The sequence below is a fragment of the Notechis scutatus genome, chromosome 5 (assembly GCF_049901735.1).
Source record: "Notechis scutatus isolate UNSWTSFEM ecotype Mainland chromosome 5, rNotScu1.2, whole genome shotgun sequence".
NCBI classification, from domain to species: Eukaryota; Metazoa; Chordata; class Lepidosauria; order Squamata; family Elapidae; genus Notechis; species Notechis scutatus.
The window spans coordinates 82,937,944-83,082,122 of record NC_142013.1 but is presented as its reverse complement, the minus strand read 5'-3'; the positions used below and the strand labels follow the sequence as shown (position 1 = coordinate 83,082,122).

Sequence of the window (144,179 nt, the reverse complement as noted above, 5' to 3'; positions counted from 1 at the left end):
TGGCTAGAAGAGAACTCACACAGAGGTCACAGCTTTGTAGATGAACAAAGTTTTGGCTGTTCCAGAACTAGATTAAAGATTCTGCCTTTTTACTTTGCTGCAGTGCATTCTAAATTAAAAATAAATTATAGTATTTGTGTCTACTTTCTTCTGATAAGATGGAAGTGAGACATTTTAAAAGCGAATCTAAATTATAAATGTCATAGTCTCTGAAAATTTCAGATTGCAGCCAAAGTAATATTTTGCAGCTCTGAATGACTATGTCTGTGTGAATATGTGTTAGGTGAAATAAAGAGGAGGCTGGCTTCTGAATCTCAGGCACTGTCAGAAAAATGCCATGTTTTGTTGGTCTACCAGAGAGCTCTATGTAGTTGTTAAGTGAAATATATCAATTAAAACCCTGGGAGACGTAGAAAAGCAGTACTGTGAGAGGCAAAACTAACAGGATTTTAATCTAATTGTGCACTTATCTATTTTGTAAATAGTCAGTTACAAACTGCCAAGTGTGCTGAAGACTATGCTAGTCAAAGTTGTATCACAGCACTGAATTAATAATGGGTTGCCAAAAGAAATGGAAACCTCGTTCAAGATCTGAAAATGCATTTTCACCGACCTGATCACATGACCTATTTCAGTGGCTACTTAAACATGCAGGAATAGGGAAGGAGAGGGAAGGAGGGGAAGGGAGGACAGTTACCATATATAAAAATTTCCATGACATTTTTTTTTAGTTTTCTTTCCATTAGTTCAAAAGAAAAGTCTCTGGTTTCAGTTGTTAAAATTTTCTGGATTGATGTATGTATTTGTATCCAAATTCTTTTAGCTTTTTTGAATGTCCACCAAACATGTAAATGGTAAAATAAAAGGTAAAATGTCCTTTTATGTTGTTCACATTTAGAGCAAAGATTCAAAGTACATTTGTATATTCTAGAGAAGGGGTGTCAAACTCAAGGCCCACAGGCCAGATCTGGCTGTTGTGGTCCGTCAGAAGCCCGCGGAGCTGGCAGTAGAGTCAGACAGTGGAGAGGAACAGGGGCCAGTCCTGGAGTCTGGGGAGGACTTGGATGAGGGATCTGCATCCAACACAGAGATGGGGCAAGGGCCTATCTGAGAGTTATGTGCTGACTCTGGAACCTCCAGAATCTGATATCAGCAAGGCAGAGGAACAGGGGGAGCCTGTTCCCAGTGTGCACTTGTGCAGAGCTGCCAGAAAGCAAGAACAGTTAAGACAAAAGGGGTGACTTGGGAGTAAGGCTTGGAGATGATTGGCCCCTCCCATAAGACATAAAGGAGGAGCAAAGGGACATGAGCCTTTGCAGGAAGCAACTTTGTTCGTTCTGGTTGGTTTAAACTCTGAAGCTCCATGTTGACTTTGTGCTCCATTTGCCCTTGTACAACTAATTGGCAATTTATTCGTTGGCAGCATTTCAAGGGAGATAAATGTGGGTGCTTATCAGCCTTATCCTGAAAGACTGTGGCAGACTTCTGTTGGACTATTCATAAACTGTTTGGGACTCATTACGGGCTGTGAATGCATATAATTCACAGCCATTGAAATTAAAAACAAGGTTTTTGGGAACAGCGTGTGATTGTTACTGTCTCAGGAAGCATTGATCAGAATACCAGCCCATGATGTGGTCAGATCCAGCCCGCAGGGCCATCCTGAAAACTGCAAGAGGCCAGCCCACATTGCCTTCACCCTGCCCATCCCATCCTAGCAGGCACACACACAGGAGGTGGCAAGTGCACAGAGATTGGCTATGCTCATTGGCCTTGCACCGTATCTCTCCTCTGTGCTCAGCCTCACCTCTTCACCTTGCCTCACTCCACAGCAGCACCCACAACAGCTTTGAGGAGGAGCTAAGTGTGCCAGGACACCCCTAGGGGAAGTGGGGTTGGGAAGAATGCCTGGGGAGGTAAAAAAAAAAAAAAGCTGCTTGTGCATGGCTGTTTCTGATGCTGGAGGGGCTGGCAGGGCATCAGTGCTTGCACGTAGCTGGGGAGGGTTTCCAGGGGGTCCAAAAGTACTGGGGCACAGTGGAAAGGGCAGCCAAACTGCATGAAGTGCAATGGGGAGGAGGAGTGAAAATAGAAGCTGCCGAGGGCAATGGGTAGGCAGAAGTGCGTGAGGGCTTCCCATTTGGATCTCTCCACAATGCCGTTGCCTCTCTACCTGGATTCCAGCCTAAAACCAAACATAACTGTCCCCCCACCCCACTCCTGTACCCTTAGACCAACAAACACCCTCTCCAGCCTCATGCAAGCACCAATGCCTCATCAGGGGCCCCAGCATCAGAAACTGTGTGAGGCAGGACAGCAGCATGGGGAGTAATGATACACTCATGGACAAGTGTGTCCGTGCCCCGCAGAGGCCCTCGAGCTCTCGTTGTCAAGCAGGCAGGATGAGGTGCAGGATGGCATGGGGCAGTAGGCTTTGGCGGTCGCTCTGATCTCTCCTTCCTCCATTAGAGACCTCCGGATCATCCCTCCCAGCCTTGTCTGACCCCTTGACATGAGCAGTGTCAAGCTGGCCTGGTCAAGTTGGCTATGCCCACCCAGTCACATGATCACCCAGACATGCCTACCCAGACATACCTATCTGGCCATTTGAGGGCAATTGTAATGCTGATCCAGCTCTCAAGGAAATTAAATTTGACACTCCTGTTCTAGACAGTTTCTGTGGTGATAAATACCAATGATACAGTATTTCATTAACATTGTACTTAAGTGTGTTACCCCATTTTATCATGTATTCCTTCATTTCTTCTTCTGTTTCATCTTTCAACAAGTTTATACATTTTAGTAATAACATGATCATTAATAGTACATAAATCTATTTCAAACTCAGTCTTGTTTTAAAGTCCACTTTAAATCTTCCTGGTAATAAGAAATCTTCCTGTGCACACAAAAATCCATTGACGTTAATATCCTCTTATTAGAACTTTTCTCCATTTCATTTTACAATCACCTTGAGAAAATTCTAGTACATCATGGTAAGTTAACCATTTATGTCTATTTATCATTTATCGCAGTGGCGGGATTCAAATTATTTAACAACCAGCCCGCCAAGGCTCAGGTTGGCTGTTGTGGGAAGTGTGGCCCATCCCCGTCCTTCAGCTCCACCAGACATGTGGGATGAGCCTGCTACAATGGCCAACCTGACCCTGGGCAAACCGGTTGTTAAATTACCCCCCTCCCGCTATCAAAGAGGATCCTGGGTGCTGCACTGCAATGGAGAAACGGGAAATGGAGCGGTTGGCACAAAGGAAGGGGGAGGAGCAGGGAGGAGAAAGAGAGGAAGTGACCTTCTTCTTCCCTCATGCCGGCTGCTCTGTTGCCCGGTTTCTGCTTCCCAAATAGAATTTGGGCATACACCATAAGATGTTTTTATGATGTTCTATTAAAAGATACTTTAGCCTGAACAAAATTCACCCCTCTGACTAGGGAATTCCCTGAAATCAGACAGGAGAAGCCCTGTGATAAGGATATGTTAAGAAGTGTATCTCACACACAAGTTCAATTTCAGCTTGACTGTAACAGCAAATTTGGGGGGAGTGAGAGATTTTGTCTGTCTTTGTGGTCCTCTTGTCTGTCCTCTTATCAGTTTAAGAGGAACAAAGTACATTAAATGGGGCAATGTGAAGGGCCACTGGTAATAAGATGCTGTTATACTATTATTTTTTGTTGTCTATATAACAGAATTTAAACACTTGTAATCTATGAAACATTTCATTTTCATTAACTGTCAAGTGAAGTGTACATTGGAAATCCCAAATATGGTCTCAGGCCTCCATTTATTTACTTGTTCCATACAGCAGCGTAAGACACACAGTGAATTTCCAATAAAATTGGATTATTATTTTTTTTGCTGTGTGTGGAAAATCAAGTTTTACAATTCTGCTTTTATTAAGCATAAGCAAGTACTAAAATTAGTTCCTTGTCAGTGTCTTTGCTAACAAATATCACTGTAAAAGTATTACAATAATGTTTCATTTGTATACTTAATTAGGCGAAGTTGCTTGGAACCAGATCAGACTATTCATCTTGCCAGGCAAGCAGTCAGTATATTTCACTTAATATATTTTCTTTATGAATCAACCAGAAGTCTTTCAGATTGTAGTTTGCTTTACTCTTTTTAAGTGAAATTTTGAAAGTGGGACCTTCTGAGTGAGAACAGTCTGCAATCTCAGTGCTCAATCCTATATTTTATACACTTTTATTTGGATGGGAAACCCAATAGTAATTCTATGACATGCTGACGTTTAGGATTCAACCATACTTTCTTTCTATGTTCTTATTTTTGTCATCTTGTATGTAACCCATCAAGAAATTTCTTAATTACTTTTTTACACCATTCTATTCTTCAGGCCACAATACATTTCACTGAAGTTATTTTTCTGTAGGCCTAGGTCGATTGTATTTTTACAAAATTTAGGATATTCTCAGATCCCTTCTCCCCAATCATTTTGGCAACTTAAGAATCCATGGTCAATTAATGTGTTCAAAGAAATAATAAGGTTATTAGTACATTAGAATAATTGCATAATGATTGAAAATAAAATTGTAATTAGGGTTCACATGACATTTAATATTCTGTTTCACTCCCTTCAGTCTCATAATATCTCATTCCTATGACAAAAATTGAATAGGATTTACTGTGCAGTGACTGGCAACTTTACAGCAATTTCCAAAGTATGTTTACTAAAAAGATGTTTCATTCTAATCAGCTTAAAATTTGCTTACAATTTCAATGAGATAAAAGTTCTTTTAATGTCTTTTTTCCCCACCAACAGTAAAGTAAACTGTAATTAATTTCTTGAAATGATTTTACCCCAATGTTTAATTGTTTTTTCCCTTACCTCATTTTTTTGGTTAACATTGTATTTTTTTTAAAAAAAAACCTTTATATTAATGAAAGCAAGAATATTGTGAATATAGTGAAGAAAAAAATCTGCTTATGAATGGAAATGTTTAACCAGGAACATCTCTACCAATGTCAAAATATACCACATCTTCTCAAAAATATTTTAAAATATTGCTTGGCAGATGTTAATCAACCAAATTGTTGATCTATTATTTTAATATTTCAATAAGAACAGAGCTGGCGGGACCTTTGATGTCTTCTAGTCCAATCCCCTGCTCAAGCAGGAGTGGTGGCTAATCTTTTGGGGCTCCTGTGCCAAAAATTGTGCATGCACTTGTGCATGTGTGCTCATGTGCCAACACCCAGAAGGCAATGTGCATGCCCCCCGTGCCCCCTGTGCATGTGTATGCAATCCTCCCACCACCACCCCTTACCTGCACTCTGCCTGCCAGCTGATTTCCAGCCCGTTTGAGGCCTTTTTTGGCCTCCCAGAGGCTTGAGGAAAGCTTCTGTAGCCTTTGCAGGCTGAAAAATGGGTCCGTTTTGTCACTTCCGGTATTTCCAGAAATATAGGAAGTGATAGAACAGGCCTATTTTTCAGCCTGCAAAAGCTTTCCTCAAGCCCCTGGGAGACCGAATATCAGCTGAGGAGCCCACATGCAGAGTGAGGTAAATTTGCCTGTGGCTCGCATGCCAGCACAAATGGCTCTGCATGCCACCTGTGGCACGCATGCCATAGGTTCGCCATCACGGCCCTATACCATTTCAGATAAGTGACTATCCAGTCTCTTCTTAAAAATGTCCAGTGATGAAGCATCCACAACTTCTACAATTTATACAGAGATTCAGATCGAAGTAGAATCAACAAGATATTCCATTTAACATGCTTAATATTCTGCTTTAATGAGTATCAAGCTAGAAGATTTCACCACAATTACAAAAATAATACTGTGTTTCTCACAAAATAAGGCCGGGCCTTATTTTTTTTTTTGAGCCCCCAAAAAACAGCTAGGACGTCTTTTGGGGGGTGAATTAATTTCTCCCACACACACACACACCAGCGCTGTCTCCAACAAGTGTCTGAGTCACTCCTGCTTTTCCCCCGTCCCCATAACAATAGGAAAAAAAAACACTTTGAGGTACCTGGGAGCGCCATGTGCTGCATTTTGGTTTAATCCCGAGCAGCTGGATGGGCGTGAGAAGACCGTCTCTGCTGCTGCTACGCTTGGTGCTCCAGCCTCGGGCTCTGCAAGTTTGCAAAAGTCCCAGTGCACAGCCCGTTCCTGCATTCCAAGCGCCCAGGCTGAGCTGCAGCTGTCCCTCTCTCACCAGCGCCATCTCCAATAACAGCGGCAGCAGCGGCGGGAACCGTGGAAGTTACGGAGGTGGCTCCCCCACCCAAGAAGCGACTGAAACACTTCCACGGTTTCCGCCACTGCTGACCTGGGTAAGGGAGCCCTCTGTGCTCCACCATGGTGTTAGGAGCAGCTGATGGTGAGGCATAGCTGCCCGCTGGGCACTCCTAATGGCAAGTTTCCCCCCTCCTTCCCCCCCCCCCAATTTCACATGTTTTAAACTAGGCCTAAATTTGGGGGGAGGGGCTTAATTTCATTTTATGCCTAGAAAACATGCTGGGTCTTCCAATTGGGTGGGGCATATTGTTGGAGAAACACAGTAATAAAAGTTATAAACGAGATAAAGATGATGTCATACTGATGCTCCATTAAAAGACAATGACAATTCCTAAAATGAATATTCTTCCAAAATTCCTCTATATATTTCAGACGATTCCAATTAAAGTACACAAAAAGTTTTTTGAAGAACTTAACAAAATAACTGCAAAATTCATCTGGCAAGGGAAAAAACCTAGAATAAACTTAAAGGCAATGCAGGATATGAAGAGCAGGGGAGGGCTGGCACTTCCAAATTGGGAGTTGTATTATAGTGTGGCCTCTTTGGTATGGTTGAAGGAATGGGTGAATTTAACCAATAAGAGAATATTACTCTTAGAAGGCCATGACTTATAGAGAGGGTGGCATACTTTTTTATGGGATATTGGGAAAACTAGCCAGAAATATTTTCACAGACACCTAATCAGAGATACATTATTGACTAATTGGAAGAAAATACGGAAAAAGCACTACTTAAAGCTACCAATCTGGATCTCAACAATGGAGGCAATGACCCACCCAAATAATCTGGATATTACTAAAATAATTAAATATAAGGACCTATTGGATACGCAAGGAAATCTGAAATTGTGGCAAGACCTTCAAGATCAGGGATTAAAAACTGATCAGTGGGCATATCTTCAAATTCAAAGTAGATACAAACAGGACAAGAAAGAATTTGGAATTAATAATAAACTCCAGCAATTAGATAAAATTTTATTAGGATCAGGCAAAAAAAAATAACAAAATTTTATAATTATTTATTAGAGGTAGAATTAGAGGAAGAAATTGTTAAAGGGAACATGATAGTCTGGAGTAGGAACATAGGACGTAGTATCACCTTAATAGAATGGGAAAAGGTCTGGGGTAGCAATAACAAAATCACAAAATTGGATAGCGTACAAAGAAAATGCCTATAAAATATTTTATAGATGGCACCTTCCTTCTTCGAGATTAGTGAAGATGCACCCCAATATGAGTCTGAACTGCTGGAAATGCAAAAAACAAAGAGGGAACTTTCTTCCATATGTGGTGGTCTTGTACAGAAGCTCAAAAATATTGGCAGAAAATTAGAAATTGGCTGGAGGAAATGACAAGAGAACAGATCGAATTTAAACCAGAGTCCTTTCTATCAGGGATCTTTGATAAAGAACTACCAAAAAAAGTGAAATATATAATAATACATATTTTGACAGCGGCCAGATTGGCTTTTGCACCATGTTGGAAACAGCCTCATGCTCCATCACAGATGATTATTCAAAAAATTTCAAGTTGTGTAGAAATGGACAAATTAACCTTGGCATTAAAAGATAAAAACACTTCAATATATTATGACAGCTGGTACAAATGGATAGACCAAAGATAGATTTCACACTAAAAGGCAAAAGAAGATATGATAGAATCATAGTAGTGATATACAGATATATGTAAAGATTAATTGTGTATATAGCATAAAATAAGGATAAAAAGGTCTCACAAACTGTTGAAGATGAAAATGTTTTTAATTGTTTTCTATCTTTTTCTTTCTATTCTTTTTTTCCCCCTTGTTTTCTTTTTCTCTCTTGCATTTATGTATGTGTTGTTGGTCTATTTTAATTGTAAAATCAATAAAGTGTATTTTTTAAAAAAAGACAGTGACAATTCCTTAAATGAAAATTTGTTCCAGAAGTGACATCACTTGACGATACACTAATAATGTAATCAAAGGAAGAGAGAGATGGAGACAAAGAGAGACCACAAAAGGAAAGAAACTATGAAAATACCTTTGGCAATCCGATTTAGGCAAGGTAATTGGAAGAACAGCTAACGTCAAAAACTTCATATGGATACTTTGATCACAAGCAGCATGGAGACTGAAAGTTTTTTGAACAACAAGCCATATGAGTGAAAATATTCATGGCATAATTAGATAAATAACAGATCTAGTGTCTATTTTTATTTTCCTTGATGAGAAGCATTGCAGGAGAGACTGCTGGTAGTTAATTCTCCCTAACAACAATCTGTGTAATCACAAACCCCAATTAGCTGTGCCTGTTCTATGCTATACAAACTATTTCCTTAGTGCTTCACATCACTACTTTGTAATTAGCTTTCATCTACATGAGCTTTGACTAAAAAAAATATATAAAAGGGTGTAAGTGATTGTACTGCCACTCAGTATTCTGTGAAATAATCGCCTGCGATTTCAATCAGATTAATTTTATCACCCGTATTAAGGAAAATTACCTCCCTCTTTACTCTCTACAGCTGAGGGCTATTTCATTTCCTGAGATGTTCATAAAAGCATAATATAAAGCAATCTGTAATTGTAAATATCCTTTCCTAATAACTTTGAGATATTTCCTTAATACGTCTTTACATTTGGAGTTTCCGTTCCATAAAATACAGTAACAAGTGCTCTATTATGCTTAAGTATGTGCTGTTAAGCTGGGCAACTTAGTACCGGCCTTCCTGTTTTTACATAGGGTTATATTTAACTTGTAGATAATGGGAACAAGGTTTAAAAGTGATGGAGCGGAATAATGGCGTTGTGGCAATAATATATCTTACTGCTGTGAAGAACAGCCTTTTAACTCGTCTTGCAGGTCATCCAGCACAGATTCCATTTTTCACTGCCTGACAAGTTTCACCTTCACCCACTATGTGAACAAATACTAAAACCGATTTTTCAAAGAAAGGCTGCAATTTTTCTGAACTGTCCCCTACCTTAGGGTAAGCAATCTGCTTGTGTGAGGTAAGCAATCTACCCCCTCAAAAAAAGTTAGAAGTTTCATCTTTCAAACCTAGCAATTGTTAAACTTTTTTTTAAGCAAATGAATAAATGATCTATAAAATAGGGAAAGGTTTTACCCTGAGGATAGTTGTATGTCACAAGTTAGAGGCACTCACACAGAGTTGTGTATCAACCTTTATTGAGGGAAGGTACTTGGTTATTCGTTTCACATTTAAAGGATGGATGTGATGAATATCACTATGGAAACTATATGTACAGTAACATTCATTAGAAGATCCATTTTATCAGAAATTTGTCTGCATATAAATTCTAAGATATTATTCATTCCGCTCCACCACCTAAAAAAAAGTAAAGATGTCACTTTTTGTATACTTGCCAGGAGTGTGTACTATGCTCTTTTACTTTCCCAGTAATGTCAGTAAATCCATTTCCAATAAAAAATGTGCATCTTTTTAAAAATTTATAATGTATACAAAGATGAAGAACACACATACCAGTATATGACAGAAAGTCTGGTGCAAATATAAACCATTCTCATGTTGGCTCTTATTAGGAAGGAGGGCATTTTTCAAGTTTTAAATCAACTTTCATGCAGGAAAATTTCCTAAGCTAACTGGAAAAAAAAATCCAAAAACTTTGTGTAAGTGTTTTTATGCATATAGTTAATGAGACAATGCACTAAAGGCTATTGATGCAATGAACGTCATCTTCAAAAAGCAGCATGTAACAATAATGCTTCTGATGGATGTACAAGAAAACCACTTATCACGCTGAAATGAGGCCACAAAATTGTATATTAATCTATGGAGAGACAGAAGAAGGTGAGTTAGTCCTTGACTTTTTTAGAAGAGTAGATTGGAGATGCAACTTGCCACTTGTGCTTGTTTTAGAAGCAGAGCAGTTATTCTTTCTAAAACATCACATGTTGTGAGGTATAGTATGCTATATACCTTTTGGGTTTCATTAATTTAAATAAAAGCTTTTTGGCTGAATGGTGCCCCTAGTGTGAAAAGGCATTTTGGATTTCTATCTCCCAAACATAACAATCCAAATGCAACTATATAGGTCTTTAGTCCCAACATGGTGCCTGGAGCAAACAATGTTCTGACATGTTCCTTCACTCCTGCCAGGCTCCTTGCCCTTCTTAGCTTTATATTTTTTTAGGTTCTTTTAATTAAAAGAGGAAAAGAAAGCCAGCATGCTATGAAGTTAACCACTAGCCTCAAGCACAACCTACATTTCCAACAATACTTCTGGTCGTGCCATAGCTCCAGAAATATTAGTAGATAAGAAAATGAAAACTGTGGCCAATTTTTTTGTACCTTCTAGTGATTGGAACTACATGCCATCATCAACATTTGGGGAGAGTAATCACATATTCCAAATATGTTTATTTGTCCCAGAGTTTGAGACCTCTAGGAATCTATGTCTATAAATTCCAAAATTATATCTAAAAGCATCTAAAGAATAGAATGCTATCAAATTAACTTCTGGATAGAAGGATTAATCTAGTAATAGCTAAGTAGGGCAGTGCCAAAAATGCCTCCCTCTCTTTTTATAGAACTATTTTCAAGCATAAGGGGGAAAGCCCTATTTTGTCATCCTTGGCAAAACAGAAGAAAAAAAATTCCTCAGAACACTTGAAAAAACTTGAGAAATGGTATTAGGGACTTCATTTTTATTTTTTATTTTTTAAATTTATTCTGAATGGAAAGCATTTCTCAAACCAGCCCACCAGACTGGTTTTATTTATTTATTTTATTTTATTTTATTTGTCAATCGCTTACAAGATAATAGGTATAAGTATAAACATGAGTAAGAATACAGGAAATAGGTACAAATAAATGGGGACAATAGGACAGGGACGGGAGGCACGATGGTGTGCTTATGCACACCCTTTTCTCCACCTATAGACCTTTGAATGCCTCTGTAGCAAGATACAGCTATAATCTAATGTTGTATAATTTAATGTTGTTCTAGTCTTCTAATGTGTTGTTCCTGATATCAAGGATCTTTATTTCCAAAATTAGTACTCTCTAATGGTGCAATGAAGGCTTCCTCCAAACTATAAAATACAAAACCAAGGTGAATTTTCAACTAGCAATTTAGAGAAACATATTAAATTCTGGGATTAAAATAAGACTATATAAAGTAAAGTAAGGGATTTAACAACAGTAATAAATCCAGTGTACCAAAAGTAAACAAAATCAGAAATAATACAGTTCCCATGAAATCAGTACAAGAATAATTGCAAGTACATGTTGTCTTATTGATTTCATCAACTTTCCCTGGCATGGAACCTAAATTATCTTCATTAGTGCTGAGACAGATCTGAATAATTATTGTCTTACTCAAACCAAAGGCATATCTGAAAGACCAGAGTTAATAAGGGTGCATAATGTGGAGACGTATATGAAGATTTTTACAGGTAACTTTAAGGAGTGTTTCTTAATTTCAGTGATGTTCAGACCTGTAGACTTTAAGTCCCAGAATTCTTAGGTAGCATTCCCCTCGCTGGGAAATTCTGAGAGGAGAAGTTCATAGTCTTAATGTCACTAAGATTAACAAACACTAAAATCTAGATAAGGATCTAAAATTAAAAATGCTGACTAGAAATACCTTCCAATGTCAGGTGCAAACAATCAGATTACACAGGTGAAGAGTTCAATTATCTATTTTATTGTTCAAGCTTACAACTCTAGAATCTTCTCAAATTGGTAGTTTGCACCAGGGTCAGATTAAATAAGTTTCAATGGCATTTGGGGGAGTGGGATCAGATTTTGCCTTCTTATGCCCATGTAGGGATTCCAGACTAATTCTCCATTTGACTCCTGTCCCTGGCTCAGTCAGTCTCTCTCACACACATTTGGGAAAAATGCAAACTAAATCTCCTTTCTCTTGCATCAGCAGCACCTGAAGATAAAATTCATATACATTATGTCTTACTGGTTATTCATGTTATATCCATGCAGTGAGGGTGTTTTTTCTTTCAAAAAATGAGAAGTATAATTTTACTGAAATACATGAAGAATATGAATTTGTTATTTTGGTTTGTTGGAGTGAGGGTTTCTTTCTAAATTCTTTCTGTTGATAATCTGCTGCCTCTGGCACAAAATCAGAGGTGGTATTCAAGCAGGTTCTGACCAGTTCTGGAGAACCGGTAGCGGAAATTTTGAGTAGTTCAGAGAAACAGAAAACACCATCTCTGACTGGAGATTTTACAGTATCCTTCCCCTGCCATGCCCACCAAGCCCATGCCCACAGAACTGGTACTAAAAAAAATTCAATCCCACTACTGGACAAAATGATTGGTAATGGTATTTCCTAGATATGGAGGATTAAGTTCTGGGTGACCTGCATCATATCCTTTGATTTATTTCCTGACTTCTCATAATCCTCTTCTATAGGAAAAGTCATGACTATATACAACTAATAATATAAAAGAAAGAAAGAAAATGCAGTGTTTCATTTTCATAGCATGTCTAAAATTTCTTGGGTTAATCTTTAAGACACCACAATTGTTTTTTAAGGTTTGTTTTTTGTTTGTTTTGTTTTGCTGCCATGTAGAGTTGAATAAGACAGCCTATAGGATTAGTCTCTATCACTTGCAGCTACTCCCAAATTTACTATTATTTTAGCCAGCTCAAAAGTTCTTTCATTTCAACTTGACCAATTCTTGCCTTAAGCTACCAATTCTCTTCTCATCTTGTTTTCAATATTGATTTTGCTGATGTGATCCAGGGGTGATATTCAGCAGGTTCTGATCAGTTCTGGAGAACCGGTAGCGGAAATTTTGAGTAGCTCAGAGAACTGGCAAATACCACCTCTGACTGGAGATTTTACAGTATCCTTCCCCTGCCACGCCTACCAAGCCATACCCACAGAACCGGTAGTAAATAATTTGAATCCCACCACTGGTGTAATCTCACATTACCTGACACTTTGTGCATTTTCTTTTGCATCTGCTACCTGATGATTGGGATAATGGACCACCCATCGTCTTTGCTTTTTGACATCTTTAGTTGTTAAAGATTGACACCTTCAGTTTCCTAGATTCACCTGCTCCTGTCAACTCAGGCAGATTCTTTAGCATAACTTTTGAGTGCTTTGAAAAGAACTATCCCTTTGAAAATTGTGTTGAATATTTACCCTAGTGAATCTTGATCAATTCTAAAAAGAATATATATTTGATAACAATTGTCTTGATGTCCACTGCTTTTGCTAAGAATGCATTATGATAAGGAACATTCATGCATCTTTGGAAACAGCTTGTAGAGCCGTGATGGCAAACCTATGCCACGCGTGCTAGAAGTGGCACACAGAGCCATCTCTCTGGGCATGCCAGCCACCACCCATTGCTCTTATGGATCCCAGCGCACGCACGCATGCTGACCAGCTGCTCTTTGTGCGTGTGGGAGTATTGGAAATCAGAAGAGCAGCTCTCCGGAACACATGCATGTGCCAGCCAGCTGGTGTGGTGCACCTGGGCGGGTGCACTGGAAACAGGAAGAGCAGGTCCCCAGAGCACATGCATGCACCAGCCAGCTGGTGTTCGCATGCACATGCATTTTAGAAACCAGAAGACCAGGTGCACGAACAGAAGACCACATGCACGAACTGGGAAGCTAAGCTTCTGGTTTCCGGTATTCCCACGCACATGCATCAGGGAGCTTCTCTTCTGGTTTCCAGTGCACGCGCATCAGAGGTAGTATTCAGCAGGTTCTGACCAGTTCTGGAGAACCGGTAGCAGAAATTTTAAGTAGTTCAGAGAACCTGCAATACCACCTCTGACTGCCCGGCCCCCATCTATTGTCTGCCTCCTGAGTCCCAGCTGATCAGCTGGGTCTTCTTTTGTTGCCCTGCACAGGAGAATGGAGCTGGAAAACAAGTTAGTGGGATGGGGAGGGAATGGGGATTTTGCAGTAACCTTCCCCTGGAGTGGGGTGGGAATGGAGATTTTACAGTATCCTTCCCCTGCCATGTCCACCAAGTCATGCCATGCCCACAGAACCAGTAGTAAAAAAAAATATGAATCCCACCACTGACACGCATTCTCCCATTTTGGCATTTGGTGCGGAAAAGGTTAGCCACCACTATTGCAGAGCTTCCATATGTCTGACCAGATTTTCCTCAAATATTCAAAAGACATATTATCATACTTTGATATGCTCAAAATAAAGAACTAAACTGTTTGGATGTGTCCTCAGGCAGATAAGTAAAATATCACAGTTAAGCTTACTTTGTAGACCTGCCCATTTTGCTAACACTAATACAGAAATGGTTTACCATTGTCTTCTTCCATTTTTTTAAAGTATTTATCCATCTTCTACTCCAGGGGTGTCCAACCTTGGCAACTTTAAGACTTGTGGACTTCAACTCCCAGAATTCCTCAGCCAGCAAAGCTGGCTGAGGAATTCTGGGAGTTGAAGTCCACAAGTCTTAAAGTTGCCAAGGTTGGACACCCCTGTTCTACTCCATAGCTCTGGTGTTTCTTTTTTGTTTCCCTCTAAATAGTAGCCAAGGTCTATTTTGCTTATCCAACACCAACTAGTCACTACTAAATATTTTGGGGAAGTAACTCTTGCTATGCTGAATCATAAATATTTGCCTCTAGATGAGATGGGCAACAAACCATTCTAATGCATGCATGTGTACAAAGTTCTGGACAGAATGCAATATTTTTAATGAATAACTCAAAACAATCCAGTCCTAAATAGTGAGTGTATATTACATTCGGAGTAAGCAAGACTACCTTTTCTTTCCGAGAATTCTATTGGATAGATCAAATACGAATTGATGAAATATGAATTCAAGTCTAACAGTTGCCATAACTCACAGATAGGACTAAGCATTAAGCAAAATTAGATCTCTTGACTTCGGCTTTCAGTCTATGAAACTTATAAAGTATCTTTGTTTCAATAAAGATATTTATACATAATTAAAGTAGAATTTTATGATTTACTGTAGCCATTTTCTTTATCCATGTTTAACATGTTAGTAATACAAGGACAATTGTATTTATTTTTTACTGTGTGAATCTGAGGGGTGTGTGTGTGTGTGTGTGTGTGGTGCATATCACATGTGGATTGATTTCTCTTGCTTTCTCTTCTTACCATTTACAAGAAAATAATTTTCATGCAAATAGTTCAGATTAAGCTGAAATCTAATTTTGATCTCAACTTACTGGGGGGATGATCAAATGCTTAGGAAAGCTTTATGTTATATTTTGTGTTTAAATCTAAGTGTGTTGGTTTGGAGACACTGAAAAAATTATTATGATTTATGCCATTTTAGAAATGTCAATTAGTGTAATTTATTTCATATCCTGTTTACATTTATTCTACATATCAGATACATTGAAATCTAAAACTGGGATTTCTCTTCTGTATTCTTGGCTTCCTATATATTTTTTCTGTATTCTTTTTATTTTGCTCCTTGTGAAATATCGTATATGCTTATTAAGGAGCATTTGCATCTTTTTTTCAAGGTATCATCTGCAATAACCATTGTACTAAACTTAGAAGAAGCATTTACATTTATTGCCTAAGACAAGCTGAAAGCAGTACAGCTCCACTGCACAAATGTTTCTCTGAGATGCTCTTTTCTCCTTCCCTGGAACTCAATGCCAAAAATGCACATTCTCCTTCTTTTCAGCCAGGTCACCTCTAAAAGAATGTGGCATCAAATTCCTCTGTGCTCTTTGCCAGAGATGCGTCTGCAGGCACAAAGCCTGTGACAAAAGACTGAAATGACAGCACTTTGACTCCCTTCTACCTTGTGTTTGTTTAGGAAGGTCCCAGAAATTGTATTTTACCAACCACATTTGCTATCAACACACAATTATCTGGCTTAATCATGTGGAACAGTGGCAAATTCACCTGGGGCTTAAGAACTAATGACATTCTCGTCTGAGCTGCTTTAGTGAAATGGCCTAGCACCTGAAGCAGGAACAGCAAGATTGCTCAAGAAAATTTGGTTTTCTTTTTTTCATTTCACAGCATAGGGGCTCTGCTCAAATCAACAAATGCTCCTGATTAAATAGCTATGGTAGTTGACTTATTTGCACCTGGTGTATGGCTTTGAATGTGCATTGAGAAGCCCTCACCTTTACAAGAAAAGAATTGTGTGCGGCTTGCTTTTCAGGCAAAGACCCTTTTGATGAAGGCTACGGTCAAAGAAATTGTTGTGGAATCATTCTGATGCAATTAGAGTGATGAACAGAGAGGACGACCATTGCAACTCTGATGCCTGCAAGCACAGACATTTTAAAAGCTGTAATGATAGTCCTTTTTGTTTATTTCTGAGTCATTGAAACTCCTTCCTAAGGAACAAATGGCAACCCCTGGAGTTCATGCACCAAGATGATGTTAAAGATGATCCCACTTTTTACCTTTGAGAACAGCAGAGTCGGAGATGGAATTTTAATAGCAATAACCTTTGAGGCAGAAATGAACAAAGCTGCACCTGATTTCTCCCAGTTTCATTGCACACTGACACGTAGATGCAACTTTAGTGATGCATAACATATCAACTGTAGTAGAGGGGCTTCCACGTTTTAAAGCTGCAGCTGAATCATCATTTGCCTTTCACCTGATGAATTGATTAAAATTAAATATAGTTGCATCTTATCAAAATCTTTGAATGACAAAAAGGATGCTTTAGACAGCTTAGAGTGTAATAAATGTAAGTCTCCCCTTTCTGGTGGAACAAAAAAAATATTTTTTTTCATTCCATATCCTCTGATAACATTAAAAAAATAATAAGCTAGACTTCTAGCATTACTGAGTAAAACTGGTCTCCCTTTTAACTTTTGTTGATAATTTTTTCACCTTTTTCACAGCAGGATTTCCTCACAACTAGCATATATGCTGTTATTAACAAAATGAATGTAACTTACTATGGGTGATTTACTAGCTCAGCTTGTTGCCACTACTACCCAAGCCAAAAGTGAATGACTATATACTGTATATCTGCTCTGAAGTAAGTATCAATGTGTACTGTGGTGCTTTTCTCCAGGTAAATAAATATGGAGTTGTGATATGACCTTTGCAGCAACTGTAAGGACCAACCCTAACAGACTACAGCAGGCCAATTTCCATGAAATTTGTAGAGCTTGCCATGATTTCATAGCCATGAAAATAAAAATGTAAAAATTCCACTGATTTCTTTTAAAGTGAAGGATGGATGCTGCAGCAAGATTGCAAGTTGTCATGCCTCAACATATAACTTTTATATACTGTTGCTGCTCTCTAGCCCCATCTAGTGGCCAGAGAAACAAATACCAAGTATATTGTTTGAAGCTGACCTCACCTCATTACCCATCAGCCCGCACTCTCAAAACAAGTACAAGCTGGGAAGCCAGATACCATTTCCTTTAGCATTTGGAGAAGCCAAGAAGCACAAAGAAGAATCCATCTTAATCTGTGGCACATGGTCATCCAAGGACAAACCCACATCCCACACATAAAGCATGGCTGGTGAGAAATTACTTGTATTTATTAATTGTTATGTTCAGCAGTAACCCAATATTGCCTATTTTGTATTTGTTTTTCATTGTATGAATACCTATTTTCCTCAGTTTCACCATATCCTGTTCTTTCAATAAAACATTCAGATCTCTGTACACAGTCTGTTTTATTGGAGGGTGGGTGGGTTTAGCTGCATGTCAAGCTGCACACAAAGTGTAGTGAGAACAGAACACAAGTAATGTTAAATAGCATAGATCATTCCCAAAAAGTTTACCAGACATGGACTTGGATACATAATGGACCATGAAAGCAAAGGAGTGTGTTGCAGAAAGTGTTGTTTATAAAACAGGTCATTAGACAAAGTTGTCTATCGAAATGTATTTATGGAAAAAAATTGGGTTCAAGACTCATACAAAGTATGAATGTTAGGAAAGGTTGGAAACAAAAAGTCTCAGATGCAGAGGAATAAATAAAAAATATGCAATATTAACATACCAGATTTAGTCTTCTTATTAATTAATCTTCTTATTTATCACCATCTAAAATTCAACACACAGTAATTTATTTTCTGAGGATTCCAGGGGAATACTGTGTAACAATTATAAAAGTTTTCATATGGTGATGTAATGCAAAGTTAGGGCAATCCAATCACAATAAGATAAGGATGGTGAGTTGGTATTTGAGAGCAGTTGAACCCACATAGAGCACTGTTTTCATATCCTTTGCTTTGTCTTCAGGACAACCAAGTGTACAAAGAATCCAGACTCATCTAATAGGGTAGATGGCAGCATAAAAAAATAAATAAATAAAATAAATAAACAGGATAGACTGAGAATTTAATGGTTAAGAAATGCACTCTTAATCCAAATATAATATTCTAGTTCATATTATAAACCAACATTCCCTGTACTCCAAATCACAATTCTGCTCATATTGTCATCATTCAGAAGAGAAATCCTGGAATTAAATGCTAGTGTCTCCCATACATTTAACACCTGTAGCCTCCATCTCTGCAGTCACTTGCCAATATTAGCATCTTCAGAAATATTAGAAATAGGGTAATTTTATCATCACGAAGTAAAAAAAATTGGTGGAAGAGCTAAATACCTCAAAATGTTATATTTCAAAGGCTTTAACTGACATAATAAACTATTTTAAGTCATAGCTGGACAAGGCAGGGAAAAAAATCTATTTCAGCTTGCTCTTGAGGAACTGGGGACAAAAATCATCATGTTTCATCTGCATTGCCAGATTTCCAGCCTGGGGCCAGCTTAATTAAAGTCAACAGAGAAAAAAATGAATATGTAAAAGTGCAACTTGGGTCTCACAAAGCTTGAATAAATCAAAATATGAAACATTTAATCATTAATAGTTGGGAGGGGTTTCCCTATTGGTGAGCAAGGTTATCATCCTCTTTACTAGCTGCTTATAAATTTTAGTCTCTTTCTTTAAAAAAATTTATGTACCAAATATAAGATATTTTTGGAAAGCTTTTCCTCTTGTGTTGGACTCAAAAAACTCAATATTCCACCAGAACACCAGCCAGCCAGCCATATTCTGTTTTCTATGAATGTTTCACAACAGCCCCAAAGGTAGACTTAGAAAATATTAAAATGCTGGCTCACTGCAGAGCAGTCTTCATTTCAAACTAAAAACACACCAGCCAACCAACAAAACCATGGTGGTGTTGGGCTGTCTGTGTTTTCTCCATAGTTTTGCAGAGTTCTTGTTTTGCCTGCTTTTCCAAGCAATTCTTATTGCTTTCTGTGAAAAGTACACTTATTACACTTTGTAGTTTTTTTCTGCTTGGAGCTCACATCTCACACCTAAATTGGACTTAATTTCTGGACCAAGGTACTTATCTCTGCACCTCATCATTTTCTTTCTGCGAAGTAGGTTCAACTTTATTGATTGCAAAAATTTCTGTGGTAATCAGTCTTGGGGTTATTTTTTTAAATTAATGAATCTCAGACTCTTACCTTTGAGATTTGTTCTGGATTTTTTTCTCTGCATCTCTGTTCTTTGTATTATTCCCAAGTTTCTTCCCTCTAACAAGGTCCAAAGCTGGTTTTAGAGAATTATCCTACTAATAGACAAACAGATCATCATGATCATCATGATTATCATCATCATCGTCTTTTAATGACCCCATAATCCCTTGCACGGTAGAGTCGTGGCAACTGAATGGAGCTAGCAGAGTTTTATTGGCCGGATACTCTTCCTGTCACCAATGTGAAGTTTAGTTCAGCAGATATATTTTTGTTGTGCTCAGAGAGAGAAATTTCTGCCTCTACCTAGGATCAAACTCACAGCCTCCTGATTGTGATGTCAGATCTCCACCTCTAGGCCACTGTACCACTCCACTGATAGACAAACAGATAGATAGATAAAATACCATGCCTATTTACATAATTTCTTTCCAAAATTACAGTGGGCTAGAAAGGTAAAAAGCAAGAATAATTCACTCTGAAATTTCATAAGCTGTACCAATTACATTTTACAAGCCTTCTAATAAAAAGAAATCCATTATTGCATGTATGTCTATGTTAATTTGATAATGTGAAAAGCAGAAAAAGAAGCAATGATGATTCTGTCCACCATGGCAGTCAAAGGAAAAATACATATAGGGAGTCTCTATGCCAACCCTCTACCACGTTAGTTCGCATATTTGTTATCATGTTGGCATGAAAAGGAGATATATTGATGACTACCAACCTTGACATCCCATTCAGATACACAAAAGCATACAGAGAGGAACACGTAAACAACATACTGTATATACAGATGCATATACATGGTAAAATCACACTATATATCAGAACATGTGTGTGTGTGTGTACACAAACACTATTCATAATGCATGTCTGATTCAAAATCAATAGTAAAGGAGCAAGTAGTCAAGAGATATGCCACAGACTGCAACTTGGTACAGCAACCATGAAGGACTTGAAAGTGTTGACCCTTTAGAATTTTGGTGTGGGAATACCATGGACAGCCAAGAAAACAAACAGATCATTGAAGAAATCAACTCAGAGATCTCACTTGAGGCACAAGTGCCAGATTCAAAGTATCCTATTTCAGACATACAGTATTATATGAAGACCCAACTCTCTGGAAAATGCTCTAATGCTGGGGATGGGAAGAAAGAAGAAGATGAAGACCAGCAGCAGTGGGTTTAGATGAAGGAGATGAACGTGGAGTTGGAAGATCTAGGAAGGAAGGAAGGAAGGAAGGAAGGAAGGAAGGAAGGAAGGAAGGAAGGAAGGAAGGAAGGAAGGAAGGAAGGAAGGAAGGAAGGAAGGAAGGAAGGAAGGAAGGCAGGCTACGTTGGAGATAGTTCATCATGTAGAAAATCTATGTGGTTACTAGAAATAAAAAATAACTTGATGACACATAATCAATCAATTAATCTTTATATTCTATCCCTCAAACTGACAATTCCTCTTCACCTTACAAAATCCACCTAATCACTGAGAACAAATATCTCTTAATTGAATTAGACTTTTATATATGAGTTAATAATATCTTTTCAAATTCAGTGAAATATGCCATATCTACTGCCCTCTTTTTATTTATTAGATTTTTTTAAACCTAATTCAAAATGGCAAACATACCTAATACTCTTTTTATCTCAACAACTGTCTGTGAGGTGAGTTGGGCTGAGAGAGAATGACTGACCCACAGTCACTAATTTCATGGCTAAGATGGAACTAGAATTCACAGTCTCCGGGTTTGTACCCTTGGTAACTTACCCACTAGACCAAGGTGGCTAATTTAGATATTGTATTTGAAAGCTTTTCCATTAAAGCTATTTCTAATTATTTGGAGTATCAATGCTCTGAAGTTATAATGCTAGTCTCCTTCACTTTCTGGGTTATATATATTCTTGCTGTTATCCCAACTTGATTTGGAGTTAACAACCCATTGTATATCTCAGACTCTAACTTAAAAAGCCTTTTCTGGAGAATGTGTTAAAAAGCAAAATATATAGCCATTGAATAATTATTTGGATCTAGTAACAAAATGCAACTAAAAACAGACTACCTACTTAGCTTTCCAAGATGTGGAATGCTATCACATAAGGGCAATTATAGAAACTGCTGGATATTTTTTCCTTTTCTAGTGTTCTATACATTCCATGTTATATGTGCAATTCTGATAGCTCTGGTCCCATTATCTGTGAATTGTTATACATATTAATCTTGCTGGTTTTATCTTCCCAGCAAGCTAGCTAGAGTTCTTAGGGCACCTTAGTTATTTTTATTGTGTCTACTTCCACATGCTGTCTATGAATGTCACCTGGTATAGGAAAGACTTAAACATCATCTATCCTCATTTCCCATCCTCACTCCAGATAGGACTTTTAACAATCTTGCCTTCTGAAGAGTTTTCTGGAACTGAAAAACTGCAAAAAAAATATTTTAAACTTTGATTCTGCAAAGATCCCAGGCATTCCAATTAATTTCCATCACTAACCTAATTACATTTGTCTATTGTCTAGCTTCCACTGGTGATCAGATTAGATTGCTCACCTTGAAGACATCACTTGTACAGGAACAATCTTGCTTGTTGAATGGAATAAAAAACAAGAAACCCAGAACCATGTGAAAGACAATGAAATAGACAACAAGTAAAAGCCATCAAAGTTGAATCCAAAGGGGAACATAGCAGAGGTATCTGGAGAAGTGCAGGACTAAACAAGGCAGAAAACTAGATGCAAAGAATAACAAGCATATCAGCTATCATATCATATCCTCAAACATTTAAATTCATGTCAAGTTATCCAAATATTACCCAAGGTGCTATAAAAATTCCCTTCATTTGTGCCAGAATGAAAAATGGCAGTCACATATTAATTATTTTATAGCAAGTATGTCACAAGAAGGCTATATTAATGTGGGCCTTTTGACCACATTAAAAGAAGCCCCGGCAAACATGTCACCTCCTGCCACTCCCTGTGAAATATTGATATGCAATTGTTGGGGCCCTTTGGCTGATTCCAGGGCTCAAAAAAGGTCCACATTTAAAACAAAGGGAATGAGACTGGGAGGGAAAGTGAGAGAGAGAGCATCTTTTTATTTTTTGCAATCAAAATACTAATGTAGGAAAGCTAGTTAACGTATTCCACAGGACAAAATGGGACATCATTGTGAAGTAGTTGTTCAAATGGGAAAGCCTTGACAGGGACCATATTTTAAAAAATAGACAGATATCTCTCAGTACCAGGGATCTATATTCTTCTGGTTACAGAATTTTCAATATTTTCATATCCTTTTTTTTTCACTCCTATGAACTGCAGCTTATAGCAGTGGTAATCATTTCCTGTGTTTGAAAAAGAGATGAAAGCATTCATGGATGAAAGCAAGTTGGATTTAATCTCCTTCTCTCTCATCCACTGCACTGTGCTGATCATTTTCCAAAAAAACAAGACTTAAGCTCATTTTTGTCATGACAAAACTAGTTTCATAATAATCAGATGGCAATTCCTAGTGTATACAATTCTAATATAATTACCAGGAGGGAAATGTAGAGGGAGTTGCAGGTTTGAGATAAAGAAAAGCCTGTGGAATTTTGTATTAATGTCTCTGACTCTCTTATTTGTGCAAGTAATCAATCTTTCTGGGAACAGAATAGTAATTCTTTCTGGGGGGAAAAATGACAAGAGTCTGAGGAAGAGAGAAGATAATCTGACTTTCATTCTGTACACAGCAGGTCAGCTGTGATTGACAAAGCTCATCACAAAACTATAGCTCCCAGAATAATAATCCCAGTAGCCGAGTTTCATTTGCAGCCAGAGTAGTGTTAATGACATGTTTAACAGCTGCTTGTTGAAGTTTGGAATCTGCATTAACCTGCAGAGCAGTGAACAGAGAAATGAGGGAGTTGCATTGAAATCAAGCCTTCATTATGCTGACAGGCCAGGTTAAGGAGGAGAGAGGATGCTCTTCAGGAGGGAGGAGAACCCAAGGTTCATTTGCAGATAAGGGCAAGGGAGAAGATGACAGAGTCTGATCAATACGCACAAAAGGAAGCTGACATGCGCTTAACTTGAGACTTTTAATGAAGGAAGGGGTTACGCAAGGCACAACAAGACACACGGGAAGGACCAGCAAGGTAGCTGATGACAGGGCAGCCATTACAAAGGAAAGGTAGCCTGCCTGCTTGGCTGAACAACAATCATTTTGATAAGACCACCAATCATCCCTCCGTATGTCTTTAGGAAGAGCTTCCCCATTTCTGGGTAAATCCAGGTCCACTCAGCTTCTCCAGACAAGGTCTCTGCATTTCTTTACTGTGCAGTATCGATTGCATTGTTTTTACAAGCAAATATTTTAGAAGATATTTTACTTGGCTCTGCCTTTTGCCACGTGTTTGAGAATTGATATAAACATGTTAAACAATCTGGTGCTCTCTGGATTTATCAATCTATTGAGTAGTTTTGGAACAGAACTACTGGAAAGCATACCTTACATAATCTATCTGCTTTATTTATTTGTCATCATGTTTAAAATGTATTATGGTTGCAATCAGTACTGAAATAACATTGTCCCCTTTTTAAATCTCTAATAAAATATGCTGCATGTTACCTTTGTATCACCAATACAGTTTAAGTCATTCTACTACTTGAAAGTTCATTTCTGGTTATTCTTGAGCAGTGGTTGCCAACCAGTGGACCAGGGACCACTGGTGGTCCGCAAGAAAATTTTGGTGGTCCGCAATGAAATGTCACCCCCAGAGCACCCCCCCCAAAAGCAATTAATCCAGGCTGAACAGGAACACAAGGCTGTGCCACCCACATGGCCCACGGGAACACAGAGTCACTTGCATTGCGAACAACATGAGTTAGTGAGGAGAGGGGGGAAGGGGCAGAGGGGGGGAACTTGCCTCATGTGCCCCACGTGCCTGGCCTGGCCACCGGGCTGCTTCTTTCTGCTTCTTTCTTCTTCTGCTTTTGGCTGCACACAAGGAAAGCAGCAAAAGTCTTTCTTTCTCTCCCCCAAACTCTGCCAGAAATGAGTCTTTGGGACCCTGCTGGGCCTCCTGCTCCAAGAGGCTGTGCCAGAGTGACAAGTCTCACAAAGACTCATTTCTGGCAGAGTTTGGGGGAGAGAAAGAAAGACTTCTGCTGCTTCTGCTGGTTTCCTTGCATGAAGCCAAAAGTCTCTCTCTCTCTCTTTCTCCCCCTGAGAACAGAGCTGGAGATGGTATCCTGCGATCCCAAATAAAGAATAATCAGTCAGTAGGAAAACAGAGTAGGGAATTTTCCTGCAGACTTTTGGGGGGGGGGGATTTTCCCAGGGTTTCTAGTCCACGGGATTTAAAATTATGAGTTTGGTGGTCCCTGAGGTCCAAAAGGTTGGCGACCCCTGTTCTAGAGCACCAGTAGCTGGGACTGTGGTGGTTTGCTGCTTTTGGACTCTGTCTTTAATTTTGCAAAGAATTTATCTTCCCTCTGTTGGAAGTATGGAATGCTGGCCCAGATCATTATTTGTTCAAAATTAGTACAGTTGAAGAAATATGCCACAAAGAAAGAGATGTGTGATCTGATCCACATTTACATTTTTTACAATGTTAAGAAAATTGTGTCATTCCTCTTAAACTCTACAACTTCTGATCAAGTGTAAGCTTACTATTATTAGTGTTTCAGCGTGTAATCATGAGCAGCCTCTTTTTCCAAGGCAATGAGGAATTGAACAGGGTCATTGAAAAGCTTGATTAAACACAATTGCTTCATTTGACTATTTGCAGAAGATCACTTGGACCAAAGCTGTCTACATGGTGCACCTGTATTTTGCACATTTTTATGCATTCTGCAATCTATAAAACTCAAATATTACCATGCTCTTGAAATATTTCAGTTTTGTAATAGATTTCAGGAGAATGTTTATAAGATCCCAAAGTGCCACAGGTATAAGACTTGAAACAAACAAAGAAAAATAGCAAAATACAGGAACACTTTAAACTCTGCATCCCTTTGCAAAATCAAATTATGACTCTGTGCTTTCTCCCAGCCTCAAAGCTATGTTATTATCAAAAGGCGATTTGGCATTGTTCTTTTGTCCTCTAAAATGCATGCACCAGATTAAACGTATCCAGATATTTTTGACAGTCACATTTACACCTCAGATAGTTTTCTTAATTCATATTCTGAAACAAAAGTTGAAGAGAAAGATAGAGCAATAGCAGGCTGTTAGATATGAAAATAAGTAAAACATAAAACAAAGCATGCTCTGTAGGCTTTAAAGAGACTTGTGTTGTGGGAGGACATTTTGTTTCTGGATTCTGGTTAACCCAGTGAGTCAAACATTTTAGCCAACTTTTCTAATTTGTCTCTTATTGTTGAGACTGTATATAAAATGTATGTGTACCGAGAACACCTCACTGCTAAAACTGCAACTGCGATGAATGACTAAAATTCAGCTCATTGATCCCCTGATCCCCAAGTCTAATTATCAACCAGATTAAGATTCTTACTGAGTTCCCAAAATGTAATTTGATGTTTTTAATTAATTATATTTTACTAAACAATGCAACAATCAACTAAGATGCACAGAGCAATTCACAGACTTCTGCTGGCAACTTGAGAACAGCATGGCCAACCAATGGATCTTTACTACCCTAAATGTAATTAATACAAGCTAACATTCTGTTTAAGATTCTATTCAAGGTAAGATCAATTTAATTTGGATTGCATAACAGGGATAGCAGAGTCTGCCCAACAGCAGCAAGCAAATCAGATCAAAATAAAAACATGAAATAGAAACATAGACAAATTAAAACTAAAAATGAAAGCATAAATCAATTAAATATAAAAAAGCATAAATTGATTAAAAAGAAAAGCATAAAATTAAAAATAAATCACTCTCTTAACAATAGTGTAAAGATTGTTTATAAAATTACCAATCAGAAACAGACACAAAAGTAAGCAAAATTATAAAATTAAACCACAGTGATTGATATAATGACCCAAAAATGATTTCCACTAATTTAAGTGAAGAGTTCCAACATTACAAACAAGGGCAAATTTCATAGTTCCAGCATTCTCCTATTCCATGATCCATGTCACAATTTTTAACATGGCACCACTATGCGGTGGGAGGCAGATATATCTCAGATAGACTGTAAAGAATGGAGGAAACGCCCCAGTATCCGTGCTTCTTTCATACCTAAAGGAAGGCAGGGTGAGTTCATGATGGTGGGAAACAATCTGCCACACAAGGATTGATAGGGTTCTTGCATATGGAGAAGATTTTTTTTTTTAAAAAAAAAAGGCATGGAAAATAAACAAACAAACATCATAGGTAATTGAATTAAGCTCTTTTTTCTTTGTGGAAACAAAAACAAAAAACAGCTGGAATGAAACCAAATCCCTATCTGTCACCTGAAAACCCTTGTTGAGCATGGATAAAAATCTCAAATTGTTGTCATTGTTTCTGCTTGAAAGGAGAACGTTTTGCTTCTGTTGAAGTGGAGAGCAAATCATTTCATCCACTGAATTGAAAGGAGAAATAAACTGCTCCCATTCCTATCAAAAAACCCATTGTCCCCAATTCCCTGGTGGAAGTGAATTGCCAACTAGCCATTTTTCATAGGAAATCCCTCATCTTTTCCTCCCATACTTTCAGTCTCAAAGCAGTGTGAACTCAATATGCAAACACATCATTTCTGTGGTTCTCAAAAGACCGAGGACATATAAAGAATATTATCAACTAAAAAATACTTCTTTGGTCTTTTTAGTTGCCAGCAGAAAGGGAGTGAGGGAAAGCAATGCATTCCTTAAATGCCCAAAGCTGTTGGTGTGCAACAATATTACTGGAGAGCAGAATTGATTACTTTTGGCTATGAATGTGTCCCATTGGAGAATATATGTCCAAGGAGTAGGAGGAAGACCAGGGTCAAGGGGGAAATGAATGATGCATTTTAGTGTCAGCTGCACCAAGCTAACGCCAACATGGCCACTCCAAATAAATCTGTGTTTTTTTTACTCTGAGAGATGCAGCTAAAGACTTATGATTTGAATGGGGGTGGATTTGTTGGAGCCCTGACAGCCAGCTGACACTAAAATACATCATTCAAATATCAGGACTGAATTAATATTCTTACCAGCTGTCCAACAAAACTGTTTAAAAATATCATTTAATCAATGCCTTGTCCGATCATCATTTCAGGTTGCCCCCTCTCCCACCAAAAATATCTTAAGCCCACTCCACATAAAATGCAATTAAAAAATCAAGCAAGAAAAACTCTTCAACAATTTAACCCCATTCCATTTTTGTTGTTGATTGTACCATATGCATTTGCTGGTCACATAGCCAAAAAAATCTGAATGGCGTCTATGAGAGAGAGCTGTTAAGCTGCCATGCCATCATTCTTTTGTTGCACTGAAAATGTTTCTAAGGCAGATTTTCAATATGACACCATGGAGGGGATGAGAAAGGCATTTTGACCTTATTTCTTCATGGTCTTCATGGAGGTTGTCTTTAGCCTCAGAGCAGGAGGAAGACAAGCAAGAAATACCAATTGAAAAAAAAATGTTCAGCCACAAGCACTGTAGAAGTACAGAACCACAAGAAGAAGCTGAAAACCTTTGCTGCTGTTTCAAACATACTGATGCAGAAGAGAAATAAGTCAACATAGTTCTCAAACCCAACTGATAATGCAAAATTGGACAGGCTTAAAGCTATTTCCAAGCTAAATAAAAATCTTATGTCAAAATACCTTTTTTAATTTAAAAGAATAGAATGACAGTATTCATAAATAGAAAATCATAATTATCTGACTTCACCAGAGTTGAGGAAGCCACATACCATCTTCAAATGTTACACAATGCTTGATGGGAAAAAGCTGTAGAAAAGTTGATAATCTTATACTCGGGGTGTCAAACTCGTGCTGTCATGGCGTTGTCATGTGATGTATCAGGACGTTTTTCTTCTTCACTAAACTGGATGGGGTGGGGCCAGCACGTGATGCATCAGACCCATGGGCCGCGAGTTTGACACCCTTGTCATATACAATGCATACATTCAAGAAGAGCACATAGTACAAGTAACACTAAATCAGCTTCATGGGTGACTATAACCTAAGATCAAGAAATTCCATTTTCAACATTTTCATCTTTTGGTAAGTAGATAGAGATTCAAATCCTTTCACTAGGTTCCAAGTGCCATTGCACAATCTTCTGTGATGGCATACACATATGTATATATGTTGTGGGGTGCTGCAAATGTCATCCTAAAGTATGACAGGCACCCAGGAATACTTGATTCTTCATCATAGCAAGGTGATAATTTTGATGCCAAAAATTACTAATTTATGCTACAGAGAATTTAGGCTTTACCATCCAAACATTATACTGTAATTGAGGAGCAGCCAACACTAAGGCTGGAATAGAGCAAGCTATTCACAAGAAACAATCTGAGAGATAAATTATGTCTCCTCTCTCACACTTTTTGTACTATTTTGTGTTATTTTCATCTCCCCCAACCCCTGCTGATTGATTTCTGAACAGTTATATTCTGGCACTCGATTGCTAATTATGCTTGCATGTAATATAGCTTATAAAGGTTGTGTTAATTTTTTTTCCCTTAAGCAAGCAAGACTGTTTTCTATCTGAGAAACCATCTAAAATGGGGAGGCGGAGACCAGAAAAAACTACAAGAAGTGTGCAGAAGCTTTTCTTTTCTATTTTCTCAATGCCATCATTTTTATAGTTGTTGCTTCCTTATGCACATTCCTCCACCTCAAATCAGCAAGCACTAAATATATTTTTATAGAGTGACAGAGAAAGAGAGACCGATTACTAGACCTGATAATCCTCACAAATATAATTTGGAATGACTCAGGGGGTGTTTTTTCCTGCAACTGTTTGGAATGAGGAAGAAAAGGAAATGTACTGTACTAAATAAAGTGACCTTATTAACATTGATCCAAGATGTTTTTTCTGCCTGAGAAAAAGGGAACTTTTTAATGTGTTGGGTATGTGAAAAAGTTGTACCCCTCTTAGAAAAAAATTGAAGAAATAAGATATATAAAAAAACAAAGATACCCCAGAATGATTACATACATACATACATACATACATACATATATACATATACATATACATATACATATACATATACATATACATATACATATACATATACATATACATATACTTATACATATACATATACTTATACATATACATATACATATACATATACATATACATATACATATACATATACATACATACATACATACATACATATATATATATGTATAATGTTAAATAAAATTCCTATTTGGGGCAGGTAAGTTAATAATTGCTTAAAACTGGATGCTTTTAGAATAATTTAACAATAGAAAAAAATGAGTTTTAACATATGATCAGTTGTTCTTCAGGAAAAAAAGTTACTGATAAGATTTGAAGAGAGATTATTCTTATTAGATGTGGATTGAATTAATAATAGTCCAGGTGAATCTTGTAATGAACCTTGATTTATATGCCAGTTGGATATTGTTTAAATGGAATAAAATAATAATAAAATTAAGGGGGAAACACTTATCCACTCAATAATTCAATTGGATTGGCAGATGTATCTTACTTACTTTATTTGTTTATTTATTTATTTATTTATTTTCCATATTTTTTAACCATCCTTCTCCTTCAGAACAAGCTAATTTCTGAGTTCAGGGAAGGGCTTCTATATAATTTTAGATTCATGTTCCAGAAAACATAAATGAACAGAGAGATCAAGAAAAAATAATTGTTTCATTCTAGCTGATTATAGAGCTGATTTGATACTGAACTGGTTATGTTGTGTAACATGTATAATGGTTGTAGCTACTCTGGATAGGTTGCAGTGATGAAAGTCATAGTAGACAAAGAGTGGTCTAGTGGTGGTGATAAAATCAAAAGCTTTTTACATCCTTTGGCTCAATAATAGACAAAGAGAGCAGGAGGTGTTGTAGAGCATCCCAGGTGTTTCAATGTATTAAGAATAAGAGAAAAAACCAGTAACAATGTATTAATGAATATAATCCATATTCGCTAGTTGAATGAATCTAACTTGTAAGACAGACAAAATAATTCTGAGAGCACTGATGATGCCACATCAATATGGAGAACAGTGGCCAATGTGATTGGAACATTTTTATTCATAACCTGAATAGCAAGAATTATGTATTGCTTGTCAAAATTGTGGATGGCACAAAATTGGGAGGTTGGGCCAACTCTCATGATGACAGAATTAAATTTCAATAGAATCTGGAAAGATTGGAAGTTGGGTTGAGAGGAACAAGATGTCCTTCACAGGAAGAAACGTAATGCGTTACAGTTACAGAGGAAAACATAAGATGCCCATTCAATAAAGGGAATTCATGGCTTAGAGAAGAACTTGATTGAAGAACTTGGAGAATATATTCCTGAGGGTTGGAATAAATGATTTTCATGAACTCTCCCTACTCCACAGTTCTATGATTCTATTATTCTAAAGCAGACAGTTCACAAAAATAAGCAAAGATGTTATTTTTCACTATACAACACAAGCTATCACTCAAAATTTTGTAACTTTGTAAAAAGCCATTTCTGCCTGATCAGAGTAGAGAGAAATATAGAATTGCTTTAACTGACCTGGATGTTGCAAATAACAAAACATCTGACACCAGATACACATCTCAAACATATCTGGTACAATCATGGTACTAGTGTCAGATGTCAGTCTCCAAATACCAAGTGCAGAATTTGCACACATTACCATGTATATTCATTTGGATGTGATCTTGGCTTGATGTAAAGTAGTAAATTGTGTGAAAATTACAATTCTAAACTTCTGTCTGAGCAAGCGGCAATATCTGGCAAACCTTTTTTGAACTTCAGAACTAAGCAGGGTTGGTCTTGGTTAGAAATTGGATGGGAGATCTCCAGAGAGTCCTAAGGCTATACATTACACTTAGGAAGTAGCAAAAGATCACCACCAAAAAGACAATGGAAATAATTCACCTTAAGCTGGTTGAAATTTACCTTTTAACTTGTATTACCTATCTTACCTTGTATTATCTTGTATCTAAGTCCAGTTTGGGACTGTTTATTACATTGTATACTACTCTATAAAAAAATAAAATTCTGCAAAATAATATTAAATCTAGAATCTGGAGGATGGAGATCATTGCTTTGAAAGCTGTGCAAAAATTAAATATTGTCATAAAATGGTACATTAGTGAGTCATAGCCTATTATGAAGACATACAGTATATTTCTGAACAATAGGAAAAAGCAGTCAATTATAAATCCAGGAATCCAACAATTAATGGTTTTTGATAAAGTAGTTTAGTTTTACTTGGACGTGGCATAAGAAACTTCTAAAACTTTGGAATAAATGAAAGGAATGCTCATCATAGCAGTGTTATGACCATTTAATTGTTTTTCCATAAGAAAAGATTAAAATGCTTTACTTATGCTAGATTAAATGCTTACTCGATAATTGCAATGGACAGTATGCTTTCAGAATAGGAGAATTAAATTAAAAGAAAGACAACTGCAGAAAATGTACTAGTGGTAGAATTAGAGAGGGTTTCATCAGCTCCTGATGCCTCCACTGTAATGAATCTGTCAAAAGATAATAATATTTTAGTGAAAGGTGTGATTGGATAAGTCACGTTATTTATTAACTGTTACCTTAAAATATCACTTTTGTCTTATTATTAAAGAGTGGTTAGAGTGCAGCAGGGCTTCCTGACATAAAGCATTAAAAAAAGATTATAGCTCTAACAAGGCTCGGAATATATTCTCTGTGCTGTAAACTCTATAGCATAATTTACTAATACCTGACGAGCAGAACCAGCCAGAGAACACTAAACCAGCAGAGATTGAATCCTTAGTCTGCTCCCGTAACCCATCCAGCACATTTAGAAGAGTCCCCTGGAGCTATATTTGTCACAATACTTTTAACCAGACAATATCAACATCCTTAGCTTCTAACCTTGATGTTTCAAACTGCCACAGTTAAATATCTGCTTTTGGCTTACATGGCTTGAGTACAGATAGAAGAGGAAGAAAACATCGTATTGCAGAACCTGAGATTCAAGCAGGCTTCAAGTTCTCAATCCCTGATAGTCTATCCCAAATCAATAGGGGAAAACATTAGGAGTCCATTTTTAGAACTAACATAACATAGGCTAAAAATTTAGCTATTTCCAGAAGAGTACAATTTTTCCCTGTAAGAAAATAGTGTGTTGAAATAAGAAGACTCACATGGAAATAACATGGGATTTTCTCTTCTTTTCTCTTCTTTTCTCTTCCCTTCCCTTTATTCTGCTCTGCTCAAATCTTGTATCTCCCTTCGTGATTGGGTTAGGATTAGGATTAGTTTATATATTTTGACTGAGGTGCTCACATCTTTTGGCACCTATATAAATATAGGAGCTGTAAATTTTGGAAAAGTTATGTGGCATTTCAATTCTTTGACATGGTTTTTAGAATCCCACATGCAGTTTGTAACAGTCTTGGTTGTCTTGTCCATGGATTCTAAAACTAAGACTACTTCTTTACCAATTTACATCTTAGGATACAGGTAGTCTTCGCTTATCTACCAGTCATTTCAAAGTCATATCATATATAGAATTGTTTTGTGGCCTGTAAAGGATATGCTGTCATTAATGGCTATGTCTGCCACCCACCTCCCCCCACTGTCATGTGACTGCATCAGAGGTGGTATTTAGCAGGTTCTGACCAGTTCTGAAGAACCGGTAGCAGAAATTTTGAGTAGTTCTGAGAACCAGCAAATACCACTTCTGACTGGAGATTTTACAGTATCCTTCCCCTGCCACGCCCACGAAGCCACGCCCACAGAACCAGTAGTAAAAAAAATTAAATCCCACCACTGGACTGCATGTTGCGGAGATCAGTTTTGCAACCAACTGCAATAGGTCATAGTCATAAGATTACAATTCACAATATTTTTTGCCCGGTCCCAATCAAATAAATTGGTTCATCTAACAACTGCCATGAAAAAGGCTGGAAAATTATTTCTGGCCATGTAAGTGCCTTGACTTATGACTGCAATCATTTATTACCATAATTCCAGGTTCGATTGTGGTTTTAAATTGAGGACTACTTCTAATGCCCTGACTTAAAAACAACACCTCTAATCTAGGTTCACTATCTTCATCACTATCTTTTGATAATCTCAACAGGAGAGTAAATTGTTAGAGAAGTGTCTGGCCTTGAAGTATTTTATTTGGAAAGGCATGATCAAAATATCTCCCAATACCATTTTCAAAATTTAAGGAACCCCAAAGCATATTAGTGACAGATGTGCAGAAATAAACTTAAAAACAACATAACATTAACTTAATTTCTATTTTCCAGCAGCTTCAGAAGCCATTTCTTCATTCCCAAAGTAACACCCGATAGTTGAAAGAGAACAAGAAATGAATAAGGAGTTTTCCCAGTTCCAAGTAGTTTTGACTCTTAGTCTCTTAAGCTTATCAGCATGTAGGACATAATGGAAGTTTGACAAATCTTAATAAAAGGCAGGGGTTTTGATCACATGATTGTGAACAGCATATTGACTTATTTTATTCTCTTACTGTGGACACTTCTAATTATTTCCAATTCCTTATACCAGGCTTGCTTTTTGGCCTATTTCTCTCTTGCCAGGTCCTGTCGTCAATGCAGTAGATATCACTTTGTTACAGAGAAATCTAATTAAATCAATTTTTACATTTGCTTTAGGCAAACAATTAAATGTCCCAGTATTTTATGGACTCAAATCACCATCTATTTTTCCTCTCTCTCCTTAAACAATGTCATTGGAAAGTGCATATTGATTAATCAGAACATTCCATTTTTTATTTTAAAAATTGTCTTTTAAAGTCTTGAGTGTTTTTGCGATTAAATTCTCTGACAAAACATTACATTTAGTGCCATTTCCTCTCACACGGAGGCATTGTGCCTTGACTGATTCATTCCTTTTCTTTTCCTCTCACTCACTGCCCTGTTCCAAATGACACCCCTTGTTCTATCAAAAGAAAAATCTATATGAATGTATAAGTGAGAGAGCTGCCTGATTGTATACATTAGTGGAGAAAAACAATCCCACCCTGTGAGATTTCTTGTTCTCCTTTCTCGTACGTATCTCTTTAGCAGGGAGACTCTCCAGGATCTTGTAATTGTACCACTAGTGATGGAAGAGAGACAAAGTGTTTTGAACAGGCTACAACTGATTTCCAACATTAAAGAAATTGCTCTAAAAGGCAGATACTTGGGTTTTATACATGTAGATAATTAGTCAAATAAGATTTAAGCTTATCTTGTGCCTGGATGCTGTATTTGTTATAAAATTGTAAATAATTATTTCACTTTAGTCATTCTATTTTACCAGCTTCCATAAAATATGTAAATGCAACCAATATTTCATTAATCTTAAGGCAGCTTTTGATTCTGTACCCAGGACCATACTATGGGAGAAGCTGGAAATGCATTTTTCAATTGGAGACTTCTCCCTTTAATTCATTTTTCATTTTCATTCATTTATAATTTATTTCCTACACCCCAATAAAACTCTTAAGCTCAGGTGTAAAATGTAAGGGTTTTTTCTTGAAACCAATGACAACTCAAAAGGTGGGAGGGGAACCGACTATTTCCCCTCCCTCATTCCAAAGGTGCTTTTTCAGGAGGCAATTGGACTTTCTTTGTTTTTGCTTGAATATGTTTCTCTTCTCATCTAAGAAGCTTCGTCAGTTTAGTTTAGTTTAGAACTGAAGAAGCTTCTTGGATCAGAAGAGAAATGTCTTCAAGCAAAAACAAAGAAAGTCCAATTGCCTCTTGAAAAAGCACCTTTGGGACAACCATGACCTGAATGACTGAGAATCTCCATACACATTTGGCCCCATTTTTAGATTAATAGCATGGTGAGATATCAAAGATTATAATCAGAAAACCAAGATTACAGTTTTTTCCACAGCAATTTTTAGAGCATTAATGGCCATAAAATAGAACAAGTGATTACCTTTAGCTTTAAGTATTTAGGAGTAGTCATGCATGCCAGTGACTCAAAGAAAGCTCAGTGTTAACATGCTGTATAACATTGTTATTCGACAAAGATCTGCCAATGCCATTCTTAATTTTTTTCCAAACCAAGGAGGACATTATGTTCCAGCTGCACTTAAACTCTTTCAGGCTAAGCTGGTAGCTCAACTTCTTTATGGGACTCTAGTTGGCCCCACCTTTGTGTTCCAGGTCTCTGCAAAGAGTACAATCTAAATTCATCAGATCAACTCTCCAGATACTTTGCTGTGTCTCAGACGCACACCTCAGAATAGAGCCAGTTAATATAAAAAATAAATTACATCTAGCTTCTAAAATACCTTTGGTTAAGGTCAACTTCTGTCCTCAAGGCTTAGCACCATTAATCTTTTGAGGATAACTTCCAATCCAGATGGATCAAGGCTGTGTAAATATTTCAGATTTGGGCTACTCTCCTTCCACAGGTCTTAAGATGGAACAAGATCAGACAAAACAATCCCCGAAGCAAAGAGGTAAGTGGATCTAAGGGAAGCTTCCTGTCTCCAGCACATAACAGATATATTGCCACAGCTGCCAGCTACCTTACACAGCTAGAAAGACCCAGTCATCAGAAATCTTTCTCTCTTGCCTGATGCCATGCTCTCTCCTCTGTAGCATTGTATGGTAAATACAAAAAAAGTTCCATTGGATGGTAAATTCAAAAAAGTTCCATTGCCTGAAAGGCTCTGCCCCTATAATTCCAGAAAGGAAGAAACTACAGAACACGTCCTTCTATGTTGCTCCCTTTATGGAGGATATCCAAACCAGATTCAGACTTCTTCTAATCAGTAGATATTCTGATTGTTCAGATTTGGCCCATGCCAGATGCTGCTTATAGATAATGTACCACTTGTTACAGGGCATGTAGCTAAGATTTGCACAGCAGTGCGGAAGATCCATTGATGGGCCATTATCCTGCAATGCATCCCCTGTAACAATAATTTCCTTTAGATTTTAAATACTAATACTTTGCTTATATTAATAGATATTTTTACCTTGGTTCAATCTTAGATATCATACTTAATATTAATTAGTCTTTATATTACAATTTATCTTTTTTTCAATTATTAAATTTTATTTAGTTTTCAAAATTTAAAAACATAAAACTTTATACATCATTATATCAATGTCAATACATCTTTTACATTTCCTTATCAACTTTCTATATACACATTTCTTTCATTATATAATTTCAACTTAATATATAAATAAATATACATAAATATGAATATAGATATAAGTATTTACATAGTTTCTTATTCTTTACCTAATTGCCATTTTGATTTCTTTTTATTCTTAATCCATTCATACCAGGCATCCCAGACATTATAATATATCGACTCTTCTTTGTCTCTTAATTTTATTGTTAGTCTGTGCATCTCTGCACAGTCTATTTTTTTTTGTAACAACATCCTCTGATGGTACATTTTCTACAAAATTGTGTGTAGGAAATCCTAGCAGCTGTTAAGTTATGTAGCATAGTGTATTTATCTATATTATATTATAATTTAATATACGCTACATCCTGGATTTTATGTTATACTAGATATTAGTTATTTTACAAATGTATTTTAACTCTGACCTAAATTTTGTCTATTTTTTTCACTGGTCTTTAGCCACAATAAATCATACTGAATTAAAAGATAATTGTATTCCAAGTATTAGAGTTTATTTTTGAGACAGTATAACAAAATGTGATGTATTAGTAGGAATATTTTTTATGTTTTATTTATTTATTTGTCAATAACTTACAAGATAATGAACATAAGTATAAATACAAGAAATGAGTATGAATAATTGGGGACAATAGGACAGGGACGATAGGCATGATTGTGCACTTATGCACGTCCCTTACATACCTCTTAGGAAGGGGTGAGGTCAAAAGTGGTTAGTTTGAGGGAAAAGGAGTGTGGATATATGTCCACAAAACATGAGATTATAGAAATGTTCACACTCCTATCTAGTATTTGATTCATATATATCTAATGCCATTATGGCTAGTACTTCAATAGGTTTTTTTCAGTGATTCAAATGTGGAATAAAATTATACAATGGATTATGGATACCGGAAGCACTATATAGCTGGATTCACCAAGGATTTCTCTAATTTTTTCACCGGCAGTGACAAGGGAAAAGAGGTCAATCCTGAAAATCCTAACTTGTAAACACTGACTGGGACTGATCACAGAACTAGGAGAAGGAGCAACACAGTGAGGCCCAGAATGATGCCATGATCTATTATATTAAAAGTCACTGAGACATCAAGGAGAATACCAAAGATCATCAATAGACATAATCAATGGAGTCTCCCAACCTAAAACATAACTGAAAAAAATGCAAATAATTTACTTACGCCATGATCCTCTGAAGCCACAATATGACCATCTTCTCAACAAAAGTTGTTCTCTACCTTTATGATTTGTCCAATGACAGCTTCTCCAGGAACACAACTTCCTTCAGTGAAGATTCAGACATCACCACATGGCTACTTCGGCAGTTCTAACTAAAATGGAAGGGTAAAAATCTAAAGGACAGATAAACAAATTAACAATCCCAAAAGTTTCTGTGCATTTCCAGGAGGTACAGGATTCTTCTACATAACAGGACAAGATTATTTCTCAGTCAGCACACAAGAACTCACCCAGTCTAACTCTGAGAAATCTGAGTGACATCTTACAGATACCTAAAATGTGGCTTTAAAGATATTCTCATATCTACGTGGGTTTGACTATATGTTAAATTTACCACAGATAAGAAATAGCTAATTTTTTAAATAAAAAAAAAGATGTATAAGAAGAACCACTCTAAACAGCCTTTTGATGAAAAAAAAAATTTAAAGTCCAATTATTAAGGTAAATTTTGGGGATACAACTTTGCTGCTTTTCCACCATAAAGCGTTGTTACTTTAGGAATTCTTTCAGCTCAGTGGCCATTCCATAATGTGTTTAGCATAATGGTTAATTCAGAGATTTGTCAATGTTTTCCTCTACAAGTCTAAATAAAACTGTAATTCTCCTTGGATGAATTCCAAAAACTGTGTTTTCTCTACTGGAGGATTTTAAATGGAATTAAACTATTGAAATCAAACTTCCCTATCAAATCTGGATTTCCGTTATGTATTTTCCCTACTTTTGACGTAACACACTTCAAATAAAGCTTCTATTAACTAAGGCTGTAACCATGGATTAAATATTTATTCTCACATTATTAGACTGATAATATCAATTTCAAAGTTCAAATTTTAATAAGGTATTACAAAGCATGGAAAGAAACAAGCTAATCAAGCCAAGTTTCATATTTCCTTCCTTTGTATAAAATGATAATTGAATTTAAAGCTATGCTTTGTCTCTCTAATATCTGCTAAATATGGATGAATTACTGAATATATATTTATTCTCAGACTCATTTGAAGGCAAATATTTACAAGGCTTTTCTTTTGTAATCTGATTTTAATATCTCAACTGAAAATGATTCATAGCATATGACTTCAAATACCCTGTAGTTAAGAAGGCCAAAAATTAATTAACTGATTCTACCGTAGGTTTCTTGAAATTAATGGTGCCGTTTGTTTTATTATTTTAAATTATTGTTCCTTTCATTACATTTCAATGCCTTATATCCAAATTGTCCTAACTTTTAATATCATTCTTATTTTAGTAACGTAATACTGAGCTTCCTGTTTTTCTGCACACATTCTAGCCTTTTAGTTTAGAAAGAAAACTATGACATGTCTTGAGATCCATTTTAAAGACTTTACCAGAATACCACAAAATGAATGTTAAGTGTAGCAGGACAAAGCAACCCATTTTCTGGGAGTCTCTCCCCCACCAAAAAAAAAGGACTTGTACAATATATGATTACCCTACCTGGGGCACAAAAACCATTGAATCAATAGATGACAGCAAAGGATCAATTTTTTGTTATCTAGTGGAATTTTTCCCTTTTTCAGATCATGGTCATACTTGAGGTTTGCCCTTGCTGTGCTGCACCACAGTGGTGATATTCTGCAACAACTAGAGTTGCAGCTCTTGGCAGAATCAAACTCAAGTATCTAATAGTCCACTTGCAAACCAAGAAAGTTTTTGTCTTTTTCTCTTTCCCCTTGTATCTCACACCCCCTATTCCCTTCTCCCCTTCCTTCCTTTAATTTCCTATTTCTTTCTTCTCTTCTTTGTATTTTATATAATAAAACAAAACCTTACTAAAAGGGAAGCAAAGCAAGAAAGTTGTAGGGCATACAGGAATGATAGCATTCACTCCAGCAAAGTACTGACTCAACTTCATATCAAGCTTTGTCTTTGACCTGGTCATGCTTCTCTTTCTTCAGGGCATGCCAGCTGCAGAAAGATCCACCTGATGATTCAAGGCTTTATGATTGTTCTGCAAACAGATGAAGTTGTGTCTCACTGTCTAGTTTGATAGATATCCACCAAGGACAGCCTTCAGCATCTACAAGTGGCTTGCTGTCATTCCAATACCATTTTGATCCTACAGGCATTTTACATGCCCATTAACTTCTCAACATGGACTATGAAGTCTACACTAAATTATTAACTGTTTATAAGTGATTATAGATCACATTATTCATATTAATCAAGCTGGATTTATTCCAAATTATTAATAAATTTACCCCTTATTAGGAAATTCTTACATATTACACAAATCAACAAAATTATTAGATCTTCATTAGCCATATGTTCTTTGGATATATTTAAAGCCTTTGACTCTACCAAAGTACAATTTTTAAAATAAATAACTAATTAAATTTTAATTTGGCACTGATTTCTATAAGATGATTTAATACATCTACAGACCAACTAAATATCAGAGAAATCTTAAGTTATGATTCAGTTCCCATTACATTTTTAAGAAATACTAAGCAAATTTGTCCTGTATCACCATTATTATCCAACCTAACTTTAGAAGCATTAACAGTATAAAAGGGGAAATAAGATGTATCTTTTGTATCTACTTGTAGGTGATATGATCTTGAATCCCTCAAATGCTTCTCATTCAGCTAGGGTTAGAAAAATTTGCAGAGCTGACATGACTATCAGTTAATTTTCATAAATCATATTGAGATTTTTTCATAAACCGTAAAAAAACACAAAAGGAAATTTCCACAGTTTTAGAGGTTCTAATAGAATCTTTAAAATATTAAGCGATGACTGTAACTCAAAATATTAATAAAACCTTTGCAAATAATTATGTAACAATTTGGAAGAAATTAAACAAAGAGATCTTCAAAACATTTCAATATTTTAGGGAAAATCACAATGGCTAAAATGAACATCCTTGCACAGCTTAACTTTTTTATTTCAGTGCCTCCCAATGTTAATTCCAGAATAGGTTTTAAGATATTGGCAGAGAAAAATTGAAAGCTTTTGTTTCCGTGCACAAAAACTGAGAGTAAATAAAAGGGTTTTATATGGATCTCAGAAGCAGGGAGATTGGAACAGGCCCAAGTTGTTAATATATTACCAAGCAGCATAGTTAGAGCATATGATTCCATTTATTAGGGTAGACTCTTAAAACAATGTATTCATACTGAAACTATATTAGAGCCAGATAAGTTTATAAATCAATGTTTTTTTTCACCAAAAATATTTTTCTAAAATGAAACAGACTGAAATTGTTTTTACTACTAAAACAATACTTCAGATTTGGAAAAGAAGTTGCAGAGTTTTCATAAAGGATATTTCTCCTTTAACTCCCCTGATAACAAATATATGTCAAGAAGGTTATTATAGTTTGACTAAAACAAAATCTTTGGAAAATTTAATCTTTGTAGACTAAAATATTTCTATAGTAATAGGGAACCTTTCAATAAACATAAGATTGATGATGAAATATATACCATAGCTCTTCTAGTACCAACTTAAATTTATTTTGGGTAGTAGAAATATTAGAGATTTAGCAACATGACCCTATATCAATTTTCACAATTTAACACTTCATTATTTAGAACAACCAAAAGGAACCATTTCAAAAATGTACAGGTTATTATTGCAATTAGAAAATTATACAGTCAGAAATATTATTGATACAGATATTATTGATAATATTATTATAGATCTACCATTTTATTTAACAAAAGCTTGGAGTATTGGTCTTGGTAATGCCGTACAGGAGACAAATTGGCAAAAGAGATGGAAACTGAGTGGATTCCTTCAGTTTCAATGTAAGAAATGCAGTGGAAGTTATACAGTAATAGTTAAAGTTGGAAGGGACCTTGGAGGTCATCAAGTCCAACTCCCTGCTCTTGCAGGAGACCTATACTATTTCTGATAGATGAATGTCCAGTCTTTTCTTGAAAGCTTCCACTGTTGTGGCACAATTAACCAGTGGAACAAATTGCTTTCAGAAATTTCTGAAAGCAATTTGTTCCACTGGTTAATTGTTCTCACTATTAGCATTTTTTTCTCTCCTTGGTTAGTTTCCATCCACCCAGGGGTGAGATTCTACCAGTTTGGCCCGGTTCTATAGAACTGGTAATTCTGAAGAGCAGCTGACACCAAACCAGTTTGCTGGGACGACTGTCTGGTCATCTGTTTGGCTCACCTGCCCTTCTCTAGGCTGTCCTTTATCCTACGCTTTTACTTCCTCAGCTGCTTTGTGCAGCACAGCTGAATGCCGCTCATCAGCTGGAAAAGGTAAATGCTCACCTGCAATGCATGTCTGGTGCACATGCGCGCGCTCCCCGTACCGGTTGTTATGCCAGTAGGGTCTCACCCGTGAATCCATCATTTCTTGTCGTGCCTAGAGGTGCTTTGGTAAATAGTTGTCCCCCTCTTCTTTGTGGCAGCCCTTCAAATATAGGAAGATGCTATCATATCATGCATCCCGGTTCTTCTTTTCACTAGACTAGGTATGCTAAATTCCTGCAATCGTTCTTCATATGTTTTAGCTTCTTCTTAGCTTCCCCTAATTAATTTTGTTTCTCTTGCAGATAAAGAATGGGTTTTGGGATGAAAAGATTATTTGTTGTATTTTAAGATAAGGTTATAAGTTAGGAAAATTATTTATATTTGTGATGATATGGAAGGCCATTTCTTTCCTTTCCTTTACTAATTATTATTCCTATTTTCTATTTTTTTTCTTTTTTCTTTTCTATTTTTATTTTTCTTTGTACCAAATTTTTATATTTATTGTAATTTTTAATAAAATTACTATAAACAGCTGCATATACTGCTGAACTAATAATAAAATCTGGATACCAACATAGCTTCTACTTGTTTCACTAAGGCATCAAGAAGAGCCATATGCTGTTCAAAGTTAATTTGGATTAAGGAACTGAAGAAGCTTCTTGGATGAGAAGTGAAACATCTTCAAGAAAAAAACAAAGTGCAGCTGCCTTTTGGAAAAGCACCTTTGGAACAACCATGACCTGAATGACTGAGAATCTCCACAAATATTTGGATTCAGGAAACATCGAGTGAGGGCTATTTGAAAAGCGTCAGCTTTTTAAATAAGATTATTCACATGAGCTCTTAACTGACATAAAAATGTAGAAATAACAGGACATGTTTTTTAAACCATTCCTTTGTATTATTCCCCATGTTATTTTTCTTTCAAAGGAATAATAGTAATAACAGTAATATCCATAGTGACTCTGTCTACCAGCAATGCTCAGGAAATGTATTGGCACAGAGATGCCATTTCCTCAGTCTCTACTGCCATCTGGTGGCATAATACTAGAGATGCACACTGTGGATCCCTGCTGCTCAACTCAGCAAGGGGCTGCAGAGTGCAAAATGAAGAGTCTTGAGCAATCAAGCATATTGATTCCCTTTTCCCCCCTCCCAGATGGAGTCTGTTCCTTCATCACATGGAAAGTATACCTGCATGGGCATGATTAATACCTCATGTACAGCTCTACCTTCTTCAGAAGCCATAATCATATTTTAGTCACATAGCTCTATGTGAAGTTCATAGGTCAAGGAAATAAGTCGGATACAGAGAAAGAAATCCATCTTGGATGAAAAATGGCTTTATGACAGCATTTGCTGTGCTTAACAGAGTATTTAACATTATACAATTCTGGCTAAGAGCTGTCCAGTGGCTGCTGTTATCCTTGTTCCTGGTAGACAGCACTGGGTACGTGTTATATTTTTAATTGTTGAAAGCTACCTCAGGTGTTAGTAAAAACAGGTAGGGTATAAATTCAGTAACGAAGTAACAGGAAATAAAAATGAACCATGTTTATGGCAAGGTTTACCTCTAACCCTGCAGAAGTGATTGGCCTACAATTCTAGACTGATATTCCAGGAGTTACTCCAGAAACACAAGACATCTCCATAGCAAGATCACAGTTATAGAAACATGCAATGTAGCAGATCAGGAAGTCTGAGAGAGCACACCGATCTGATTGTTAGGCAGAAAACGAGACCATAAAATCATACCTGACCTGCTGTATTCAGATCACGTGCAGGACTTACCTCCTTCTCAAACTACTTCTCTGGATTTCTACCCCTGTAGATCCACCTTCACATGCTTCCAGGTTGGAACTTCTCATACATTATCTTCCATAACACTACTTGATTCTCAAGGTCACGTTTCTATTAACTTCTATCATTTCAATTTGGTTAACTTCAGTACTTTAGTAACTTTAGTATTCCTGTCATGTTAACTGCTTTGCTGCTAGAGTGTTTTAAGTTCTTCTTAGCATCTTGGAGAGGCTGGTAGGTTGGCTATTTTTGCTCTTCTGTGCAGTTAATCCTAGATTAGAAAAGAATGTTTGGTGTCCTTTTGATAGCACATTCACTGGTGCGTAGGAAAGGACATTGCTCAAATGCTTTACCACTCCTGATATAAAACCAAGTGGGAGGTGGGAGTAGCCTCTACTTTCTACATCTTCTTTATGGAGAGTGATGATTTTGGAAGTCAAATGAAAACTTATTTTAAAATAAACTACAATGATCGGCACATATTTTACAGGCAGCATGATAAATGTGTTGTCCTGTTTTTGTTGTGAGGAATTACAGGATGGAATGGGAGGAAACATTATCTGAGCATGGTTTTAATGGAGGTCTTGAATGTTACAGAGCTTGGTGAAACTCTGATCAGAGAGAGAGATTATCAAGGAATAATTCTACAACTTATAGTCCTTTATGAAATTGTGATTCTGTCCAGTAGTAATAATAGTTTTCCCTCAGAAGGCCAGTTGGATTTCTCTTGGACCTACGGCATCTCCAGACAGAAAAGATACTAAGGCCTGCCTTTGCCTGGTTTCCAATACTTCTTATATTTCTTTGTACATGTTTTTCAAGTAATTTTAACATTTAAACTTATACCATTTGCTATTTTAAAATTTGTTTTTCAGCATCCATGTGGTGCATTTATCTTTATTGCGTTCTTAGTGTTGTTTGAGGTCATTGTTCTCCAAACAAACTTTTTCCATGCATTGGTGACATTACATAGCCTGTTAATGACACATATGCTGGAACAACCAAGCTCAGATAAAGCAAGAACCCAAAAATTCAATTCTGAGCTATATATATTCAGTACTATTAAATACATTAAAATAAATAAAACCAGACGTTTACAGAAGAAATGCAAACTGTCAGGTTGACAAAGGCTGATGACACTAGTAAGGTCTGTTACAGCACAGATGGGTGGTCCTGTGAAATCTGATGACTGGACAAACAAAGAGGAGGATTGTTGTTGTTTTTAATGCACCTATGCCCAGGATCACGTCTTGCTATCAAACACTGAATTTAGAAGGGAAAAGAAAGAACCAAAACCGACATGGACAGAATTCACAAAAGCCAACAAGGAAAGCCAACTGATTTATGTACATAAAGTCTTCTGTGTGGGGTAGTGGCCTAGAGGTGAAGATGTTCACCTCCCACTCAGAAGATTGAGAGTTCAATCCTAAGCAGTGACAAATGTTTCTCTATCAGGGTGCAAAAAGAAAATATCTGCTGCGAACTCCGTGTAGGCGTCAGGAAGGGCAGTCAGCCAATAACGCTTAGCTCCAGTTGCCCCGACTCCATTCCAAAGCAAGGAATTACAGGGTCATAAAAAGAAGAAAAAATGTACATAAAGCTTTCCCTCCTCCAAATTCTATGTGTGACTTTGAGAAATTGGTATCAAAAATTAACATCACTATAATACACCCTCTTTATTCCTTATTACAATTTCCTTTGACTTATACTTATGGCTCCTTTGCTTAGAATGTTTTACATTCAGGGTTCAAGAGAGTTTCCATGCAATTAATATGGAAATATTATGGAAATAACAATATTGGGAAGAATGAGTCATTTCTTTATTATGTTTTTTTTAAAGGAGGGGGGTTAGACGAATTGTGATTGCTATTAAGGTATAGTATTTTATATACTGATGCAGGAAAGCAAGTCTGTTAGGTAAAAAAATATACATCAATATATTCCTAGTTAGAATGGATAATAACATCACAGTATCTAATATAATGTTCCAATTCAAAAGGTTTGTTAAGTGGTTGCAACCACTGATGCAATGGAAATGTGTCTGTCAACCTTTGTTTAATCCTTAGCATCTGGCAGTCAGTGATATCCAATACCCAAGATTTAATTCAAATGTCATAGAGCATAGCCACTAAGAGCCTATCGCCCATGAATTTGTATAATATGGCTTTTCCTGATGTTGAAGCCCCTGTCAGCCTTTCCAAAATGTGACATTTTCCAAATGTGACATACCACAACCTTCTAATTCCAAGGAAGGTAGACTGAGAGTTATAGTATTTCTATACATTTGGAGAATAATGAATCTGTATAATATATAGAGGCTGTGTGTATATATCAGAGGTGGTATTCAGCAGGTTCTGACCAGTTCTGGAGAACCAGTTGCGGAAATTTTGAGTAGTTTGGACAACTGGCAAATACCACCTCTGACTGGAAATTTTACAATATCCTTCCCCTGCCACGCCCACCAAGCCACGCCCACAGAACTGATAGTAAAAAAAAATTGAATCCCACCACTGATAGATATATAGATAAAGATATAACATAGCATTATGAAGCCAGTTTCATATTTTGAAAGGGTAATGTTCATTCTCACCTCCCCATCATTAATTTACTGAAGATCTCCCAAAATATTGATTTTGTAAACCAGACTATGTCAGAACAGAGTGTTTGGAAACTGGAAAAAAATTCTGTAAGTCGGTTTCAAATATCCTTGACAGGACATTTCATTCACTTTAGCATTTAAAAAACAGTCTTTGTAGCTTATAAGCTCTTAAGCAAATGTAAGTGAGAGGGAAAGCTAACATGTCTGATAATTCACTCTATCTGACTGACAACTGTGCTGAATTTCCCCTGTGGTGCTAGCAAAACATTGTTACAAAAGTAATAACATACCAAGAAAGAAAGGATCATAAAGGATCATGCTGTCAGCTTTAATTCTGGAGAACAAAAACCAGTAAGATGGTTTCTGTTTAAATCAGTCCAATACAACTCAGGAACATGGGTGCCAAATGCTGAATGGAGTAATGTGATCTGAGCTTAAAATAGCTGCCAAGTATACCATGGAGAAATATGTTGCAGCGTGAATGATCTGTTCAGAAGTAAAGTCACTGAACTGCAAGAGGTGATGAATGGGAAAGATTTTCCCTACCTTCATCCATACCTGATGTCTTCTCATGTTACTCTCCCATGCCTTTTCAATGTTCATAAATATTGAAATTTCCATTTCTACATGGATTTCTTATGTCATGCTTATGGCAGGATCCTCCTCAGCTCAGTAAATTCCAGGTTTGGTCTTTAGCATTTTCAATTCAAAGGATTAGGTGATATGACTCACTGTTTGCATGAGGCTCTGGGAACATGCTGTCAATCAGAATAAATATTACTGAACTAAATAGACAAATATATTACAGGAACAGAAGGAAAAAGCTAATAGTTTAAGAAAATATATGTTGAGAGTAGGGGTGTGTGGGTGGGCATCTACAAGTCAGTAATTAACTGCCTAAGTAAGGTGTCGTTTATACCAATATGCGTACTGTATATCCAAATAATTCTTATTATTATACTCTATAATGATCTGCCTTGTCAAAAAATCAGCATCCAAAAAGCATGACATTTCCCCTGAAAATGAGCAAACGGTAAACATTAATAGTAGTGATGATGCCTTGAGCAAAACGGAAAAACGGTTGGGATTTTCTTCATTGCAATGTAACTTATCTTGCTCACATTCGTTCTGACTAGTTATCTGTCACTTATTATTATTATTGCTTACTCTTAATGAAAAACTACAATTATAACACCACTTCACAGCTTCACTGTGAGGCACTACACAGCTTCTTTTTACTGTTATTATGCAATAAAATTTCAATCCACTTTACATTTAAAGCTTCACAAAGACACATTTTGATTAGAAAATGGACGTGGACTGTCTTCTTATATTATAAGCTTTTAATTATGTATTAGAATATATTTGTCATATGATGTTTCAGATTTCTTGGCTAACTACTCACATAGCATGGCTTATATTTGCTTTTTTGTATTGCCCATATTCTTTTAAGTTTGTAAATATATTATCTATTTCTTGCATTCTTTTAAAAATATGCATTTAAAAGAAAATTCTTTTTGTAAAAAAAAAGCTTTATTATTATTTATATTTTACATTACCATAATCTCAACCTCCAAAATTATTATACACTTCTAGAACTACCTTTCAGATGCCTCATACAGAGAATTACCACTTTTTTTATTGGGTCTTTCAATTTAGTTTATGGATTTCAGTGATTAAGTTCATTGTATTCAGCTGTTAACCAGCTGGATGGGGGAAGTGTTCCCACAGACCACATGTAGAAAATGATGGTCCCTTTATGATTTGTGGACTTCAACTCGAAATCTACAAGTCATAAAAGGGCCATCATTCCCCACCTCTGCCATAAAAATTTTCCTAAGCCCACAAAACCCATTCAAAAAAAAAATTGTTCAAGAAAAAAAATGCCCATATATAAAACATTACATGAGAATGGTCATGTGTTTTACATGAACTCTATAAAAATGTTAGTGAAAAAAATACCAGCAGCCAGAGAATATTACTGAAATATCCTAAAGGGAGCAAACAAATCACAAGGAATGGTAAGTGTCAACTCTACCAAGCTGATCTGGTTGGAGCCATCTTGGAGCTTCAGTCCAGCCACACTGCAGTGAGGGTTAGGGAAGGAGGATTAGAGATAGCTGGGGTTGTGTAGTCAAAATAAAATACTTTCTCTTGGGAAAGTATCTGGCCGGAGGAAGGAGGAGATGTCACCAGACCAGCGGATGCTGCCTTGATTGAGCCATGTTACTGATTGTTTGGGGTTGGGGGAAATCTTTTACTTTTAATTAGGTGAAAACCAAGGGGCCTCTCAGAGTTGTTTTGCACCAGATACGTGCCAATATGATATTTTCAATAAAGCTATACTTTCAAGAATCCACCTGCCTCTAAGTTTTTGCTTGTAATGGATCTATTACTTGGAACCCTGACAGTAGGAAGATGTCTAGATAAGGCCACTTCCATCAAATTTATTGAATGAGTCAGAATAGTTTCCCAGTAAAAGCACCATCATCCCAAGGCAAATGGATCTGAAAACCATTGGAGATAAGGAAGTTTGGCTGTTTCCATAGCTGTATGGGAAATAGTCTGGAACATTTAACTAGTTTTGAGATCTATAGGTAGAATAAAGGCATTACAACCGGATTACTAAAATGCATACTCAAGCAAACAGCAAGCTTTATGTTTTGCTAATATAATGAAATTTAGCACCATCGTTTGGAGAGAAACAGAGAGCAAGAAGAAAAGAAAACCCTTCCTTTATACAAATATTTTCCTCATTAACTTTTATTTTTTAAAAAGGGAACATATACAGCAAGGTTTTTTTCATAGAAAACATATGTCAAATACATATATATGTATTTTTCTAAAGAAATCCAATTATCATATGTTGCCGCAAATGATGAGATAAGAATTTTATCTTCAAAATCTGCTCCTATTTGCAAGAAGCAGATTTGGCATACTTCCAATTGCTAAGCACTTTCTCCTGGCGAACAGACAATGCCACAACTAGCCAGTCTCTATGTAGTCATATTCCGAGGCATACAGGTATACCTCCTATACAAGTAGTATAGAGTATTCAGACAACAGAGAAGGCTTTGGAAAGGTAAAGACAGAAGTTTCATAAAAATGGATGCTTTTAATATTTATCGGAACATAATCATGCGGGCTTTAATTCTACCCTGAACCACTGCGGTAAGAGGAAAAGAGGGGAAATCAAAAGAAGGGATTATATTATAGCGAAACAGATGTAAACAGACTGCTAAGAAACATACTTTCTTGCTATTACCAAAAATAGAGAATGGAGCAAGTTTTCCAATGAAAACATGGTATTAATTTTAAAGAGTGAATGTTTGCAAAGTGATAACAAATAGAAGGAGCAAAAGTAGACCTGGCTCCAGGCTTGAAAAATGTAAGTAACATTTCTAATGCCTCCTTTCTGCCCTTCCTCATCTAACTGAATCTTGACGTGCATTTTCTGGCAATGTAGCAATACATGAAACAGGCCTTTACGTTACCCATAATATTTCAGTCTTGCAGTGGATTAAGGGATAATGGGGAAAGCCTATCATCCTGAACCAGAAGAAAAAGGATGCCATATGTAAAGCTGGTGCCTTCTGCTCGGGTTGCAGGTAGCCAGTACCTTTTATTAATCTAGGAGAGAAACCAAGTTGGTCGGAGTCAACTGTAGTCTAGCTAAGAATGGAGCTCAATATAGTCTTGCTTCTTCAACATGGGAAGTGTGTGGTAAAGTGATCATACATGAGTTTTTAAAAATATTATTCTCCATTCCATATGATCACCCCTTCTACATATCCATCATAGACCTTCCTTCCTTCCTTCCTCCTTCCTTTCTTCCTTCATTCTTTCCTGTGCATGTTGTAAGAGAACAGGTGGACTATGAAAAGGTGATTAACAGACAATAGTTCAAACAACATGATCAAATGGATCAAATTATAAACTTCACTGGACACCAAAACATGATGTAAAAATGAAATAATAATTATAATTGTATCATGCATTGTTTTAATGGCCAGGTAAGCAACAACAGCTGCTGCATCTTTTGTAGTTCCTTTGGATGAGCTATTCATAATTTGGACTACATGGACTTATTGCATCTAAAAACCGCTCTTCTGCTGATCTCATCCTTTCTCTGACACATTGTCTAAAGCATTACATGGATAATTATTTTTAAGAAGTGAACTGCTTGCTCATAGTAAAACTGAGAACTGAAACAAAAACAAATAGAGTAAGGATTGCATGGAACTCTTGTTTGTTCAGTAAGGTTGCAGGACTAATTCAAACAATATTATAATTAAGGGCTACACACAGTCCAAATTGCTTCTCAGATGACTTTTCTTTACCATAAATCCCATATCATCTAAAATTGTTTATCCTCTTGTTCTCTAATTTCAAATATCAATTTACTCATTTCGGCACAGTCCATTATTTTCTTAATAATTTCCTCCTGCATGGGTATTTTTTCATTTTTCCAGTTCTTAGCAAATACAATTCTAGCCGCTGTTAAAACATTTACAATCAAATATTTCAATTCTTTACAATATATTTCCGGTATGATTCCCAATAAAAATAATCTCAGGTTTAAAGTCCATGTGTTGTTTTGTCATTTTTTCCAACCATGTGTGGATTATAGTCCAATATCTTTTTGCATCCGAGCATGTCCACCACATGTGGTAATATGAACCAGGTATCTGATGACATTTCCAACATTTTATAAATTTATCATTTTATAAATGATAAATTTCCAACATTTATCCGAATTATCCTTGAACATCCTGGCAATTCTCGTCGGGGGTAAGTGCCACCTGTAAAACATCTTATACAAATGTTCTTTATATGCAGTTGACATTGTCATTTTATAATTTTGAGATGACTTCTCAGATGACTTTTAAGGAGACCAAAGCTGGCCCTTCTTTCAGGAGCAATATGAGTATTTGCATCTAGACTTCCTCATATAATTTTGCATTTGTGTTGCCTAGGAAAAGGATACAATTTGACTACAAGGCAATTTAATGATTAGACCTTAATTTATTGGCTGTCCGTAAGCACACAGATCCTTACACTGGAAAAAGATATTGATGATAGGGAAATTTTAGATCTATACTAAATAAAAAATAGGCCTGTTTCTGGAAATTTGCATTGTTATATTGTTATATAACATGAAAGTGTTATTTCGAAAGACATCACATTTGGAATCTTTCCAAAAACAGAATACAAAAATCCATTGTAGATGAATTGAGAAGGGTGATCTCCCAACCCTTTCCTTACTTCCAGCAGCAAATATTTGGATAGGAGAGAAAAAAAGACCTAGTTTCATTGTAAATGTTCTTTCATTAAGTAGTTAATGTCAATAATGAATTGTTGAATTGGCCTGCAGCCAGCACCTAATTCTTATGGTAATTATTTTATATATTTTCTTGGGTGTTAATATATGTAGGAAGATTTGAAGAAATATGAAACAATCCTACTTCTGAAAGCATTTTCATGTCCTTCATGGCAAGGACATGTAAACAGTGGCTACAATCTTGTGCACATTTCTGGGAAGCAATCTTCACTGAACCTAAGCATCACACTTCCAGTATTACTGAGCAGCCAATATGAAGTTACATTATTTAAGTCAATCTTCAATGATACCATGAGTATTCTATGGCAGTAGTGATAACAATGTATAAAAAAAACCATATTTAGCATAACTTCACCACACACTAATAATTCAAGCACCTGCTACCCAACTAATCAGAATGCAGATAAATCGTACGTCCTACCAGGAGGAACAACATGCCAGAAAACATAGCAAAAAATATTCCAACTGGAGCCAGTATAAAAGACCAGCCGTAACGTACATAGATGGAATAACTTGAACAGTCAATTTTCTTCTGAGCTTCATAATTTTTGAGATCAGCCACTGCTTGGACCCAGATAACATACAGTACAACCACCAGGGAGAATAGAATGCCTGGCAGATGGAGAAAAAAGAATATTTTATTAAATATTTATGGCAACATTGTCATACAGGAACTCAGAAATATCCAGAAAATTTAGAAAAACAGATTCTCTAATCCTATAAATCTATGGAAGTCACGATTTCCAGAATGGATTATTAGATTTATATCCTTCATTTTGTTCAGAATCTCAAGGCAGCATTCACGACACTCTCTCCCCCCATTTTTCCCTACAACTACTTTGGAAGGAAGGATGGGCTGAAAGAAAGTAACCGGCACAACATCATCCAACAAGCTTGTTAATGAACTAGAATCCAAGTCTGCTTCTACTCTTGTCTTTCTCTCTACTGGGAAGCTTTCATGAATGGATATAATAACAACTAGAAAAATATTTATTGGTAAACTTATTTATTAGTTACATAGGGAGAAATGTTTTAAGTTTGTTTTTATACTATATATTACTTGCATATAGCATCATTTTAGAAGGTCAGCATATAGATTTGTGACATCTATCTATTCATCCAATAGAGAAAATATTTGGCCCATTAATTTTTGGGCTTTGGTTGAGGTTGAGGAAAGCAAGTTACCAAAAACCAATGGAGGACCAGAGGCTCCAATTCTTGTCTTAAACATTTATAATTTAAATGACATCTTCCTTCAAAACTTGCATTATGTTTGAACAGATTGAATGCTTAATTGTACCATTGGTTTATTACCAAGATCAATGGGCCAAATGACACTCATTGATTTGGGAGAAAAATGTTCCTTTATTATGATCATTATCACAAATGGCCATTGCCATTCAAGCCCAGTGACTGTGACTAAGTTTTTTAAAAAAAGCAAGGATTTTTAGAAACTTTTGAGACTGCTACATAGATCCTCTGTTTCAACTTGTTAAGACCCTTTGCTTGAAGACCAATTCCCCATTCATTAGTAAAAGTAAGCGTCTTAAAGATGTAATGAATCACAAAAAGATGGAACCCATTACTTCAAAAAATTAACAATGGGTTCAGCAGATATTTGGATAAATAAGGATTCGTCTCTCTATTTCTCTGTCTCTCCCTCACCATTACTCATTTTGCTGTTTTATTTTTCAGGGGCACCCATATTTTATCCACAAGGTATAAAGTAACACAGTGAGGAGAAGCAGCAATTAACAGAAGTCTTCATTCCAATATATTTATACTTCTTTCAAAGGTAAATAAATGAGAAAAAAGAAATATCTGTATACTCGAACAAATTCCTGATCTTCCCACATAGCAATGCTTTTTCCATACCAACAATGAAGGGTTGTTTATGGTACAAAGAAGGAAGAAGGGAGAGAGAGATGTGATCAACAGGTGCTGTTTAAAGTGACAGGCTCCTCTACAGTTCCACTAGTATTACAGAGGTTTGAAAATCCTTATTTTTTTTTAATCATTCCAGACTTTGTTCTTTTTGTTGGCTTTGTTAGCAGGCTGTATATGGACAACTTCTGGTTTTGTCTTCTGCTCCTCAGGCTGACTTATATCCTTAGATTTTTGTAGGATTTGATTGAAGCTGGGAAACTGTTGTGCTGCCAGGGCACTTCATGCATTCCACAGAGCTTCAATCAAATCCTACAGAAATCTAAGGATATAAGTCAGCCTGAGGAGCAGAAGACAAAACCATACAGAGGCTCTGAAATGGTAGCTGATCTGCATGTTCTGCTAGTAGATAACATACAAATCAGCCTTTCTTGTACTTGCATTAGAGAAAATATACGAAGGGAGAGCAATTAAAACAGGATATATCATGTGGGTTGATAAATTAAACATACATCCTTCCTCGCATTATTTCCTTGCATGTTTGATTGTTGGTTTAAAATAATCAAATAAAGACCTCTGGTAAAAGACTTTATTTTTCCTTCTTGTTTAGCCTCTGAACCAGTGTAGAAAATAACAGGATTTAGGAAGGATCCAGCTAGTAGAGAGTCTTCTAAATCACACATTCCATGATCTGTACTGTCATGTCTTAACTGAGGTAAATAAAATTATATGTTTCAAATGCAGTATTTTAAATAAGGTAATAGGACTTTGAGCCTCAGAACAGCCATTAAGTGATATGAAGGAACGTAAGTAAGGAGCACAAAGTTAAGAAAAAAATAGGGTTATTCTCCCGCAGAGTTGAAGAACTGGATGTTTAGAAGTAAAACTCCGTCATTGTAGTAGCAGGATTTATGTCTGAACAGACACACACAGGATTGCTCTAAATACACCTATTATACAACATTGTCAGTTCATCAGCAACATCTCTTTTGAATCTCCTGTTCTGAACATGGCTTAATCTCTTGATTAGACCATGAAATGCTTACAGAGACTCATGTACTTTGAACAGCTTGCTCTAAATTTATGTAATTTCAAATCTATAGTGTATTTTACTATATTTTGAAATTAACAAGTGAGAAGAAAGCCAGGACTCCAAAGCTCCCCAGCCACTAGCATATTACTTCCATATAATTTGTGGGAAAGAAAAATGGTAAGAAGATAAATGAAACTTGTGTTAAGGCTACCTTGACTATTCCTTTAAGGAGACAGTTGGAATATAAATCCAACAAAGTGTTGGTGTTCTGAAACAGGATGCTAGAATTTACTGGAATGCTGTAAGAACCGAATGTAAATGGAGCAACTGGGGAAGAATTGAAAATCACTTAAGAATAATATAATCTGGCTATTGAGTCAGAAATGGTTTAACAAGGCTAAAATTAATTGTTCAAGACCCTGAAGTTGTGGCAGAAATGGGGACTGAATAGGAGAGGTAAGTAGAGTGTCTATAATAGAATAAAAAGGATGTATGTAGTAACAGAAATATCTACCCAGAACTATGATCAATCCAACAGAATGGAACAAGGGACAGAAAAGATACATATTTGGATCCTAAATGTCAGTTCTGAGTTCTAAGCAAGTATGCATGTATTCTGTAGAAACACCTGATGAGTTGTTTCTGAAAGAGACAGAAATGACTGGAAGTAGAGGCTCTTATTTTCTTGGTCTGTCAGGAGAGGGAGACAAAGTTTGAGGGTTGATGTTGAAGGAGAGAATGAGGTTCAAATTAAGTTTTCTATTCTCTTTCCAGGGCCTTGAAAAGAAATTGTGATATCTTGAAGGGACTACCACAATTCCAAGAGCACCTTGCTGAATGGATTACTTCCTTACTATATAAACAAGAAGGCATTCTTAGATACTGTCCCACAAAATATGTGGAGTTTAGATTATCTTCTGGAGATATTTTGAATATGGCATGCTAGAAAAAGACTTTGCTGGTATTACATTGTGAAGAAGGAGGGTTTTGTGATAGATAAATACATGGACATAGAATGATTGGGCTATTATACATATACTTATACATATACACATACACATACATTGAAAAAAAAATATATGTTATCCCTTCCTTCAATGAGACTTTTTCAAGAAACATTCCCATCTAAATCCAAGGTATTTTATGCTTAGCATACAAAACCCTCCCCAGATCCTTGCATTGCATCTATGGTTTCAACCACACAGTCTATAATTTTAGGATAAGGTATGTTGCTTTGGGACAACTAACTTTGGACAGCACATGAAACTTACCAGAAGCAATGAAAAAACCTCCTCCTATTTTGTAGAGGATGTGACTACCAAAAGGTGCAGCACAGATGATGAAGAAACTAGCAACAACCACAGTGACCACTCCAAGGAGCATGAAAATTGACCAAAAACCACGATAAACTGGAAATGGGAATAGGAGAATATCAAAAAGACATTTTAGAGAATAAAAGACCATTTTTACAAAATATTTCCAGCCTTCTCTAACATTTTTTTTCATTAGCAAGCTGAACATTTATTCCAGCACAGCCTCCTAGTAATCAGTAATCTAAAGCACCATATGTCCTGCATTAGACAGGAATGCCAAATGCTATCAGATCATCTTGGAATATAATGATGCATGTGAAGAGTGTTTTGAATCCCTGTTGTTTGGTATCTGCTGGAGAGACATGCGGTTAATCAGTTCACTTGCTTGGCCAATGGAAATTGTTCATAAAATAATATGCTGAACTATAGCCAAGATTCTTCAAGATATTTGCATGGTTTTACCAGATACAATTGATCTTACTAAAGTAGAAACAGAGCCTACAGACAATGTAAAGAAAAGTTTAAAACAGAGCCAAGATAAGTCACAAAATTGCTGAAAACCAGAATTGAGTGCTTTTAAGAAACGTATACTATATATTCACCAAAATGTATTTACATATGGTTTTAAAAATCCAAGTTGAAAATATCAATGGAAAGACAAGCCAAAATAAGTATTCTAAAAAAGGATAATAACTACAACTGTTCAAACAGTATATTTCTTTGTGTATTTTTCAAAGCAAATATTAAAAGTCATTGCATCAAGGACAAGCAATATTAAAGGTTCTGGATAATGATCATTGCTTTAAGACTCTGGTAACATATGGTGTTCTTCCCTTCAAATATTCATAATAATAAATTAATTGACAAATTAGGCATCTATTTTTAGGAATCTTTATAAAAAGTAAGTTTATGGAAATCTATTTATTTTATTCATTATAAATAGAAATAATAAATAAAATAAATTTAGGATTATTCATATTGATATTTAAACTGTATTTCAACTACTGTTTTATGAGTGAAGTTGCAGAAAATACTTGAAAGTGTATGAACATTCTATAAATTAATTTTCCTCATAGTGTATTCATAAAGTTCTCCTATTTCAATAATTTGAAATATTTTAAACCAAAATTTATTTACATTGTAATGCAAATAATTTTAATTCTAAAAAAAAAGACTATAAATGTATTAGAGTTGCTATGTTCCCTACTGTATAAATGAGAGTCCTTTAAAAAAAAAAAAAGATTGCTAGAATCTAAACTTGGTCACAGCATTTGCTATTATGCTCTGTTTATATGGTATAACATAAACAAGCCACCCAATCATTTTGCGGAGTGAGATGGATGGCATACAAATTAAATTAAAAAATCAATTTTTAAAAAATTTACATCATCATGTACACAATTGCAATTGCAAATGTTACATAAAACCATGTCTTATTTTCCAACTGAAAGCCTTAGTATAGTATCCTCTCAATAATTAATTATTATCCTTTCCTATAAAATAGATTATGTATGCTTTGATTATCTGTGGAATCTGTTCATTAATTTGTTTATTTTAAATATATACTTCTTGCTGTTATGGTGGCAAATCAAAAGTTTATACCGAAAATATAAAAACTCAAGGGAATAATTGGAACCTCTGTCTAAACACAATTTTATATGAATATAAGGAAGAACTCTATCTTGTGTTTTATGATAGTTTTTCACATCTTCTGGTTGAAGACATTGTTATTTGCACCCTACCTCTGAAGGACAGTTTAGTATCTAATGGGACCTTTCAAAATAAGCTATACAAACTATAGCCTCTTTTCTTAAAAGTAAACTATAGTCTCTAACATTTTCTAGAATCTTGAACAGAGTTCCTCATTTTGAGGATTGTCGTTCAAAAGAAGTGATGAGACAAAATTATTTTGTTAGTTTGGTTTTGAAGAATTGATGAAAAAACATTCAACTTTATTTCTTTTTTGTGAACAGAAATATTATTTTTCAGGGACCAATATGGCTAAGGAATTGGAGACTTATTATCTACTCCCAATTAGATTTAGAAATATTCCTTTGAATTTGGGGTCTAAAAAAGAATTATTTCCATAGATTTCTGCCTTTGCCCACATACACACAGAAATAATAATTTATCATTATCATTAAATGTGTATGCCACCGAAAATGAAGCAATTTATTATTTCATTATGTAATATTTACACAATATAATTTAGCAATAAATAAAATGGACTTTGGAATAATATTTATACTTAGGGTATTTCCAAAGTAGTAGAACAAGAATGCATTGAAGTGGTGCTACAGATTTTAAATCCACATGCTTTGTGTTGTTGCAATATGAATAGTTTCCATAACTAAGCATCATAACATTTTTCTGCAGCATGTCACAGCTCTAGTTTTGGCAATGTTTCACAAGGCTAAAAATATAAAAGAGTTGGGAACAGGAAAACAAACAGGAGTGAATAGGTAATTGAGCTTGATTTTTATCAAAGTGATATTGCCAGTCATAAGAAGAATAAATTATTTCTTATTGTCTTTTATTGAATCACAAAACTTGCAGAATTAGAAGTACCTTCAAGAAGGGGCTTGACTGTTGATTGAGTAAGTGAGTGATTGATTGCAAAATGTGAAACTAATCTCCCTTTTCTCAGGTTGCTCTTAAGGACAGATATAACCAGTATGTCTTCTCTCCCAGTAGAATTAATAAGAAGTCCATAAATTGACTCTGTCTTCAATATTTGATTTTTTCTTTTTTTGTAAAGGAAAAAGTTCCAAGAAAACTGAATAATAATAGATTCTTATATGCAGGATTCTGTTTTCATGTATTTATTTTTATGCAATAATTTGCAATTTTATGTTTTTTTATGTACCCAAATAAAGTGGCTTGTGTGGGAAGAGGAAAAGAGATGATTTTTCAGAACAAGAGTTTCTTTAGTCAGTTTCCTTTTTGCAGAAATCTGCCTAATGTATTGTCTTTCTGACTGAAGGCTCAATATTTCTCAGTTTCTTTTTATTCATCCAGTTGACCCTTTTTTATAATAGTTCATGAAGCTTTTGTTTATTTAAAGAACTTGTATGGCTCCTTATACTATGCATGATCAACCTAGGCAGCTCACAACAACATTCCATAAAATAGAAGCCAGAAAACTCCACATTATCATATGGTATATCCCATCACAACACTATCATTTCTTATCAACTCTATATTTACACTTGCATTTGCTGGGCTCATTCCCATTCTAGCTCAATGCATATCTTCATAGCCCTCTGGAAGGGAAATAGAGTGGGGCCCTCCAAAACTGAGAGGGAAGCTCTTCCAAAGAGTTGTGTTTATTTGTTTCAAAAAAAAAGGTCCCCTGGCTGGTTGGCTGGTTGGCTGGTTGGTTGATTTAATCAGTGAATAGAGTGACTACTGCCTGAAATTTGACCAATCACATATTTGATCAATATATAAAATACCATTTGTGGAAGAGGTAAAAAAAGTCAAGATGATGCTCAAGCATGGACAATCAAAATGCCACCTCCTTTTGTAAAGATATCATAACGCATAAAAAAGGAAACAGGATTTTAACTATGTGGGTGTTGATGTTATCTTGACTTTTTCACTTCCTCTCCTCTCAAAATGTTGCCCTTGACCTTTTTCATATGATCTATGAAAGTAAACTATTGGAAGGAACCATATTACCAATATCTCATTAAGCTAATTGGATTTAATTTAATGTATTTTAATTTTTTGACCCCATTCAACCCATTTCTCAATTCTTATCTTACCTTATTGTTGAGGTGCTAATTAAAGGTACATTGCAATCTTTGCCCTTAAAATGTTGGACTCAATTTCTGGGATAAAAGGACACTACTAATCAATACCGGCCATCTTTTTTCAGCTAGCAGTGAAGTGTCATTTTTGACAAGTTAATTTTAATTTGAACCACCATGAGACTGGTTCTTCCCTAGAAATGCTTCACTCTTTTTTTTGTTTTTTGTTAACCGTGGACTTGTATTCTGTACTTGAATATATACACAGAGGTCTTAGATTATATCTCACCTCCACCCTTCCAATCGGACAAGCCAGGATACTAGAATTTTGGAGTCTCCTTTAGCTCCTTTTAAATGTCAGATTCTTCATTGGTGAAAACATAATATGAGATGGTACAAAGAATTAACAGTAAGGATAAGAACATCAAAGAAAATCAGATTACCTGTTTAAAGTTGTTGACAGGAATCAAACCTGACTTGCACACGTGCGCACGCGCACACACACACACACACACACACACACACTGATTTAAGACAATGATATATATTCTCACCTTAGGAATGTGCCTTTGGGGAGAAAACAACAACAAAAGCAATAATAATAGGTACTGGTAGAACAATGAATCCAGCCTGATGCCTCTGGGGATCATAAATGAGTTATGACTGTAGTGGGTCTACTCACACAAGAAACAGCTTCCCAGGGCAATGCAACACTGTGGGTTCAATTCCAAAATGAGGCTTCAATGGCAGAAGTGGTGATCTGCTTATAATTCTTAAAGCAATTTGCTACTGCTATGCTTTCTGAACAGCAGTTCTGGAATTGAACTTGAAGAATTCCAAAGCCCTAGTGATAATTGCAATAAAGAATACTTACTAATTGCAGAATTATAGGTGGTTGAATTATGGGAATCTCGTAAGAAAGGAAATGGAGAGAGATAAGCATGGGTGCAGTTTTTAGAAGGTGACTGGTTCGCTGAAAAACAGTAACAAAGGCTAAATTATTATCTTGCATTTCCATACATGTCAATTTCCCCAATTTTAGAATGCTTATGCTAGGTGGATGGATAATTGGCCTTATATGTTTAATATCCAAAATTCTGAATTATGTGTGGGAAAGAGAAAGAATTACATCCTACTTTTAGTTCTTGGAGGGCTCTACAGTGTCAGTATCAGATCGCACAGTCTCTAGGAGTCAGGTAGCATATACATTTAAAAATTAAAATTAAAAATCTATTGTATGATCTGGACTAGTAAATGTAGGAAAAACACTATTCTGGTGGGAGTTTTGGTAGCAGTAATAGTATTGCTTGATTCACTCTGAACTGATTCAGAGTGAAACATAAGCAGTAAAGGACTTCCCTAGAGAATTCAAGACATTTCCCAGTGATATATATATACTTGCCAATTATTTCCAATTAGCATTTCATTTAGCACTTATATTTAAATTTTGAAGACAAACAAACAAACAAAAATCATTCATTGACTTCTCCTGATTTCCAGATGCCTATATTATGAAGATCCTTATAAGGAAAGTGTAAGAAATGCATAAACAGCCATTCTTGTTCCTCCCAAGTTCTTCAGTCTTTCAAACCATCATTACATTCCGTAACATTTTTGAAATTCCAATATTCTGTCATCCAAAGATCATTCAGTAGACAAGTCTCCATCTAACTTTCTTCTACTAGAGTCCTAATATGGCATATTAGGACTTGCACTGCCTCTCATTTGGTATCTGGAAAGTAGCATAGTAAGAGGAAGATGCTTTTGAATGGTCTGACATGGAAGGGTGAATGGGTAGAGGGAAAGAGAGAAAGAAAGAGATTTTTTTGGGGGGGAGGGGGTGATGTTAGCTAAAACTTTGCTATAGTTTAGAGCTTTTATTGATGCAAATCTGTTTGAATTATGGTCCTACAGACAGCAATTAATTTTTTATGGAAAGATGGGCTACACTTATTTCCATAAATACTTTAAATATTTAAGAGGAACATCTGTCAAAGATAGTTATTATACTTCCCAAATGATTAAAACAGTTTGTAACCATAATTATATATTTCTCTAGTTCTCTATGTTTAAAGCTTAGGAATACCCAATGCTCAGTAAGTTGGCTTCTGTGCCAGTCTATACAGGTATTTATATAGAAAGGCTCTGTCAATTCTTCACTAACAAAACACCATGCTCTAGAGCAGGGGTCGCCAACCTTTTTGACCTCAGGGACCACCAAGCTCATAATTTTAAATCCCGCGGACCAGAGACCCTGGAAAAATCTCCAAAAAAGTCTACAGGAAAAGTCTCCACCCCGTTTTCCTACCGATTGATCATTCTTTATTTGGGATCACAGGATACCGTCTCAAGCTCCATTCTCGGGGGAGAGACTTTTGGCTTCATGCAAGGAAAGCAGCAGAAGCAGCAGAAGTCTATCTTTCTCTCCCCCAAACTTTGCCAGAAATGAGTCTTTGTGAGACTTGTTGTGTTGGCGCAGCCTCTTGGAGTAGGATGCCTTGCAGGGTCCCAAAGAGTCGTTTCTGGTGGAGTTTGGGGGAGAGAAAGAAAGACTTTTGCTGCTTTCCTTGCGTGCAGCCGAAAGCAGAAGAAAAAAGCGGAAAGAAGCAGCCTGTGGCCAGACGAGGTGCCTGGGGTGAGTGGGGCAAGTTCCCCCCCTCCGCCCTTTCCTCCCTCTCCTCACTACCTCGTGTGGTTCGCAATGCAAGCGACGCAAGCCTTGTATTCCTGCGAGCCATGTCGGCGGCGCAGCCTTGTGTTCCACGCAGCCTGGATTAATTGCTTTGGGGGCTGCTTTGGGGGTGAAATTTCTCTGAGGACCACCAAAATTTTCTCGTGGACCACCAGTGATCCCCAGCCCACTTGTTGGCGACCACTGCTCTAGAGCAGTGCATAAGGAAACAGAAAATACTTTCAAATAAGTTCTTCCATTTCATTCAAGAGCTTGTGCAGCTCTTCCACAAGCACAAACATGAAGTTGCTATTCAATCTTGCTTATATCACTATGTGAAGCCTTGCTAGAAATATTTGCAGAATGCATTTGTGCAGCATGTGCAGAAGTGTCCTAGCTTCATTTTGGTCACATTTCTGCACGTGTAAGATTATGGCTTTTATTTTTGCATACAGGGTCATCCTGCTAGTACAAACATGCTGGTTTTTTAGTGGATTGTTCTGTTGGAGTGTTGTAAACCATTGCATTCTTGTCCTTGAACTGAATCTCCACTGAATACTTTGAATATAAACCAGCATAAAGAAATGGGGTATTGTGAGCCTTCTTCAACCTCTATCCAGCAGAATAATATCTATAACAAACAGATCCACATATCTGATGCAGAAGATTGGGAAGTCCTCTAGAACAGATTTTGAAAGAATCACAGAGAAATGTAGCAGAGAGAAGGATAATGAAAATGCTCATGAAGATCCATTTTGCCACACAGAAAGGTTTCCCTCTACAGATAGAAGTTATTAAAGCAGACAATGTTTAAAATGTAAGCAAGCATATTAGGTCAAAACTAGATTACTTACTGTACCAAAACTTCAACATACTGCTAGGATTCTCATCAATCTTCCCATCAAACCAGCATCTCCAGAAGAAACCCTCATGATGGAACATAATTGTCTCTTCCTGCACAAAAAAAAAAAACCCCTAAGAACTTAGCATACATTTATATGAACACGTTCTATGTTTTATGGTAGATTGCTCATAACTCCATAACATCCTGCTAATTCTGAGTATAACTGACCAAAATAGAAATTGGAGAAATTAACCTCCTGAATGTTACTGGCTGAAGTTAATATTAAAATCAAAATGTTCAATGGTTTTCTAAACAAGAACAAAACAGACACATCTCTGATACCAAGAGATTATTCCTAGAAATAAAAAGTATACTAACCCTAGTGCGATTGACATCTTCAGAACACTTCCCAACTTCTGTAGCCAGAAGCCAATAATCTGTCCCAAAAGCAACCAGGAAAAACAAAATGCCAAGAGCCCCAAAGAAGCCTCCAAAAAATATTCCAACACTCAACTTCATTGTTGGTTTGTTCCTTAAAAATAACTGATAAAGCTAAAATATATATTTCAGGGTGGTGGGGGAGAAAAGTCCTCCTCAGATAAATTTAGTTAAGAATTATGTTGCTTATGCTATGGCTTGGATTTGTGTTCAATTAAACTGCAACCTAACAAATGAAGATAGACTTCTATTTTGGGACTCTCCCTGAAAAAAACTTTACAGTATTTTCCTTAGCTGGCGTGACCAGCCAAAAATAGCTGACCTTCCCTTAGCTAGCTATTGGCTTGAAATATTGTTGCACATGGTGCATCCACATATGAAGAAGAGGGATGAAATTACTGTCCCCTTATTATTCTGCCTAGGTTGGATTTCAATATCCAATACTGACAAGGAGTAGCAATATATGTGTGTATGTGTGTGTGTGTTTGTGTGTGTGTGTGTGTGTGTGTGTGTGTATTCTTAAGTTTTCGTGGGTACTTACATGTATAGTATTCAGCTTTGTCCGGGTATTTTCCCACGTCATTATAGTTGTGCTTTTAAAGTTGTAGCAACGTTTATATATATTTATTTGTTTATATATATTTATTTGTATATATATATTTGTCTCAGGCAAACATACAAAGTACAGTACAAACTAAGTTGCAGATATGTAGGCACATTAAAGCTTATCATCAGGTAGATAAAAACACTTGAGCCTCATTGACTGATTGACTATCTCATTCCAAGTCAGTAATCAAGAAATTTAAAACTGAAATGGGGCACCCACTTGCTTTTTTAATGGTCTTTAAATGAGAGAATACATATCTAGCTCAAATTCAGAATTAAAAATACATCTCTGCAGGCAAGATTTCAGTACCTAATATGCTCTTATTTTCACAAGAAAGCAGAAATATAGAAGGTCCTGCTTTTATGCTTTAATGAGATTTGTATACAGAGAAGGTGATTTCTAGTGGGAGCCAAGTAACACAACTATGCTTTTTAGAAAACAGGCTGTACTATTATTTTTCAATTTCAAATATAAACAGATGTATTTTGCATTCTGATGCCATCCAGATGCTCTGGGAATACATATCCCAGAAGAGCAAATCTGCATCATTGATGGTCTGGTTATCTTGGGATTCTGGAAATTTTTACTCTGCATCCCGCTAAAATATGTAAGATTGTGATGGTGATATCTGAGTTTATACTGCCAAAGAGATAAAATGTTATTCAGTTGTACAGCTTTTCTGTATGGTAGTTGGACATCTGCACACCATTCTCCCCGCATGCCTCCCTCCCTCTCTCTGCACATAGTGGACTGTCTAAACCAGGGGTCCCCAGATTCTTAGGTCAATGACTTCTTCATGAAGTTTCAGATTGTTCATCCACCTTCAAACACATTACATGACATTTTTTTAACAAATAATACTTTAGTAAAATAATAACAATAGTGAACAGTCCCATTGACTGAAGTCATTGAAGTCAATATTGACCACTTTGCAGAGCCCTAATCTAATTCAACACAGAAGTACACAATTAACAGAAGAACTAATTCAACACAGAAGTACACAATTAGATAATTTTTGAGACAGTGGAATAATTTGCAGTTTTGACAGCACATCATTAGAGTGATCATAACACAGCTACAATGGTAAGCAAGTTTCTTGCCAACACTTCTGTTCTAACATGTTTTGACTCTCCTTTCCTTTTCACTTAACTTTCTTTTTTTTCTGTATAGGTTAAGGACATTCTGTACAAAGCAAGGGAGCCTATGAAGGGGCAAGGCATTCTTGCAAATAAAAATTGTGCTAGAAGTTGGTGGACAGAGAGACTGATAGATGTCAAGACTGGTACATATAATTGGAAATTGCTGTGCATTCCTGACTTAGCACAAAACCAAATATTGCCTTTTACAAATATAAAGTATTTTCAAGTCTCTGTTATTTTTTAAAGTTCATCAGTTTGCAAAATGATACACAGAAAGAATGGTTGTTAACGTACTTTAAAATGTTAATTTAGTTATTCTTTGAGAAGCTGGTTACAAAATGAGTTTTTAAAATTGCATTTAAAAAAAGGTTCTTTCAACTCAACCTCAAGTCCTGAGGCCTTTATAAACATATCAATATAGTGTTTGTGGCAAGGGTATGAAAACATCTACTTTTTTAGGGGGAAGGGTAGGGTTGGATTTTGTTTTGTTTTCCAATCTAGCCTGAAACCTTGAGATTCTGTTATGATCACTCTCAACTACATATCCGAACTGAATTTGCTTAGCTTTTTGAGATCAACTATCATATACATTTACAAATAAGACAAGAATTTTTGGTGTCAAGATGGACCCACTTCAGTTTGTCCACAGATGGGCTTACCCAGGAGTATATTTGGAGGTAATACTATTCAAAGTACCTATATATTCCATATATAAGCTGACCCTTGAATTTTTAACTGTAAAAATAGATAACGTACAGATTACCACAGATCCACCAACTGGGAAAATTAAAATATATAAACATTTTGGTGGTTAGTTTATTCATGGGTAGCACATTTTTCATGGTATTTTGGTTAAAAATGTGACTATATAGAGTAACTTTTCTTCCTATATACAGTAACTTTTTTCTATCTATCTGTTGATCTATCGATCTATCGATCTATCTATCAAATATATATAGCCACTCATCTCATGGAAAGTTACTTTAAGTGGTGTTTTTTACTGTAAAAATAGTAAACAAAATTAATACAATAATTAGTTAAAATCATTATATAATAATTAAAAAGAATTAGAAATTATAAAAACAGAATTAAAGAAGAGAATAATAAATGGAGGAATATTAATAATAAGTTTACCCATCTCCTGGGGTCCCCGGCCTACTGGAATAACTACATCTTGAGGGACCTGTGGAAGCTCAGGAGCAGGGGTGGGATCTGACAGGGCTAACTACCGGTTTGGAGATTTACGAGATTCGGTGATTTACGATGTGCTTCCTTGCACGCTGCGCACGCACCTGTAAATTGTCATCAGCTTGCTGCCTGGACAGCTGAGCAGCACTGCGTGCAGAGAAACAGCGTTTGGAAAAGCACTTTTTTTTCTGCTTTTTCAACCACACCTGTGCCTTACATGGCAGCTGAGGTTGAAAAAGCAGGAAATAAAGGTCAGGTAAGAGCCCAGGCGGGTAGGTGAGCCAAAACATCAGCAGACATAAAATCAGTTCTATGTCTGCTGCTCTTCAGAGCTACCAGTTCTACAGAGCCAGACAGAACCGGAAGAAGGAGTGATGAGGCCAACCTTTTCTCTATTGGGAGAAGATTCCACAATATGTGCACCACAGCAGAAAAAGCCCACTGGCAAGGGCCCACCAAATGTAGCTCCCTAGACAATGGAACCCATAACATTGCCATTCTGTAAGATCTGTTGGGACAGACAGATGAAATCGGGGAAAGTTGATTCCTCAAATATATACATTGACCAAAAATATGTGTTTCAAGAGTACTAAATAAATTCCAAGAATAGTTAAGTACTCAGTAAATATTGAGTATTCTGGGGTAGCTATTTTCACTCCAATGCATGGTTTCATAGTATCCCACAACAGTGCCTCTTCTACTTATGTCATCCCTTGCATTTATTTAAAAAAATCTTCTACCAGATCATACTTCTTCTTCTTCTTTTCTTCAGCATTTGTCTCGCGCTCTGGCAAGGTCCGCTAATGTCCTTGAGTATTGCTTCCACGCCTCTCTGTCTGCCACGATGTCGGGTCTGCCTTCGCGATCTCTAGGTCGGCCTTGATCGTGTCCATCCAGCGTTGCTTAGGTCTACCACGCGGTCTCGCTCCTCCGACAGTCACCTTCATCGCAGATTTGATGATGGATTCTTCCTTACCGAACGCGGTAGCATTGGGCGTGTGTTCTGTAGTGGACATTTCCACCATGTTGATGCAGCATTTGAATACCCAGCCGGCCTGTCGCGTGGGCCTGTCGTCGGAGGGTCTGCTCTCAGTTACGGTCAGCGTTTAACGGCTTCGCGCATCCAGGGGACACCACTTGGAGGTGGCAGACCACTCGTCCCCCTTACCAGATCATACTTATTTTTTAAAAAAATGTTGTCAATTAAGATTTCTTGAGCTATTTTTGGGAAACAGAACTGCTTTATAAATCACAAACAATACTTAATCTCACCTAAATAAATACATGCAGTATACTGTTCTAATAGAAGAACCTCTTGCACTGTCAATGTCATAGAAGATAGCAAAGTTTCGTCCTGGCTTTTATGAGCATTTGGATCATTTAGACACTTTTTTCTGTCTGAAAATATAACTGCAATTAGAATTGCATGGAACTAAAAAGCTACTGTAAGAGATTTTTTTTAAATCAAATTTTTATATTACTTTTAAATTATATTACTTCAAATCTGAACAATAGACAACATCTATACCACTTATTTCATGAATCTTAATAGAAAATCTCATGGTGCCATCTCTTAGATAAAAATGAAGGCCTCATGCTTCATTGTGAAAAATAAATCCACCCTAGAGCTTTGGCTGCCAGTCTTATGGAAACAATTATCCATTCTACTGATAAAGATAACATCTTCTAAGATTCACATTTATAACATAGAATTTACTAGATTAAGACCATTTCTGGTTTTAATTTATTTTTACTCTTATTGGATTTAGTTTGATATATGATACAGTTTTCCATTATTTTTTTTCTGTTTTCCCTACGTCTAAAAAAACTCTTTTTTTAAAAAAAGGTCCATTGAAGTACTGAATAAATTATTACAGTATTTTCCTTATATGTTGATTCTTTTCTTTTCTTTTTATAAAACTGAGAAGTCATGGCTATAACACACAAAAATGTTTAGGGCCATTTACTTTGTCTTCAGTTTTAGTATAGGACCAAATATATTTCTCATATGGAAGATTTTTTACAATTTTTATGTTTACAAGAATATTTGTAGAAATATTCAAAACTGATTATGCATATTACTAGCATTACTATTCATCAAGCTTCACAAAATTCTATTGAGTAGGAAAAATTGTTTAATCAGTGGTTAATTCAATTTTTTTTACTACAGGTTCTGTGGCCGAGGCTTGGTGGGTGTGGAAGGGGAAGGATACTGTAAAATCTCCAGTCAGAGGTGATATTTGCCGGTTTACCAAACTACTCAAAATTTCCACTACTGGTTCTCCAGAACTGGTCAGAACCTGCTGAATACCACCTCTGGTTTGAATATTTATTTTTTATATAAAATGTTTTAGGTATCCCCTATCTCTCTCTTCCTCCCCTTTCCCACAGGCAGGTAAGTTGCTGCTGCTGGGACCAAAGGGAGGGAGCAAAGGCTCATGACATTTACTGGAAAAAGTCAAGGAAGGTTGAAAATGAGAATCACATGACCACAGCAGCAGAAGCCAATAATACTGAAGTAGCCATAATTTTCCTACATTTCATTACTTCAAGGGTCATGGGTCCTGGGTTTTGGACACATTCTTTAAGATAGCCATTTGAGGTTCAATAATTGTTGCCCTTTGATGCACCATTTTACCCAGTTAAAGAACATGACAATGAGAATTTTAGGAGCATATAGATGGTTTACATTACCCAAACACTCACCACTTACAAACGCTGAATATAGATAGACTAGTTAATCACAGAAGATGAACCGGCAAAAGGCAGCATTGGGACAAGTATATTTGACTTGGATGTAGAAATGTACACATTAGAACAGGGTGACACAAACTCAAGACCCGGGAGCTGGATTTGGCCCACAAGGTGCTTAAATCTGACCCTTGGGCCTACTCTGGAAACAGTGAAGGACCGGCCTGTAGTACCTCTGCCAGCAAAAATGGAGCTCAGGAGGGCTTCCCGCGGCCTTCCCAGGCCCCATTTTTGGCTGTGATAGTCTCCTGCAGCCATCTGTCAGGGCTAGAGACCATTGTGGCCAAACACAGGGCCCAGGGGGCCCACAGGGCTCACCCAAGCTCCGTTTTTGCTGGCAAAGTGTTGCAGGGGGCTGTCATGGCCGAAAACTGAGCTCAGGAGCCCGTTTTCACTGCCAGAGCGTTTGAGCCACCACAGGTGCCCTGACACATGTGACAATGTAACCCTGACACACAAGCTGGCCACACCCACCCTGGCCACACGCACTCCAGCCCCAAAGGTGAAACACAACCCTAATGCGGCCCTCAATGAATAAGAGTTTGACACCCCTGCATTAGAATATTCTGTTCTGCTCTGTTCTGGTCTAGTCCTAGTCCTATTCTACAATAGAATAGAAATAGAAATAATAATAACACTAAAAGTGTAAATTAGCTGGACCTAGATTATCTCAAGGATTACTATATGCTCATGTGTGAGCACCGAAAGGAGTAGCCATACTCTTGTATACAGCATACAATACAGCCTGCTACTTATAATGCTATAGAAATTAATTTTAAACTTTTAAATTTTCCCAAAACTGGAAATCAACAATGATACCCACGGCAATAACTAATAAAATCCACCAATGTGCAGAAATGCGAGAACGTGTTTCTCTTTTTTTAAATATAGTCTTCTTTTTTTTTGAAACTTTCAATAAACATTATTTTTAAAAAATTAATTTTAAACTATTTGGGGGGGATGTAACAATGTTATCTATAAACCTACATGTAAAAGGATTGGTCTGATAGACATTTATTTTTTTATTTTTTATTTCCTGCCTTTATTATTTTTATACCAACTCAGCGGTGAACATATCCAAAACTCCTTCTTCTTTTATTTTCCCCATGCAACAATCCTGTGAAATTGGCTGGGTTGACTGGCCCAACGTTACCCAGCTGACTTTCATGGCTACAATGAGAATAGGAACCATGGTCACCTGCTTTCTAGACTGGTACCTTAACCACTAGACCAAACTAGCTGTTTTAAAAGGCAAATGTATCTTTAGAAGATCCCTTGATATATTAATTTACAAGATTTGTACATTGCCAGATCTATTTGGCCTCAGAACACTCTACATCAAACACAATTAAAAAGTCCAAAAGAGATTGAACAACTTAAAAACAAGAACCCTGCCCCCAAACAACAATCTGAATTGCACAATCAGGTTTAATGCCAGGTAATAGGCAGTTGTATTTGCATCCAACACAGCTTTTAAATGTTCCTCAACCCCACACAGAGCACATACTATCTTTAGTGAGTTGTAATGAAGGCGTGGGTTACTATTATAAGGTTCAGATAGGGCAGAGTAATAACTACAGTACTGAACGTAATGTGGACTGACTAGTCGAGTTTCCTGTTTCGTATAGCCCAATCATTTTGCTAAGATGCCTTGGAGGTTAAGGTGTGTGATTAATTACACTTTCCCTTTAGTCTGACATTGAGCAACTGGAAGATAACATTTCTGCCCAAATTTGAGTGTTTATTTCTTTTAGCCTATCCTTTTATATTTTAAATGTTATGTCATATAGTATGCCTTATTTTAATTGTGATGCTTCTGACACAAATAAACAAACCCTATCTTGAAAGCAGAACTTTGATTGATGTTTTAAAGCAGGACTGTATCCTAGGAAAAGCACAGCAACCTAAGAAATATCTATGATGTGTATGATTTTGATTTTCCCTTCACCTTTAACAAAATATTTAAATTCTGCATCATACAAGCAGATCATTTCCTGTCCTTGGTTTAAATTACTTCCTCCCCATCCCTGTATTATTTAGTGATGTGAATTACATTTCTAAAATTCAGGCCTTTGAAACTATTTTGCAAAACACTAAAGGATAGCTCCTATCAGAGCCTTGTTGTGAATTTTCTGTTTTTCTTTCACATTTTAGCTATTGCATTATAGTTGAGCTTCAAAAAGCCTAAGACAACCTCATCCCTAAGTAGCAACCAGAAATTCAGAGGCTGATGCTTTATTCAAGTATGCACAAAGACTGCTTTAATTCCATGCTTTTATTAGGTGTTTAAATTCCATTGAACTCAGGGGCATTGAAATATGGACTCTGCTTGTCCCATCCCACACATCTAAATCTTATGCAGGTTGTCTTTGACATATGACCCATTGCTAAGTGAATTTTGTCCCATTTTATGAGCTTTCATGCCTCAGTTGTTAAGTGAATCACTGCAGTTATTAAGTTAGTACCCGTTTGTTAAATGAATCCGGCTTCCCCATTGACTTTGCTTGTAAGGTCACAAAAGATGATCACATGATCCCAGGACACTGCAACCGTCATAAATATGAGTCAGTCGTCAAGCATCCTAATTTTGATCTGCTGCAACGGTCGTGTGAAAAAACGGTCATAAGTCCCTTTTTTCAGTGCCGTTTGTTATCTGTTCAAAGGACTATCTGTAATACTAAGTCCACCCGAAGGACTTCCTTCGTTTTGAAAACCTGAGCACCGTGCGTGCATAAGCGCACCAGGGGGCGTGCATAAGCGCACCATCGTGCCTACCGTCCCTGTCCTATTGTTTCTCTTATTCTTCTTTTATCTTTCTTATATGTACCCATTTCATGTATTCACAACTATGTATACACTTATACTTATTATCTTGTAAACAATTGGCAAATCAAATAAATAAATAAATAAATAAATAAATAAATAAATAAATAAATAAATGCATTGTCCTCATTCTCTTTCCTTGCAAAATGCCTTGAAGAGGCATTCAAGACCTCGACAAACAATATTTTTTAATAATATCCAGACCCCAGAAAAGCACAAGGGGGCCAAAAAGGGTTTCCCAACCTCCAAAACCCAAGTCGGCTCCCGCCGAAGGAAAGCCGCCGGTTTCCTTGTTGCTGTTGTTGCGACTGCAACTGCCCGCCTCGCCCCGCCCCACATCCCCGTCATCTGCCTACGCGGCGAAGCCGGTCCGCGGCTACCTGTCCGCTTCTCTGCCCCTCTATCGCCCGGTTGCCCACCCGCGAGAGGCGTGCCGGGCTGCGGCGGGGTTTCTTTCCCACCCCCCCACTTCGCCCCGCGACGCATGGAGAATGGGGGAGGCGGGAGCGACCCGCTTAATCCATTCCTGGATGAGGTGGAAAGGCCCCAGGCGGTGGCGGTGGCGGCGTCGTTGTCGTCGTTATTCCGAGGCAGGGCTGTTTGGCCCAACCGATTCTTGCTGTGTCTCTACGCGGTGGGCTTTCTGGTGAGCCGGCGAGGCTGCGCGGTTACACGTAGCGGCTGGTTAAAGCTCGGGCTGAGCTCTCGTGGGCCGCCACGGCCTGAGCCAGCAGCGGCTTCTTCCAGTCACTCGGCCCTTGCCTCGGGGCGACTTTTTCCGCATTCAAGCCCTGAAGTGGAAGAAGTCTTCCACTCTGCATGTGCTCAGAGGCAGCCCTCTGTCTGGATCCAAGTCTTGGCGTTGGAAGAAAAGCAAACTTCCGAAAGGAGCGGAGTTGACAGACTGATCGAGGATTGGAGGGGGGGGGGGGTGTCATTTGACATTTGGAAGTTAGGTCGCATGCTTGGTTTTTCTGCAGAGAAAGTTCCGGTTTCTTTTTTGGCATATTTTCATTGATGAGTACACAGCCTTTCTCTAGTTTACCTGGAACTATTTTTGAGTGGTAATCGATATGCAGAGATGAGGCACAGTTTAGTCATTTATTTGTTTATTGTTTTTTTATGCCAGCCATCTCCCCTGCAAGAGAAGCTATTGCTGAATTCAGTGATTTCTGATCCTCCATCCAATGAATACTGCATATGACAAATACGAATACCATATGACCTGATCCCCAGAAAGCATTTTCATTTTGGTCACTATTTATTCATTTGCCTTCATTTTTATACCCCCCACCCAGTCAGTTCTTGAGTATCTTAGTTAAATAAAGGCTCCATATCCAGAGACTTTCCATCCCTCAATACTAATACCAGCTGTCCTGCTTGGAAAGTATACTGTTGTTTGAAGGAGTGTTGGTTTACTTGAACATACTTTAAGTGGTTTTCAATCATGGTAACAGAAAGCATGGCAGAAATAATATCTAACATCTCCCTGGTTTGCTTTCCAGAATTTCCCCAAACCCCCAAATTGTATTCTAATACATTTTCCATTCTTCTCCAATGAAAAAAGAGAAACCACAGTTTTTTCTGTCATACTACCATGCTCTCAATTGTCAAGTAAAAATAAAATAAAATATTGCTTATGATTACTAGTATATAGCTACTTTGAGTCAAAAAAGGGTTGGCACACAGAAAACTTACACTCAGATTAATTTTATGATATATTGTGGGTTAAAACACCGAAGGCTAAATGTGTCATAGACTGAAAATCATGGCAGCATTTCCAGTCCCATGTTGAATATGGAGTAAATCAACAATAGGAAATTGAAGGAATGTGCATGTAATCATCAGAGGATCATAGCTCTTGCTATGTGGTTGATACTTGGTTCACACTTCTGAGGGTTGCAATAATTTATTTTGTCTTATTCTAAATGAAACTAATTTGTACTCTAGCATTCTGGAGCATTTTAATTAGAAAAATATCTGCTGTGTCACATACAGTTTCTTTTGCTTGGGAATGCGAATAATGAATCTAGAATTCTAGCCTTCTACTAGCATTCTGGAGCATTTTAATTAGAAAAATATCTGCTCTGTCACATACAGTTTCTTTTGTTTGGGAATGCGAATAATGAATCTAGAATTCTAGCCTTAAGATGCCTTATACAAGTGATCAGCAGTGAATTCCTCTAATCTTTGGCTGATTTTTGAATTGTGTCTTTAATTTTTTTAAGTTCAATATCTGCTTTGTAGCTTCTTACGTGGTTTAGCTTTCAATTACTAATTTACAGCCTTTCTGGTTGTACTTACTTGACTAGAAAATGATAGCAGAGATGTACATCATGTCTGGAAATATTTCATTTATTTATTTTTTAAAAGTATTATAAGCAAATATTACTCCTTTCTGTTGAATACTACAGAAAAGAATTCTTGTCTATTCAGGAATTATTGTTATACAGTAGTGATAAAATACAGTTAAATGCTGATCAATGGATTGTTATTAGCAAATGTTAATATTCTACACTTAATTTAAAAAAACAATTGTTGTCTATTTTCAGGATTTCTTTGGTGTCAGTATGGTTGTTCCCTTATTAAACCTTCATGTGAAATCTTTAGGAGTAAGTTCAACAGTGGCAGGAGTGGTAGGTAAGCAGGCCATTTTTCTTAATTAAAGATTAGACTAGATTAGAAGCAAGTCATTTTTCAGGATAAGACCCTTGGAAGCGTACTATGTTTATTGTTGTAACTTACTGTTAGTTTAATGTATTTTATAACGTGTATTACAACATGGTGTAACCTGTGGTTACAACAATAAACTTCCTTACTCTTGATGAAGACTTATCTTTAAAACAAAAGCTTAAATGGGGTATAAGTTAGCAAACATTGCCTATGTAGAACCTTACTTTTTTCACCAAATGAAATAAAGTGGTGAAAAAATTAAGGTTCTACATTTAGGCAAGAAAAACCAAATGCACAAGTATAACATAGGTCCATGATGGCAAACCTATTGGTGGTAGAGCCCTCTCTCTGGGCATATGAGCCATCGCTCCAGCTCAGCTCCACCACGCATGCACACGTATGCCTCCCGCCAACCAGCTGGTTTTCAGGTCTCTGCTGCGCATGCGCGGGAGTTGGGACATGTGCGGGGGTTGTGCATGCATGCATGGGAGCTGGGGTGCACCAGTGGGTTGCGTATGCACGAAGGGTACAGGGGGTCACGCATGCATGGATAGGGATGCACAGGGCGTGTGCACGCATTGCATTTTGGGATTGGTGCCGAAAAGGTTAGCCATCACTGGTATAGGTGATAACTGGCTCAATAGTAGTAACTGCAAGAGGAATCTTGGGAGTCCTAGTGGAAAATCACTTAAATATGAGCCAGCAGTGTGCTGCAGCTGCCAAAATAGCCAACACAATCCTAGGCTACATTAACAGGGATAGAATCAAGATCACTTAAAGTTTTAATACCACATAATACCATAATGCCTTGGCAAGACTACATTTGGAATATTGCATCCATATTGCTTTGGTTGCCATGATGTAAAAAGATTTTGAGACTCTTGAAACAGTGCAGAGAAGAGCAACAAAGATGATTAGGGGATTGAAGGCTAAAATATATAAAGAATGGTTGCTCAAATTGGGTATGTCTACTTTAATGAAAAGAAGGGATAGGGATGACATAGTAATGTTCCAATATCTAAGGGGTTGACACAAAGAAGAGGGAGTCAACCTATTCTCCAAAGCACTTGAGGGAAGGACAAGAAGCAATGGATGGAAACTAATCAAGGAGAAAAGCAACCTAGAACTAAGGCGAAATTTCCTGGCAGTTAGAACAATTAATCAGTGGAACAACTTGCCTCCAGAAGTTGTGAATACTCCAACGCTGGAAGTTTTTAAGAAGAAATTGGACAACCATTTGTCCCAAATGGTACAGGGTTTCCCACCTGAGCAGAGGTTTGGACTAGAAGAGCTCCAAGTTCCCTTCCAACTCTTATTATTCTGTTATTTTATAAATTAAAATCAGAGCTTCCTCATTTGACTGAAAATTATCAAGGACTACTAATATCTGAAGTATATAAGCATTATAACTGAAAAGTAAGTACCACTTTGATGGGGAGGTAACTACCTGCTCCATGATACCACATGACTGCGGAAATGTTTTGGGGCAGTGCTGGCTCAATGGCCTTGAACTGAGATGACCACTGTCCCCTATTGCCAGTAGTTGGCAATGACTACTGCAGTAAAATCTGCAGGGACGCCTTACTTTTTATAACTGAGTATTCAGGGAAGACACTTAGAACTGAAATCATTTGAATGTTTGATATCCTTTAGCACAAATTGCTGGACAGAGTGGTTTTCCCAGTTTTAGTGGTTACATTACTCGTTATCTTTTTTCATCAGAAATAGTTCAAACTCCAATGTCTTTATATAAAAAAGTTCATAAAAGTTCATAAAATCAAAACTTCCACAATAGTAGATCCATCTCAGTCTGCAGCAATGGCTCTGCCATTAAAAAAAAAACCATGCCAAAGGATGTTGGTGTATATTCTTTTTTTCCCCTAGAGAGTTATATATGCCACTTCTTTATTCTTCCTTTTCACATGAAGTTATCGAAACGTTTGTTCCCCAAAAATTGGTTTTAAGAAATGTATCTGGCCAAAAATATTACCAGTGATGTCAAGAATAATTTGCTTTCTTCCTACTGAAAATCTATTGCAGAATGATCATCTATATACTTTTATTTCACTATTTTTTCTTCTAGGATCTTTATATGGAATGCTCCAACTCTTTTCCAGCACCTTTGTGGTAAGTTTATATTCTTAATTCATAAATAATTACTGATTTTTTTCAAAGGTTTGGAATAGTATGATGCTGTAAAGAGAATGTGGTGTTTAAAATACATTTTTGTTTTGAACTGTCACTGCAGTAAACTGGGCTTGTCTCCCAGACAGACCTTTCTATTAAAAATATTGGTATAGCTTTATTTTACTTTAAATATATTTTATAGTTTTGAAACTGAAAGCATTGATAAAAAAAAATGACACTTTAAAAATAGGCAAATCCAAGCCAACTTCATGTATTGTTATGCTGTTGCAGAATAAATTATCCCAGGTGTGGGAAACTTTACTTCTGTTTTAGAACTATTTCACTGGCAATATTGCAAGTGGTTGCACTTGCCCAAGCTTGTATGCCCTAAACATCAAATAACAATTGGGCTATTAGTACTTGGAAAAGAGATCAACTGAGAAGAACAGGGCTGGTATCCTAGAAGATACAAAAATACCTTTTATAAAGCTATTTAACTTCAAATCAGATCCACTAATTATTATGGTTACATACCAACATAAGAAAGATGAAATACAAACAATATTTTTAAAGCTAAAAAAATTATCCTATGCATCCTGGATGTATAGTATAGTGAGATGAGGCTTAGTTTTTAAAAAGTACATATATCCTTCACTCCAATACAAAAATTATACAACAAAAATTGTTCATCCCTACAGCACAATCTAATTTTCAGTAGCCATAGCCATATTTAACTGTTTCTATATCTGTAACATGTAAGAGTCAAAGAGGCTAACTCCATATCCAAAGTACACCTACTATCTTCTGCAGTTCCTCAAATGAGCCTTTTTTTTTATTTTTCCATATTTGTCTCCATTCTACAAAAACAACAGTTACATATAAAACTATCTATGGCAACTGCACATGCAGTAGCCTCAACTACATGTATGCTAATCTCACAGTAACAGAATTTTGACTTTCATTAAATGGGCCCTTGTATCTATTAATTGCAGTAAATCAAATGTTGCTATACCTACCTGTAATTTGCTTTGTTAAGCAACAAGGTATTTACTTACTCAATATAAAATCAGTGTGGCTATATGGCTAAAATGTTGGAGTAGGAATGGGAAAACTCATGTACAGCTCTAACTCTGGCAACAAAAGTCATTTAGTGATTTTTCATCAGTCATTTCTTTCAGCCCAATCTACCCTACAGGACTGATGTTTGGTGACTAAAATGAAGAGAAATTGACAGGTCCCAAGGAAGAGATGAGAAAAAGAAATCTGCCTTGAGCTTTATGAAGAAGAGCAGGATAAAATAAATATACTATTAGTAAATATGTTAGAAATGTACAAATGATAGATGTCACATATTTAGACGTAGGTTATTGGGAAAATATGGGTAAAGGTATAAATAAATCAGTAGAATCCAGAAAGTCAGAAGCATTTAAATTAATTATAAGGAGCTTATTATTTATTTCATTGAATTTTCTACTCGCATCTAAATTTGAATATAATCTATGCATGATTAATAAACAGATACATTGATCTCAAAACATTTATGTTTTCTTTTCAGGGATCTTGGAGTGATTTAGTTGGAAGACCCCATTGCCTGCTTGTATGCATCCTCTTCAGTGCATTAGGTTATTTTGTGCTTAGTATATCCACCAATGTATTTTTATTTGCCATTGCTCGAACCTTTGTGGGTAAGTTTCTATGTTTCTATTCATATCCAACTTTAGTTCATTAGATAAAGGGGCTGATGGATCAGATTGCCATTTTAGCTCAGAGAAACTGTAATTATGAATTGATTGATTGATTGATTATATACTATCAGGTCAATGTCTACTCTTAGCAACTACATAGAAAATAACAGATAATTGTGGAAAAAATCTTTCAGGTCTTCCAACAGTATATCTATCATCAGATTAGCTGAGTCCATCTATCTTGCTGCTAGTCATAATTTTTGTTACTTTCTTTAATTTTGTTTTATTGTATTATAAGATGCAAACAATATGTTAAATTAATTGGGTGCAGTAGTATCTATACATTATTAACTAGTGTTAACTAGCATTATGATTATTTGGATGACTTAAATCTTTAAATATAAGAAAAAAATTAATACTAAGGTTTCTGAAATGTTAATGATCATATGGTTGTTTAAGTTTACCCATTAAGCCAAATTAAATAATCTTGTAATATATTGATATTTATATCTTAAGTTCAATATTTAATACTAAACTTTATAGTTCATTATTATTTTTATTGTCTAGCAATATTAAAAAAGAGAAAAACAATGCAGAAGGAAAAATATAAGTTGCTTGAAAAAGTATCAGCTTAGTAAAATATTTCGGAAATGAATCATTCAGTAGAAATAATTGTTGATGAGTTTGGGAAAAACTTTGGGAAAGTCTATTCTGACTGTGTTATCTGAAGTGTTGATCATGTAAATACTCCAAAAAAAAATCTTCCTCACACTAGTGCTGTTGCCTTCCTGGCATTTAGCATGGTTTTCTATAGGGTTTCTATAATTTAATGTTAATATTTTTTTAATTTACCCTTGATCAAGTCAACTTTTTATTTATGTATTTGTTTATTAGGTCTTACACTTTTTATTTCAACAAATTGCTGTCATAAGCTTGAAAGTCCAAACTTTCTTCCTCTCATCTTAAAAACTTCTTGAAAAATTTAGAAATCCTGTTTTGTAAAAGTCTTCATACAGATTTTTTTTCATCTCTTGGTTTATAGTTTCTATTTCCACTTTAATTGTATTTTTTGTCTATTAATCCACAATTTTCCAGTGTTTCTAAATCAGCTGGAACTTCTTTCACCTCTTCTTTCTGTTTGTCTGTAAATTTTTCCACATTATTCTCTATTTCATCTTTTGCTTCCCCCTTGGGATCGTCTTCAAAAAAATGCATTAGCAGATAATTATTACTGTCAGTTTAACTGTACGTTTCTCTACTTAAAATTAAACTGACAGCAATAACTTGTAGCCTGAAAGACCTCTTTTTAAATAATTGTAAATCCAAACATGTATAAAAAGCGAGGTAGATGGTGTCTTTAAATACTCTTCTGCAATTAAGAGCTTGATGGCTTTCCTCAAGTCCCAGCACTCAGGCCAGCAAATCAACCACTGTTCTGCAGTCTCCCTTTGAGGAGCAGTCATCTGGAGTAGGGGTCTCCAACCTTGGCAACTTTAAGACTTGTGGACTTTAACTCTGGGAGTTGAAATCCAGAAGTCTTAAAATTGCCAAGGTTGGAGACCCCTGATCTGTAGCATATGCAGGTGATCTCTCATCCTCTAATTATCTGGAAAGGATCTGTTAAATCAGGCTTATCACCAGTCATTTGATCTTTGTTAACATGTCTCTGCTCTTCTTTTGATTCGGATCACTCAGAAGTCCTTGAATAAGACTATTTATGACTAGTAATACGGGTTCTGCTAGTATCAGATATATAGTTATCATGTATACCTTGTTGCTTGGCTAGATAAGTAGGATAATTGCTACTTGCTCATGTCTTGCTTGTAGATAGTTAACAGGATATAAGATTAGCTAATCCTTTCACTACTGATTTTTTTCTGTTATGGGAACTGTGCACACTTACCACCAATGCCATAAAAAATGTATGACTTATATGGTACAAATTAATGCCATACTTTTCTTTCCTAAAATATTTTATAAAATTTATTATTTGATTTACAAATTGTTGACAAATATTTGATTGAATTTTTAAATAGCATCGTTTTGTTCTCTGTTTTGTTTTTATTTACAAATCAGGTAGTCCTTGGCTTACAACCATTTCTTTAGTGACCATTCAAAACTACAACACTGAAAAAAGAGACTTATGACTGTTTTTTACACTTGTGACCATTGCAGCATCCCCATGCTTCACATGATCAAAATTTGGGCAACCATGTTACTAACTTAACAATTGCAGTGATTCACTTAAGAACTTGAGTTATTCAAATTTTGCTTGTCTACTTATCTTTTTTGTTAATTTTAGGTATTTTCAAACATACACATTCCGTTTCCAAAGTACTCATTTCTGATATGGTTCCTAAGAAGGAGCGCCTCTTAGTAATTGGATATTTCAATGCTATTTCGAATTTTGGTTTCATTTTGGGACCAGTTGTTGGAGGCTATCTTACAGAGCTGGAAGGCGGCTTTTACTTGACTGCATTCATCTGTGCTTCCATCTTTGTCTTGAATGCTGGTACGTGATTTGATTTATGCTGACATTTTATACTTGAATCACCAGTTGGGCCAGAATTATATTTCTGGGAACACACTTCTTTTCCTGATTTGAATTTTATCTTAGATATTGTTTCATAAGTGTTGACTATTGCAGTTGCAAGTAACCTACCAATTACATGCCCCCCTCCTCCAACTGTAAAAAAAAAAAAAGGGCAGGGTATTAATCAGATAAATAAATAAGATAAAGTTATGCTGCAGATGTATGACAACTGTTTGGCTGTCTTGAGAAAATAGCTGCTTAGTTCAAAGAAGTGCCATTGCATTAATTACTTTTTCATAATTGACATGTGATAGAGTGCCATAGTGTAACTCATTGGTCAAATTCCTTTGCAGTTGTTTTTTGGCTGTTGCTACGGTATTGGAAAAAGATGCACAGTCGTGAATGGACCATTATTAACAAAGCCAGAAGTCATATTTCAGAAGAAGTAAAGCACGGCCTTCAGACTACGACTTCAACTCACAAAGCCATGTCATCTGCTCATCTTAGGAACTCCTCTTGCATTCAAGTTATGTCTGTGCTGAAGAGGCTTGGCAGTGTTGCAAATTCTAATCTGTGGGATGTTTTTTTGATACGGCTCCTGATGTCTGTTGCGGTTATGCTCTACCATAGCAATTTTGTCTTGGGCCTCGAAGAAAGGTTTGGAATGAAGCCCAAACTCACTGGCTACCTAATTAGCTATGGTAGCACACTTGGAGTAGCTGCTGGCTTTCTCCTGGGACCTATCACTAAGTATTATGGGCACAATACTTTTGCTATGTTATTACACTCTACTCTTCTTACCTGCCTTTTTATGTTTCTGTATTCTGTATCAGAAAGTCTTTGGACAATTGTTTTATCTTGTACATTTTTAGCATTTTCAACCACTGTGGGACGTACATGTATTACAGAACTTGAACTAATGCTGGGTGGGGATCAGGCCAGTGGTATGGTCATTGGTCTTGGTCAGTCTGTTTCAGCTGTGGGTCGCATAATTTCCCCTCTTGTCTCAGGTGTTGTGCAGGAATACAGCCCACGTGGCCCACCCATTCTTGGAAGCCTGTTGGGGATTTCAGCAGTTCTCATCATGGTCTTTAATAAGTCACGATATTCTGTCAGAAAGACCATGAAATTTAAAAGTATGTAATGACTTATTTACAGTGCTTTTCTAAAAAAAAAAAGAAAGCCCCAAAACTCTCAAAGGAATATTCTTCAATGTAGGCAAAATAGAAAATTATAACACAGAGCAATAGCATTTTAAATCAAATTGAAATCCTTTAAATAAAAAGAGGAACCCATGTTTTCAGCTTCCTCATGTTTATGTGGAATTTGGACCAGGGATTTTTGATGGCACACAATACCATATTTCAAACCTTTATTAAATGTTACAGAAAATGGAAGAACTACCATCCCAGCAGATATTCACTCTCATTGAATAAAAGCTTTGAAGAGATGTCATTTGCTTAATGGCAAGTTGATTGTTGAGTTTAATCCCCAAAGGATGACCCTGTGTTAAAAAATAGCATTCATTTCTCAATCAGAAACAGATCTTGTTTAATTTCTTCTAAAATGAGTATTGAAACTGAAAACTATTTTTGATCATCAAGATTTCACCAAGTGAATCAAGCTCCTTTTAAAAGTACAATTTAAGTCATAGTTCTTTTTGCATACAGTCTCTTTCCTTTTCTTATATCAAAGATCAGCTGCTTCAAATGAAATATTTGTTTAATCAAGTCCCTCACAGTTTGAATACAAGCTGCTATTTATTTAATGTAAATTTGACATTGACAAAGCTTTGCAAAAGTGTTCACTGCAGAACACAACTTATCAACTCCATGTTAGAGCCTTCAATATGAAGACTAATGTATTTCTTTGCAGTTGGAGAAAGGCACAGCTTGCATTCAGTGTGGTAGGTCAGAATAATACAACTCTGTTTTAGTATTTGGAGGAGACGAGTATGATTTTGCAAAAGGAAATGTTACACTTACAAAAGAATTGATTTCACATTCGAACATTTAACAATATGTTTTGATCTATCTAGCTGTTTAAAAAGAAAATAAGACAAAAGGAAAATACATATTATGCTTACCATAACATTCTAATTTTCTATCATCAGCCTTGCTCTTAGAAATATTTTTCAACTTTTGTATTGAACACTCTTCAATCCTGTATTTTTCACATTTTAACATGTGGAGACTTCTAGTCCCAGAATTACTTAGCTAACAGGTTGAGAAACACTATTTTAGAACAACAAAAGAGGAACATGTGCTGAAATTTTAAGTAAAGAAGTGCTGAGAGAATACAAAATAGTGCTTAGCCTTTCTAAAAATTGCCCTGCAAGAGAAAGACTTGGATATTTGCTTTTAATGTAAGCTAGATCCCATCTTTCAGTATTATGGGACTAACAGCCATATTCTTTTCTTACCCAGATTAGAAGTAAAATTTACAAGATAGATAAGATTAACTCCCAGCAAACTCTATATCCATTGTCAAAGTTAAAATTTGCTCACAACCCAAATAATACTGAACAAATTTTCTTGTGAAATTCAACCCAGAAATCTTGAGTTGGTTACTCAATATTATGTAGCAAAAGTATTTGTAAAATATTTAACATACTTTTGGAATACTTGAAAGCCTCTAAGAAGTTGTACTCAGGGATTTTGTGCTGTGGTACTATTTGAGATGGTTTTGAATGCTTTCTGCAAAGGTTTGGTTTTAAAATTGCATTGCAATATTGGTAATGGGAAATAAAAGGAAAAAGTAAACCTAGATGATCTATATGTCATTTCTTCAGTTACTGTCCCATGCAATATATAAACGTGTATGTGTTGTTTAGTTTATATGGCATTCCCAGTTCAAGAGGACTATATTAACTTTCCTTAGACAGAAAACCATATTGCTGTCGAAGTAAAGCAGCAAAAGTTTTACTATCTTGACTAAACATTCTGAAGAGATTTTATTCTAGCAGGCAATCCTACTGTCATGTTCTCACTATGTTTCAGTATCTTACTTGCTTCTTTGAGGGTTTGGGATGTGGGCAACAGTATGTTGGCTTACAATATTGTCTCTTGATTAGACAACTAGATGTTTGCATAGAGTGGATTACTGCATTCCTGTCAAACAGGCAACAAATAGTAAAAAATAGGGAGCGCTATATCAAACCCTGCTCCAGTTAACAGCATTCTAGGCAGCATTCTAGGACCCACACTCTTTATATTCTATATAAATGACCTTTGCGATCACCTTACAAGCAACTGCATCCTCTTTGCAGATGACGTAAAACTATTCAACACCACTGACAATGCTACTATCCTTCAAAGCGACCTTGATTATGTGTCTGAATTGTCAAACATCTGGCAATTCCAAATCTCGACCAACAAATGCTCTGTCCTACACATTGGTAAAAAAAATATCAAATACAAACTAGGCGGATATGACCTCGTTGATGATCCTCACTCTGTCAAGGACCTTGCAGTTCTCATATGAAATGACCTAAGAGCCAGAGCTCACTGTAATAGCATTGCCAAAAAGGCATGAAGAGTTGTAAATCTAATCATACGAAGCTTCTCTTCCGGAAATATCGAATTGCTAACTAGAGCATACAAAACTTTTGCCAGACCAATACTCGAATAAAGCTCATCAGTCTGGAATCCGCACTGCATATCAGACATTAATATAATCGAGCAAGTCCAGAAATATTTCACGAGAAGAATACTACACTCCTGCTCACAACAGAATACCTTATATCACCAGGCTTGAGATTTTGGGCTTGGACAGACAACCTTGAACTTTGCTGTCTACAGTTAGACTTAAGTGTAGCACACACAATTATCTGCTACAATGTCCAACCAGTCAATGACTACTTCAGCTTCAACTACAACAGTACAAGAGCATACAACAGATACAAATTCAATGTAAATCGCTTCAAACTGGATAGTAGGAAGTACGACTTCAGCAACAGAGTGGTCAATGCCTGGAATGCACTACCTGAATCTGTTGTTACATCCTCTAACCCCCACTCCTTTAATCTCAAACTAACCACTATTGACCTCACCCCATTCTAAGAGGTCTGTAAGGGGTGTGCATAAGTGCACCATCATGCCTACCGTCCCTGTCCTATTGTTCCCATTTATTCATACCTATTTCTTGTATTCTTACTCATGTTTATCCTTACATCTATTTATCTTGTAAGCAATTGACAAATCAAATAAACAAAATACAATAAAATAAAAATAAATGGCATTAACATGCTCAAATAAAAATGAGCAATTGTGTTTGTGGCACACTGGCCAAATATGCTAAAACTAACCAGTACTGTCATTAGCATCTTCCTGGAGCCCATCAGGAAACACCGCTTCATCAATGGGATTGGGAACATGCCCATTCTTCCAGATCTCATGGACAGCAGAGCCTTTGGGGATAGGTAATATGGCCCCCGTGCCATAGAAAACTTTAAAAGTGACAACTAGCATCTTCACAGTGTTGTGAATATTGTGGAAGATTGAAGAATGGGTAAGGCTGAGGTGTAAATAGTGTAACAGGAGAATATTAGACGATAGATTCATGGAATGGTTATAGAGTTGGCTTAATGTATCGGTAAAGACTGTATATAAATAACATTTGGAAGAATGCTTGTTGTTGCCCTAGGGCCTAGGCAATGAGAAAAAAAGTAAAAATAAACTTTATTTTAAACATTTTAATTTTTAAAATTTTTAAAAAGAAGTTTCAAATTATATTTTAAAGCTTTTAAAATACAGCCAGTTTGATATAGTTGTTAAGATGCAAGGATAGAAACCAGGAGACTGGGTACTAGTCTTGCCTTAGGCATGAAAAAGCAGTAGGATGACTTTGGGCCATTCATGTTTTCTCAGTCCAACCCACTTCACAGGATGGTTGTTGTGAGGAAAATAGGAGGAGGAAAGAGTGTTAGATATGTTCACCACTTTATTTATAAAAATAATAATAAAAATGGCTGGGAAACTTCAGTAGAATTATGATTGAAAGTGTAACAAGTGACTGAGCAAAATTGGGGAAATGCAATGCAACGATGCAGCTTCATGCTTTGCAATGGATATTAAACGAATGAAATGAATGAGAAAGTCACTGTACACTTGTTGATTTAGAAGAAATATAAAGTGTTAATGCTTGAATTCTGAAATATTTGGTCTAGATATGGATTGAAACACAGTTGCTGAATGCAGTGTGAGTGTTGTATCAGAAAAGTTTGCATGAGGATAAATTGAATGCTTACTTAATGGTTCAGCATTGAGAATGGAGTACTTCAAGTATGCAATCTCTTCTTGGTCGTGGACCAACATGTAACATATGCTTCAGTTGACAGAATTGTGTTTGTTGGAAATGTCAGTCTGTACATATTTTTATATGCTAATAATAATGTTAGTTGAAGACACAGTTGATTTGTAGCAATTGTTAGATTATGCTGCAATCTGGAGTACTGAGCTGAAAAATAAGACATTGGGTACCATGGTAGCAGTGCTTGACTAGGAAAGTTGAATGAATTAGAAGTTATATGTAAATGATGAAAACTAAAAAGTAAATCTGTGTGCCTTTGGTGAAATATTTATGAAAACAGGAAAACTGCTGGAAATTTTTTAGGATGTGCTAATGCTGCTAGAAAGGTACCAATAGTAGGCAAGTATGTGTTCTCTTGTGAAGAACAAATGTTTATTAAAAGAAACCAAATGGTCAACTTGAGAATTATCTATGTATTAAATATCAGAGTAAGTAGCATGAAGTAGAAATGGGGTGCTAAGAGCTGCATGTGGTAAAATAGGAGATACAGTTAGCAGTGCATGAATGAACACAAGTTATCATTGTGGATGAAATACTTTGAGGTTTGGTCAGATAGAATGCAGTAATCAGGCTACTTCTGCTGCCTGCCTGCATTTTGGCAGTTTGATTCTTACCGGCCCAAAGTTGACTCAACCTTCCATCTTTCCGAGGTTAGTAAAATTATTGTTGGGGAAAATATGCTGACTCTGTAAACTGCTTAGAGAGGGTTGTAAAGCACTGTGAAGCAGTATATACTGTAAGTCTAAGTGCTCATTATTGCTATATTTCTATTGCTGCAAAACATTCTTGCTTTTGTCACAATCATATGCTGGTTTGTATATTGCCATTTTTATTACTCTTTTTGTGAGATTCTCATTAGTTCAACCAAATTATAACATTATCAGTCTTTGCTTCCTTCTTGATCATTCACTTTTCCTTCATATAGTCGTTTTTCAACTCAGTTGTATATTTTAACCGCTGCGCCACCATGGCTCATATGAGATATGAGAGGCATAGTGAATGTGTTGGTGTATTCATTGGAATATTGAGGTGTGAATGTATGTACTGCATGCATGTGTACTGCAGTTAATAACAAAGTTTGGAAAATTTTGGTCTAGTGATTAAGGCATCAGAGTAGAAAGCAGGAGACCATGAGTTCGAGTTCTGCCCTAGTTTGAAAGCCAGGTGGCTCAGTCACTTCTCTCATTCCAACCCACCTCATAAGTTGTTGTGGGGAAAATAGGAGGAGGAAGATGTGTTCAATATGAGTTATTTGTAAAAATAATAAAGGTAGGATACAAATAAACGAAATACAATAAAAATGCTTCTTTTAGTGATGATTACGTTCAGTGATAATGACATTTTCTGTTCCGTGAGTTCTTACAAATATTCACACACAATATTTTTCCTCTACAAAAACTAATTTCATTGTTACCTATGAGATACGCTACCACAAAACTCTGTATCTTGCAACATCTCCACATTTTTATCTTCATGGAGAAAAATAGGAAGGGCATACAGGAACACTAGCAGGAAATTTACCTTTTAAGGCTTCAACATAATAATTATTATAGCTTTTCTGCAAAAAAAAAAAGATGTTCAAGAGCTTCAGCTTCATCTGAATGTAGAAAAGAAATTTCATTCTGCAAGCGTTCCATTATCAGGGTCCATGCTTTCAAAATATATGAACTTGGAAAAGGATTTTTCTGCTAATGTTGACCCGTACAGAATTGGTTGTGCAGTTTGGTTTTGGTTAACCATGTAAATTGTATCAACCTTAATGTTAGTGATCCTATCAACATTTTTTTCAGCTTCAACCACAATAATACATGGGCAAACAATCGATACAAACTCAAGATAAACCACTCCAAACTCGATTACAGAAAATATGACTTCAGCAAGAGTGGTCAATACCTGACTCCGTTGTTACAGTCTCAAACCCTCACAGCTTCAATCTCAAACTGTCTACTGTGGACTTCACCCATTCTTCACCAGAGTGCCTACCGTCCCTATCTTACTGTCACCATATATCTGTATTTACTTCCTTTGTTCATATTTATGTTCATACCTATACTTGTTATCTTGTATGTTTGACAAACAAACAAATAAAAATAAAAAATAGTGATTCGTTTTCTAGCACCCCAAATTCTCATTAAATTCCATCAGTCAGCAAGGATTGTGGTAATGTGGCAGAATTATTTCTTGCAGCACTCCAAATGACTATAAAACATGAAAATTATAAATGTGGGCAAAATAATATGAGACCTTCAATTCTTAAGTTCTTTTATGAGTTTTGAATTTTTAACCACTCTTATTAAGCTGTGTGGCTGAGTCAAAATGGTTATAATTAGCAAATATTTCTTCATGTGGCATTAGTAGGTGACAGCCTGTAATGAAAATATGAATCAAATTACAGGAGCAGGAAAGATGGTTTAAAGTATAGTGTCTTGATGTACACCAAAACTCCAAACCACTTCTAGAATGTTAATAGTAATTTCAACAGGACAAGCATGCTGGGTTCCTATATAACATCCGACTTTACCATATGCTAGATGATATGTCAAAGTATTAACATTGTGCCAATTAATTAGGTTTGAATTTTCTCACATTGTCAATTTGGCTAATTCTACAAATACTACAAATATTACTTTATCCTGTTTCCTAATTATTTTGATAAAGAACATTTGTTCCCATTGCATCTTATCAATGTCCATCCAAAAGTCCAATGAAATTTTATGTTGTCAAAATATTATCAGATTCTTCTCCAGAGAACATAGTACATGACCTGCACTAAAAGTAATAACATCCGCTGATTGCTGATATATTTAAAACAATGTCTTTTATGTTGAATAAGAAGAGTTTTCTATTCTAAAAGACCAAAGAAAGTTAATTTGTATATTTACCAATAGATGGCACTAAAGACTTTTTTTTCAGCCATTTAATGTTGAACTAGATTTCAGCTCAAAGCAACAGCATCAAACAACAGTGCACCACAATATTGTTACTATGCTTAGGCAGCCTAAGTCAAAAGTATTATTTATCACCATCACATATTCTGGAACTCCATTGCATTTTTTTACTCTCTGTAGGACAATTTCATTTGTAAAGCAAATACTGATTAATTTAAGTCTATATTTCTAGTGTTCTATCAAGAAGAGCATTTTATCAGCACCAATAGCTGAACACACTTTTGATTTGTGTTGATATGGCCTACAGGCTAATCAATAAAGCTAATAATAATCTTCTGGTTTGTAATTAAATGTATATACAATAAGTGCATTTCATTCATTTTTTTCTTCAAATGGAAAACTTTTCAAAGAAAAGAGATCATTAGTAACAGTGCATATTAAGAGAGTATTACAGCAAGACTTTTAAAGGCACTCCTGTTTGTCTTAAAAGCAAAGATTCTTTTAATTATATTGCTGCTTTTTAAAAAATTCTATCTAGGGACACATAATTTTAAAATAACTTCAATATGTTTAAATAAATAAATAAACTTAAGACCATTAACTTAGTTAAAAGCATGATGATTAAAACAAGTTGTTGTGCTATTTACATTTCTACAGAATATTAGAATTTGGACTTTGAAGGCAGCCTGAATATTACATGAGTTGCTGAACAGAATAATCTATGCATTATTAACAAATAATATAGACAGAAACAGTAAGCAATGGTTTACAGAGGATTGTACCTTCTAGATATATGTGGAGGGGGAGGAAGAGGAGCAAAATGATGAAAGCAGCATTGTGCTATTGTGATCCAAGTCCCCCTGCCCCATTTGTACAGATCACGTTGCATATGGACATACAAATAGGGATGGAACCTCCATACAAGCTCCTATGAATATCCGTGAACAGATCTGTGATTCATAAGAAATAGCAAAGCAGATGAGTGAATGTAGGGAGTAAAAGATTGTCAAAAAAAAAAGTTGACAACTGCTGTCATTGGCTTTGTGGTTCAAGTATGCAGTTTTAATAATGTGCAAAATTTATTCCTGTTTACCTAAAAGTAAGTTCTTTGAACCTACAGAGTACATGTACAAAGATTGTATCTACAAATCAAGATAACCTTGTTTGTTCTTAAGGAATCTTTAAAGTAGCCCCTAACTGTATGTTGGTACATTGGATATATTTTAACAGGATGGGAAATTTTTAGTGCAATTCCTAATTAAAATCTGGCTTTGTTTAGGGCTACCCTCTTGTGATGGTCTGGATTTTTACAATTCAGATCCGGTAGCCTTTCCCTTGAAGATAGTAACTCACATGTCAGGCATACAATATATAATAATTGATCAAAGTTGTCTTCATTGTATAATTTACATTATTTGGTCCTAGAGCAGTTAAGAATTTCTTCCTACTTGATTTCTGTCTAGATTTTCTTTCCTTCCTAACCACCCTGCACAAGTATAGGGCCAGGTTTTGAATCCAATTGCCCTAGTGCCATTTACATCACGCTAGTAGTCTACTATATGTATTGTTTGGGTATTAGTACTATATCTGTTTAATAATTATTGCTATGGTTATTCTCAGATTTATCTCTTGGCCTTTCAGCTTTTGATGCCTGCCGGGCTAATCGAGGTGGTGGCAGGGGCTTGACTGATCTGTCATCTTCAGTTGATTCTTCATTCACTATGCCAAATGCTGGCCTTGGCAACAGTGGTTGCCGGAAGCATCTTGATGTTCCTTGAGGGTAGCTCGCTGTACCACCATTGTCTCTGCCCGTTTCATTCTTCCACTCAATTCTGCATTGTTGCTGACGAAGTCTTTGATCTCTCAAAATGTTTCCCGCTTGGGATTTTAAATTCAGCACCATGGTATGGTCAGATTCAGAATCACTGCTGTCACTTACTGCAAATTTAAAATATATAGATAGGTAGATAGATAGATAGATATAGGTATGTAGATACACAATATAATAATATACTGTTTCAATAGGTTATGGCACAAAAACATAAAATTCTCAAGAATGTTAAGTATATTAAGTCAATTGGAACTGTAGTCTTCACTGGATATTCTTTTGCTAACAAATGTAATTGCATAAGGAGAAGAGCAATGTGCATTGGTTGGTACACTGAGTGGGAGCATATTTAATTGCCCAGAATCACTTCTCATGAGATGAGTGGTTATATAACTTTGATTAATAAACATAAATATGTAAATCTTTCCATAGGATGCTACACAATGGATGGCAGATTGCTAAATATCCACATTTTCTGGCTTACATAATGTGTATAATGAAGCTAATATATTCCTGTAAACACAGACACACTTAACCTCTGATCTGCTTAAAATTCCAGGCACGCTCTTGTTCAGTGCCAATTTTGCATATTATTTATTTCAAATGAGATTTCCCAAAGAGGGAGTCTGTGAAAAGAAAGGTTAGTACCACCTTTAACCACCTTAGGCCATAAATAGATCCAATATAGAAAAATAACAGGAAAAAGTAATTCTGTGAATGACCTTAAAGCACAAATTAGCTATGGAATCTAAGCCATCTTTTACCTCATTTGCATACTTAACATCATCAGTATTATCTTTACTAATTTAAAGCAAAGCTGCTTATATTATCTGAGAACTGGTACCTTTACTACAAAAATTATAATGAACAACATTTATCTCGATTACTAGATAAAAGTTGTTTGTCAAAAAAACTGAAGTGCACCTTCTCACGTCACAGTTTCATCAAGAGACAGTTGTACTTAAACACAAACCAACATTGCCAGATTAATCATTTTGATTGACAGTTTTCTGGACTACATTTTCATAAAAGACTAAACTATTGTTTTTTCCTATTATATAACTTTACAATACAAACAATTGTAGTGCTCTGGAACTTCATTGCTTCAGTCACTAACTTTTAAATAAACACTAGTGCAAAAAAGGACAATAAGCAACATCATACTTGTGTTAAAATATAAGGAGCTGTCACAATGAAAAGAAACAGCTAAAAGGACACAACATTGTCATCATTCAGCATTTTTCACCAAAGGAAACTTAAATTTGTATGTATCTGAAACAAGTTTTTAAAATATGAACATCCTAAGTATAAACCTAGTATAATGCAAGATTTGTATTAGCATTTGGTTAAGTTCCCTAGGTTACCAAAGCAGGCATTTCAAAGAGAAAGGCTACAGACTCTTCTTTGCTTGAAAATTATGTCCACATGACACACTTTCCAGCAGCATATGTTACTACATATTCTAGTGAGAGCATTTGAAAAATATTAGCAATATTAGAATAAATAGTGAAAGTACACAATGTTACAAATCTATGTTTGAGATCCAAAGAATTGCAATATATGGACATATTTTGAACTTGTAATCCTTTATATAGCTGTTTGAATAATAGTATTGGAAGCAAAACCATTTTAAAAAACAGTTCATGACATAATCTAATCCAATCATGGGAAGGACTTGTTCAAATCTTTGGACATCCCCAAATTAGTTCAGGTTATTATCTTTGAAAAGCAATTCAAGAAAACTACAATAGTTTCTTTTACAGAATTGAAAGTGTTACAACAAAATCTTCAATAAATCTCCTACTCTTATTTCTGGCCAAACAGGTTTTGCAGACTTCTTTGTTTAATGGGACAATAATCAACAACAGGACTAAATAGATGGGTGTGCATAATAATAGGCAGTGATAATGCCATCATAGTCATATCCAGTATTCGCTCAATTCAGCCAAATACTCTCACATGGGCCCATCTTAACCTACTAAATTCTAGCAAAATTTTCTCCCTCTTACAGACAGAAAATAGAAGGCATTGCAATCATGCTGAAATTGTGCTATACAGTACACTTTATAGTACATGTCCTTAAACATACAGGTATGGTGTAAAACTTCACAGGCACTTAATTGACATGAATCGTTATAGTCTGTAAGTATCCCTGTGGTAGACACAGATACTGTAAGAAATTAATGAAGTAATATTAGGGTCCCTCTCTAGTATGAAATGAGTAAGAACACAATAGTCAATTATTAAAATAACTGACTGCACATTTTATTACAAACAATATGAACACGCATGCACAACATGATGGATTCAAACTACATCACTTGACAAAGGAAGTGTATATTAGATAAGACAGAAGAGGGAGAAGAAAATACAATCCACATATATACTACACAAAAACACTGAAAGGAGAGAAACAAATACAGTAGTTGGGTAAATTAATTGCATGAGCACTGAATCAGAAATGTAAATACTGTCTATGGCAGGGTACATAGTTTATTTTTACAAAGGAAGAGACAAACAAGAATTAAAGAGACATAGAAACCCAAAATCTATATATGGTTTCTTCCAAAGTGATTGTGTAATAATGATGATATAAATTAGGAAATAGGTTCTTTCATAAAATACTGTTGACTTGTCGTGTTTAGTCCGGTAACCTAATGTGGCTGAAATGCAAAATAAACTCTCCCATCTTTTTTAAACTTTAATGTTTTTTAAAAAAAAACATTTATTTTAAATGTTTAATTCTTTTAATGCTTGTGACATCATTTGGCAATATTCACCATATGAAAAAATTGCTTGCTGGCTAGCTTTATTTAGCATATTTACTACCATTATCTACAACCTGTTCCATATGCTGTATGCTGAAAAGGCAAATTGTTAAGGGAAATCCTGGAGTTTCCTCAAACTGGCAACAGTCAAAGGCTGTGATAGGAAGGCATAAACAAATAATAGACTCTGAGCTATCAACTCAATCAGGAACAAATTGTACACGACAGACAAATACATGACAGAGAACATAGACAAATGACAAGAGAGAAACCAGAAATCCTTTGCAGTTCTTTAGAATAGGAAGAAGCACGTGGAATCAACTGAACTAACAGGCTTAATCCCAAGCAGTTGTGGGTCGCTTGCATAATTCTCAATACTCTACCATCTCTTCTATACGTTCCAGGGAATATCTGCAATGTAGGTTGTACATCTTTTGATACTGAAATATTCTGATTGCAAATGCCCAATCCCATCCTCAGAACACCCCTGCCAGAGGTTTTCCAACACTGGAACAGATCATTCCACTTACCAGAGGCAACTGTAAAACTGTATGAGGGACAATTCAATTCCATCATTTTTGCTAAGGTTGGAATGGGAATTATATTAGTTAGGTTTTTTATTGTTTTACACATTTCTGGGTGTTGGTAATCATCTCCATGGCATGGGTCCAGGTTATTTGAGAGACATGCCAATGGGGTTTGGTCTGCCCCACTTGTGCCGGCAGAGGAGGCATGCTGCAGATGCCATTTGCCAGGGTACTCTGGCTACTGAAGTCCAGAAGAAGAGCCTTCTGTGTCATCGCACCTGGTTGATAGATTAATAACAAATCCCACATTCTCCCTGCTCATCCTACTCCCTCCCTTCCCATTTTTCAGTTAGGGTTGAATATTTATAATTTTTATAGTTTTTTATTTGTATTGTGTATATGTTTTATATAGTTTTATCCTTTTAATATTGTAAGCCACCTACAGTTACCCTGTGGTAAAATGGGCAGCCAATAAATTTAATAAATAAATATATCAAGACCACGCTTTTTTTTTACTTTTTACTTTATTCTTTACAATGGTTTTCATTGGCCAAATAAAAAGGAGCACCTAGTTGAGTTCTACGTTCTATAAATGAGGAAGAAAAATTCAGGGATATATGTGTGCATGTATGCAAAGATCCCATATTTCTATAGATAGCTAGGGTCAAAATGGAAGGCTGTATGCGCCATCTGTTCTATCATGCCTAAATAAATCTTTGCTTGTATATTGTCATAGATAAAATTAAAACTTACAATCAGGGAAAAGCTTTCTAGAATCAAGACATGGAAGAACATATTTAAAATGGTAGTAAAACTATATCTGATATAAATATACAAAACATAAAACTAGCATAGAACTGGATAAGAACAATTTATAATATAATTAACTATATTATATGGCAGTGAAAATGCTGAATAATTCATTCTTCTTTTTATTCCAAAACTGCATTACCTTTAAAGGAAGGTTGATTTCTTTTCCGTGTTTTCTCTGCAAGTTTAGTATTTTTAGGTAGTGATAAGAAACGTGGTGATTTCATGTGCACCTGCAAAAAGAAGCATAAAATGTGTTCAGGCAGAACGAAATACATACAACTCAAATATTACTATAGCTTCTCACTTAATAGAAATCTGTGTAAGGAGCATTCTATTTGTTTTAAAATAGGGGAAAAAAGATATACATGCATGTAGTTCTAACAATTTCCATGTTTTCGATTTTTCTTCCCACCCTTTTAGGTTGGAAGAAAAGAGGGATTCTATTTAATCAATCACCCACTGCTTTTGAATTAAGACCAGAGCAAAAATCCAAAATCAGTAACATCCTATTATCTTTTAAATGATCCTAAAATCATCCATCTCTACTTCTCCTTGAAATGATATCTGTTAAGTATCTCCATGCAAAGCTTCCCCAACATCAGATTGCTGGAAATGCAGAGGTAGACAGTCACCCATAGGAGTAGCTTCTAAAGGCTGAGGATACTCCAATTCTTTTTTTTTTTTTTTAAATTGTATTTCAAGTGACATTTCAAAAGTAATTATTAAACGAGGGTAATAGTAACATCTAATAGTAGCTCACCAAGTGAAACTCTTTGTGAGAGCAACATAGAGAACTCTATATACAGTAACTTCCCTGTATTAAATGGGTGAAATGTCACTCAGTGTTAAGTCTACCAGAGAAAGACTTATTGCTTGGAAAGGGTTGGTCTTTAGCCTGCCATCAGAGAACAAAGGGCCTGGCAACTATTTATTTTATTTTTTTTATTTTATTTGATTTGCCAGTTGTTTACAAAAGATAATAAAGTATAAGTGTATACATAGTTGTGAATACATGAAATGGGTACATATAAGAAAAATAAAAGAAGAATAAGAGAAACAAAAGGACAGGGACGAGGCACGTGAGCACGTTGAAATGAATTGGTGCGCTTATGCCCGCCTGAAGCAGACCTCTTGGAAAGGGTGAGGTCAATAGTAGAACAGTCTAAGGTTGAAAAGCTGTATAGGGGCTATGCGAACAGCTTTTAAGTCCATATGCTGAAGAGCCTACACAGAACTGATTTAATTAGATTTAAGAATTTAGATTTTCCTTTGTCTTCTATACTTCATTTAGTCTCACTCTAACTCACTTTTTCATAAAGAAAAATCATTCAGCACAAGGAGTCTATTCATCAGAACTTTCCCTTCTCTGCCTAGCTGGTCCAGCAGGATTCAAAGATTCTGTATCTGAAATTATTAGGTTCAAGCAAACAGCACAAGGGTAAATTTTGAAGGCCATACAAGCAAGGCAGCTAAATCTTACTACTTTGGAGCAACGAAGACTGTGGCTGTTGCTACTCATGTTTTTTAGATATGCTCAAGAGTTGTTTAAACATGATTCCTTTAAATTCATTTCCAGTTGTAATATGATTTTTTACCCCATACAGTACAATAATTTGTAAAAGCAAATCAGAGCAGAGGAGAAAGGAGTGTGTTATTTCCATAAAGAATGAATTAGTTTTATTCTCCATGTTGAAATAAAGATAAAGATTAGTCTTAATTTGACTAAGTAATAATTTTATTCCTCCAAAATGTTAATAAAATGACTAATAAAACCTAGTCTTGCAGATGTTTGGTTTACTAATCCATGTATATTTTGATATATCTTGTATATATTTTTAATTGTTCACATGTTTTCCACTAAGTAGAAATAGCTGTCCTTACAAAAACATTTAGAGGCACTTGTTATAAAGAAATAAATATTTGAGTATGAAACCAAAACAGCAGTCACTCTCGCTCTCCCATGGAAGATGTATAGCATCTGTCCCCAGAAAACTGCTTTTATTCATTGATATCTTTCATTGGTTTCATGTGTTATCTTGTGTTATCTTGAAAAAGAATCAGTAATTAGTGATACAGGACCAACCTATTGAGAATCATTTAGAGGCCTAAGTGCTTCATTCATATAGTAAAAAACTTTGTTTAATAAAATCCCATTTAAAATATATTAAATATATATGTATATATAAGTACTGTTCTTGACAAACTGTTGCTCTTCCTAATGCTCTCCCTTAGGCTATGTCGGCGACGAATCAAAATTTCTTTGGCCTGTTTTTCATTTGCATCTTCAGCGAGACTGTATCTATTATATGATGGAGTCTGCAACAAACAAATAAGAAAATATATGCTTTAAAAATATATTAATAGTGGTGGTTCTGATCAGAAACATAACTTAAAAGCATAATTAGCATAATGTAAAACCTGAAAATGATGTAATATTCCAAAAGTAATTTATTATTTTGATAGCTTTCTATACTACCACAATTTATTTTAATAACTTAGATGTTAAATATCAGAAATGTCAATAATCTTACAGACAATATTTATATAAACCAGCCTATTTGATATGTAAGATGAGGCATAGAGATACACCGCCACTATGGCTAGATAAAAAAGGCAAACATCTCTAAACTGTTTTCCAGACAGCTGAGATGCTCTCTAATTGTTATTGGGAGAATAGAATTTCCACACTTTCTAAGCCTCAATTTGTACTTAGCTTTTTATTCTGCATTCATTACTTTATATATAACTCAAAGCAGTGAACATATACTCTTTCTTCCTCCTATTTTTCCCACAAAAAGAATCCTGTGAAGTAGATTGGGCTGAGAGAGAGAATGATTGGTCCAAAGTCATCCACCCAACTTTCATGCCTGAGGTGGGATTCACAGTCCTCTGGTTTCTAAACCAACACCTTAACCACTACACTAAACAGGCCCTCCATTAACTGCTCTGCAGAAGATTCTGTCTTCCAAATCTTATTAAAAGGCCATGGGTGAGTGCTATTTGAACCCCTGAGTTATAGTGGTCCATAGTTTTGTTCCACCATGGAAGAATACTTTGAGTCCCCAATCCTTGGACAAGGAGTCTGGTTTTCTTCAGGTGGAAAAAAATATGCCAAATGGATCAAGAGATGAAGCAATGGTGGTATTCTAGTTTGACCCGGTTCTGCTGAGCCAGTAGCGGCAATGAGCAGTGGAGATCAAACCAGTTGTCTCCACTGCTCTGCTATTGGGCCCACCCGGGCTCCCATACTCACCTTTATCCTCTGAATTTGAAGCGCAGCTGCTTTGCGCGGCACAGCGAAGTGCCGCGCAGCAGCTGCTGAAGTGACCAGGAGAGTGCAGGCTTGCAGGAGGTGAGTTGGAACACCTCTGCCCCTGTGCAACATGCGCATTTGGCGCGCACACACGCAAAGTGCACCTGCCAAGCCACGCCCACTGAACCAGTGGTAAAAATATTTGAGTTGAAGATATACAGGAGCCAAGTCTGCAGGCTTCAGAACTTGAAATACTAAATTAAATTGTTCTACCTGGAAGCCTATTGGGAGCAAAGGCAACATCACAGCACTGGGGTAATTCCAGTGTAATAGGACTCTCAAGTGCCAGCATGCAAGTTGCTTCATTCTGCACTAACTGCAGTTTCCAATTGGCCTTCAAAGGCATGCCCATATAAAGTTCATTGCACAATTACTTCTAATGTGATACAGATATGATCACATTTCTCTACTCGTACATTTCCCTAGACGTTTCTGTGGCCCATCCCTACTTGCCTTTTGCAAGGCTGTGCTTTTTTTTGCCAATGTACCATTGGCCCTGATTGATAAAGGATGATAGTGGATAAATATATGCATATTATATTCAGGTATGACTATTACTACATTATTATGGTTGTTATTTTGTTGGGTTATATTGATTAATTGGGGCAGTTCATAAATATAATAAATAAATAATATGAACAATATCAATAATATTGTGTACCAGCCAAAGTCAGACAAAAGGTTCCCTGATTATGGCATCCAGCAGCAGCCATGGTTTGAGGTCAACTGTCCGATGCCTACTCCTTCAGAAGAAATTATGTCCCATCCAGAGTTATAACTGGAAAATGACAGTTCTGTCCTCATCTTACCAAGCTTCTACAGCCTCCAGGCACAAGATCAAGACTTTCATGGTATCTGTGGCCTGGCTAGGGATGGAAATATGCATGCTAATAATCATCCCAAACCAACAGGCAAACTGTCCCAGGCAATTAAAGCTTCTACTGGAAAAGACACATTATCAGGGATCCTTTGGATAGGACTGTATTTTAAAGATTAAAGTGTTTGCACTTTGATGGTGTTTTCATTTGAGATAAATTAGAGTATAAAACTTTCAAGACATGCAGCATACAGTACTAGTTGACTGTATGATTGTATAAAACTTTCAAGACATGCAGCATACAGTACTAGTTGACTGTATGATTGATTGAGTTGGGAATTTTCCCTGGGTATTCAGAAGTATCGTTGAATCTGATTTCAGTGAAAAAATACAATCATCACACAAACTCTTAATTCTATCCTTCACCACATGGAGCCTCAGATAACCTGTTCAACAGCGACTAATGGCCTGTAGGTTATACCCCTGGGTGGGTTTTTGCTAGGAGTAAGGGGAATTGATCAGTTTCTTCTCCCCACCACCAAAACACGCACGCTCATACACACACACGCACACACGGAATCATGAAACTCTGCATTGGCAATGAACATTCAGCCATTTTGTTGTTCTTTTACATGTATCTGTCCTTCCTAGCAAACAAAATAAAAATTTGTATGTTTCTACTGCAATGTGAATGAGAAATCTATAGGTTTTTTTTCTGTATGTTAAATGTAAGATGAGCAAGGCTCACGTCATTTTCATTCCAGCAGAAATCACTGGGGGAAATGTGGCATATGTTTACATGTATGAAGAGTAGCCTGCATGTTCATCTTTACATTGTAGCCTTCAAATATCTGATCCAGCATATAATGCTGTGTTGATGTTCCAGGTATCGTATACTCAATTTTAACATTTATTTATTTATTCTATTTTATTTTTTATTTGTCAATTGCTTACAAGATAATAGGTATAACTAAAAACATACATGGATACATATAAGAAAAATTTTAAAAAATATAAAAGAAACAATAGGACAGGGACGGTAGGCACGTTGGTGTGCTTATGCACACCCCCTACAGACCTCTTAGGAAAGAGGCGAGGTCAATAGTAGACAGTCTAAGGTTAAAGTTTTTGGGGTTTGGGGAAAAAAACCACAGAGCCAGGTAGAGTATTCCAGACATTGACCACTCTGTTGCTGAAGTCGTATTTCCTGCAATCAAGTTTGATGCGATTAACCTTGAGTTTGTATCTATTGTTTGCTCTTGTGTTGTTATGGTTGAAGCTGAAGTATTCATTGACAGGTAGGACACAGCAATGTATGATTTTATACACTATACTTAGATCGGACCAAAGGTGGCGTAGTTCTAGATTTTCTAGGTCTAGAATTTCGAGTCTGGTGGCATAAGGTATTCTACAACGAGTAGAGGAGTAAAGAACTCTTCTTGTGAAATATTTCTGGACTTTCTCAACTGTGTTAATATCAGATACGTAATGTGGGTTCCAGACTGATGAGCTGTATTCAAGTATTGGTCTAGCAAATGTTTTGTATGCTCTAGTTATTAGTGTAATATTACCAGAGAAAAAGCTACGTAAGATTAGGTTAACAACTCTTAACGCCTTTTTGCCTATGTAGTTACAGTGGGCTCTAGCACTTAAGTCATTTGAGATGAGTACTCCGAGATCCTTGACAGAGTTTGGATCATCAACAAGGTCTTGACTATTCAGCCTGTATTCATCAAGAGACACATATTTCAAAACAGTTCCAGCTGTTTGTTTCAAGCTTTTCTTAAGTCTTTTTGCATAAACATAATTTCTCTTTGTTGCATAGCAATTCATCACCTTTCTTACTCAATAAATCTAAATACATTTGTTTGAGGATAAATTCCAATGGTTGTAATTGAAATTATTTCTGTGTACACATCTTAAATTAGCATGCTACTGTTTTTATTGGAAAATGAAAAAACAACTGTCTGAGAATATAGATGTAGACACACCAAGGTGTTATTCTAATATCTTGTTGTCTACTTACTCTTTGCCGTATCTGATACAGATTCTTTGTTAAAATCTCTCTTATGTTATCCATTTGGCCAGAATAAGGTTCATGTTTTTTTTCTCCTTCTTGAGGCTCACTGTTGTAACAGGGGATAAAATATAGGATTATACAGATCATCCATTGGAATAATATGAATTATACATTTTTTCAAAGATAGAAAATAATTTAAAAGAAAGAAAACTTATTTATCATATGTTACATAAAAAGAACAATTTGGTTAGTATTAACTTAACCATATCATTAACGTGGTTCTGCAATTTATTTAAAGTGCAAGTTGATAAAATGTTAAATAAATCTACAATTTTCCCAAGTAGATATGATCCATAGATTCTTTCATTCATGAATATTTGAGGATTTAATTGAAATCCATAATTCACATCAATGTCACCTGATTATAGAATTAATAATACACTATGCTTTTTAACACATTTAACTCAATTAAATTTAAATATATTTTATATTATCAAAATATCAATATAAATTTTGTTCTGAAAAGCTGAAGCAGTAAAAGTTTTCTATATTAATCCTTTATAGCCCACTTTAAATTACTGTGAATTTCTGAAATGATCATCTGAAATTATCATCTCTATGTATGTAATACCCCTATCCACAATTGAGCCCTCACTTTGCTGATATTTCATAAACAATTCAAAGCAGTCTTTCTTGTTCTGTGAGGTTTGAGGCCCAGTTGTGAGTGCCATTATTAAGTATTTTTGCTTTTTGGTTATGTTCATGAGGGTTCTTCTTGGTTGCTTGTTTCTTTGTACTTCCATCTTGGATTAAGGTAGTTTATATATATATTCCTGTCTCTATCCCTAATTATGCTTCTTCATTATAGAAAATACAATCATCTGTAACTCTAATCTTACATGCATGCAAAAACACCTAGACACGCACAAACAAACCAATTCAGTCTATAATTCAATGATAACTCTGTTTCCCCTACTTTAATTCCCAGCCAGAAGTTTCTGGCTGGGAATTTGGGGAAGTTGTACTCCCAAAATAATCTGAAGGTAACAGATGAAGGGGATAGAGGAAGAGAAGGCTTTTTAAAAAGCTGTTCTAGGCATTTAATCTCCCAGTTAAACTTGCATTAAGTCTGTCTATTTGTGTAGCTCATGACTAGAGGTCTCCAGTGTTGCAAGTATAAACAGGAGCAATGTCCTGATTTTATGCACTGCTGCAAGAGTACAACAGGAACTTGGTTTATTATTTTATTTATTTATTTTTATTATTGTATTTATTTAATTTATTGACTGCCCATTTTACTATAAGGTAACACTGGGTAGCTTACAATATTAAAAAAAATAAAACAATATAAAATAAATTCTGCAAAAATGTAAATATAAAATACAAAATGCAACAGCTAAAAGATGGGAAGAAGAAAATAGGATAAGCAGGAGAGGGCAATGTTTTTTTTTTAAGGAGATGATGAACCAGAGCCTCCTTGAAATGCCCCAGAAATATCCCTCCCTGGAGTGATGAATTAATCACTGCCTGCACCCACCTGCTAGTCACTGTATGGAGGCTTTCAACCAACAAGGGGGGACAAGGATCTAAATGACTGGTGGTGGTGCTGACAGCATTGAGGACCCTGTTCACTTCAGGTCCAACAAGGTAAAACCTTTTCCAGATTGATTTATAAAAAACAAAATATTTTAAATGTCATTCCTAACGTTCACTTCCATGTAGGCTGTTACTTCTGATTTGCTTTATGTTTGTATTTTATTATTAACTAATGAAAGGGTTTCAAAGTAAATTTTTGAAAAGGAAATAAATCCCAGAAATAATTAAATGGTTAAAGCATTTAGTCCTAAATGTAAAAAACAAAAACAAAACAGCCTGCTCCTTTTTATCTTTTCTTGGGCTGCAAGGAAGTAAGGAATTCAACTTCAGTGCTTTTAAGAGTTATGTTCTGACATTGATACTTCTCCATATTTCTCTCTACTTACCTGAGAGAAGCTAGAGATGGAACTGTGCTTAACATCCCATTCTCTGCCATTTCAATGGCATTTTTTATTTCCAATTTCTTGTACAGGGCAACAATACTTGATTGTGGTTGTTTTTCCTTGATTAAAAGTCTTCTTAGATACTTCTTATCAAATTTTATAAACCTGTAAGAAGGAAGAGCCATTCTATTAATTAATTTAAAATGAACTGAAACTGCAGCAAATTTTCTTTGTTCTTATAAATTATTCTGACGTTTAGAGAATTGGTTTCTAACTAAAATGGAATGTTTAATTTGTGACAAATCAAAATTAAATGTTCATGTTTTCTGAAATGAAATAATTCTTAAAGTAAATTGAATTATATGTTTGTAAATTTAGTAATGTAAATTTAAATATTACATTAAATAATACATGGCTTTCTCCACTTGTTCTTTTAGATCGTTACTAAATATGCTACTTACTTATCTCTCCAAAAGTTGTGACCCCAGTGTCCACACACATCTTCAATACCAGCCTTGATGTGATCAAAGAACTAGGATGTAAAAAAAAAACCCAGTCATTACATTATTATTATACAAAGATATATATATATGACTTGCTTCTGTAAGAAAAAGTTATCTTGGATTTTATACCCAATTGTTATCCAATACAATTGTTTTTAAAATCAACAATAAATGTGAGAAATACATTACTAAGAGTCAACACCAACTTGATGGAACCTAATGAATTAAAACATGTTATAAATGTTACATTATCACCACTTGGGGAAAAAAATCCCTCCAATTGAACATGATGCTTGTTATCTAGATGTACGTCTTTTTCTCAGTGCATGGCACCATTCATATCTCAGTTTTTCACAGGGCCCCTAGGCCAAAGGAAGTACCTGAAAGTTCCATTTATTAAATAGTTAAGTCCAAATTTAAAAATGTAAAATATCCCAACATGCATACTTTGGGAATCATGGTGTCAACTTTCAAAATGACTTCAGCCAAAGTCGGGCCTACTTTTGTTTCTCAGTTGCCACTCTTGGGGGAAGGTGGGAGTCAGAAGGTATTGGAATGTGGTGCCTTAATCTGCTAGACAAAACATCAGGCTCAGCGTGAGAACCAAGCTCATATTCTAACCAAGGCTTCCTGAGACAGTAACGATCACACGCTTAGTCCCCAAAACCCTCTTTTCATTTCAACAGCTGTGAATTATATTCATTCATAGCCCGTAAATGAGTCCCAAACAGTTTATGAATAGCCCAATAGAAGTCTGCCACAGTCTTTTCAGGATAAGGCTGATAAGCATCCACCTTTATCTCCCTTGAAATACTGCCAACGACTAAATTGCCAATTAGCTGTACAAGGCCAAACGGAGCACTAAGTCAACACAGAGCTTCAGAGTTTAAACCAACCAGAACGAACAAAGTTGCTTCCTGCAAAAGTTCGTGTCCCTTTGCTCCTCCTTTATGTCTTAAGGGAAGGGCCTATCATCTCCAAGCCTTACCCCTTCCGCCCCTTTTGTCTTAACTGTTCTTGCCTTCTGGCAGCTCTGTGCAAGCGCACACTGGGAATAGGCTCCCTCTGTTCCTCTGCCTCACTGATGTCAGATTCTGGAGGCTCCGGAGTCAGCACATAACTCTCAGATGGCCCTAGCTCCATCTCTGTGTCAGATGCAGATCCCTCGTCCGAGTCCTCCCCAGACTCCAGGACTGGCCCCTGTTCCTCCCCATTGTCCAACTCTACTGCCAGCTCCGCTGGTGGACCACAACAGCTCATGGCAACAAATATCTGCTGAAACCGAGGTGGAAGCTCCTATCAAACTGATTAGTTAACATGACTTAGGACACCTGAGGGTGGGCGGAAAGTTTCTATTCTTTTAACTACCCTAAAGTATGGGAATTACTTAGTTAGCTTAATCTTTCTACATGCCAAAATGATGTACTCAATAAAAGGTCTTTTGTGCCTGACTGAAGCCTCACAGTCCTGACTCGATTGGGTTCATTACTTGGAACCACAACACATAGTTCTGGGCATTTCCCAAAAGGCATGTAATGCACCTCAAATTGCTAACTTACCCGGCAGTAGATTTCTTCACTGACTGCTGGTTGCTTCTTATTTGATCTTTTGACATGAAGAAACTCCACCAGTGGGCGAATTGTCATTCCCTGTACAGAAGAGCAGAACAAGCATGACATTCAGCCCAGCATGATTTGCCATGATGTCATTTTCATATTCTGCATTATAAAGATAATCCCCAGGTTACGAGCATTCCTTAGCAAACATCTGAGGTTATGCAACAAGGGCCTCCTAGCGTTTACAAATCCCAAAATTATGAATATTGCAGCACCACAGCAGTTGTTCACCCTGATGAAAAACTACAGAGGCTCTGCAACATTCACCCTGCCTATTCCCCCTGCCAGATCTTCGCAGGCATTTTACCCGTGGAGACTCACTTACCTTGCAAAGATCTCTTTATCATGGTTTCTTTGCCTGTATTCGCAGAGAACAGGCCTAATGTACTGCGAGATCACACGAGATCAGTAGCGTGAGATATTGTGTAATCTCGTACTTTACCCACTAATCTCTCCTCATTGAGGCCTGGATATTTGCAAATGGAGGGAAGGCTTAGGTCCTTCAGGCCTTTCCTCTGTTTGCTGTTTCCTTGCTGAAGCCTGCAGGGAAATTGCATTCCTTTAGGCTTCACCAGCCCTTTGCAAAAAGCCTTTGTTGACACCAGTGGAGCTTGGGAGGAGCAGGCATGTCCCTCCGCAGCCCTGTTCCTACCTTTTTGCAAAGGGCTGCCAAAGCCTACAGGGATGCAATCCTCAAGCACTTTGCTGATGAGAAAGCAGCTCCAAAAGGCCATGTGCAGCCTTTCATGGCTGCTTTCTCGCCCCAGATCAGTTTGATGAGGCCTCCAGCACTGAGAAAGCAGCCTCTTGCTGACAAGAAAGGAGGGGACAGGCAAAGAAGCAGGTTGGAGAGGAGACAGATGTTCATAAGTAAATCACTTGGTGCGACAGGATGGTGGGGGAAGCAGTTGTGGGGACCCCAGGGGATGGAGAATGAGGAATCTGTGGGTCAGGGGAGGCCTTGGATGGACTGAAGGAAGATGGCCTGTTTCCTCACTAGGCCTCCAATGGCCTTCCCCACCCCAAGGTATCTCATATGCACTTAACGAGCCACGCATTAAATTAGTGAAAGCAGGAAGTGATGTCGTATGAGCAAGGCACAAGATTCACTCCCATGAATTCTCAAGTTATAGATGGAATGGACAGGCTCCATTACATTCATAACTTGAGGACTACCTGTACTACAAATGTTTGAAAAAATATATTTTTTTGTTGTGAAAGAAGATGCAGTTTGGGGAAAGATTTCACATTGTACTGATGCATCAGAAATAAAGCTGAAGATGTAGGCCTAGTTCATAAGATAGATGGGGTTATTGTCAGTGAATATGAAGAGATCTAGAAGGCGGCTTTGGCACAAATCTGAGATGTTCGGTCATGGACATATGCAATTTCTGACTGCATAATCTGTTATTTTCTTTTTGTGTGACACTTTTAGTATTATGAATTAGATAAATTGCATATTTTCTATGAAAAAGAACTATTGGTCATATTGTACATATAACTATTGGAAATATTCTTACCTGAATGAACACAGTAAAGAATATCACTACGATAGCAGCGGTAATGAAAAGCTTCTTTCTAGGAAATACAGAAGAAGGGAGCAGGAAGACTAGAGAAAAACATATAGCTCCTCGGAGGCCTCCATAGGCGATAATGAACTGGTCTTTAAATGTTATAGGAATTGTCCGAAATATATTTATTACCTGAGTCAATGCAAAAACTCCTAAAAAAAAGCCAGACATATACAATTATGATTATGGTATCCTAATCAGCTTCAAAATTTAGGAATGGAATATACAACGTTACAACTGTTCTCTTCCTATTTCCATGGCTGTTTCCAGTTGGTGTTGCTAGGGAGGATATATTTAATTCAATTACAGATTCCCCAGGATCTACCCACTCTCTGCTCTTAGTTAAAATCTATAGTTCGTGAAATTGTTGAGTAAGGTCATACATCAGAATTGTGTGAGGTATTATCAATATGCTGACGTATAACATACATCTCCATCGTAGGCCAATCAAGTTAGGTTGTCAAGATTCTTTTCTAGTGCCTGAAGGTTATGTACCCTGGATGGGGAAATACAGAGTTTATCTTAACACTAACAAAACTGAAGAGTTGTACATTTTTGGAGATCACTTTGGTAAGGAATAGCTCTCCCAACCAGAACTGGAGTGCAATATTGGGGTCCTCTTGGACTCTGATTTTGCTAGCATTCCATCTGTATTATTCAGGTAAGGACAAGCAGCAAAAACTGCACAAGCACATCATGTGACAGTTTGCAAAGTTACAAGATGACTTTGACAGAGTTATGCAAGTCCATTACCAAAGCAACAAGGAGTAAAACATATCTTAAGTTGACAATACAGAAAGTGTTCGTACGTGGGTAAGACATTTTCCTAATTCACTAAGATATAAGAAGGAGGAAAAGAACAGTACATTCTGTCAAGATTCTGTTATTATAACTGTATCCAGGCTGATACAACTACACCCATTCCTGGGTGTGACTCACAGTCACTCATGCCCTAGTCATCTACTGTCTAGATTGCTACAATATGTTCTATATAGAATTGCCTTTGATAACCACTCAGAAGCTCCAATTGGTTCAAAATACAGTGGTGTGAACAGTTATGAATGCACTTCATTGTGCCCAGGTAGCACACTGCTTCACAAACTGAACTGGCTCCGTATAAACTTTCAGATGTTATTCAAGGTACTGATTATCTCCTATAAAATCTTTCATGGCAGAGATCCAGGTTACCTGTAGAACTTCCTGTCCCTAATTGTCTCTACTCATTCCAAGACATTTAGTGGAGAAAGCATGTTAAGGTCCTTTCTCCGTAACAATATCAGCTAATGAAATTGTTAAGGATATGGTTTCTCTGTTGCCCTAATATCACTCATCTGAAGTTTGGACATCCTGTTTTGTCCTGCAAAGATGCAATGACTTGGCTTTACCCCAAGCATTCAGGCAGATTGTAGGATGAATGTATAGATAAGATCATTAAATGACATATTTCAATACATTTGTCCCAGTTACTCCTGTTGACCCATTATCCTATTGGCTTTTTAATATTCCAAAGATATGATACAATATTTTTTAGTCTTCATTTTCATGTTTCTTCAAATTGTGAATCAACTACAGTTGCTCTTGCAATTGGGTAGCCTTATACAACTCATAAATCAAAATAAATACAGTAAATAAATGTGCTTGAATACTTACCTTTAAGGTACCGTATTTGCCGGCGTATAAGATGACTTTTTTACCCTGAAAAACATGCCTCCAAGTGGGGGGGTCGTCTTATACGCCGGGAGGACTCCGACTCCCACTTCGAGCTTGAGTTGCAGCCGGGAGGGAGGCTGGGGGGGGAGCGGTGTGTGTGTGTGTGTGTGTGTGTGTGTGTCGGGTGTCACTCGCCACGCGCTGCGCAACCTTTCCCCCTCTTCCTTCCTTAGCGGTGTGGGGAGGAGAGGATTCGAAGATCCTCACGTGCGGCGTACTTTTCTTTTTCTTTTTTTCTTTTTGCACGCAGGTTTTGCATGCGGGCGGCTGTAGGTTAAGGATGGGGGAGCCCCCGGGTGGGTTATCAGGTTTTACGGTGCTTCCAACATGTGCGAACGGTGGGAGAGCGGAGAAGAGCGCGAGCGGCGCCCGCTGTGTGAAATCCTGCCGTCAAAGCAACACTGGGGGAGGCAGGGTATAAATTTACCAGGTTAATGTAGCAATGGTGATTAATGCCCAGAACATTGTTTGCGGGTATTGGGGTGTGTGTGTGTGTGTGTGGTGGTGGTGAGGAGAGTTGTCCTTTGAATGCGGAAAAGTAGGTGTGACCTTGTGTAGGAAAATAAAGAGATCCTTTTTAGCGTGTTTGGCTTCTTTGCCTCCCCTCGTTCGTTTTGACGTGGAGATAATGGCCTTCGGGCGGGAGGGGAAGAAAACGGTAGCTGGATCATTTCAAATTTCACTTACTCTCCTGCCTCACTTCAATATGTCTGAGCGACTCCAGATACTGGAAGACTTTTTGAATGAAAGTGTTACCTCCATTTTTTTTAAAGAGGGCCACTTGGGGAAAAAAAAAAGATTCTAAGGAATTCCTTGTTTCTTGATTAAAGAGAAGGCATTGAATATACTGTTCCTTGGCAGCCTTTTCAGTGTCCGGGTTTTGGTGTGTGTGTGAGTAGAGAGAGAGAGAGAGAGAGAGAGAGATCAGCTGTATTGAGAAGAGAACGTTTCCTGTGTTCTCATTTTATTTACAACATTTTACGCTTAATGGTAAGCAATGAAAAATATTTTTAAAACTCATTTCTAAACTCCATAGCTATTTGCATATTCTTGGTTCAAAATTGGATTAGCTCATTTCAAAATTGTCCAAAGCAGAAAAGTGCGTCAAAAAAAAAAAGTGCAAAAGTGGAAGGTGTGTGGAAGAGGGAGTAGTCTTATACGGCGAGTATATAACAAACTCTATATTTTGAGTGGAAATGTTGGGGGTCGTCTTATACGCCCAGTCGTCTTATACGCCGGCAAATACGGTAACAATTCCTCAAAAACAAGACATAATCTTCTGTTGGTATTATAGAAAGGTAGATACATACATAGATCATGGCTTAAATCTTTCTTTAATATAAGTGTAAATGTTTTGTAATGAAAATACCATATTTACTATAATTTAAAATAAGGATACAAATTAAAAGCATCCCCACCCTTTGCAGTTTTAAGGTAGCCAAGCCAATAATTCCTCAGGAATTTCTATAAAAGAAGAGACTCCCTATTAGTTGGAAGCTGAAAATCTGAGGTGTACTGCTAGTGTTTTCACACTATATAGGATGTATGGGTTATCTCCTGCTAAATTCTGCCTTCTTCCTTCCTTATATAATCATTGGGTTCACTGACCAAAAATTGGTTTACTCAGTCATTTGTAAAGATTTTCCTCTATCACTGTAAAAAACAAGACTTTCATCTTAAAAATAAGGACACTTCTTTGTCAAAGATACAGTTCCATTATGTAAAAGATAATCATATTTCAGTAGTAAAGTAGCCTGAAGTGCAATCTAGAAAGTTTTAAGTGTCTCTTACCTAATAAACGCCAAATCAAACAAAATAGCAGAGTGAAACAAACAAAGGCCCAGTTCCAGTCATGGTTTTTTCCTACTGTAGATACTACCATGAAAATAAAGATAAGAGTTTCACTGACACTGCTCAGCATTTTCATGAAATATTTTATAGTAGTATAGGACTTCTGAGAAACATTCTCCTCCACGTATTTATTCATGGTCATAGCACATGCTGTAATCCTGCAGGAAAAAACTAGTTCAGTTTCTCTGTTTTTATAACAAATACTGTAATTTTTACTGCAAACACTTGAGTAAAGTGCACCGGATGTTACTCCAATAAAATGTCCAGAGTCACCCTGTTAATGAGATAGGCAGCAAGAACCCCAATAAATAAATAAATTTCACTCAGAATTGTTATAGAATGTCACTGCGTTTAGTAAAATTAAGTTTCTTCCTTTTAACATTGTTGAACACATTTCTTGATACCATTTAATAAGGTCTTTGGGAACACTTACAGACTTTTATGCAATCAACGTAATGCATTGTGTGGATGCCTTTGCAGTCAACTCTTACAAAAACTTAATTGTTACTTGCTTGTAGAAAATGGAAAGTTATCATTCACTTTGGCTTTTGTCGCTCTGAACATACGAAGCAGTCTTGACCATATAGGCCAGGTGGCTACTATAATTATTTGTCCTCCCTTTGGTTATTCAGCATTATGATATTCAATGTGGTTATGATTTCCCTTTAAAAAGATACCATTTCATGATGTCAGAAAGACTGCAAATAGATATCATGCGTGGGTGTTACTGCAGTTATTTTAATTTTGAACTTTAAGATGTATTCCATGATGTTGTTCCTATCAAATATCTTCCTGGAACAGATGTTTTAAAGATTATACAAACTGGATTTGTCACTGCTTCTCAGTTTAATTATTATTATATATTTTGGTCAAAGTATGTGTTATATTTTTATATAAGGTAACGTAAGCTGAACTAAACTGAAGTCACCTTACCATCTGCTGGTAGTGAATGCTATAAAAGTAGTCTATTATTCTTAGATGCAAAAATGAATTGCATTTTTAGGTACTTATTTAAAGCAGCTTAGATAGGAATCTTTACTAAATCCCCAGGATGATACAGGGCATATCTAACCAAGTAGAAAGGCCACAGGAAGTTTTCTACAATAGTTCCCATGCCATTCTGTGGTTTTTGATAGCCAGAACATGCTGTGACACAAAAGAGGAAGTATGAAAGTTCTCTTGTGCTGTGGGGCTACAATTCCAGGATTCATTTTATACTTCCCACCTCATCTATGAAGTGGCCCAGAACTGCAGAGTGGTTGTTTTTCACATCCTTACATAATGACTGTATCATCAACAAAATTTGAAGACCCACACTAGACAATTCTATGAACTTTCATCCAATTTCAAAACTCTTAATAGTATACTGAAAGTTAGTTATACTGTCTCTTATACTTCAGTTGTAAAATTATATAGATATTTTTATGACGGGTTGCCTGAATTTGGCTAGTAATAACAGCAGAAATGTAGATTTCAACTATAAAAGCAGGGATAAAGTACAAATTATTATGTTTTTAATGACTATATTTATTTTGAAACTCATAAAAAGTACTTATAAATTTAAGTCCTAATGACCTGAATGATTACTATTCTCACAACAATAGATACAGAGTGGAAAAACATCCAAGAAATTATTGTTTGATTTGTGTTTTGTTTTTATGTCTTGTTACAGAAAGACTAATGCAGAAATCCTTCAGTATATTGATTTCAGTTTATTCAAGTATTCCTAGGTAATCACTTCCATTTATCAAAAACAATTTAAACTAGACTGGGCAGATCTACCAGTAATGCAAATCACCCTGTAGAAACATGGCAGTTTCATGGAAAAATCTAGATCATAAGATACTATCTTTTAGCTTTTTCACAATTCAGTCTTAATTTTCCTGACTCCTCTTCTATATTATGTGATACATAGGAGTTATACAAATCTATTGAAAATGCTTTATTGTAATTTGATCAAAATCACTTCATTTATGAAAAAAGAAGCTTAACATCCAATATTCTATTACATTCCTTTTTCGTACAAATGTATATACAGTATAAACTTATATACAGGACTAGAAAATAATTTAGTAGTTCAATCCATTAAATGTTTATCCATAATATAAATTGATTCTGGCTTAGCTAGAAATGGATACCCAGCTGTACTGTCTTAGCCCTATGCATGAATGAACCAGTGCAGCTTATTTAAGAAATCATAGTTAAAATAATCTGATAACAATTGGTGGATACTTATTTTCTACATATTATATTAAAAGACAGACTATTCTCAGCAGAAAGAGCACTGAAAAAGCAATAGGATTTTATAAGAGGCACTCATAGTGCACATATATGAATGTTCCATAATAACAGTACCTATGATTGTCTTTACAATACAGTGAATAATCTTGAAGCATTTTACAGATTAGTTGATGAATCTTATTTATGAATGCTGAAATTAATATCAGAATTAGAAGGAAATTGAAAACCACACAAATATTGTTACTGGGAAATGAAGTAGGTGGGGTTCTTAAAGGTCAGGTGAATTAATATAGTATTTTATATTTAACAAAATGGTCAATGAAATAAATTTCCACTTTTACAGTTTATGCAATGAAATCTATTTTTCAAATTTAAGCTTTATTAGTTCATTCACATTTTTCCATATTGAAATATTGGAAATAATTAGTTTTGTGAGAACATTGAATTTGGTAATGCATTATATGACTCAAATATAGGTAGTCCTCAGCTTACGACAATTGAGCCCGAAATTAATGTTGCTGTGAGACATTTGTTAAGTGAGTTTTGCTCCATTTTACATCTTTTTTTGCCACATTTGTTAAGTGAATCAGTGCAGTTGTTAAATTAATAACCCGGTTGTTAAGTGAATCTGGCTTCCTCATTGACTTTGCTTGTCAGAAGTTTGCAAAAGGCAAACTTTGCAAAAGGCAAACATGGCCCTGGGACACTACAACTGTCATAAATGTGAGTCAGCTGTCAAGCATCCAAATGTAAGGCACGTGACCATAGGAATACTGCAACGGTCATAAGTGTCAGAAATAGTCCTAAGTCACTGTTTTCAGTGCTGCCGTAACTTCGAATGGTCATTAAGTGAACAGTTGTAAATCAAGGACAACTTGAATTAAAAGTAGAGTTTTAAAAATTGAAACATGGCACTGAAAGGCAAGAAACACAACGTATTTCACATTATATGAGAGGGAACCATTCATTTTGCCAAATGTACCCTGATTTCCCCAACATAAGACCTGTCCCAAAAATAAGCCCTACTTAAGCGCCTGTGCAGCCTCCTGCCCATTCCATCTGTTTGCTCGCAGTGCCGCCGATATAAGGTGAGGCGAGGATGGGTGGAGCTGCCCCATGCCACCTTATGTCAGTGGCACCACAAGCTAGGCCAGAGGTCTCCAACCTTGGCACTTTAAGACTTGTGGACTTCAACTCCCAGAATTCTCCAGCCAGCAGAGCTGGCTGGAGAATTCTGGGAGTTGAAGTCCACAAGTCTTAAAGTTGCCAAGGTTGGAGACCTCTGAGCTAGGCCGTCCACGTCCCAACAACTGCTTCATGATCACAGCACTGGCATGTTGCGTGTGCTCCTGCTCCATTATGACCACAAACAAGCAGAAGTGGGCCAGCAGCCATGCAGGCTCCTGTTGGACAGGAATGCTAGAGCCGCCACCGCGAGGCAAGGCAGATATTGGGGCGTGGGTGGCCTGGCTATGGGGCCTCTAAGGTAAACCAGTGCAGGATGCATGGGGCAGCTCCACGCACGCACGCACCCCCGCCTGGAAGTGCAGGACGGCTTCCTGCTCACCATGAGCAAGCAGAAAAATGGGGGGGAGATCTCCCAAAAATAAGCCCTAGTGCTTATTTCGAAGCCCAAAATGAATATATCAATCCCTGTGGTAAAATAAAATAATCATATTGTTTTTATCTGTTATTTATTCAACAGTTTATAATGTTTGAGATATATAGATTTTCAACAAATATTTTAAAATAATTTAAAGATGAGAAATGAATTGAAGGCTGAAGCTTACTAATTTGTCTAAGTCTGTCTTATAAAGTGTGCAGTAGAAACAAGCTTTAAAATAGAAATTACTTTTGCATATCTTAAACTTTTACCCATTTTCTCATACCAGCTATCATAACTATTTATAACATTGTTCCTGAATGTACTGTAGATAACTCTAATTATAATGATGGAATTGAAACATTTTCTTAAGTCATTTACTCTTTTAAAATTAGACTGCAAATTCTCAAAGGTAAAAAGCAGAGATTTGATTTACTTGTAACAAGCCTATAATTTGAAAAACATTCTCTGTTTCCTTAATATCCTCTGCCACATTGTTGTCTATCAACATAGGAGGTCCTTCAATAATTGAGAACAAAAATTGACATATTGATATTGACACCACATATTTTCATGTGTGGAAGATTAAAGGGGTATGAAAAGATTCCAAGGTTGTAGTAATAAAGATTAATAATCAGAACTCGTGGTCTCAAGAAAACAGTCACAGTAGTGTAATTTCACAACCTAAAATGGCTGAATGAGTAACTTTGACTGCTAGTTAAAACAAAAACTTATCATAAAAACCAAAGAAATCATAACTAATTTCAAGAAAATTGATACATTTGCCTTTTACCATCATGGATACGGGACTTGTTAAATATTATTACTTCTGAATTTGAAAACTAGATCCTGTTTTTTTTTTAAAGGAAGAACATAAATTACTATTAATACATGCAAGATACTTTTAGCCAAAGTTTGTTGTTTGCTTGTTTTTTTATATATATATACTTACGCCATAATCCCTGAAAGGTGAAACATTTCAGCTGTTATGTACGATAGGTAACTGTATAAGAAGACAAACAGTGGCTCAATCACTCGAATTTTATGGGTGAAACGAGTAGTAAAAGCTGCTACAAATCCAAGAATGATTCCAATCAAAACTCCACCAACGCCAACTACAAAAAAATTAGCAATTCCAGCAAATATGTCAATGGCCTCAATTGTACGCATCTGGCAGAAAGATTTGAACAAGTTGTACAGGACCTATGAAGGCAAAAGTTTTGCTTTTTAGATTCCTTTTGAAATAATGTTACAGTTATTTTAACTGAAAATATAAATTACATTCTATTGCTATTCCATAATCTCAGAAAGTAGAACAAATGAAAAAAAAAAAAAAGGAATACATGAGCCAATATTTGTTACTTTTCAGCTGTGTAGCATTTTCTTAAAAAAGCATATATCTTTTAAAAATTTTCCCCTTAGAGAAAAAATGTCTTTAGTTATTCAGTCGTGTATGTAACAATGAGGAGCCTCAGTCCTTAATTTAATGTTTTATAGTAAATTTCAAAAAATCTTTATTATCTAGTCAACCCTCTGAAGAAAGAATAGCAGTCTCTTACCTGGCAGCCTTGCACGTGAATTTTTTTTTTTTTTTTTTTTTGGGGGGGGGGGAGATGGGGAAGAGATAAGAAAAAGAAAAAAAGTATGTCAGGGGGGAAAATGATGTGTCAGAAAGAAAGATAGCAGGTGATGTCATCCATTAGGGTATTTATAAGACTGAAGTACTTCGGATCAGTACGCAAAAGGTGATTCAGCAGCTGCCACATAATCCAGAGAAAAGGATTCAGCTGTGTTAGCAGAAGTGTTACACTGATGCCTCCATATGCTCCAACACTTTTTTTAAACAAAACCCAAAACTCTACATAGTTTAGTATTCATAACGCACAAAGAGCAAAGACAAACATCTGTCCATATCTATAGACTGAATACATTCATTAAAATTATTCAACTAGGAGCTAAAATTACATTCATAGCAGCCAGATGACAGGGATATGACTGTTTTTATCTGCAATGTATTGGGTAATAACCCTGGACTAGCAAAACGCCTTTATCTTCTTGTGGACCAGAATCCAATCGTTCTCAAAAAGTCCAGTTATCTTGGTGGTAAAGATTAAGTGTTTGCTGTCATCTCTCCCATGCAACAGGCTTTAAACCAGGTTCTATTCCGTATCTGATCAAATCCATTCCTGTTCTTCTGCCAGCACTGCTTTATTTCATTTTCTCATTGTTCCTTTAGTCAAACAAGCATCCCTTTCTAGTCTGTAGAAGAAGACTCCTATTGACTTACTAGGTCATTTCTCCGTTTCCAAGGTTGGCAAGGACTTTGAAAGAATAGCTTGTCAATGTGACAACAAAATGCTTTCATAACACTATTTAAATTCCTCAGCTTTTAGAACTGGATCAACTTTTCTTAATTTGCTAAAACTGTATATTTCATGGCAGTTTATAAGGCTACAACACAACAATGAGCTTTGGGCAATTTATCCATGCAATGAACACGAGAGTTACTGAGTGTGTGGATATCCCAATCCACAATAGCAGACTTATATACTGCTCCATAGTGCTTTACTGCAGTTTACAATGTGAGCATACTGCCCCCAACAATCTGAGTCCTCATTTTACTGACCTCAGGGATAGAAGGTTGAGTCAACCTTGAGCTAGTCAGGATTGAACTCCTGACTGTAGGCAGAATTAGCCTGCAGTACTGCATTCTAACCACCGTGCCACCAAAGCCCACAAATGTCACAATCTTTAGCATATATCTTCTAACTACTGAACCTGTGTTTATTTCAACCCATCTAGTCCATCAAAATTTTTAACAGCAACTTCTATCCAATGTAAGTTGGCAGTGTGCAGATTTGAATAGGCTCATTAGGTGAGTAAGCAGAGAATCATTAAGGGTCATTGCTCCTATATCCTTCTCTTAGATGGGTTCTTAAGTGTGATCTTCCTGGTGAATCTGTGAAGTTGTCTTCATCTTTCTGGAAACTGATACAAGAGCAGCATTAAAAAAATAGAGAACAGGTTGTACTGAGAAAGGAGAATATTTGTAGCTCAGGATTGAAATGTGGAGTTATTGCTGCTCTTTGAGCTTAGTTGATTTCTAGTAGACATTATCCAAACTAGGCAACATCAATGGTACTAAGGAGTGGGATTCCTCTAAATTTATATTCTGGAGACCTCCAAGACTATTCCCACCAACATTGACAGGGTAAGTCAGTGGAATATAAATTGAGAGCAAACCTACTCCTAGGTGATGTTACCTACTTTGGGTAATGAAATATCTACAAGAAAATAACTAAACTCACAGAACACAAGGGCGGGTTGTTGTCTTAAAAAGAAGTTTGAGAAAGGAGTGAAGGAATCCATTTGTGCCAAAATGGAAAATACTTCTCAGACACAACCAATTCCCCCAGTTTTTATGCTGCTCTTGCATCAGTCCCAAGGAAGATCAAGATCACTTCACAGATTCACCAGGGAGATCACATTTAATGACCCATCTAAGAGAAGAATTTAGGAACAATGACCCTTAAGGACTCTGCCTACTCAGCTAAGGAGCCTATTCAGATTAGATGAAATGAAACCATACTGGAGGACATGTATGGGGTGTCCCTTACCACCTTGCACAGACTGAAGAAGCTACTTCAAAACAAACCATTTCAAACAAACAAATAAACAAAAAAGAGCAGTGAAGTTCAGTTGTCATGACTCAACTTCCAGACATTTCTTTTCATGTCCCACAGGCATCAATGCTCTATTCAGAGTTTCCTTGCTTTATTATAAGCATATTCTAGTTATTTGCAGTTTCAGAGTAAATATGCCAGGAATTACAAATGGAGTTATTTATCATGATTTAGGGTTCTGTAAAACTCCAGGAACCTTCATTCCTATCTATTTCTTTGTGGTCCTTTCCAACTTCAGAACTTCAGATAGTGTTTTCTATTATTAATCAAACAACATGTAATTGAACAACAACTTGTGGACTATCTATCAAACTAACCAAATCTTGTCCTGAGTTATATGTGGTCACAGAAAATAGAAGCAAAATATGTTTGCTTTACTTTCTGTAAGCTGGATGCATTGGCAAGAGGCACAGTATGCAAATCCTATTAGCCCTGCTTGGTGAAATCATATCTCATTATCCTGTGAGAAAGCAGTAACCATATTACAAGCAACAAGGAATTGGACCACACAAAAAAGCTGGAAATAGTCAAAGGAGGTGCCAGTGCATTTTACTTCTCTGATGCAGAGACAGAAATGGAAATCTGAGCAGTGTGCTCCCACCTCAATTTGAAACAGCCGGCTCACTTCCTTGTTCTGCTTCCCAGGCACTCCTGGCACCTATCAAATATCAGCCATTAAAGATAGACATAAACCTGGTTTATATTCTGCCGAATGAAACTGCAATGCTTTTCCTGGAGGGTGCCATTTCACATGGCAATTGCAAACTGCATGCTCCATTAAAATGCAAATGGAGGGGAAAAGCAAATAGGAACCTTCTTTGTCATAAGAATACTACATGAATAAGAAACTTTATTTTTATAAAGTGAGACAGAATTTTATAAAGTGTTTATCTACCAGTTTCCTAAAGTGGTTCAGCCCAACAAATTTTTCTCTTCACCTCGCTGGACGTGAGATGCATATTGGAGATTTTTAAAAATTGTTAGGGATTTAAATATATGAATACATAATTTAGGAAAAAAATACTGTATGATGTTGTCATTAGCAAGACAGGAATCCTATGGCAACTTGAAAGCTAACTGATGTTGTCATGGCACAAAATCTGTGATGAACAGATTTTCATAGAGGTCATTCATTGTCATATGGATGGTCATTTTAGCCACTCCTGTATTCATTTTTTTTCTTTTTATTTTCAAAGTACAATAGAAAAATGAATACAAAACTTAATTCAAATAATTTCCTAATAGTTGCTGAACACATTGATATACACTTTTTTCTATTTCTGAGTTTTAGGTACAACGTTCCTTTGGAGAAATTTACTAATCCTCCATCTGGTTACTGATAGAATTGCTTCTATGATGAGCTTAAAATAATGGAACAAGTTTATGTGGGCTTGTGATTTTAGCAGAATTACTTGTGATGTAGCCACAATAAAATTATTCAAACTTCTTTCTGAGTGAACGTTTAGATTCACATGATTTCTCCTCTGTATGTTTTTTTTCCTAAGTTTTCTTTTTAGTTTAGAATTAAAAAAAAGAGACTTTTGAAATTGGACAGCTAATGAATTCAAATAAATAAATAAGATTTCACTATAGCTAAAATATATGTAACATGCAGTTTACATTTCTTACCACATTATAGGAACATAGGTTTATTCTTATTAAGTATTCAATGTAAGGTTATCATTTGTCTAATTTAACATGAACACTTGCTGGACTTAAGAATTTGGTTTTTCTTTTTCTTTAAAAAGAAAGATTAATACTGCTTTTAATGAGTGTATATCAGGGATAAAATTCAACCACCTCGCACCACCTCAGAAGTGGTAGGAATGATTTGAATCAGTTCAGAGAGGTGGTAGGGACAATTTGAATCGGTTGGCTCCGCCCACGCCCACTAGCCTTCTTTGTAGAGACTGAGTCCCACTCCTACGCCCATCAACCTTCTTCCTTTTAGGGACTGAGTCCCACTAAGCCATGCCCACCAAACTACGCCCACAGAGCCAGTCGGGAAAAATTTTGAATTTCATTCCTGGTGTGTATATGTGTGATTTAGGAGGAAAAAGAATTAGTACAAATTATATGAATTACAATACATAATGACAAAAAGTATGTTTATATCAGTTAAAACTTTAGCAGAATGTTTAAAATATTAATAGCAATTCATCTGTCAAATAACTAATCAACATCTTTTGCCAGAAGGACAGAATAATTAACCAACTATCTATACCTTTGCAAAATAGAACTGAAATTCCCCTTCCAAATGCAGGGACAGATGTCAGAATCAGCAGAACTCATTAATAGGGTATTGTACCAGAAATGGTGTTCAGCAGTTCTCGCGAACTGGTTGCGGAAATTTTGAGTAGTTCAGACAACTGGCAAATACCACCTCTGACTGGAGATTTTACAGTATCGTTCCCCTGCCATGCCCACCAAGCCATGCCCACAGAACTGGTAGTAAAAAAAATTGAATCCCACCACTGTATTGTAGTCTTTTCATATTTGATTTAACAGCAAAAGGGTGAAGATTCTCTGAGCTACAAACTGGTTCAGATCTTTACAAGATAATAATGTTGTTTACAAAATAGAATTACCATTCACATGTATACCAGGAACTATTTTCAAGGTAGTTATAGCTTTTATTGTAAACAATTTACACATTCTCATGACCTCAGTGATTTTATCCAGTAACTAATACAATTTTCCCATTTTTCTATCTCACTTCCTGTGAGATGAATTACGCCATATACTGTATGAAATTAAAATGCATTTCTTTCTTGTTATCAATTCAATATATCTGATGACCAGCACAGATAATATGCATTTTGAAATCTGTGTGTGTGGCAGGATGTGCAATACTATTCTTAAAATCAGGGAATAACTAGACTTCTCTGGACCCCAGTCAACCTTTATTATTCTAATTTTACTCATCAGTTAAAGGATACTAATGGGTAATTAGAGAATGCAGACCTGTTTTTCAGGAACTTGCATTGATGCATGATGGGGAAGGGAGAAAAAAGGGAGAGTATGAGGTAAATTGTTGGGGTCAACATGCTGACTCTGGAAACCACTTAGAAAGGACTCTAAAGCACTGTGAAGTGATATATAAGTCGAAATTATAAAGGGGTATTGCTATTCAAACAAAACCCAACCATGTTTAATATGAAGGGTTTTTTAACCTTGCCCCACAAATGTCTGCTTATGCAAGAGAGTTGTGTGAAATAAACAATTAAATATTCACATGTTGCGGTAATTGAAAAGACCATAATCATTTGCTATTACAAATAAGAACACTGCATATTTTGAATATTTAGATTACTGTGTGTTATGTTTTAAAATCCCTTCTTCTCTTTGTTCTTTACCTTCCTAGAACAGAAGCCTGAAAAGTTTATAAAAGGTGCCTAATTTTGCCTGATTTTATTGCATATAGAAGTGCAAATGTTTTGTCTGTGAGCATTCGTGAGTATGTAACTTACCACAGTTACAGCATCATTCAAGAGAGATTCCCCAAAAACTAAGATGTACAGCTGCTCGTTGACATGAATATTTTCAAAGACAGCCAACACAGCCACAGGATCCACGGCTGAAATCAAACTCCCAAAAAGCAGGCTTTGCAGTAGAGTGATGTCACTCAGACCAAAGGCCTCAACCTGGCAAATGGCAAAGAGAGAAATGCCAATGCCAAAAGAATTCCAGAGTGTGCCCACAACAGCATACCAAAAAATGGTTCCAAAGTTCTCAAAGAAGAGGCGTGTTGGCATAAAATAACCAGCATCGAGGACAATTGGAGGAAGAAGATATAAGAAAAAAACATCACTCTTCATCACTGGTGGAGATTTTTCCTGTACCCCAAATATAATTCCACCTAAAATCAGTCCGATCACAATAAGGAGACAACTTTCTGGAACTATCTGGGGCAATTTGTGGTAGAGATGAAAACCTTCAAATTAATGGAGAAAGAAAGAGAAGGAGAAGAAATATTATATTGTGACCAAAAAAACCTAATGACATTATACTTAACATATTAATTTTATTTATTTTTGTATTTAAACCATTCCCTTCAATGCATTTTTATAAATTTACAATTAAACCCTCAAAAGAAAAAGAAATTAGCTAACCCACATACTCTTCATTTATTATAAGTGCCATAAAACCAATCAAACTATAAACTTTCTATGAGCAAAATTTGCAGGAAAGAATTAGTCTGTTAGGTAAATTTTATTTTATTTTATTATTTTTGTTTTATTTTATTTGTACTGTACCTTTATTATTTTTAGAAAAAAGCAGCTTGGAACTCATGAGATAATGTTATTTTTCATGATTTGATACCAATGCTTTAAAACTGCTTAGATAAAATGATTAATTCAGACTTTAATTGATTTGTGGTTTGGCAAAAGATTCTTTAGAAGAGTGGTGCTTTAAGGTTTTTAGCTGAGAAATACAGTATTTTGCAAGTGTCAACATTAGATCAAAGTTCAGTGGAATGGTTCATTCTTTGGAAAGAAAATTCTACATACTAGGGTTGTAGACTAGCCTGGGAAGTTCAAAAAAGCATTCCAGAGAAAGGCAAAGGCATTTTTTGTGCATAATTGCAAAAAACCTAGATGGATATTCCCGTGAATTTATTTAGAGTCCCTTACAATGATTGGCCCTTGAATGAGTATCTATGGAGATTCTCAAGACTCTATGTCATGTTGTCCCAAAGGTGCTTTTTCAAAAGACAGCTGAATTTTGTTTTTCCTTGAAGATGTTTCACTTCTCATTCAGGAAGCTTCTTCAGTTTTGACAGTGTCTTCGAGGAAAAACAAAGTCCAGTTGCCTTTTGAAAAAGCACCTTTGGAATATCCTGAGTCAGTTTCTTTCATCAGGTATGAACCAGGTAGCATTCTATTCATTGGCTGTGCCCATTTGCACACAAGAGTCTCACTTTTCACTACAGACTTTAAGAATCTGCTTTTGGTCTGGCAGGTTGAGGAAACTATCTAGAATAATGTCATCTGGAGGAAAAGAGAAATCACAGCCTACATCTCACACAATTGAGATGTCAGTCCAATCAGTAGAAGGAACAAAATTTACAGGTATGTCAGGCACCACTTTGTGGTTACTGGAAGTAATATGGGGCTGTTTGAACTATGAATGTATTCAAATCAGAAGGAAGAATAGTGTCTTCCCTGTGAAAACTTGTGTTTCTAGTGTCTGAGTGGATACTTTTTATCAGGGGTGGGATTCAATTTTTTTTAACAATCTGTTCTGTGGGCGTGGCTTAGTTGGTGGCCGTGACTTGATGGTAATGTGACTGACAGTGCATGGCCAACTCAACATCACTCACATCGAGGCACGCATCTCCTCGCCTGGCCTCTCATGACTGTGGGGATGCTGCAACAGTCGTAAGCATGAAAAATGGTCATAAGTCACTTTTTTCAGTGCCATTGTAACTTTGAATGGTCACTCCACACAAGCAAAGTACCAGCAAAGGAGAGAGAAAAAAACCTCCAGAGAAGTTCCTGAGACAGGAAGTCTAGTCCTGCCAAGAATGTAATAAGGGTTAATGGAGAGACAGTTTCTGTAAGCAACACCAGAATGTTTCCTTCCTGCCTTCCTTACAGGTTTAGGCCAGTAATTTCTTCTAACAACCAGTTCTCCGAACTGCTTAGAATGTTAACAACTGGTTCTAGCAATAGGTGCGAACCTGTAGAATCCCACCCCTGCTTTTTATGTACTCTTTATGTGCGTGTGTATGTGTGTGTGTGTGAATAAAAAATAGACAAGCAAAAAACATATTAAAAGATAGGAAAAAGTCAAGGAAAAAGCAAGATAAAAGTGCAAGGAAAAAGGAATGAAACAATAAAATCATAGAAAAAGAATAATTTTCCACTTTTTGATACAAATATAGATAAAAAATACATCAAATTATTACTCTAAAATTAACAATGTTCCATATTATTTCTAAAATCCCATATATTCCAAAAATCACAATTTCATTTTTTTCATATTCTCACACAAAGTCCAAAAGTGGTCTCCAGGTAAGTTATAAAATTAATCAAATCTTATATTTAATCAAAGCTGTCAATTTTACCATTTCCACCAATTCTATCACTTAACCATCCATTCTTTCATTTTAGGTATTTGTAAGTCTTTACATTTTTGTGCATACATAAGAATCTTGCCACTGTTATCATGTATAAAAATAAAGATTTTTGGATATGTTACATTAACCACAAACAAAAGTCTTTGATTTCAACTGTACATTTATTTTTAAAAACTTCTGAATCAAAAATCAAACTCTTGTATTGTAGCCTTATCTGTGAAATTGTTTGTTGCAGAGAATTGCATCTTACAGATGAGTTAAACAAAGAATGACCATTTGTCTACTGTTGGCTGCCTGAACTCTCCTTAATTGTCTGATGGCCCTTCTGCAAAGCTCTTGGGAAGGAAGCCTGTGAAATTTCCTGAGGTCATGGGCTTGGAATAATTCAGGCATTTGCTTGCTATGTGGACCCAGATGTGGCATTTTTTGGCTGAGTCATTAGCATGAATTTTAGCTGTGTAAGAGCTAGCTATTTGAGAGCTCTGTGGTAAAACATAACCCCAAATTTCTCCTTCTTTGTTGATTTCTGAGGACAGAAATCTCTTAACTCCTCCAGTTTCAGAGGTTTGCCACTGCTGGATTTTGAAAGACCTTCGGGAGGTAGACATGGCTTGAAAAGGCTTAAAATCCATTCCGCATGCCATGTTTCCCACACCTCGACTTTTCCAGCCAGAAATCCATTACCAAACAATATTGGACTAACTCTTCCAAATTATCCGAGGCACCTTTTGTCACCAATTCATCTCTCATCTTATCAGTAAATTATTCTGTACATTGATCAATCAGATAATTCAACCCCACATCCATAGCAAATAATTTAAAACCTGGTATGTATGCCTGCATAGTGCACTGACCGTATTTGTAAACCTTATGGTTTCCTGTCATTCTATTGATCAAATCATTAAAGGATGTTCTGAGTAATTTTCCAATACTATCCTGTTGCCATGGGCTTTATCCAAGGTTCAGCACCTGTTGCTGTCCTAATGGATTCTGCTTGCCTTCTCCAAGGTCATCTCACAATTAGTCAGATATGCGGCTGTTCCACCCCAGCTAAAGAACTGAATGTGATTCATAATGCAAAGTGTAAAGTTACTAAAAGAACACTTGAAAAGGTTTCCTATATTTGCCTGAGCAACTAAAGTCCTGACATAACAGTGCAGGCAAAATTAAAAGTGGACTCTTAATGATCAAGGATTAATTATTCCTGAATTACTGAATGTCTCTTGAAGCTTCTTGGTGGAGTATGGGAAGTATGGTCTATATCCTATATACTCATAAGGACTTTCATTGATCTCCTCCCCCCACCCCCCCAATGTTATTAAAGGTGTTCACTAAGAGCTTTCCATCACCATCTCTTTATGAGACCTGATATGGATATATCCGAGATGGCCACTGCTGTCCTTTTCTTAAAACTGTCTCAGATCATCTTTAGTTAACTATTACCTAATCATAATGAATGTTGTTAAAATGGCCATACAAAACCAATTTAGGTTATTAACTCTAAAATCCACATGTCAATTCAGAAATCACAAACTAATGAGTAAACCATTATGTTCTTTAGTGTTCTTCCCAAACAAAACAAACAGTATAAGGAAAAAGATAGAAGTTGATACTGAAATCATGGCATACCCATTAACCAAGCTTTAATCAAGTTGAAATGGATCAAATGATATAAAAATATGAGAGGTAAGCATTTACCACTGAGAATCCTTTAAGAATTATAAGAACTATATCTTGCTTGGAAAACGTATATAAACCATGTGTTAGATTACACTAAATTTTACAATATTGAATGTGTATTAATTTGAAATGAACATGCAGCAGATTTGATTAAAGTTTAAATTACATAAGTTTTGCTGTTTTTCAGAAACAAGACAAAACAAATGAGATGCAAATGCTCTGTAATCTTGCATTATGTCAGTGATCTCCAGATTGTGAAATTCTCAATCAGCATTTAGAGGTTATTAAAATTAGAGAAGGCTGCTAAATATTTATTTCATACATTTTAGAGATAAGCTATGATATAAAAAGAAAGTTTAAATTCTGATAAACATTTTTGAGGACTCAATAATAACAAAAATATTATTTGTAGAAAATACATTTTGCATTTATAAGACTACTGACTTGGGAGATGAAATTGATTTATGTTTCAGTATATTTAGAAGTCCATTGCAACTGATTATTTTCTATTATTTGCTGAGTTGCGTACTCCTCTGTAAATTATTTTATTTTTGCTATTTTGACATGGTTTGCCACAAGCATAGAGTCACCTCTCACACAGAGAACATTCATGTTTATCCCTCCACATATTCGACACTTAAGCCATTTAATTACACAACTTGCAATTAAATGGGAGAAAACCAGGAACTGTAGTTCTTTATTATAGTTCACAGCTAAGTTGTAATTCATACTGTCTACTTTTCAGTCTACTGAAATATATACTAAAATGATTCACTCATATAGTTTTTCATTTATGAGTAATTTTTCTAAAAAGTCAAATTTTACATCTTTCCTAAGTGTTAGGAATAGAAATCCTATTATACTTGTCCATGTAGTAAAAGTAGACTAATTTTTATGCTACTGTTTGAACATCTACAATTAACTTTTGAAATGTGTTTACCACATTTACTTCCTGATAATTAACAGTCAGGATAAACAAGTGCAATCAAAACTAACAAAAGAAAAAAGAATATACTAAAGTGCCAAACTTTTTCAAACCTGGACTCTTGTACACTCTAGTGGTATTTTTGATGAGATGAGAAACCTACTTATCTGTTTATCTGTATTCATTTTTATTTTGATGAACTATAGATAGTTTAAAGCAACTTCACTGCAGTCATAGATCATTGTAAAAATGTAATGCAATAGAAAAATAGTAAGTTTACTTTAACTCAAGTAACAAGGGTCATCATATATACTGGAGGGCACAAGTACTTGGGTATTAATTTGTCAAGTCTTTTCATAATTTACAAACCATAAAACAAAACTTTGCCACATTTAGGACAAAGATATATGGGTTCTTATCTGAGCCTAGCTATTTTAAACAGAATAAATCTGAGTAATTAGGATAGATAGAATATAGGTCAGAAATACTTATACTCTTGGATATCAGAATATACTGTAAGTCTTTGCATAAAATTAAATAGAGACAAGGCATCACATGTGCATAATCTGTTCACTTTGAGAATTTTCTTGAACTTCCTGTGAATGATGTCATAAAAGTAAGGCCATTAAAACAGGTTAAGGTTAATACCTGTAACAGTATGTGTGAATAACCTTGGTGGACAGAAGAAAGAGCCATAGGCTCTCAATGTGTAAAAGATATAGAAGCCTGCAGAAGGAGAGAAGACATGGGAAATGCTTCAAAAGAGATCTTTTTCAGAGAATAAAAGGAAAGAAGGGGAAATATCCTTTCAACCTTTGTTACAGATTTTGTTATAGTAACTTTACAATAAATATAGAGCTAGCTGTGCTTTCTCTCTGGACTACCTTGCAGGGCTTCTGAATTTAGGACTTGTTAAAAAAATGTAAAAGTAGCAAGCATGTTTTAAATGGCATGTTTAGATTTATGAAATTTGAAGACTTTATTGCAGTAATTAACCAGCACCATTCATAGCAATATTATTTCTTTTAAGAAAGAATCCTGTGTAGGATTAAAGCAAAAGTCTTTCCCATCCTATTGATGCCTTACTAGATATCAATCAAGATTCCCATTGTTGTTTTTTAATCAATTGTTGTGGTGTTTAAAGACACACTGCCTCTGATCATATTGTTAAAAAAAATATTCTTACATGTTTTGATTGATTGACCAATAGCCATAACATTTTTGTTAATATTATTAGTCACTATTAACTTTATTTTCCATATATTGGCATAATCCTGCTTTTAAAGTAGCAAACTTGACTATACAGCAATGAATTGCATTAATAATGTAAGGACCAGAGTTAAGTATTTCCTTTCATCAGGTGTGAATGAACAGGGAGCACTATAATACTTAACCATTATTGTACATGCAAATTTTTGGATTTCATTTGAAAAAAAAAATCACTTTATTTGTATAATAAATATTTTGAGCAACTTTTACATAAAATACTTTGAAAACCTACAACATCTGGAAATATACAGAAGATTTTGTTGATATTATGACATCCAATTAACATCATGCATGAAGAATCAGGACTACACTTACTACAGGTAAGATGATTTATTGTTCATGTCTATTAATAAGAATCTAGTTAATGGTCAACACTAAAAATGGCACTAGATAAGAGTTAACAAAATTCAAGAGGGGTTGGACATAGACTATTTGTGAGCACATACAGAAGAAACTCTAGGCTGATTCCTTTCTTGACTCTGCACCTTGTCTATGCCGGTACTTCTCCTACATCAATTTCCTTAACAATTATTGTAAAACTACTATAAAGAAGCTTTTGTTTAAGAAAACTTTCCAGACTAGCCTATAGTCTTGGATTACATAAAAGTCTTATCCTAATACTAACCAGGCTTATCCTAGTACTAACCAGGCTTAACTGTAGTAAAAAAATTCCAGGCCCAGGCAAGTTGGTTAGGTGCTATGGCTTGTTAAAATTGTCCAATTGAACTGAGGAGAAATGTGGGCGATGACTGATACAAGCAATTTTCTGAATGTCAGCTTTATTGATATCTGAGACAGAACTTTACATTGTAGGATTGAACCTATATTTTATTTTAATTCAATATTCTCATGCATGCATTAAACAAGACAAGAATTCACATCATCCTTGTTTGATGAGGCATGAACTTTGCTGTAAGCGATAAACCAAATACTACAATACCTTGTAGCAATACCTTTAATTATCTACAAACAGATAACTAATTTACACTGTGTTAAATTTTATTCATTTCAGAATTTACTATTGACCTCTTCAGTACAAATTTAAAGCATCAGATAGTATATGACCCACCTTATGCTTTCAAGTTCCAAGACTGAGGTGACATTATATACTAATTTGTTATTTAAAATATTTCCTGTCATATATTTCCACAGCAGAATACAAAATTTAAAATAAATTGAATAGCGAAATAAAAATATATAAAATATAATAATATATACATTATGTAAATGGGGAGAAAGAGGGAGAGAGAAAGAGAGGGAGAGAGAGAACAACAGCAAAGAAGTTCAATCTCTTTATCATTAACTCTTAAATACTGAAGGAAATAAGACTTTTTTTAACATGCAGCTACTAAGTTTGCATCTCTTGATTACTAGAGAGACTTTCTAAAGAATAGGCAGGATGAGATGAAAGGTGGCTTTCATGGATGAGCTTTTATCACTAGCTTCTTCTTTTATGAACTTAAGACATGAAAAAGTCATACCAAGCAGATCTAAATAAATTAAAAGCTTCTTGTGGAATGCAATGCTTCCTGAATGGACTCCCAGGATCACACATATATACCAAACAGAAGAAGAAGGATCTCCAAATACATAATTCCAAGCTAACCAGAATAATTTAAAATGGATATAATTAGATATTCTTATTTGGACATTTTAGTGGAATAATGGAATGCACACATCCTTGAAATGAATTCCATCCTAACCATTGCACAGGCTTATCCTTTTCTTAGCAACAATATTGAAGTTGTTTGCCATTGTATGCTTCTAAGATACATTGTCTTCCCAATTTCTTAATATAGTCTTCAGCCACCAGCATATCCTGATGGTCTCTCATTTGAGTCCTGAACAGGTCTAGCTTCCTGACCTAAGCAAAGCAAATATTACCTGTTGTGATACTTTCTAGGAAGCCCAGAATAATTAAGTAGCATTTATACAAATCTGAAATGGATGTGGTCTTAATACATCGACATTAGAATTTTGGGACAAATCTGAAACAACGGGACCATACACACACACACACACACACAAAACTACATAGAGATTATTGCATACAGGTAATCCTTGACTTACAACAGTTCATTTAGTGACCGTTCAAAGTTACAATAGCACTGAAAAAGTGACCTATGGCCATTGTTCAGAGTTATGACCTTTGCATCATCATCATCATTATCATCTGATTAAAATCAGATGCTTAGCAGCTGGTTCATATTTATGACTTGTGACCTTTTTTACACTTATGACCACTGCAGCATCCCCATGTGATCGAAATTCAGATGCTTGGCAACTGATTCATATTTATGACAATTGCTGTGTCCCAAGATCATGTGATAACCTTTTGCAATCTTCTGACAAGCAAAGTCAATGGGGAATCCAGATTCATTTAACCACCAGGTTACTAATTTATCAACTGCAGTGATTCACTTAACAATTGAGGCAAGAGTGGTCATAAAATGAGAAAAAAGTCCATTTAACAAATGTCTCACTTAACAACAGAAATGTTGGGCTCAATTGTGGTCATACGTTGAGGACTACCTGTGTACTGTACAAAGTATTCGAGACATTACAGCATTTACATGTTTAGACAACCAGAATTTCCTTCCTCAGTCTTTATAGTTATTCTATGTATTTCTAGAGTGCTAGATATAAGCTAAATACTCCAGAGAATGCAAGGGATAGAATCTTCCTGCAAATGACAGCTGATTTTCCATCAAAGACATTAGGAAGGAATTGGGATCCTTATCTAAGCATTAGCATTCTGCTTTGTTGCTTTCTTTGAGATGAGAGGAATCTTTATGCAAAACGACCTGCGGGGGAGAAATGTTTGTCATGCAAAGGGAGCACCTGGATTTGCCCTCTTCTACTTTGTCAAGTAGAACAGGGGTCTCCAACCTTGGCGACTTTAAGCCTGGAGGACTTCAACTCCCAGAATTCCCCAGCCAGCTTTGCTGGCTGGGGAATTCTGGGAGTTGAAGTCCACCAGGCTTAAAGTCGCCAAGGTTGGAGATCCCTGAAGTAGAAGACTTCTCAACGCTCTCGCCCAAATCTCTTTCGCCCTATCGGACAAGATGCCAATTGAACCACTTAGGCTTCAGAAACAGATTGAAAAACTCCGGGTGCTGGATGACCAAATCCTAGAAAGGCATCTATTACCTGCAAGCCAGCCCTTCTCCCCAAAACACCTGTTCTAAATTCACCGCCCCGAAAGCGTCCTTGACCCGAAAGGCGGCGGGGGCGGGGTGCTTACAAACCCTCTGCGTTTTCTTTCGCTTACCGATCTTGGCTAAGGAAGCCAAGAGGATCCAGAGGGTGATCTCGAAGGGGATTTGCACGTGTGGGTAATCCAAGGTGAAGACGTGAAGCCTGGTCTCCTCGAAAGGGGTCTCAGCCGGCACCTGCAAGGTGCTTGCTCTGAGACTGGGATGGATGGCTGGCATGGCAGCCGGATCTCTCCGCTCTTTCTCCAAAGCGGCGGCGGCTGCTACCACGGACGACACAAAGGCAGCCACCAGGAGCAGCGAAGGGCCGATCCCAGGACTTCCTGGGCAGCCCCGAGCAGCCCCCATTGAGCGGCTGCGGGACCGGCACTCTCCGTTTAAGTGGAAGGGGAAGCAACGCCGGCGCTAAACCGGTTCACTTCCAGCATGATGGTGGTCCTGCCCTCATCGCCTGCGGGGAAGGCAGAAGTCACGCGGAGGGGAGGGGGGAGGCGAGTGGCGAGAGAGGGAAGGCGGGCCGGCCAAGAACGCCCTCTACTCCACCTTCCACGCCGGGTTTCATCTCCTCCTGCCCGGCCGGTAGGGCTCACCTGCGGGCTCCCCCTGCCAGGCTCGCCTTTCGCTCCCCCGCCCTTCTTCTAGTACAACGCTACCTCGCCAGCCGCTTTTTTCCTCCTTCACGCACCTGCAGTCGAGAGGAAGGAGGGTAATGCCGGGCTGTGGCAATCAGCGGCCGCAATGGGCAACTTTTGGCAGCCCCAAAGAGAGTTTTCCACGCGGGCAACACCCCGCGCCTTCCTTCAACAGGAACGCTTGGGTGGGGTGGGGGGCTTTGAAGGTCACCCACAGGGAGAGACGCTTCGCAGCGCCCCCCCGGCCGACTTCTCAAAGGACGGCTCTCCCCAATGCGCGACGCCCGAGGGGCCTGGGCGGAGGAACGGGGCGCTCGACCCGTCCCCTCAGCAGCGCGGAGACCGGCGCGAGGGCAATCAAAAGCTGGCGGGAGATTTTTCTGAATTATAGGGAAACTTTCCTGTCAGCTGTCAAGGACAGCCGGGTTCCACAGCTCTGGCGACTGATAACTGGTAGCGTTTAGGCGAGGAGAGTACAGTGGAAAGAAACGTTAACAGGATCTCCTCAAGGGATCGGGCAAGTTGGAAATGGATCCTTATAGGAATGAGAACTTCCCAAGAGGTCGCAATCCCTTGTAAGAAAAGTGTCATTTAACCTCCTGAAGTTGTATCCATTCTCATATTATATCGCTATCTCTGACCTTGCCCATAGAGAGGTGCCGGGGAGAAATAGGATTCTGCTTCCAATAATAGCCATGACTCAATGTGTTCTGTCGGTGCAGAATTAGAGATTTGAAAGCCAACTTTCTCAACGCAGATTTGTGGACTTTGTAAGGATGTACACGGGAAGCCTTTTTTTTTTTTTTTTTGGTTCCAGGGCAACAGCGTGAGAGGATTCACGAAATGCCTTGGATCCATAATTTATACTATAGGATACCATAAATCAGGTGTAACTTTAAAGTTACTGATTTATTAACTTTAAAATTAAAGACAATATTCCAGTTGGCTTTTTATCTAAGGCAGGACTAGAACTCAGTTTCCCAGATTTTGTTCCAGTACCTTAATCATTGTACCAAACTGCCCTTCTCTAGAAACCTAAGCGGCCCTTGAAAATATATTTTATAAATTTATTAACAGGTTGAAAAGGAAATTGTAGAAAGTGAGGCTTTTTAATATTAATTGGACTTATCATCACTATATTTAGTGTGGAACAGGTGAAAATTTTTGCCAAAAGCAGTTTTCTGCCCTGAGCAGTTTTCTGCCCTGAGCACCAGCGCAACAAGTCTCATCTCGCCAGTGGAGCTGTTTGCGGCAAAATGCCACAAGGCTTTTGCTTGCAGCGTTTTGGACCCAGTGGAGCCGCTCGTGGCAGAATAGCAATAGCACTTAGACTTATATACCGCTTTATAGTGCTTTATAGCCCTCTCAAAGTGGCTTACAGGGTCAGCATATTGCCCCCCAACAATCTGGCTCCTCATTTTACCCACCTCTGAAGGATGGAAGGCTGAGTCAACCTTGAGCCTGGTGGGATTTGAACTGCCAAATTGCAGTAGGAGTAGCCACAAGTCTCATCTTGCTGGTGGTGCCACTCACATATGCAATGGCACACCACACCACGTGGCATCCAGCTGCAAGCGGCTCCACCAGTGCAACGAGCCTCATGGTGTTCTGCCACAAGTGGCTCCACCAGCTCCAGGGATGAGGTAAGTGAGTGCAGGGCATGTGGGGCACCCCCCCCATCCTAGCCTGATTTTTACACCTGTGTCTCACCCCACCTCATACAGCCAGATGTGGGCAGGGTTTAACTAGGGCTTATTTTTGGGGTAGGGCTTATATATTAGGTGCAGGTGTGATAATCGGGCTAGGGCTTATTTTCAGGGTAGGTTGTATTTTTGGGAAAATATGGTACTGCTTGACAAAGCCTTAGTAATACTGCATCTGGTTTTGGTCACCCCATTAAAAAAGATGCTGAGACTTTGTAAGAGAAGAACAACAAAGATGATTAGAGGCCTGGAAGCTAAAACCTACAAAGACAGGGTGAAGGAAATAAGTATGGCTAGTCTAGTGAAAAGAAGGAGCAGGGGTGACATGGTATCAGTGTTTTGATATTTGAGGGACTACCACAAAGAAGAGCGGTCAATTAATTTCCAAAGCACCTAGAGGCAAGAGAAGAAACAATGGATGGAAACTAATCAACCAACCTAGAACTAAAGAGAAACTTTCTGACATTGAGATCAATTAACCAGTGGAATGGCTTGCCTTCAGAGGTTGTGGGTGCTCCACTACTGAAGGCTTTTTTTTTTTTTGAACAAATTTTATTAATGTTTTTTTCAAAACACATAAACAAGCGAGCAAAACATAGGATGTAGTAACATAAAATATCTTTTCCTAAAAAAAAAACATAGAATATCTTATTTAAAGAGCAAGATAATTCCAACTTATCACATTTCTATACAAACACAATTTAATATATATATTTATCTTATCTGTTCAACTTCATATCCTTTCCCAACTTCTCTTTACTGCTCCCTTTCCTTCTATTTAATGCTACCTCTTTTTTACCTTAAATTATGTATATTCATTATATATAATTTCATTAGTTCTCTTCCAACATCCTTTCAAACATAAGTAAACATTATACAAAACATAAATACATAAAACTTCTTTTTGGAAAGTGGCTTACCCGGGTTAGATCTTTTTGTACAGACGTAAATCAAATTCGTGCTCACATGATATACTATTTCATATCTTAATTAACATTCTATATTTTCTATATATTTTCTCTCTTCTATTCATTCTTTTAATTCTATTTTATTTATTTCATCTCAGTTTAAATAATTATACTTGCATCTTTTGTCCATTCTCTTTCAATCATCTATTTTTCCTTCCTTTCTAATATTTTCCCTGTAACCCCTGGTTGAAGTATGACAACTTTTTTATCTTTCCCCTAAATTTTACACTTAAAATAATACATACTTTCCATACTGATTCTGCTTCGTACATTCTAAGTACTACGTTTCAAAATAATAAGACAAGCAAATAATATTAAATTTAGCAAGTAATAGTAAAACCAAAAAAAAGGAATATTGAGTTTATAATATAATAAAAGCAATATTTCATAGCAAATTAAACTCTATTATCAAATCTTAAACATTTTCAAGCTTCTCTTTAATGCATTATTAATTCATGTAATATTTTAATTTTCTAATTCAATTTCAAATACTAATATCTACCATACAATCTTATGTACTTTTGCAGAATCATTTTTATAAAATTATATCTTACTCCTTATCTCTAAAAAAAACTTGTTTTTTAACATCTTGTTTAAAGCTTTTATGACTTCTCTTTCCTTTTTCCCTTCCTTTCTTATCAATTCTGGCTTTTTGACCCCCCCATCTCTCAAGTTTCACTCTCTTAATCTTCCCTCTCTGTTGTATTTCTCTTTTCTGTTGCTTTCTGTCATCGTATCGATTTTTCATCTTATTTTTCTTTTTCTTGGTTGCTTTTTTAAGTCCTAAATTCACCATTTCTTCACCTCCCTTATGCTTTTCTTCCTCCACTAAAAGTATCTGTCCATTAAAGACGGCTTCTTCTTCTTCTTCTTGGTCCCAGTCTTCCTGTCGCTGTTGTATTTCTTGATAAGTAGAAATTGCCATTTCTAAAAAGTAGAAAATCGATCCAGAAGAGCCCATGCCTTCCTGTTCCTCTTCTTTCAATTTTTGAAATTCCATTTGTAAATCTTCAAAAGATAATGCCATTTTTTCTCTTTTTTAAAAAACAACCCAAATATCTTTAACCTTTCAAGAAATAGTTCACAAAGATCCCAAAGTCACAAAGCAAACCAAATCAAAACAATCAGTTCCATTTAGCACTTTCTTCTTTCTATATTTTCTCTTCCTAGGGTAGAATTCAGATACACAGTTCCAAAGTAACCTTCTAGAAGTCGTAATATCTTTTATTTTTAATCTTATAAGCTCAAAGCAGTCTCCTTCAATACAGTCTTAAAATAAATCTTTGCCTCTTCCCTTCCACTTATAACAAAATTAAGAATTTTAAGTTTTTAATTCCAATGTCCAGAAATCCTTTACCCACTTGGCTTAAAATTTCAAGTTTACCTTCTATGCCCAAGCAGGTTTTCCAGATTTCCAAGTGTTGTTTCTGTGGGAAGGTAGAGTAAAAGAAAGTAACTTTCCCTTTCAGCTTTTTTCGCCGCTTTTACGATGTTCCTTGGGAAACAATGTATCCTTTGAACGATTCAGTTTTCAGGGTATTTAGAGGTTTCTTGTAGTCTGGGTTCAGCCAAAACTTTCACCTTCACCTGCTCCCTCCAGCACAAATCTTACCCGGCTGCAGGCTTCTTTGTGGCGGCCATTACTGACCGCCGCTCCACCGCCTTGGGAAAAAGGGGTTTTGCCGGCTGAAGAGGAGGTTTGCGCCCAAACCCAAATCCGGATCCCCTCTCTCTTCGGCTGCCTCTACGGGGCAGCCCTATCCTCCGGATCCGTTCGGATCGGAGGAACCTCGGCGGCGAGCGCAGCAGGAATTGCGGAGGATCGCGAATTCCTGCCGCCGCCGAAGCCTTGCGAAACCGGAAGCCTACTGGAGGCTTTTAAGAAGAGACGGGACAACCACTTGGCAGAAATGGTATAGGGTCCTACTTGAGCAAGAGGTTGGATTAGAAGACCTACAAGGTCCCTTCCAACTCTGTAATTCTCTTACATCTATGGTTAGGAAAGTTACAGAATTCCAAATGCTAACATTATAGGATAAAATTCTTCGGTGAAGCTTTCTGCTCTTTGGAATGCTGGTCTTCCAGTCACCATATCCAGGGTAATCTGCTATCACAGATGCATACATATTCCCCATGCAATTGCAATTGCATCATATATCTTGCTTATCTACTATAAACTTGATACAAAAAATAAAACTGTGGAACTTTGTATGAGTGATATTACCTAGAGTATCCCTAGTAAAATGCATGTAGTCCTCAACTTATGACCACAATTGAGCCCAAAATTTCTGATAGTGAGTTTCTCCATTTTATAACCTTTCTTGCCACAGTTGTTAAGTAACTCACTAAAGTTGTTACATTAGTAACATGGTTGTCAAGTGAATCTGGCTTCCCCATTGACTTTGATGGGTCCTTGGTACTCTCTGAGCTTGTTTGTTTTCTTGCAGACATTTCATTATACAAATTAGGTAACATCATCAGTGCTAGTAAGGAGCAGGGTTGTTAGTTTATATTCTAATGGCTTGCCCTGGGGTAGTCTTAGAGGTTCTTTGGTTGGGCTCTTTACTGTTGGCTTGTTTGGCAGTTTCTTGATTGGGATATTGTTCATTTGATTGCTGTCTATGCTTCTTTGGGTGCTGATTACTGGTAGAGAAGTGCTCTTTGTTCCCTTTTTAGTTTGTTCATTGTCTCTTTTGCATAGTATATAGCTATTGTTTATGTTTCTGTGTCTACTGATGGCTAATTTGTCAGAGTGCCAGGCTTCTAGAAATTATCTGGCATTCTTGGACTTGGCTTAGTCTATGATGGTCACCATTTCCCATTTGAAATGGTTAGGTCTAACCATGTGTTGTGAAATTAGTTTTCTTCGTATCTTCTGATGAAACTGGCAGACTGGTATTCTGCCAGTCTTTTGCCTGTTCATCTTACATAATGGCTGTTGCAGTCATTACATTGTATGTTGTAGCTTTTTCTCCTGAGGCTACTGGGTCTGTGCTGTCCAGACAGTTTAGAGTTAATGGGATTTGGGATAGTTAGTTAGGATTTGAGAGCTGTCCCCTTAAGGGAATGCATCATGGCAAATGTAGTTAAGGTATCCTGGGAAATGTAGTTCATGTCATGTGGCCACATCTGTAATCCTGATTGGTCACTAAATTGACCCTTGTTGGGTTGGGGGAGGCTCCCTCACTCTTGCCTGAATCCACCATACCATGCAGTCGCTTTAATCATCACGGGGTTGAGACTTTATCATCTTTCTACACCACGATTCAGATATGCAAAGGATTGGACATTAAGAAGAACCTCATCATAAATGTGAGTTGACAGGATGCCTGATGAACCAATAAAAAAGACTTTGTATGGATGCTTTGTGGAGTTACTCTGTCTGCTTTATGCCATCCAAATATTAATAAGCAGAACAGGGTCTTTTGATTTGCTTAAGACGTTTTGAAGGCTTATGCGCTTCACTTATTCAACAGTGAACAGTGGTTGTAGTAGTGTGTTGGTAGTTTCTGAGGTATTTGTCAACTCATAAAACATTCCTATTACTGCTTTAGTAGTTGCCATAAAAAAGGGGCAAAAGTACATTCCAACTCTTATCTTTAAAAGATTGTAACTAAAATACCAGAGTTTTGCCCACAAATATATTTAATTGGAAAACGTGAATGATGAAACCTGTGAACATGCTCAATTGGAGAATCTGGTTTATGAGACACCCAGGGTGGAGGGGGGAAACAGGGTCACAGATGACTGTAAATTATGTATGCCAGAGTTGGCTTCATACAGGGCAGTCCCAGTATGTTGCCTCTAATGAATCCTTTGAAGTTTTTTGAAGCTTGGCTCGAGAATCATGATTTAATTAGAGCGATTGCTGGAATCCTGACATTCTTTTTAGAGTTTGTTGTGCTGTATTGGATTGAAAACTCAGGCATTTTTTGGATAAAGTGGCATGGATATTCTTTTTATTGGAGTATGATGCTATGTTTCTTTTTTCTGCTGTTCAGGTTGCTGCAGTAGGTTTGTGCTTGTCTAAATAAGATTCTTGTGCAGCTTCTCTTATGGGAGTTTGGGCTGTTGCTTTGGTAGTGGAGCACTTGGATGATGTGGGTCATTTCTCTGTACACTTGTATTTCTAGTTTGCCACTGTTTGCTATTGTTTCTAGTTTGCCATAGTTTTCCAGAGACGAAGTGAACAACAACTCACTATCCTTCCTGGACATCCTGATCAGCACAGATCACAATAGGAAACTCAGAGAGCATCAAGGACCCCACATTCAACCCCGAGCTACAGATACTCTCCTTTATTGGTCCCATTGACTTTGCTCGTCAGAAAGTTGCAAAAGGTGATCACATGACACTGCAATCATCATAAATATGAGTCAGTTGCCAAGAATCTGAATTTTGATCATATGGGAATGCTGCAATGGTCATAAGTGTAAAAGAAAGGTCATAAGTAACTTTTTTCAGTGCTGTTGTAAATTCAAATGGTTCACTAAATGCTGTTCACTAAATGGTTCACTAAATTCAAATGGTTCATTAAATGAACTGCTATAAGTCAAGGACTACTGTATTAAATCACAAAAAAGTAGCTTAGGCTGGGAGCTATTTTGCTTTCCACAGTGGTTTTAGAGAACTTCTGGTACATAAAGTAAAATTATTAAACAATTATGCAGAGAAATGCATATAACATTCACAACTAGATAAAAATTAAGGAAACAAGTGACAACCTGCAACTGCTACCATCTCTGGACAATACATTGTTATGCACCTCTTTCTTATCTTTGAGGAATGTAGGTATATCAAGTTGGCAATAATTCTATAGAAATTTATTTAACATACAAGTAGGTTTCACTTGTCATGGACATTTTTCAATCTATTCGTAGTGAATATATTCCAGTATTCTAAATATTGTTGTAAAATCTGACATAAAGTTATTTTTCTAGCCTAATATATACCAGTATGTTTGATTTTTTTTCATATAGCTATAAAAATCTTTGTTGCATTTACTTTATCCTGTAAAAAAGTGGGGAAAAGTACAATCAATTAGTTCAACATAGGAAAATATAAGTGTGGAATAAAAGTAACTGGAATACTAAAACATAAAATAATTTTATGTTCTTAGGAATATGTAATATGTACATATATTATAGTGATTTCTCCCTCACATGTCTGCACCTACAAATAGAGTTAATATTCCACCAGTGCAAACATATTTCCATTCATGTGACTCTTGTTTTAACACAGCTCCTTTCCAAAACATTGTAAGTGGGTTTGCTGCTAAGCTTCTAATTAGCAGGGAGACTTCTAAGGAAAATTTCCCTCTGCTTCTTTAGAAGTATCCAATATAGAAAAAAACTAAACCTTTAATTATGAACAAGTGAAAACAATTAGCAAAACAATAAAACATAGAGTGTTATGCCATAAGCTAAATAACTTTAAGCAACAATTGGCTATTGAATGCAACAGAATGTTTTTTTTCCCCCAGTATCTTCCGAGAGGCTTGCTCACTGCATACTTTTCCCATTTCCTTAGTAAAGATTCTTCCACCTCTAGCCATCTATATATATTTTTTTAGTAAAATCGGGAAACAAATTGAAGAGATACATAATGGAAGAACACATAATTGAAGAGATATCCCTTATTACAGGCAAAGGCACAGGATTTCAATCATGGTTGACATCTTGCCGTTTTTCACTCATTCCCCATCAATATCTAGCTCTCCTCTCCCATTTGTAAGATCCATATTACCAACAAGAAGGTCTCCATCTCTTCCCACAATCTCCCTGCCTCCCTTCTTCCTTCTCCCCTACTTCTCTCGTACCGCCCCCAATTTCAGCTCTGTGCAGTTAGATTTCTTTTTAAGTATTATTATTTATTTCTCATCTTTACTGCAAGTTTTTGAACCACATTTAATTAAAAGAATATAAGAAATAACTGAGGATTTCATTTTTTAAAAAAATATTGTCTTTGCAATGTGTTATCTTAAAGCTTTTGACCTATGTGCCAATTGTTATCCAATAAGTTTTTAAGGATAGCATCTGCTATTTTCCTACGTCTGATACTCAATTAAAAGTTTAAAGATCACTGCTCTTATTTTTAGAAAGTAAACGGTACTTCCTGTCACTTTCAGAATATTCCTCAAGAATGTACAGTAATAAATAATTTAGAGGCTATGCTGTTCCTGATTCCTTACCTTTGATAGGAAGCAACTACACAGAGTAATCAGGTGTACAGTACATTTGATCCTAATCACAAAGGACGCTAAATTGGCACAATATCAAGAACATTTATATCTACCTCTGATACCCATGAAATTTTGGCTTATCACATCATGAAATCTATTTAAAATTAATTCCTCAACTTTGACATTGTACGTAAAATAAGATTGCGTGATCCAATAGAGTTAAGTCCAAGACTTTTGTTTGAATAGTTAGTTTATTGCAAAGAGATGGGATTGTTCTCATTCAAATGATACAAGTGCAAGTAGTTGACTTTCATATTTGCACATATTTGATGTTAAATTATTTATAGAAATTACATTGAAAAGCTTTGAAGATTGTAAAACTAAAAGAAGAATTAAAATTAAAAGAGCATATTAGAGAAGCATAGAGAATCTCTGACCCATGTGACTCACAAAGCCTGCCCATATGTGTGTACCTTTGAAAAATATGGGGGGCGGAATTCCAAAAATGAGAATAGAAAGCCTTGTAGCTAGGTACTAGAAACATGGGAACTTGTTTGGACACCAAAGGTATCCAAATTTTTGTACCTGTCTTATTCGTGTTTCCTTTTTAATACAGTATCTATTAAAATTTAAAGAAAGAGATCTTACTTAACCATGCACCAGAGGTTGTCTCAGCTTCTGTTCATGAAGCGGTTCACTGAAGTATAACGTTTGAACAGGGCTGTCTGAACCTTGGCATACAGTTGGATCTCTGACCACCAAAATTTGGTACAAGCAACAAAATAGTTTTTCAAGCTGGTTTCTCAACAAACTGAAAAGCTGTGGCAGATGATCCAGCAAGAGAAGTGTTAGGTAAAAGTTTGGTTCCTTTCAACTGAATGAAATGCATTAACCATTTGATATACAGTCTTTCATTCATTCCAAAAGCTAGTTACACAGTGATATACTGCTTTATGCATGTGTATGTATATTCTTGTGTACACACAAACACACACATATGCGCATGCATACATGTTTTGAGTACCAATTTTTAGATAGCACTTTGAAATTAAAAGAGGCTTTGTGAATAAATTTGAGGTAAATCTGTATAAATTAACAGAGCATGAAAGCTCCTTTGATTGATTGAGCAAGAATGAATCTATTGTGACACACCAAAAAAATGACATAGTTGACATGGTTGACATGTTTTGTCATCCAACAAGTTGAACGTAGCCTCTAGCCAGACCTAGCAGCTTACCAGTCTTGTTTCTTTAATCCCAGCCAACAATATAAAGATTGGATATTTATCCCTTTTTCACCCAGATAGCTCAGCTTGTGCATATTTACTGTAGTAAATGGCCTAAGACAGAATATCTAATATCTTTTTCTGGAATTATTTTGGTTTAGAGAAAAATCTCTGCATCATTTCTTCCACAGTATAGTGTACATATCATTTCAAGAAAATTGGTATAACAATTTTGTTCATTTATAAACCTGTAACAAGGACACTGGCTTTTTATTTCTAGGTAGAGCTAAGCCCTGATATGCTTCCTGACTGTAGAAACAAATCCTTGCCTAGCCACACAGTTATTCTATCTCATCATGCTTCAGTCTTCTTTTCAGTATTATTTTTCAATCAAGTGTTTGAGTGCCTAAATGTATTAGTCTACAGTTTAACAGACTGAAGCCTAAGTTATTTTTACTTGCTAATAGATATTGTTTATTTTTATTCTGCAAAACATGAGTTTCTCATTTTTCAAAATTAAACTAAATTATGTAACATGAAAAAAAATAGGCAAGGCAGATTGATAGGTAGCATGGGAGGTATCTGTGAAAATGTTAGTGTCCATGAATATCAAAAAGAAGACCCTCATCTTTAGCACAACCTTAAGTAGCTGTTGGGACTTTAATAGAGCCATTGCTAGCTTGAAAGAAGATGCTGCTGTTGTTTCCTACCTGGTCAATTTGCTGCTTGTATTGTCCATAGAGGTCACTGCTGCACTTCCATTTTCCACTAAAGTTTTTCCATTAAAAGAAAGTACGCTCTTCATCATTCTCAATGTACATCCTACCAGTGGTTTGCCCAGGGTACCAAAACTAATTTGAAAAAATTGTTAAGAACCTACAGAGTTGGGGATTTGCGTGTGAGTCATGGCTGACTGATGATGCATGGGGATGATGACCACTATCCAGAATCTCGATGAAGATTCTCAATCATCCAGGTACAGTTGTTTGGAAGTTGAATCATGGCAACTTGACTTCTTTTCTTTTTTTGATTTGCAACATTTTTCTGTTTATGCAAGCAGCTTCTTCAAACAGAGCAAGTTGGTTAACCCCATATATTGTGGTTTCATTTCTCACCTAATCTGAATCATTAGGTGATTAGGCAGACAGTCATTAAGGATTGTTGCTTCTAAATCCATTTCTTAGGTGGGTCATTAAGTGTGACCTCTCTGGTGAATCTGTGAAGTGGTCTTGATTTCCTGGGCACTGATGCAAGAGCAGCATAAAAAATGGGGGACAGGTTGTTTCTATTGAGGGAAGGATTTTCCACTTTAGCATAAATAGATCTCTTCACTCCTTTCTCAACCCATGTCTTCCCTGTCTGTGGGAAGGCCCCCCCCCCCCCATGAATGAAATAGTTTGAGGAATATTAAAAAGACAGAATATTATATTTTCCTAAATGAGAACTGGAGAAACATTTTTTTAGAGAGAGGAAGCATACTCACTCCTAATACTGCCCACCATCAGATATTTTGTGCTCATTAAGAAAGACTGGACCAGCCTATCTACAAAACAAAAGACCTTCAGCTGCAGGATGGTGGGATTAAGACGAACAGGACATGATACTTCAGGACATAATAGGATT

At 36.4% G+C, this 144,179-nt stretch overlaps 3 protein-coding genes and 1 long non-coding RNA gene across 11 annotated transcripts in view; 1 reads left to right on the top strand and 3 right to left on the bottom strand.

Annotated features, from left to right (window-relative positions):
* Nucleotides 1–44,493, bottom strand: part of LOC113411576 (uncharacterized) — a 51,445-nt gene extending 6,952 nt beyond the window's left edge. Inside the window, exons 1-3 of one of the 3 annotated variants that reach the window (XR_015749883.1) lie at nt 40,027–40,163; nt 38,141–38,290; nt 19,716–19,822 (exon numbers count right to left, since the gene is read on the bottom strand). This is a non-coding gene — a long non-coding RNA (uncharacterized LOC113411576). Of the gene's footprint in view, nt 1–19,715; nt 19,823–32,121; nt 32,329–38,140; nt 38,291–40,026; nt 40,164–44,225 lie in introns of those variants that run through there. The other 2 variants (XR_003370810.2, XR_015749882.1) reach the window with 2 other exon arrangements.
* Nucleotides 44,494–49,580: 5,087 nt separating this feature from the next.
* On the bottom strand, nt 49,581–64,375 carry TMEM182 (transmembrane protein 182). The gene is made up of 5 exons (XM_026666768.2): nt 64,050–64,375; nt 63,682–63,781; nt 61,031–61,129; nt 56,363–56,500; nt 49,581–52,786 (listed from the first exon to the last, which is right to left on the bottom strand). Exons 1-5 carry the CDS (start codon nt 64,188–64,190, stop codon nt 52,563–52,565), a joined length of 702 nt encoding a protein of 233 aa, XP_026522553.1. The 5' UTR covers nt 64,191–64,375; the 3' UTR covers nt 49,581–52,562.
* Nucleotides 64,376–72,937: 8,562 nt separating this feature from the next.
* On the top strand, nt 72,938–84,401 carry SLC67A2 (solute carrier family 67 member 2). Of its 2 annotated transcripts, XM_026666770.2 has the most exons (6): nt 72,947–73,263; nt 75,170–75,257; nt 77,374–77,417; nt 78,973–79,102; nt 81,405–81,614; nt 81,989–84,401. In XM_026666770.2, the coding sequence occupies exons 1-6, from the start codon at nt 73,102–73,104 to the stop codon at nt 82,777–82,779; spliced, it is 1,425 nt and encodes a 474-aa protein (XP_026522555.1). In that variant the 5' UTR covers nt 72,947–73,101; the 3' UTR covers nt 82,780–84,401. The 2 variants fall into 2 exon arrangements, with proteins under 2 accessions (XP_087823313.1, XP_026522555.1); XM_087967187.1 differs by lacking the exon at nt 75,170–75,257 and having other exon boundaries at nt 72,938–73,263.
* Nucleotides 84,402–88,237: 3,836 nt separating this feature from the next.
* On the bottom strand, nt 88,238–133,087 carry SLC9A2 (solute carrier family 9 member A2). Of its 5 annotated transcripts, none has more exons than XM_087967185.1 (12): nt 131,904–133,085; nt 122,147–122,610; nt 115,946–116,196; nt 111,090–111,307; nt 107,538–107,740; nt 105,961–106,050; nt 104,360–104,430; nt 103,902–104,063; nt 101,926–102,025; nt 97,960–98,085; nt 95,909–95,999; nt 88,238–88,503 (listed from the first exon to the last, which is right to left on the bottom strand). In XM_087967185.1, exons 1-12 carry the CDS (start codon nt 132,193–132,195, stop codon nt 88,493–88,495), a joined length of 2,079 nt encoding a protein of 692 aa, XP_087823311.1. In that variant the 5' UTR covers nt 132,196–133,085; the 3' UTR covers nt 88,238–88,492. The 5 variants fall into 5 exon arrangements, with proteins under 5 accessions (XP_087823311.1, XP_087823308.1, XP_087823312.1 ...); XM_087967182.1 differs by lacking the exon at nt 88,238–88,503 and adding an exon at nt 90,869–91,771; XM_087967186.1 differs by lacking the exons at nt 88,238–88,503; nt 131,904–133,085 and adding exons at nt 90,869–91,771; nt 116,553–116,750 and having other exon boundaries at nt 122,147–122,243.
* Nucleotides 133,088–144,179: the final 11,092 nt, after the last annotated feature.

Bases quoted from the DNA above. Each gene is read 5' to 3' on its own strand.
- TMEM182 (XM_026666768.2), bottom strand. From the start codon at position 64,190: ATGAAGTTGAGTGTTGGAATATTTTTTGGAGGCTTCTTTGGGGCTCTT. The intron at 61,130-63,681 runs GTAAGTAATCTA...ACTGTTTTTCAG, and splicing joins TATGTTGAAGTTTTGGTACA to CGAACCAGTCACCTTCTAAA. The intron at 56,501-61,030 runs GTAAGTATTCTT...TCCCATTTCCAG, and splicing joins CACCTATAATTCTGCAATTA to TTTATCGTGGTTTTTGGTCA.
- SLC9A2 (XM_087967182.1), bottom strand. From the start codon at position 132,195: ATGGGGGCTGCTCGGGGCTGCCCAGGAAGTCCTGGGATCGGCCCTTCG. The intron at 107,741-111,089 runs GTAAGAGACACT...GCTTTTTTTTAG, and splicing joins TTTGATTTGGCGTTTATTAG to GAGTTTTTGCATTGACTCAG. The intron at 91,772-95,908 runs GTAATGCAGTTT...TTAAATTTGCAG, and splicing joins AAATCAACCTTCCTTTAAAG to TAAGTGACAGCAGTGATTCT.
- SLC67A2 (XM_026666770.2), top strand. From the start codon at position 73,102: ATGGAGAATGGGGGAGGCGGGAGCGACCCGCTTAATCCATTCCTGGAT. The intron at 73,264-75,169 runs GTGAGCCGGCGA...GTCTATTTTCAG, and splicing joins TCTACGCGGTGGGCTTTCTG to GATTTCTTTGGTGTCAGTAT. The intron at 79,103-81,404 runs GTAAGTTTCTAT...TGTTAATTTTAG, and splicing joins CATTGCTCGAACCTTTGTGG to GTATTTTCAAACATACACAT.